The sequence below is a fragment of the Excalfactoria chinensis genome, chromosome 2, assembly GCF_039878825.1.
Source record: "Excalfactoria chinensis isolate bCotChi1 chromosome 2, bCotChi1.hap2, whole genome shotgun sequence".
Lineage (NCBI taxonomy): Eukaryota > Metazoa > Chordata > Aves > Galliformes > Phasianidae > Excalfactoria > Excalfactoria chinensis.
In genome coordinates this window covers 11,031,097-11,157,607 of record NC_092826.1, presented here as the reverse complement: position 1 = coordinate 11,157,607, position 126,511 = coordinate 11,031,097, and the positions used below count along the sequence as shown (strand labels likewise).

At 41.4% G+C, this 126,511-nt stretch overlaps 1 protein-coding gene and 1 non-coding gene across 2 annotated transcripts; one reads left to right on the top strand and one right to left on the bottom strand.

Moving 5' to 3' along the window:
- Positions 1-20,489: 20,489 nt before the first annotated feature.
- FER1L6 (fer-1 like family member 6) lies at positions 20,490-96,782 on the top strand. The gene is made up of 41 exons (XM_072330651.1): positions 20,490-20,576; positions 38,717-38,802; positions 42,042-42,168; positions 43,130-43,184; positions 43,261-43,392; positions 43,708-43,770; positions 47,075-47,153; positions 47,921-48,077; positions 49,162-49,348; positions 53,459-53,651; positions 54,631-54,974; positions 57,052-57,160; positions 58,441-58,621; positions 61,969-62,089; positions 62,625-62,725; positions 63,396-63,486; positions 64,233-64,349; positions 65,252-65,404; positions 66,656-66,842; positions 67,610-67,734; positions 69,412-69,546; positions 70,148-70,297; positions 73,310-73,420; positions 74,216-74,377; positions 75,697-75,880; positions 76,094-76,275; positions 77,797-77,919; positions 78,025-78,064; positions 80,281-80,396; positions 81,273-81,404; positions 82,421-82,546; positions 83,493-83,620; positions 84,211-84,381; positions 85,156-85,316; positions 87,055-87,197; positions 87,571-87,659; positions 89,147-89,245; positions 91,490-91,731; positions 92,065-92,228; positions 93,851-93,951; positions 96,596-96,782. The coding sequence occupies exons 1-41, from the start codon at positions 20,557-20,559 to the stop codon at positions 96,780-96,782; spliced, it is 5,574 nt and encodes a 1,857-aa protein (XP_072186752.1). The 5' UTR covers positions 20,490-20,556.
- Positions 96,783-119,499: 22,717 nt separating this feature from the next.
- TRNAS-GCU (transfer RNA serine (anticodon GCU)) lies at positions 119,500-119,581 on the bottom strand. Its single transcript has one exon. It is a non-coding gene; the product is annotated as a tRNA-Ser (tRNA).
- Between the last annotated feature and the right edge of the window lie 6,930 nt (positions 119,582-126,511).

The window sequence follows — 126,511 nt, the reverse complement described above, 5'->3', positions numbered from 1 at the left end:
TCCTTTCCTGCTCCTGGCAGAATCATCTGATGCAGGGCATGGAGGAGCTTGTTGGGAAGATGTTCAGCTCCTGGCCTGCTTTGTTGCTTGTCTTTGCAAGGACTACAGGATAGAAGTGACTTCTTTTGCTTGGCGTGGTGCCTGGTCCCTCTGCACTTGAAAGATCCCCAAAAGTAGAGTCTCATCCCCATGTCCAACCCCCTTCACAGAATCACAGAATCACAGAATCACAGAATTTTTCAGGTTGGAAAAGACCTAGAAGATCATCCAGTCCAACCATTACCAATACTTCCCAGCTAAATCATATCCCTCAACACAACATCCAAACGTTTCTTGAACACTCCCATGGTTGGTGACTCCACCACCTCCCTGGGCAGTGCATTCCAGTGCCTGACTACCCTTTCCGAGAAGTAATATTTCCTAATGTCCAACCTGAATCTTCCCTGGTGCAGCTTGAAACCATTCCCTCTAGTTCTATCACTTTGGACCATCCCAGGTGAGCAAAATGAGACAGGGCACCCTGCTGCTCTCATAGTGGTAGTGATCACACAACACAGCTGGCAGCATGGTGTGACGAATTGTCCCATGTCATTTGTAGACTGGTGTCCCCCTTGGCTGTGGGTTATATTTTGGCTTTTTTTGTTTCTTTTTTTCTGGGATATTTCAGTGAGACATAGGTAATATTTTGTGGGAGGAGGAAAGGGAGAGATGAGGAAATGATTCTTGGTGTGTAGATCTTATTAGACCCAAAGAAAAAAGAAGTTGGGAGTAAACGCTCTCAATAGATTCCCATTTTCTTGAGAAGAGCTCAGATTTCTTAAAATATGTGAAGGTTGGTTAAACACTACGTACTCTGCTGCTGAAGAAAGTAACCACGATGAAGAAACTTGGCCTTTTGGAGACAGGTTATTCTGTACTGACTTCTGTGCAGGAGAGGTGAGCTTCAAGGGAAGAAGTCTGTCTGAAGTAGAATGGAAGGAATAGGTGGGACTGTGCAGCTATTTTTCTATATCCAGGAGTTGAATGACATCACTGAAAGAGGGTAATTCCTTCTCAAAGCTGAGTCATGTTTCTGGAATGGGGTTGCTTTCCATCTGGGATTAGGTGCCCACATGGGGCCCTACACTGGTATCTCAGAGCTGCCTGTCCCTCTGTCCTCGTGTGGTCTCAGCTTTCATCTGCCCGAAGTGGTCTCTGTACTCAGTTATGTCTTCCAAGGTCTAAAAATAGCAGCTAATTTAATAGAGCACTTCAAACTACCTATCAGGTCTTGCACTCAAAGCTAAAATGGCAGAAAAGCTTCAAATGAAATTATCAGCTGTGCTCAAATGTTTGGTTTATTTTATTTTGTGTGTGTTTAAGTGTGTTTAAATCATCGTGTATGTCTGGTAAAGACCGCAGCCATCCTCTGGGGTCAGGATTAAGTTGTCTAAATTAATTAATTAATTAATATATCTGTATATTTTGCAGAACTGGGCTCTTATCTACAAACAGCCCTGACTTTTGGGGATGAATGCATGGACAGGTTGGCTGCAGTTGTCTCTCTCTGCCTCCCATCCCTTCTCCACAGCAGATTTCTGCCCCGGGGAGACTTGCAGAGTTTTCTTACTGCATAGACCTGTTCTGTGGGGACCCATTTCTATGCAGGGGCTGTTACAGCTGATTTCAGACCAATTTAATGGACTATTAAAAAAGTGGCTCCTGATCTTATATCTGCCAAACACATCTCCATGGTTCAGTCACATCTGTGCTTGAAGCAGTGGCCATCTGAGGCTTACCGGTAGTGGCTTTGGGGATGATGAAAGCATGGATGCTACTCCTGTGGCCAGGCCCCTTCTCATCTCCAGCCCCAAAGGCTGGTGCTTTCCTGACTTACTGGTCACTATGGAGCATTTACAGCCTCAGCTCTTTTTACACCGGGACAGACATAGAATCATAGATCATCTCAAGCTGGAAGGGATCCATGTGGGTCATTGAGTCCAGCTCCTGGCTCCAGCTGCATGGGGAAGACAGGCTTTTCCCCATGCCTTTGGAAATGTCCTGCCTTGCAAATGTCGTCATTGCAGATTGGTTTGAAAATGCCAGTACCACAAAGTAGAGTGAATTTGTTTATCTTGACCTTTCAGAGGAAACTCTGATGAGGTGGGCTGGGCTGTAAGCAGCCTGGGACAGCTCATCCCGGTGTGGAGGTGTTCCTTCATTGCCAGAGACCTGGAGCTTCATCTCAGCAGGCTGAGAACAGGCCGTAATGCCCACATAATTCTCATATAATGCCATAGTTCTCACATAATGGTGAGACCCTCATGCTAATTGCAGCTGTGTGGAAAGGTTTGCCTTGTCTGACAGCAACTCATCCAAATTGCTGAGGCACAGGTCAGAATTTACATCTGCTGTAGATCTGTATTTAATCACAGCAGCAGTTCTAGACTTCATCACTATGACTGAACGAGCATTCTCGGTTAATTCATATTTTGTTACTGTGTGTGTCCCTTATAGACTTGAGATTTCAGTGCTCAGCTTCTCCTTGTACTGCATGAGACTGTTTATGGATAGGTGATGGGGGAAAGGGGATCACTTCTCTGGGGAGGAAAGAATGCCTGAACTGAATGAAGATGAAAATGAATGAAATTCTTCTGGGCTTTGGCACATCCTATTAATACTTAAAATTGAGTCCCTATCTCTGCAAATTATTGAATCATGCTGTATGCTAAGTTACTTGGCTGCAGGCTTATCTTTGCTCTAACTGGGACGGAAGAAAACAACTGTGACTGCATTGTGCCATTTTATTTGTCTAAGTGAAAACATAAACCTTACTTCTGGGCTACCTATAACAAGTATTCTGGGCTACCTAATACAAGTATTCCCTTTAAAAACAAGATGCTTCACCCCTAAGGACGCATTACAACAGCCCTGGCAGCAGCCCAGGGAAGGGGAAGCAGCGGGGGAGAGGTCTCTATCTCTTGTAGAGCATCAACATTGTATTCTGTAGGCTCATATGTTGGAGCTCCTTCCAGGGCTCAAGTCAGCAGAAGGTCAAATGTGGGTGGACAGAAGTGAAATGTCTCAGGAGGTGCTCCAGCTTTGTGTTGCCTCTACTGTGCTCTGTTGAGAAAGCATTGAGCTCTAAAGGGATGAATTTGTCACGTTATTTGCAAGTTTGGCTAGATTTAGAATTTTAATTGCCAAGACAGTCACTGAACGTTATTTTATATCTGTGTTGAGGAGAGTGCTGCATAGCATTGCTAATGAAACCCAGGGGACTAACAGACGTTTCTGAATGAAGCGGGTAGGAAATATGCAAATTTGTCTGCACATATTCATATTTAATGTCATCTATGCATTCCTTTATTCCATGACCTCTTTCCCTGCCCTGCGATAGGTGTCCCTGGAAGAGATGCTCTCAGTTCTGTACATATGAAATGCAAGAAAGCCTCCAATCCTCTAACACTGCCAGCCTGGAATTATCAGAGATCCTCCATGAGGATTCTTTTAGGAGCTTTTAAGGGACAAATCTTAAATATATTAATTCATAGAAAAATAATCAATATAGTTGTCAAAAAATTTTCATAAAGTGACTAAAATTGGCCAAAGCGATGGTTGTTCCATGGGCAAGCCATGCAATATTTGAGTGTTTTATTTTATAAGATGACTTATAAAATACAACAACACATAGAGGGATTTTTGCCTTTGATTGCAGAAGCAGCAGTTTATGCTCAGTTCATAGGCCAAAGTGGATTTCAACAAAATGAAAGTGATAAACAAATGCAGTCATACGGCTCCAGGAAGAAACCCAAAACTGTTGTTATCTGTGGCACCAGATATGCAGCAAGAAAACTTTTCAAATCTGTGTTCCTTTCGGCAATAAAAAAAATGGGTTTTCGTATCACAAATACAAACACCTCCAGGGACGGTAACTCCTCCCTGAGCAGCCTGTTTCAATACCTCAACACTTTTTTTCTGGGAAGAAATTTTTTCTAATACCCGACTGTCTGCCTACCATGCAAACCTTGGAAAGAAAATGCTTCTTCTCTGATTTTTGTTAGATTTGGCATCTTTCTCTTTTACCAAAAGGCAAAGAGCTCAAGGCTGATGGAGAGGAAGAGTGCTGCTGGGCTTGGAAATGTGGATGCCTGTGCCCCAGGAACATGTCTCTGGAACGGTTTGCAAATTTTATCCTCATCTGTGGTAAAGAAGGGATGACAAGAAATATTTCCTATACAGAGATAAGGTGGATGAATTTCAAGAGCAGAGAGGAAGAAATGAACAAAAAGATGCAGAGAAGCCTGGATTACATCCTTAAACTGTGAGGGAGACAAAGTTAAAGCTTTTAAATAGGTTTGTCTTGAAAGATCTCAAGAAGGTGGGCTGGAGATTGTAAAAATGGAGCTGATTTCCTCCAGGCTGAGCAGCAGCTGGGGATGCTCAAAGCATAGAGTCACAGAATCATTAAGGTTGGAAAAGACCACTAAGATCATCTAATGAAGCCAATGGAATGAGGTTTAACAAGGCCAAATGCCGAGTCCTGCACTTCGGCCACAACAACCCCAGGCAGCGCTATAGGCTTGGGGCGGAGTGGCTGGAGGACTGTGTGGAGGAAATGGACCTGGGGGTACTGATTGATGCACGGCTGAACATGAGCCGACAGTGTGCCCGGGTGGCCAAGAAGGCCAACAGCATCCTGGCTTGTATCAAGAATGGTGTGGTGAGCAGGACTAAGGAAGTCATCCTGCCCCTGTACTCGGCATTGGTGAGGCCTCACCTCGAGTACTGTGTCCAGTTTTGGGCACCTCAGCACAAGAAAGATATGGAGGTACTGGAGCAGGTCCAGAGAAGGGCAACGAGGCTCGTGAAGGGCTTGGAGAATCAGCCCTATGAGGAGAGGCTAAGGAAGCTGGGGCTGTTTAGCCTGAGGAAGAGGAGGCTGAGGGGAGACCTTATTGCCGTCTTCCAGTACCTGAAAGGTTCTTACAGTGAGAGTGGGGCAGGTCTCTTCTCACTAGTGACAAGTGACAGGACGAGGGGAAATGGCCTCAAGTTGCACCAGGGCAAGTTCAGGTTGGATATTAGAAAGAACTTCTTTACAGAAAGGGTGGTTAGGTACTGGAATAGGCTCCCCAGGGAGGTGGTTGAATCGCCATCCCTGGATGTGTTTAAGAGCCTGTCATGGTTTTGTGCTGTCAATATTCTACATCATGACATCATGTGCGGTGTGAATCATTGGCTGAGGGTACAAATAGTGGTAGACAGCACAAAACCATGACAGAGTCATTTGGATGTGATACTCAGGGATATGATTTAGCAGAGTGGTTTGTTTTTTTTTTTAGAGATGGGCTACTGGTTAGGCTGTGGTTGGACTTGATGATCTTCAAGGTCTTTTCCAACCTGGATAATTCTATGATTCTATGATTCTATGATTCTAATCCAACCATCAACCCAACAGCACCACGCAACTCTGTGGGTCTGAAACATTTGTTAGAACATGGGATTAAGGATGTCAGAGAGATCTGTGAATGATATTTTGCCATGGCCACTTCACATTTTATCACATCCTCATAGGACTTCTCCTGAAGACCATGGCATTTTGATGTCTTATTTTAATATTTACTTTTTTACTGTCAATATTTACCTTCCCAATGTGATTTTGCATACCAGTTGCCCTAGACTCAAGTTGACATTTTCATCAGACCATTCTGGTGGCAAAATAATGGGCACAAAATCCCCAAACAAACATATGATTTATAGTCATAGTGTAATAATTTATATCTTCAAAACCTATTAAAATGTTGTAAGTAGAGAGATTTATCATGGTTTGTATGTTGATTTTACGGGACTGATGGTATCTGTGTTAGTAGCTTCGAGATGCTGTCGTGCTTTTAAGGTGGGAAGAGTAATGCAGAAATGGTTGGAGGGCTTAGCATTTGCCAGCAAAAAGAGTGATATATAACTGACTGTCTTCCCTGTGGTTTTTAATCCCTGTCTTACACCTGCTGCTACAAAGCTTTTGCTCTGACACTGTAGTTGTTCACTACAAACTATTCTAAAGCTTTATAGGATGCTGACATTTCTGTAAATGGATTTTAGTTTTCTGCTTTGAAGAGGTTGAAAAGTCACCAAATTAGACTCTGAAGAGGCTGTTGCTAGTGTTGCAGATCACTTGAGCATGACATTAACTTTTTCTGAAGAGAGAACTACATCAGATGGAAATTTTAAGAGTAAAACATTTTAAGAGTAACAGATGAAAACAAAAACAAAAATACAATATATTTATGATATAGGCCAACTGTGTTCTGGGCTGCATTACAAAAGGGGTGGCCAGCAGGGAGAGGGAGGTGATTGTCCCCCTCTGCTTGGCACTTTTGAAACCTCATCTACAGTGCTGAGTCCAGGCCTGGAGCCCCCAGTACAGGAAGGACGTGGAGTTCTGGGAGCGGGTCCAGAGGAGGGCCAATAAGATGGTCAGAGGGCTGGAGCACCTCTCCTGTGAGGAAAGGTTGAGCACCTGTGTGCTGGGGCATCAGCTTTGGGAAATGGTAACTGAAATATCCCTTTGCAGGGCCACCTATTTGACATTACAAATCTCACATCCTACTGCTGTCACGGCCAAGAGGAAAATCCTCAGCCTTATTTGTTTTCAGATCTTTCTAACATGGCTAAAGCAGAACATCAATCAGTATGTTTTTGGTGTGCAGGACCACATCAAGGAGAAAGTAGAGATGTGACGATCTTCAACGTGGGCTCCGAAGAGCACCAAGAACCTGAGGTCAATAACTCATCGCAGGCAGGAGAGCACAAAGATCAAAATGATCTAAATATCATGGGGCCAGCAAAAGGTGCCGTCTTTTTTGAATGTGATGGCAGCATTGCAGATGCAGGCACTGAGAGACTATTGTTCCCTCTGTCTTCATCAGTACACAGTGGATGTGGAGTGAGATGTTGTCGTGGGTTAACCTAAAATCTACCTGCACCCATGACAGGGGGGCAGTCGGCCCGCAGGCTGCTGGCCCAGAAAAGAAAAGGGAAAAAGGGAAAAGAAAAATAAATACAGCGGCAACAACCTAAGGAGGCACACTTATTTACTAAATACTATATCGGAATACAGAATAACACAATATAATACAATATAATTGGAATTAAGGCTAACGAATAAAGTAAAATAAGAGAGAGTGAGTCCCGAAACCGAGAGGCCTACTGTAACTCTAGGCGAAACGGCTGGAACGCTCCCACACGGCTCCCCCTGGCTGGCAAGGTCCAAGAGAACGAGTCCAGCACTGAAGGGAGATTATATAGAGTCCGTGTCATATGACTGACCGTGGTGTTCCCTGGGACATTCAGTCTTCTTTTGTGAGCAGCACATTCGTCAAAATTATACATGCTTTATCATGATGTTATGATGTGCAATGCTGATAGCAACATTACAGAATTGCAAAACCATGACAGATGTGTTGTGTTGTGTTTCCTTTCTCCTGTAATGTCAGAAGGTGAGGAGCTTCAAAAACCTGGCTTTAAGCCTCAGTTCTTGCAGATGAGTGGAGGTGGCCAGTGGGAAGGAAGGCTGGGACTGAGACTGCACCGCTGTCACAGTACACTCTGTTTTTTCTGTTCCCCCCAAAGGAATGCCATGTAGTGGTTCTTGACTTTTACTTTGGACTTGACTCCAGCCTGCATTTCACAATAAGAGCAAACTTGGGCTACTCTCTTTGCTTGGGCAAAGCCAAGGAGAAACTATGTTCTCTAGTGTTGTTTTTTTTTTTTTGGAGTGGTTTTGTGCCTGCATCACACTCTTATTTGCTCTTTCCCAGCCCATTTGAAGAGCACGGTACTCTTGTTTCTAGAGAAAAGGTGTTAATCCGTTTCACATCTGATAAAATGATGCCTTTCTGGCAGACCTTTGGCTAAACAGCTGCTGTGAGTGTGCCCTGATGGTGCTGACAATAAGGATTTGGCATAGCAAGTAAAAGGTCAAAACAGCCAGATGTTTCCAAAGACTGGAGAAAAGCATGTGCCTGTCCGAGTGCTGGCCATGGGAGGGTTTTAGCACACAGCCCAAATGGGAATTTTACTTACCCCTGCAGTTACTGGTTTATGGGAAAATGGTGGGGCTGTTGTTAACCTTGATGCTGCAGTCATTGCAGTGTGGTGGGACAGATGTGTAAATACAAAGGCAGTTTCAGGTGTGCTAACCTGGACCAAGTGACCTTGGCAGTCCTGATTTACTCAGACAACTGCTGGCAAGATTCAGGGTTGAATCTGTCCCAGTGTCATAAATCCATTGGAGCTTTTAACAGCATGGGAGTGTGGGTAACACTGGTCTCCATCCTGACATCTCAGCTCTGCCAAGGAGATCACCATAGGTTTTTCTGTTTCAGAGGTAGAGAGACTGCAGTCACTCTGGGCAGTCAACAGTTCAGGTTTTCCCAAGCCATAGGTTTGCTTCACACTCTGCATCTAAATCAACCTGTGTTAACCTGAGCTCTTGAACACTCTTACAGTTAGGTCAGCTGTCTTCAAGAACCAGCCAGACAGGGAATTAAAGTCAATGGAAAAGTTCTGACATTCCGGGAATCACCATGAGAAAAAATTAAATATAGCCGTCTCTTTCCTGCAGACAAATAGGTTTTGGAGGTAGATGACCAAGAAATGAAATAGAAAACATTAACATCATTCCTCAAAGTCTCCCAAGGTGCATTTACAAAGAGCAGAGACCCTGTTATTTTGTGTTTTGTTCTGTTTGGATGTGTCTGACGTGTTTGTCTCCCAGCTCCAAGGTTCAGCCCAATCCCAGGTTCATGTGGTTGCAGCAGTTGAGTGGGGGCTGCAGGCAGCCAGGTGTGTGCACAGGGTCAGGGAGCTTCTGATGCACAGATATTTGGCTCCTGAGGATGTTAAATCTCTCAGCAAACACTTCAGCTGTGAGGAAGGCCAGGAGGTAAAAGAGAGCCTAATGCTTTCCCTACAGACTTTCTTGCTACCAGTACCAAGGTCTGCAAATCTGTGGTTCCTGCTTGCAGTTGCTTATTTTTTACACACACAATTTCCTGTTGTATTGGTCTTTAATGTACAGATGGTAACAAAATGTACAGAAGGTATAAATGAAAAAGTAAAGGAAAAACTCACCAATGGTGGTGCCTTGGCTGAAGAAGCTGGGGCAGTCCTCCCTGGTGAGCGATCTCCAAGAGATACTGCTTCAGTGGGAGTCAGCCCTTAAATGAGGTCTCAGAGGGGATGGAGTCAAGCTCCACCCCTCCCAGGAGCACAGCTACATCACTCTCACCTGTGCTCCCACAGCTGACCCCATACTTGCCTCAGCTGATTAATCAGAGGTTCAGGCTGTGATTACCAATCTCCCATACACCTGTAAATTACTGTTTTGAGACAGCAATCTTTAATCCTGAATTTTCTTCTATTCCATTTAGTTTCATTTTTTCTCTCATTCTCAAGTGGAAGAAAAAAATTGGAGTAAATGGTGCAGTTTCCAAATCAACTGTTTTTTCATGGAGGATCAGCTTATTATTTTAGAAGGGAAGGGAAGGGAAGGGAAGGGAAGGGAAGGGAAGGGAAGGGAAGGGAAGGGAAGGGAAGGGAAGGGAAGGGAAGGGAAGGTGGTTTTGGGGGGACAGCTGCAAAATTCTTAGACCATCCCCATTCCTCCATATCAGATGCTTGATGAGCTACCCCTGGACATGAAAAACCCCCTCTGAGAACAATCCAGGTCTGCATTTGACAGAGATTTTGGAAAAAGTAAAGACTAGACATGCTAAGGTACTGAGATGATGTAAGTTATATCACAGCTGACTGACAGCTGCATTTCCAACATCAATTATTATTGCAGTACTACTGTGGCTTCCATCTTGTACTCTTTAAGCTTCTGCATGCCTCAATTTTGTGTTCATATCTTCTTTATCTCAGTAACTAAAACAACATTTCTGTCCTCTCTTTTTCACTTCTATGTTTATATTCCCAGGGACCTATTTTGTCTGCCTTCCCTGTCCCTAATGCAGTGGAGTTTTGCTTATTCAAAGGAAGCAGTTCCCTCTCAGGCCAACCAATGAGCTTCCACATCAGGGAGAAAAGCATTTGGCCCCAGTACCTTGTTCCCTGCTGCTGGGCTGTGTCTGCATCACTACGAGCAGAGCGCTAGTGTGTTCAGTAACTTGACATCTCCACTGTGGCTTCTGGCAGCTCAGAGTAGCAAATATTATTGCTAACTTCATTTTTTTGCAGAACAACCACCACGAAGCAATGAAGCCTTTGGTGTTTCTTTTCTCTCTGCCTCTCCTGGTTACTACTCCAGGGTGCAGGGTCCTGTGTGCCAGCCAGATCTGCTGAGGCTTTTTTAGATCATTTTACAGGTTATTATACATATGTCTCTATTAAGGGCCATGGTGTTGAGGTCATGCTTCCTTAGGTTTGGTATTGCTTTGGTTTGGTGTCCTGTAAAGCAGATGACACACATCTTACAGTCCACAGAGTACAGCCCAGCTTGGCTGTCCTTGGTGGTATGTCTGAGAGCTTTGCCTGCAACCAGCTTTGGGGACATGCTGGTGGCTCTGATCCTTCTGTTTCATGCTGCTCTGCTTCGTGATTCAGAATGCAGCTTTGTGCTGCCCTGTATAGGTGACATATTAAGATGTACCCTAAGTTTGCTCAGGTATTTAAGCTTTCTGGAGTAGGAGTTCTCTCCTTTGCACAGGACTGAGACTGTGGAACCCAAATTTTGGGTGACGTCCTTAAGGAGAGGACTGCCCAGAGCCACATCCAGCCTGGCCTCGAATGCCTCCAGGGATGGGGCATCCACAGCCTCCCTGGGCAACCTGTTCCAGTGCTTCACCACTCTCTGTGTGAAAAACTTCCCCCTAATATCTAACTTAAACCTCCCCTGTCTCAGTTTAAGACCATTCCCCCTTGTCCTATCACTGTCCACCCTTGTAAGCAGCTGTTTCCCCTCTTGTTTATACGCTCCCTTCGAGTATTGGAAGGCCACAATGAGGTCTCCCCAGAGCCTTCTCTTCTCTAAGCTAAACAAGCCCAGTTCCGTCAACCTTTCCTCATAGGAGAGTTGCTCCAGCTCTCTGATCATCTTAGTGGTACAGAACAACCCAGCTAGGTGTGTGTGTCAGCTCTGCCCTTTCCTTCCTGCCCTGATGTGCAAAGCAAGGAACCATAGCCCTGGCCTTGTGTGTTCTGAAGCTGTACATGAAAATATGACCATGCAAACAAACCTTTGCCAAAGGCACATTGAGCATTCTCATGGCTGTGGCACTGAAATAATGAGAAGATTCGTGAAATTTAGCTGCGTGCTTGTTGTTGAGTTAAGCTGGTCTGAATGCATGATGACCAGGGCTATTGACGTAGCAGCCTGTGTCAACAGAAACTTCATATCATAGTTCAGTTCCATATTTGCACCCAGACTGCCATGTGATACTTGCTGTAAGGGCTACATCACTTAACTATCTTTGTGGCCTACCAAAAAAAGGAAAACCAAGAACTGGAAAATAGCCATAAAAAGATGAAAATCTGGGCTCTACTGGCAGAATAAGGGTGGGAGCTTGCATTATGTACTATGCTTGAATTATTTGCAGTAACTGCACCAAATTCCCTGATCTCTTAGGAACAATTTGTGCAGTTGTGGGAACATTAACATCTGCAAACCACTCAAAGGCAGGGTGCTCCAGCTGATAGGACCCTGGAGTTACTCCCTGATTTCTAAGCCTGTAGGTGCTTTTGTTGCAGATGTAGATGAGTTTCTCTGCAATCAAAGCAGAGAAAAGAGAGGGGTATTTAAAGAACAGCTGAGGTTCTCAGGTGGTGGTGTTCCTATATGCCAGGTTATTGAAAAGTAAAATAAAATGGTGAAAATGTTCTCTTGCAAAAAGCCTAATGGTAAAATCAAGATGAACCTGGTCACAGGAATCCTTGTGAAAAAAATCTAGCATCAGTGCCATTGAAGTACTGACCTTGTGCTTTATCCCTTGTATGACAAGTCCTTGTGAAGATGTGCTCTGAGCCCAAGTTGTAACACATTACTTTGGAAGACTTGTTTGTTTAAAAACGCAGTCCTGTGCCAGCTGAATCAAAATATGCCAGTTCTGAGGCACTGCTGGTGTTTTCTGGCCTTGGTCAGCAGCACATGGAACAGAGAGCTGCCTTTACTTCATCAGAAACCCAAGTAAGGGGCAGGGTGGCACCTCCTATTGGGAAATGGGACCTGAGAAGGCTTTATCACCTTTACACAATTATCTTAGTGGCTCTTATTTACAGTATTTCGGGGACTGTACATTTTAGGGACTATAATACTTACACTAGAAGCTGAAGGCAGACTGTCTGGTTCTGGATGTCTCCTGTATTTCAGTTTCTGGAGCTGGTCTGTAGCGTTGGCAGCAAGAAGAGAGACTACAACCCAGTACTCCTGCAGCCTATTGTTTAAGACCTACGTGCAGCTCTGAAGCAAAGCCATATGAAGACATCGTCATGCTGGTCTCATTCTAGTTTGAGACATCATGAAAGAAAATTAAATAAGGAGATGATACGAAAACTGCCTTACAAATTATCCCACAGGAGAAGTGCTGCAAATAAAATACATGAAGCAATTTCAAATCCATTAGCACTGGATGTGCTTTGAAGTTCCGTGTCTGATATGGAAATTTGTGGGCAGCTGTCCATGAATTGATAAAGCACTCCAAGCAGTGCTAGTGAAGCTGAGGCTGGAACAGCAACAGAGGAGCTGCACGAGGCTCTGATGCTAAGTATTCTCCATAATGACAAAGAAACAAAGATGAGGCTGGTAAATTAATGGCAATCCAAGATAACAAGTAGCAGTTGTTTCATGTGTGCTTATAGAAGGAACTAATCTGTTAAATGCAGAATTTAGAAGAAAGGATTAAAAACATTCTGTATTGCCAAGGGCTCCATCTGATTCATTCCAAAGGTATAATTGTCTTTCCTTTATAAAGCATGTGCTGTGGGACAGAGACCAAACTTGAGAGGTATGTGATATTATATATGCAATTACTACCTGGTTCTATGGGAAATGTTAAATTTAATATAACCTGTTTGTAGAAAAGGGGGTTTGAGAGCATCAGAGGAGGGTAATAAGATGAACTTTGGAAAGGAGAATGAAAGATTAGGGTGGGCAATGCTGAGTGAGGCTTTAAAGCACCAAACACTCCCTCATTCATATGACCAGGCGGCTGAGGCTTGGAAGCTTGCCTGGAGGTGGGATGCTGTTATGGACACTGCTGAGAAAATTCTGTACCAATTTGTCTCAGCTGAAGTTAAAAAAAAGCAAAATAGGCATCTGCTGACATACGAGCATAAGAACGTCGCCCACAGGATTTTAGATTCAATTTAAATGAATAAACTTGTCGTGGATTAAATAAACCAACAGAGCATATCTATACAGAATACCAAGATGTGCAGTTGCCAGATATTTTCTTTCTAATACAACACAGCTGAGGAAGAAGCAAATCAGCTTTGTCATGCTTCTAACTGCAATTGTGTAGACAGGAGCGCTTAACTTATACAGAATTTTATCACAGAAAGGAAAAAAAGCATCTATGCCTGAGCTGCATAGAAAATTGTAAGGATGCAAATGAGTAGGAAAAAATGTATCTGATTCAGATAGAAGGATATGGCCATGAAATATCCAGTTTCACCAAACTGTAAGTGAAGAAAGGATATGTGTGAAACAGGGGCGTCTGTTGGTATGAAACCTTCAAACCACTGATAAAACCCTTTGTAAGCTATCATTGATTTTGTTAAGTAAAAGCAGATTAAAGGTATGGTTGAAACTTTGCCTGTGGATAAGACTGCCTCATGGAAGGGCAGATCAGCCTGGTGTCTACTTACATGATGTCTTTTCTATTTGCCACGTCATATGCGGTTAGAGCTCTTGCTAGTGTCAGATGGCTGGCATGGAGAGGTGGCACTTTTAGCAAAAATACTGCGGTCTAAGGTTTGAAGCTTGAAAGGAGTATGCAAACAGATGCCTTTCGTGGTGTTAATTATTAGATATGTCTTCTTTCTATGCCAGTCAGTGTAGTATACATTCACACTCATTCCACTCTCTCTTCTGGGCCATGGCCACAAATGTTAAACTTGCTCAGAATATACTTTTGGTAGCTGATCTCCCCCACATGAGCTCTCTATGAGTGTGTTGGGTCAGCCAAGTTCTCAAAATGCCTCAATCTCCACGGACAGAAAGGCTCCAGGTGACTGATTCACATGTAGACATTTGGTCTGCAGACATCCGGAGTCAGAAGAGATGAAGGCTGCCATTCTCAGCCACATGGGATGGACTGTGACTCAGCACATTGTGTGAGTTACAAAGCAGCTGCCCTGTCAACAGAAAGAGGAGAGAAAAGAGCAGAAGGAAGGAAATTTGACTGCAAGTTCAAGTCCTTCCTGTAATTGGAGCACTGGGTGGTATGCAGCTGTATTCATTTTGCACTTTTTGTTTGGTTTTGTTAGATCTGTGGGTTTAGCAGGGAAATGGATTATGTGAATATGGAAATAATCTGATGAGATTGGTGAGGGAAAATGAAAGAGTGCCTTTGTTTCAGCAAAAATCATGTTATGTTGGAAACTAATATTGTGCATGCTACAGCAGAATTGCTAATATTTCTGTGGTAAAGACAATCATGTGACAGGTGGGTCTCTGTGAGAGAAAATGCCAGTGTTGTAGGAGTTACTGTAGGGGTTACAGAGATAACAGATCTTTGCTTAGTTAGTTTTGTGGTGCTAAATCACAGCAAGTGAGGGGGAAAAAACAAACCAGAGTACTTATGACAGTCAGGAAGTTCTAAATTGGCTAGAGAAACATCAGCATGACTGTAAAGCACCCACATCTGTGGTTGCTCAGTACCCAGGCCTTCAGGGTGTTCTCACTCTGTCTTACTGACATAGCATGAAGGAGGGGTTGTACCATGTGCTCCATTGTGATGATTGGAAATTGTTGTGGTGGGACAGGTGCTGGTACGGGGCTGGAGAGTGGAGCCATAGAGGGAGAACAAGACTGTAGTGGTCTCTTTTCCACTCCAGATAAAACTCAGATCCTAAGACTGTGTCATGGGATAAGGGGAAATGGTTTAGAATTGAAAGGGGGAGATTTAGATTGGTTTTAAGGAAGAAGTTTTTAACATTAAGGGTAGTGAGGCACTGGAACATGCTGCCAAGAGAGGCAGTGGCTGTTCCATCCTTGGAGGCATTCAAGTTCAGGTTGGACAGGACTATGCAAAAGCTGATAAATCTGTATGTGTCCCTGTTCATTGCAGGTGAGTTGGACAAGATGACTTTTAATTGTCCCTTCCAGCAAAAAAGCTTCTATGATTCTGTGACTGTGTGACAGATACCTGGGCCTCTCTTTGCTTGTCCTTTGGAAATGCGAGAGATATATTCCTGTGTGGTCAGGTTACGCTGGTGCTAATGAAGAGAGTACCCCTCCGAAAGCCTTTGTAGTGCTGGAAGCATCAAAACATTTCCCCTTGGGAAACAGGAAGTATTTTGAGAGGGCAGCTTTGATAATTCAAGGATTGGGAAACAGCTAGAAACAACAGAGCTTTGTGACTTTCTGAAGGGAAAAAGGCATGAGGAAGCACATGGTAGAAGTCTTTTAACTCAGAGCAGCCTAGCGAGGGTGGTAGTCATCATTTTCACTGCATTTTCCAATGCAAGGACTCCAGGCTACAAATTTTCAATGAAGAGTGGGGTCAAAACAAATAGAAAAGGTTTGACTAGTTACGCCAGAGTTAAACAAACTGTGGAAGGAGTGGCAATGGGGAGAAGTAGATGTTAGGTTGATGTGCTAGGGTGAAGTATTTTAGTTTTCTTCATTTCCCTTCCTACTTCAACTCTCAAGACCAGGAACAAACAACTCTTCTAGCAGTATTTGCCAGGGATGTGACAACCAGAATTACCCAATAGGTATTCTTCTTGTCATAGGTGCTGCTCTCTCTGCTTCTTCCTTCAGGCACCAGGTAGCTATCTCCAGAAGGCTTGGATCTCTGGGAGACCCCATGCCTGAATGACATTTCTTGGACAGGATGTCCCAGAATACGGCAAGGCAAAGACAGAGGTTGCAGCCTCTCTGTGGTTCTCCAGACTCCATACCAGCTTCAATTAGGTAGTGTAAGATGGTACCTGTCTGCCTCAGGGCCCTTGGTTTAGAAAGCAGAAGGAAAGGGGCTGTAAATATTTATAGCAAGTTGTAGTTAATTAACTGAGATCTCTTCTTCCATGTCAGTGCGTGGAAAAAGTTTATACAGTAGTTGTGTATGCAATCTATTCCAGTCCTTTTCAGTCAACAACTCCATTCTCAGGACTGAACTTATGCATTGGAAATGCAGTGACTTTCTCTGAGAAGTCTGAATTGCTGGAGAAAACAAAGGTAATAACTGATCGATCATAAATTAAAGAAATCTTACTTTAGAAAACTTCTTCGTTTAAGAATCTTGTCCTCTGTGCTCAGAATGGAGTAGTTTTAGCCTGAATCTGTTGTGATGTACCAAGATTATGCAGTCCTGTGCTAGCATTGACAGCTGAACTAGTTCATCTGCTCAGCACAGTAGTTATGAATTTTCAGCAAAATGCTTCTGCAGAGAGAAAAGGTGAACAAGGTGGTTCCTTTTCATCCTTGCTGTCCCACTAATAATCCTTCAAGCTCATAATGTGTCCCATTCATTTGTCTTTTCCAAGCATCACTGTCCTAACTTTTGTAGGTATCACTTGTCTGGAAACTTGGTCACATTGGTCACCCTCCTATGCACTCTGATAGTTGCTGCCATTCTCTTTTGGGAGGACCGTACAGAAAATGAAACCATGCTGCATACTAAAAATGTGTCTTTAGAGATGCACATTACTTCGTTCTCATCACAGAACAAACAGATGATGGATCCTTGGTCCACAAAAGGGACTCTCAGGCATCACTGCAGCATGAATAAAATATCTACATGATAAAAGCCCCACATGAATTTTTGCAATAAACCTCTCCTTTTGTTGTGCTTCACCCTTCCTTTCTGGAGTGTACGAAAGCCTCTGCCAGCTTTACATCTGAGTGGATCCCCTGCTGTCTGTTTTCTCATGCTTTACCCAAATTGTGCTCCTCATTGTTTCAACAAATGACATATCACCCAAGCTCTCCACTGCAGGCATGATGACACTGTTCAAACTAATTGTGATACCAATATAATGAAAACTAACCACACCTTTTGGCTATTCTCAACTACACTCTTTAATTAGCTCACCATGCTGTCAGGGGCTGAGCAAACAGCAGTGTGTAAACATGGGTGAGACACAGCTGCTTCTATAAGTCACCTGTCCAGGAACCAGGAAAGTGCTCAGCTTACGTAACCCTCAGCTAGGAGCTTGTCCAGATCTGCATCTTATCATTTTCATTTATTTCACTTCCAAACATAAGCAAGCCAAACCAAATTGCTGCACAGCACGTCTCTTCATAGAGATTAATACAGTTGAAATTGCCCACCGTCAAACTGAATTCACATCAGCTCCTCTGGGACCCCCCTTACAGTAAGGCCTTCAGTGGCCTCTCACACAGCCAGGAGACTGGCTTTTAGAGAATTAGGGAGATAAAATACCTAAGGCAAGATTACTACCATTTAATCTCATAAATTCTTGTCCACAGGGAGCAGCAAGGCATCGCTCTGCTGTCCTTCTTTGGATGGGTACATCAGGTTCCCCACAGTGGTGAACCAAGGACAGCTGGACCTGGTGGATGTCAGGCACCACGTGGGGTTATTCTTCCTCCTGAAGCTGGATCAGTGAACTAAATGCGAAACAAACTGCACCAGTGGTGGTTAAAATATCAGAGTTTTCAGAACCCATCCCTGCAGTGCTGCCTACTGAAAACTAGTGGGTCACATTCAATTCCCATAATCTTCTATACAGTGTGCAAGTTGGGCTGCGTTAACACTGGCACCCAGTGCCATCACAGCTGCCAGGGATCTAAGCCACACACAAGGGCAGGCAGGTATAGCACAAGATCCATAGGAAATGCACACTTCTCTGGGACAGAGAAGGGCGACCAAGTGGGATGTCCTGAAGAATCACAGATGGCACTGGCTGCCCCTCTTGAGGCAGGTTCCAGTCAAGGGAAGGGACTGTCCTGTTCTGCTCTGCTTGCTCTGCTATAGCCTCACTTGGAGCACTGGGTGCAGGTTTAGATGCCACGATATAAGAAGAGTAAAACTAGTAGAGTCCAAAGCATGGACTGTTCTATAGTTCAGTAGTTCTAGTTGAATTGCTCTCTTTGAACTCTTATTTCTGAACCTGGATCCTCTCCTGTCACCAGCTGTTTAATTGGAGAGCACCTACTTGGACATACCTTAAACCTTCTTCATCTACCCAAACTACTATGTCAGGATCTTATTTTGGCCCAAACTTATGTTTGGACCAAAGAAGGAGAAAGCAGCTCTCCACATTGAATTTGTAGGCAGGACTGGGAGCAAGTGGAGCTAAAGCCTGTTTTTGAGTTTTCATAAACATCCAAGTCTTCTCCATCTTCCCTCTCATCCTTCCTCCTTCTCCCTGCTGGGTAATGGCTCTTCCTCCTTCCTTCCTTCCTCTTGGCTCCAGCTCCAGACTCTTTCATTACTCCTGTAAACCAGTTCCAAATTGTCCAGAGATAAGGTAGCTCAGAGAGTACTGCTATAGTTGGCATAACATAAGCAGCAGGGACATGTCTGAAAGAAGAAAAGGGGACAGTGATGCCTTCACCCAGTCAGTGGGCTGTTGACTTCTGTGTGAAACCTCACGAATGAAAAATACCTTGACTAGATGGTGTGAATATATCCCTCTATGTTTTCTTAAGCACACAGAATGTCTGTGCTGGCTGGCCATGAGCTAAAACAGCCACACAGCTTAAAAAATCCCCAAACATTAAAAATAAATGTTGATATCCTTTACTATGTCTTTCTGATAACCTTTTTAGCCAATGTAGAGAGCACTTTCTGTTTGGAAAGACCCAAATTAACATTCATGATGATGTAAATCATTCCGCTTACCAGGAGATTAGTTGCAAAGTTACTGCACTGAGCAGTAAAATGACTTAACAGGCAACATGCTGCTGAGCGTCCTCTTTTTTGTGCTAACTGTATTAACTGTGCTCATTTGTTTACACCATTGTATAAATGGCATTTTTTGATATGTGAAATGGATTTACTTTCACAGAACTCTGCAGTGTACTGAAGCATGTATGTATTTCTGATGTGAGAGATAAAAGGATCAACTAGTTACCCCCTCTGTATTTGGTCAGCACAATGATGTTCAGTTGGTTTAATTAGGCTGACCAAGGCATTGCCTAAAATATGACCGTGCTTTGTCCCGAAGTTTACATACAGATTTCTCCAAGGACTAATGGAAATGCTGTATTTATTGCATTTCTGTGACAATGTAGAACATTGTTTTCTGTATGAATCATCTGCAGATTTTATATTATGCTTGCAAATGCCATAGTGAAATATGGAACTACATACATCTCCACATTGCAGATGAATAACCTGTAGTGCTGAAAGGATATATGACCGGTGTACTCACAGTAACATCAACATCACTACAGGGAGCAGATTTCATTCTGAACACAAGCTATGAATCCTGATACACCTGCATACACCATAACCAGTATAAGAATATAGGATCATAGCATAGGAACACAGAACTGAGTTAGGAAAGAACCTCAGGTGATCTCAAGTCCAACCTTCCTGCTTAGAGTAAGGGTGGCCATGAGCTCAGACCAGATTGCTCAGGACTTTGACTGGGCTTTGAAAACCTTCAAGGACAGAGACTGTGCAATCTCACTGAGCAGCTTGTGCTAACACTTAATTGTCTTCATCATTAAATTTGTTTTTAATACATCCAGGACTTACAGGGGGTGGTGATTCTGAATCCCTGGGGAATTGGCCTCCTGAGCTTTTTCTTGTGCCAATCCATTTCACCAGTAGTTTCACCCTAGCCAAACTTCCATCGCTTTCACTGAGGTATAGATGCACTGGGGAGAGTAATCTGTTCTGGCAAGGATTGAGACAATATATGCTTGTGGAGGAACAGAAAGTTTATCAGTCAGCAAACACTTGAACTACCTAAAAACCTGCAAATGGAAATGCATACTCTGTTTTGGCATGGTAACACTCCAGAGCATCAGACTGCTGTATTTCTGGAGCTGTTTTATGAGCCTAAATGTCATCTGTAATGTGTGCTGGTCCTGCCTGGCCATGGTGGCAGGGAGAACCTTCTCATGGCAGGAGGAGGAAAAATGTCCCTGTAAAGAAGGTCCATGAAACAAAAGGACCAAGTTTTGAAATGATTCACTAAGCAGTTAACTACACTTGCACATTCCAGCGCTTTGGAAAACCTTATCTAGCGTAAGAAGAGAGTCGTGAATAGAATTGTTTAAACAGCCTCGCCCACGTATTGCAGATATCTGGGTGAGTTAATCATAAACACTGGCAGAATCTCTGTGGTAGCCAAGAGAAGAAGAGTGGTGTCTTGCATACACTGGATGAGCTGCTGAAGGCCAGCTTGACACTGGACAACAGAAAAGCAAATGAGATGGAGGGAAAAAAGCCCAGGTGATGTATCTTCTATTTTTTCATTATCATTGACAGTGAAAATGCGAGACATCCTAGAGGGAGACAAAATGATGCTCAGAAATGCTTAAATACTTATAATGTTGGCAGCTTGTGTGAGTGCTTCATTTATGTCAACAAGTTTTGAACTCTTACAGCTTATCTTTAAGGAAAGACCATTAATTTCACTGAGTTGAAAGTGGGAGGAGATAAATTCCTCTTGTAATTCTATTTTAACGTGTCTTTAGTTTTCTGGTTTTTTTTGTTTTCCCTGTTTACTGTGTTTTGGAAGCATGGCATCTTTGGGATCACCCTGGCTCACAGTTGGTGTATATCAGCTTTGCAGTGCCATTTAAAGAACACAGTTTATTTGGAGTACTCTGGTTTGGGGCTTGAATGTGCAAGAGAACTCTCTGTAGCCACATCAATTGGTCTGATATGACTGATATCTCTCCCTGCAGTTTTGTAATTCTGTCTTGAACAAGTTAATAGTACATAAAAGCAGTGTGCCATGTTTCCTAGGTGTGTGCATACTTGATTTTACCCACTGAAAACTTTGATTCCAGTAGGATGCATCTGAGTGCAAAATTTGACACCTAAATCTTTCAGTACTTAGGTCAGCTTTTGGATAATAACCTTGGTTTCCTGAATTCAATCCGGTTGCCTAAACTGTGAAGTGCTTATTTGTCCCAAGAAAAGGATAGTGGCTTTTTTTTTTCTGAAAGAGAAGAGGGAAATACATGAGTGTTTGTACCTCTGGGTGTCAAAGTATTTTCTTGTTTCTACATTCTTTTGCAATAGAGCTGAATATAACACTAGCAAACAAATTTGTGCCCTTGCTGTAGCAGACTGAATGGAGAACACTGTCATGGATTTTGTAGAGTCACAATGGACTCAGGGATGTGGAACTGAGATCAAAGCTTGCCCAAAGTGCTTAGAGATGTTGCCTGAGAACTTAGTATAAATTAAGTGATATAATTAGTAAATGAATGATTTGTGTGAAATAAATTTTGCTTACTGACAAATTTGAATTTGTGCCTACCATAAGCTCTGGGACAACCACACAAGATTATGAGTTTGAAGAGAAAAAACATGCTTTATCTCACTTGCTGGCTTCCTTCATTGAAACAGACCAAGAAAACATACATAGAACAATTCTAGCATTAGCTCTGATAACATTTGTATCAACTTTTTTATTCCTTCTGATGAAACAGACTTGTTCTTCATTGGATGCCTGGGGCGTTGCTTTAGGCTGTGCACCAGAAAATTTCCAGGATCAGACTTTTTCAAGCTGGCTCTAAACAATTTATAATGGATAATGGATTGTTTTTCAAGGAGTCGATATATTTCATTTCAGTGGATGTGGTTGTATTTTATTTTTAAAAGAAACCATAGTTGTAACAGTGATAAGGGCTGTAAACAAGCAGTGCCAACACACATGGGAATCTGAGTAGTTCACAGGAAAATGTGAAATAGCGCAATGAAGTAAATACAATAAAAAAGAATTAATATCAGTTGCTTATTTGCTGCAAGACAAGATGTTCATTTCTTACATCGCTCTGTCTGACATCACAAGATTTTTAGTTTGAGGATACTGAAGTATTTGCTATTTCATTCACTTTGTGCACTGCTATCGTAACTACGGAAATGATCCCAGTTTTGATGGATGGTAGAAAATGTGGGTAATATTAGAGCTGACATTCTATATATTGATCCTGATTTTATCACAAATACAGTTCTGGGACAGCTCTAGAGAAATAAGTAATTGGTTCAGGGATTACACCCACACACCTCACAGCAGAAATTGGTCTACTGAGAATAAACATTGCAAATTATGAAGGTGCAAATGACCGATTTTGTTATTATTATTTTTTTTTAATGCACAACTGTTATAAACGGGACCCCAAATCCTTTGACAATGGAAAGAAAAGCACATTAATTTCCACTTGAAATCTCTTTGCCACCCCATAGTCTGTACATTATGGATTATCATCTGCACAGATACTGAGGATGAGAAATGGGAATATAACCAGGGAAGATTTTGTTCTGTCAACCTGTATATTAACAGCACAACCTAATCGTCGTGTGTGGCATGAAATGAAAACCTGCTGGGGCTAAGATGTGTTGGCTTATTTATCAGGATTGGGACAATGTTTTTAGCACCTTAGGGCTCTGATTCTCATTGTTCTAGGTTGACCCCTCCTGACTTGGTGAGTTGCATTCAACTAAGGGCTCTGGATAGTCTCAGTGCTTGTGGGTAGGCTCAGTTCAGCATGATCTCAGCCACTAAATGTAAAAGTCGGTGACACGTGAAAACCCTGAGTGTTCAGATATAGAGCTCTGAGCATCAGGCTGTTGCTTAAGATACTCTTAATTCAGGGTGAGCCATAAGCTATGGTCACTGGTATTGCTTGCTGGGAAGGGTGAAGCCAGCTTGAGAGTTGTATGATGCATCTCTGTAGAAGTAGCTCTTGATGTTAAGCCTACAAATAGCGCAGAAAACCACTTGCTAGGCTTTTTTTACCTACCTAAAGTGTGGTGACTTATGTGGTCCAGAAATGTTTTCTGCCAAGAAACATAAAATTAACTCAAGTACCTATGGAACTTTTTTTTTTTGCCTCAAGAATGCAGAAAACGTACCCTTCCTTCTCTTCCTCCCAGGTGCTTTCTATCCCTTTTCCTGCATCAGGGTGATGCGAAGACACTGAAGAACAAGCTGGCGCCTCCAGCCAGTGACCTGTTAAGTCTAGGGCAGTAAGAACCAGGTTTCAGCCTCTTTTCATATGAAAGTCACTCTGGAAGACTTGTTTCCTGGGGCCTGAGGTGTTGTTCTCGTGTGTTTTTTTTTTAAAGCTTCACTTTTACAGATGTCAAAATCAAAGCCAAGCAATTTTTTACTCTTAGGACTTGGCTCTTGCTACCTTCAGAGATGAGGTGCATTTTTTGGGCATATTACTACAGTTTCTAAACTACACAATCTTTCTGGTTACAGTGTGTATCTTAAAAATTGATGTTTCTGGTTATGCGGACAGAAGCCGTGAAAAAGCTTGAAAAAAGCAATCAAAATATCCTTTTATCCAATTGGCAGACGCAGCCTGAGCTTGAATACACACACTCTGCCTCTGCCTGCAATTCTGTACTTGTATACTCTTAGAAAATAGGAGGCAATTTGATTGAATTTTGCCTGCAATAGCAGACATTTAGGTTAAGCTAAGTTTCTTGGTGTTTCCTGCAGTTAGTGGTCTGTTCTCACACAAACTCATTTGCATCTGAACCCTGTTCTCATCAGCTGTATCTCTTGCAGCTGTAGCTCAAGGCTTTTCCAAGCACTGATATACCGCTGGCTTGCAGGTGAACTATTTCAGCCAGCACCATAAGAAATGTTGCCCTTCTATAACTGGGTGGAAAAAGATGCATCCTTCTGAAAAGGATCCTTCTTTACAACTTCTTGAAAGGAGGTTGTAGTGAGGTTGGGGTCTCCCTTTTCTCCCAGGTCGCAATGATAGGGGAGATGACGGCTTCAAGTTGCCCCAAGGGAGGTTCATGTTGGATCTTCTCAGAAAGAGTGATAAGGCATTGGAACAGGATGCCCAGGAAGGTGGTGGAGTCACCATCTCTGAAGGTATTGAAGAAAAGAATAGATGTGGTGCTGAGAGACATAGTCTAGAGTGGTCACAGGCATGGGTTGATGGTTGAACTAGATGATCTCAGTGGTGGTTCCAGCCTTGATGATTCTATGATTTTGTGAAAAGCTACAGAGCTCTGGCCTGTATTTCTGCTGTACATAGCAGCTTCCTGCGGGGCAGAGATGCTGGAGGATGGCCTCAGCACCAAAAGCACTGTTGTGTTGTCACTTTGCCTCTCCCATCACTCCAGCAGATGGTTGTTTGTACTGGGGATTTGTCAGTGGCAGAATATTAAAGGATATAAAAGAGAGACTTGCTATAATGCATTGATTGTGACAAAAACCAGTAATCCTTTCTAAAGACAAAAATAGTGTTCACATCTCACTGTTGTTTTTTTTTTAACATGCTTTAACTATGTCCCAGATAAGCCTGCCTTTTGGGCCAGCAGATAGGAACAATAGCTATAACTTACAGTCTAACCTCTGTAGGAGCATTAATTTTTCAGTTCTCTGATCTTACTGTCTTTATAAATGAATTTATGCTTGCCCTTGCAAAGTCCTCTGAAATCCTCAGAAGAAAATATTGCTAGTTATTATCAGATAGATATTTTTGCTTCATTACAGTGGAGTACATTTAAAACAAACAAGAGGAAATGTACCCTGAAAATAGCTTATCACAACAGAAAGACTCTAGGAAGCTGAGTGGGACTATTCACCCTGTTAATTGCAGGTGGATCCAAGGATCTTGCATTAGGATCCAAGCTTCTTGCATTATTACTGCTGGGGTGGATTCCTCCTGAGAACAGTTCACATAATGCCGTGTAGTGGCCCAACCCAGCAAGCAGTTCAGAACCACATGGGTACTCACTCACTCTTTCCAGGTGAGACTGGGGAGAGAATCAGAGGAGTGCAAGATGGGTGTCATGTGTGCAAGCAGAGCAAAACAAGGAGTTCATTTGCTGCTTCCCACTGACAGGCAGATGTTAAGCCACTTCCAGAAGTGTAGGGCTAATCATGTGTAACCATTTATTGGGTAGACAAGCACCACTGCTATGAACGTCTCCCCTTCTCCTTTACCCCAGCTTTTATTGCTGAGCATGATGTCATGTGGTGAGATATCCCTTTGGGCAGCTGACACGTAAGAGCTGCACACCTGATCCTTTTCAAAGAGCTTAATTCCAGGATATTTCTTTTTCCTTCTTCCTCTCCTCTCCTCGACAGGCACCTCACCAGACTACGTAGATAGCTATTTCTGAGCAGCCATTTCCACACTGATATAAACAATGCTAGTGGCAACTGCTGGAGTCTGATTGCTTCTAAACACCTAGAGAAATGCCACAGGAACCAAATGTGCTCGTTGTTGATGAAGGTGACTCATAGCCCAGAAGTGCAGGCTCCGTTGAGTTGCACCTTGTGAAGGCAGGGTGCCTTCAGGGATGATGATGGGAAGCAAATATTGAGACATAAAGATGTTTATTTGAGGCACTAGTGCTTTAGTCATCTTAAATAGCCTTTGTTTGAACAGTTTTTTTTCTAGCTCCAGTGAAATAAAGGATACCGATGAATCATAGAATCATTAATGTTGGAAAAAATGCTAAGATCATCTAGTTCAGCCATGAATGATGTTACTGATGTTGTTGGCTATGGTAGAAGTAAACAGAGGAGATGTTTGTCTGGGAAAACTTTGGATCCTCTTTTCTGCAAGATACAGGAGATGGGAAGGCAGTTTTTTGGAAGGTAGACTGGCTGCATACTTTCTGTTTACAAGCAAATGGAAGATAAATTTCTGTGATACCGATGGAAACTGTCTTTCATCCTGGTATAAAGAGGCTTGGTATCATTAGTGTGAAGCACAATGACATGTGCTGATCATCATTAACACCTTGAGTAGCACCTTCAGTGGGATTCCTGCAACTGACCAAGGTGCCCCGTGGCCTACAGGGAGCCTTTGGAAGACCACATTGCTTTGTCTTTTGCAGTGCTCTAAAAATAATTGCTCGGGATGATATTAGATTTTTCTCTCTTCTGATTAGCTCCCAATCAGAAGAGGAAGGAGGTGTTTTTTTTTTTCAGATTAGCAGAGCACAAGCTATCCAGAGTGGATCTCACCTCACCCATAGCGACTGCTGTCTGATCCTGGACAGAATTACTGTATGGTCCTTTCTTAAAATGCTCCATTTAAACTTGGTATCTCTAGCATGGCTAAAGGCAGCAGCTGCTCTCTGACCTTCAGTAAATATAAATCTGTTGTAAGGATAACCCCCTAAAATCATACCGAGGATTAATTTAAAGTAGTGCAGAACAAGAGGTAATTCTGGAATAGCTGTTATGATCTAGCACTTCACAATTCCACCAAGCCAGAAAGTAATGAATTCTTAGCACTTTAAGAGAAGTGGAATATTCATCCTGCTTCAAAAAATACGAGCAATACCTTCTACTAACATCTCAATCTGGGAGCGGCTTTCCCTCTGCTTTGTTACTTGTTTGTTCTAGGGCTAAAGTAGGCACTGCAGGAAAGAACAAAAGACAGAATTAAGGAGTTTCTGAACAGTGTTGATACTTCATGGCTACTTGGAAGAGAATCTCTCCATCTATGTAATCAGTTCAATGCTAAGCACTTTCCGCAGCAAATATTCTGGTTTTGTCTCGTTGCCAAAAAGAATACATTCGGGATTGATGCTTCCCTTCTGAAAAGCTAATGGTGATGTTCCAGTGCTACCGACATGCCCATGAAATCATAGAATCATAGAATTGTTTGAGTTGGAAGGAATCATTAATCATCTGGTCCGACCCTCCTGCAATGAACAGGAACACCTACGGCTCAGACAGGGTGCTCAGAGCCCTGTCTAGCCTGACCTTGAGCGTCTCCAGGGACTTAGTATCCACCACTTCTCTGGGCCACCTATTCTAGTGCTTCAAAACAGAAGCATCTTTGCAAATGCCACTGCTTAACTGCTGTCCCCGGGTTATTTTGCATCTACGTGGAAGAGTGATGAAGCAGCCAGCAGTTTGTGTGTTGCAGTTCTGGGTGATGTGTCCTAACAGCTGTGTGCAGGGCACTGTACTGAGCAGAAAGCAGAGCAAGGGTTCCCCATTATGGGAGTGATCATGGCTCTACCTTTGGGACCAGCAGGGTTTGGTACAAAACAGAGCAGCCCTACAGATGTTTTGTATCCATGTTCCACGCGGCCTTCAAAAACCCGGAATGTCTGCATGGGTAAGGGAAGGAGAGGAGTTAAATCACTTGTGGTTTAGTCTCCGACTTGTCAAGAAACTTCTTTCTAATGTGAGGCTGATCCTACAGCCACATTCAAACCTTATATCATACTATGTGCTAAAACCACCCAGATGGGACTTATTATTCCTCTTCCTTTCAGCTCCACAGTAATTTGCTGACAAATCTTGCTAACAGCCTTTGGAAAGTTGAAGATTAAGTATGTTTGGAGTACTGTAAAATAACAAGTCCCAGGGGAAGAGCAGGGTGTGCAGCTGAGCTGCAAAACACAGGCCTGAATGCTGAGAGCAGGGCTCTGAGCTGCACTGTGCAGTGTGACCACAGTGCTGCACAAACTGGTAGGTGGGAGGGAAAGCAGGGGGCAGGGATGTGGAATTGCAACTGCTGCCTGCTGTGTGGTGTGGCTGGGATCACAGCTCAGCCCTCCTGAGCACCCCTGTGCGCTTCACTATGTTCCTCCTAAAACTAAAATTACTAAGACAGTAAGTGCAAGAAGATTGCACCACACTCACTGAACCCACATAAACATGGGTTCAGCGCTTCTACTCTGGTTCTGTATGGATGCTTCCATATCTACGCTTCTCTCCACCAGTGATCAGCTCTGCAGCACATCTTATAAAAGTCAAACACTGCTTTTTCTACTGGGCTCCATCAAACCTCTTTACTTGCTATCAAGTGGATCATTAGCTGCATGTCTGTCTGGAGTTGCTTCCTCAAAAATTACAACGATCTCATTTATGAGGCCACTCAGTCACTGAGATAACTGTGCCAATTTATACCTGCTGAGCAAGGGGCCTATTTGAACTTCTTGATTTTTCTAACAAAGTCTTGCTTTCTCTCAAATAACATTTTTCCCCCCGGCACATTGAGGACTCCATAGAATCAGATGATTTATGGTTCTTGCTGTTTGCCATGCCACATAAGGAGTCAGCCCCTATTTATAGCTTCCTTCATTTGGCATCTCTGTACAAGTTTAGGTCCTCGTGGCTCTGTCCAGGTCAGACAGAGCAAAAGGTGCTGGGTCTCTCTGAGTTTCAAAGGCAACTAAGGGCAATGTTCCATACTCATTAGAGAAACTCAAAATAAAACTTTCTGATTGCTGAGCTCCTCCAGTAGTTGCAAGCGCCACACTGTTCAAGGGAGTCTTTCTTTTGATGCACCAACCCATTGCTATAAATACTGCAGTTCAGACCACAACACTACTCAAACATTGCTGTAGACTCCTGATCCTCTTTCCAAGTGACAAATATTTTACGTTCATTGATTGAACAGACTACCTAATGCTACATAACTTTGTGGATGTGGCAGGTGTAAGGCTGGAAGCAGACTGCACTTCCATCTTGACTATCTTCTTACTCCTTCCCTTTATCTGGAAGCCTGACTTAGCTCAGGACTGTGCTGCTTATTTGTGAGAAGAGGGGCTGAGTCACTCTTTTTAACATATTGACTATTATAAAGCTACCCTTATGTAAGCTTTCTATTTCTTTACAGTCCAAACCCCCACCTTGGTTTATCAAGCATCTCAGAGTAACACCTCCTTTGTAAATAAAAGGGAGTTTTCTGTTCTCACATTCAGTAAATAAAATTTTAAAAAGACTTAAACTCAGTGTTTTCTGTAGCACAGTTTAGTGGCAATCAGCTTGCCTCATGACACAGAGCAGATCAGGGCCTCGTGGTACAACAACTTTTCATAGAATCATAGCATAGTATGGGTTGGAAGGAACCATTAAGATCATCTACCTCCAGCCCCCTGCTATAGGCAGGCACACCTCCCTGTAGGCCAGGTTGCTCAAAGCCCCATCCAGCCTGGCCTCGAATGCTTCCAGGGAGGGAGCATCCACAGCCTCACTGGGCAGCCTGTTCCAGTGTCTCACCACCCTCCTGACACATCTTGGATGTGTCAAATGCAGAATCTCTTCCTGATATCTACTCTGAATCTACCCTCTTCCAGGTTGAAACCATTTCCCCTCATCCTGTCACTACATGCCCATATAAAAAGCCCCTCCCCAGCTTTCCTGTAGGCCCCATAGGTACTGGAAAGCCGTTATGAGGTCCCCTTGGAGCTTTCTCTTATCCAAGGTGAAGAGTGCCAGCTCATTTTTACACGGGCAGACACCGATAGGACACAGAGTAAATTCTGGTGACGTTTTTCACTGCTCTTGATATAACAGGTAGGGGCAAGGGCCCTACTGTGTTTGGGACCAGACATCTACACAGACACAGCTCTGGAGATGCTTTAGTTTCACTAGTGAAGACAGACAAAGTGTGAGGAGTGAAGAATCATCAGCACAGCAGTCATGCTGGAAGGAAACATCACAGAGTGATCCCAATAATTCAGCATTTACCTTCTGGATAGCAACCATCATTTTTTAGTGATCAATAATAAGAGCATAGCTCCTAGGAGAGAACTCACCATTGCACCAGGTACACTGCAAACACAGATTTATTTCATTGCATGTCTAGATGTGTATGGAGTCTGCTTCTGCCCTTTTTGTTGCACAGTAGCCTTGAAATGTAAACTTTGGGAAGCATGAGCAGGAGATGCAGCTGGAAGCTGGAAGCATAGCAGTAGGAGACATCTTCAGGGAGCGTTGTGGTAGGAAAAGAGGTAACAGTTTTACTGTAAAAGAAGGGAGATTTAGATGAGGCATTAGGAAGAAACTCTAGTGGTGAGGCATTGGCATAGGCTGCCCAGTGAAGCTGTGGATACCCCATTCCCAGTGCTGTTCAAGGCTAGATCTGATGGGCTTTGGACAGCCTGGGCTAGTGGAAGGTATCTCTGCCCATGGCACAGGATTAGAACTAAATGAGTTTTAAGGTCCCCTGAAAATAAAAAAAAAGAAGAACAGATAACATCTATTGCAAGTAAGTGAAATGATCTTGTGTTGGTACCAAATCATTACTGAATCCAGCCATGCAAGGGAAATGTTGCTGGAAGTTAAGCAATGAAAAGTCTGCCTGGACTAGATGAGCTACCAAACATGCTCTCATACCCTTATTTAGTACAGCTTTTGCTATTTGTTGTTGTTGTTGTTGATGTTACTAAGCCTGTCAGGGGAATTAGATAGTTAAAGCAACAGCAGCCGACCAGGACAGAGAACATCATCACTCCAGTTTAAGTCCTGTGCTGCTGGTGATTTCTGTTATCATTAGTATTTTTTATATTGGCTTGTTTGGGGTAGAAACAGAAAGAAAGAATATGAGAGAAAAGGAAAAAAGGAGTCAAGAAAAATACAGCAATAAAAAGATGGAGAAAGAACTTGAAGCTAAACACAATCTTCAGAAGGAAGAATAAAAAATAATAACTAAAAAAAGCATTTTCTGCCCCACTGGTGAAAAAGAAGGACAGGATTGTGTGAGACAGCTGACTTAGGAAGCATTTTTCCTCCTAGGGAACTGCAGAACAAAATAGGTCTTATGCATCTTTAAACTGTTCTCTGTAAGGACTGGAGCATGGCCAAGAGGAAGTGTCAAGGAAGCAGTTGTATATACAGGATTGGAGGAAGGAAATGTGAGTAATTTGTTAAGGTTAGTAACTAAAATTGGCATGTATTATTAACTGGGGAGGTGGGGGGAGAAGAGCAGGGAGACACAATCCAGAGCCCTTTATGTTGGGCTGAAATAAAAAGTCAGGAAAATCACAGGTGGAAAATGGAGAAAATGAAGTTCTTATTTAATGGAGAAAATGGATTCTTATTTAATTACAGCAGAGTATAAATACATAGAAAGTTCAAAGAAGACTAATGTTCCAGAGGGTGATAGCTCAGTCTGGAAGCCAGCCCCTTCAAAGGTCTCTTGGTGAGGCACTAAGGCTGATGTTCTTCTAGCTCAGAGCTGTTGGAGGAGAACAGTGTGTGGCTTGCTGGCTTCTCCTGCAGATCTCCCCAGAGCAAGAGTTAATGTTTGCATAGGGAAAAGTCTTTGTTCCGGTTCAGTGTTTACCAACTGGAGTGACCAGGCACAAGGTAGATGAGTCTGAGATACATATGTAAGCTTGGAGAGCCTGTTCGCAATGTAAGAGGTAACAGCTGGAAGTATAAAAAAGCAGGATGGAGCCCACAGTGGTGGTACCTCAGGCTTACAGGTATGTCTGATACTCTGGGGGAACTTTTCCAAGGGTTGATTTTAATTCAGCTGGTTGCTTTTCAAGTATTCTTCCAGAAGGAAAATACACAAATCCTCTTCTTCGTGTTTATCTGCTCATGCCAAAAGTGATTATTATTGCCTCTCTTCATATATTCCACGCTGTCTTGTGCTTTATCACTTGTACATGCATGAAGTCAGGGTACTGACTGGCTGGCATTTGCAGAGAGCCTGAGTTGTGATGCACAGTTCAAAAATCTGACTTGTATTTGTCATGAGTGTGTTCAAATATGCCCCGTACTTCCCCCTCCAGGCCATTTTTTCAGATATTCTGGGTATAAGTGTCTAAGGAAATACACTTTAATTAACACACCAAGAACATGAGAGCAACTGGGTCAAATTTTAAGTCTCCTTCACATCAGTTTCATTTTCCCAAGAGGGAAAGAGAGAGAATACGTGGCAAACGAGTCTGTCAGACTGGTATAAGCAAATGATCCTGTCCTCAGCAGTTGCGTAGAGTCAGGGAGTCTTTTTGAAACACCCCTTCATCTGTGATTAGGTGGTACAATGGTACAGCAGATTCAAGAACCTAACCAAGAGCACATTGGTCACGGGAGGCAGCACTAATTGGGATAAACTTGCTTTCCTGGTCAGATGTGCTCAAAGAATGCACAATTTTTACACTATCAGCCTTTACACCTGATTGGGTATAGTGCTGGCAGAAGCTTATATGGTGTGCTTTGATCATTTTGACAGAAGTGCAGTAATGAACCTCACAATTCAAATCTAGAATGACTTCCATCTGATTCAGATCTGTGTTTATGATATCATGTGGAATCACAAATGCTTTAGAGGCAAAATGGCACTTGTTCCTTAAGTCCATCCTGATGATACCCAGCTTGCTTTCCTGACTGATGCTGCACTCTGAGCTGCTCATATCAGAGACCATCAGCGATGACTCCATGACCACCTCTGTGGAGCCGAATGCCAGCTCTGTGTTCAGTGCCCCACATGCTTGCTTTTTTACCTCAGTATACCACCTTAAAGCACAGGTTGTCATCTCTTTTCCTGGCTGAATAAACTCTTCCAGGAGCCTTTGCCACTCTGCTGTGTTTTCTGAACATTTCTGAGTTTTGAGTCATTTTTGAGAGGAGCTATTCAAAACAGCAAGCAGTAGCCAGAATGCAATAATTTAGTGGCATACAACACAATCATATTTTAAGCTCAATTTTTACAGTTCTTAATAGCTGATTTCACCTTCTGACTGTTGCAGTGCACCAAACTGAAGTTTAATATGGAATTATTGGCAGAGATAGCACAATTTCTTCCCTGAGTAGTAATGGCTAATTTAGAGCTTATTATGGTATGTAAGATTTAGTGTATAACTAACACGGACCACACAATTGTCACCTTGCAGTTTTGTTTTTGCCCTGATAATGACAAATTAATAGTTCAGGCAAGGTATATAATTCCTTAGTATCAGATAGACGGGAAAAATAAGGAGTTGAGGATCTGAAAGCAGTGTGTATACCAAGACTGGTCTTTAAATAGCAGCTCGTCAGGTAGGATTGTGGATTCACCCTCTTGAGAACTTGAAGGTTTTCAGTTTCAAATCCATGAACCTGTCAGATGTGAAATAAGCAAGTTAAAAGCCCAGGGCTATGGGCTGTGAAAGAACAGCAACAGAAATAATTGATCTGGGCTGAAAGAGAGTCTCATTACTGTATCAGTGTAAAATATCTGACAATATGTTGTGTGAAACAATCCTGCCATGGCAAAAGAGATAAATTAAACAAATAAACAGACAATGTCTTTGATTAACTTTCCGTGATCCTGAGAGGAGAAAGCATGAAATAAATACACCATTAACTGCTCACTGAGGTGTTTCTTGCTTTGTCAGATTATATAGATATTTTATTAATTTCTCTGTGACAATTAAATGCAATTCAATACATTTCTTCCCTGAGACTTAATTTATTATCAGAAATGAGATACTAGCTTAATAAAAATTGTATAATTAACTATTTGTGCTTGCATTGAAGTTTTATGTAGATTAGACTGCTTAATCTGAACCCCTGCCTTTATTTTGTGATTTATTTTGTTATTTTGAACTTTGAAATGAGTGGCTTAAACGAGGATGTCATTTACTTTCCCTTTCAATTTCCTTTGACTTGTACCTATTCTGGAAGTGAGAAAATGGGCCAAGAGTCTTCCTTTTGTTTTTGCATTTAAAAAGGAGTGAGAAAATATTTTTTTATAACCAAGAGAATAATTTGAGTAAAACAGGGATTAATTATGTAGGAATGATTGTTCCCCTAATGCAATATTGTTTGATCTACTGCAGAATTATTTGGAGAACTAAGTTTTGTTGCAAGAGGCAGAATTTTAAGAAGCTGCAAAATATAGAAGCTAACAATGGGCAATACACAAACAATAAAATGCAAAGATGCAGACCTACCTAACAAGCTGTATGTTGATCTGTGAAAAGGCTGAAGGCTGTTCTTTCTCTTTCTTTGGTTTCTAACACTCAGATCAGGCACTGGAGTGAGATTAGATCTGAGCCACACAAGCCTTTGATCACCTCAGGACTGATTTGTTTTGCTGGTGCTGAAAGGTTTCCTGAGGCTGCTGCTTCCAGAGAGGAATGAATGGGCCTTGGGGAAACGAAGGCAGCTGTTCCAGCTAGGACTGTCTGCTGCTAGGAGCGTGCAGCTCATTCACTGTGACCTTGTGTGGACTTCTGGATGGTCTCTGGAGACATTACAGATAGATAAAACTGGGTTCACCTCCGTGCCTGCCCTCAGTGTTTCCAAGGGTTCCCAACATCCACGTCCTTGGCTCTGTTCCTCTGTGCCAACCGGGAGCACAATTCATGTGTTAGCACTATGGAAAGCCATTCCAAGGCTGAGGGCTGCACAAATTGGCCTTGACCAATAGAGGAAAAAAGTGATTTCCTTCATCCCATGGCGAGTGGGTCAGGTAATCTGCACCCTAGAAGTGCCCTGGAAGTATCTCCAGTGATGGTGAAAACACTTGGGATGTCAGAAGCCAACACAAGACTTGGGTGAGATGAGTCTCTCCAGTATCTTTTGGGAATGAAGTCTACTATCCATGTGTGGAAGACTGAATGGATTTTATGTGACCATTCATACAGGAAGAAGGGATTCTCCTCAATGTCAGTTCTAAGCACATGGATTTCTGGGAGTGTTTTACTGGAAGATGAAACTAAGTTTAAACTTATTGTAGAAAAAATCAAAGGAAATTCGGTGCATGGGAAGGTCACTTGTACTTTTATGCTGACAAGTCTGAAGTGTTCTTTTCTGCCATCTTTCCCTTAAATTATGTTGCAAATAGCAATTATGGGATATCTGAGAGAACATTGTGCGGTGCACAATGTGATCATGAAGCGTCTGTGATAACAGCACGGCTTAAATGAAAAAGAAGGGGCATCAAAGCACTTTTTTTGTAAAACTGACAAGCATTACCCAAGTAATGGGTAAATCTTGATGAGAGGGGAATACAATTTGTGAGTCTTTCAAGAAGTATGATAATGAAGTCAGAACCCCAATGGACCTGTGGCAATGGTAGAGGGAAATGAACTCTTATAAATGGAACACATTCTTGCTATAATCAAATGCTATTGAGCGGTTGGTGAACCACTCTTACTATTTATGCCAGGGAAACTTCAATTAATTGCAGTCAAAGTAGGGCTCCTGTTGTCACTGGATGTATGCAGAAGAAAAAAGACTATCCTTACTCCAGATTTGTCACGATCCCCATGCAGAAAGGGCTGAGAGATTCTATTTTCTTTGTATTAAGCAATGTTCTCAATTAGCTGAGATGGCAAATTTCTAATTGCTTCTTTTTAAGGTAATTATAATAGGAAAATTCCAAGGTAAGCATGTCTGTAACCTGTAGAAACTAATTTCCCTACCTCCTCTTTAGAAATGAATTTGTTCTACTGCATCTTAAATCTTGTTGGCTCCAGGAGCAAAATCCTTCTCTGCCTTAACGAGTTGTGTAATATATGGGGTCTGAGCCTTCAGTGCAGTCTGTCAGCAGAGCCTTCAGCCTCACCAGTAGCCAAGACGGATGAAAGACTTTTTCTGCACCCCAAGTAATCTGCACCCTCAATCCTTCCCAGCTCACCAGATTCTCACAGTGCCGTATTTGTTCCTTACTGACAGCCAGGAGATCCTCTGCAGAGCACTGGAGTAACTTTTTCATGCTATCTGTTTCTCAGTGTGGCTTTTAAATATTATCAGCTTCCCATGCTGGTTTGCTGTAACTTTTTCTTCACAATTAAATGCATGTTGAGTTTGCAGATGACTTAAGGTGTTTGAGCACTAATTGGCATCAGATTCAGAATCATTCAGATTCGTGGGTTCTGGTTTGTCTGAGCAAGCTGGACTGTACTTACTCCCAGGAAACATATTTTTATTTATGCAGCAATTTAGGCAAACAAATCCTTTGATGATAGGGGAATAAAATGTTGCCATTGTAATAAATGCTTTGTTTTCATTCTCACCACTGGTGTTACTAGCAGAAAATTCTCGAGCGGTATAGATTGTTTCTCCCTCTGAAATATGAGGCATATTTGTTTCCTCGGAAAAACTAGTATAAAATCATGCCCACGGAGACCTCTTCTTGAACTAATGTTACCAGTAATTGGGAAAATGATAGAGAACAAGGGAAATTTTAGGTGGGTTGATGGCCACCACTGCTCACAAATTCGTGTGGGTTTCAGTGAGTGCTTCAGCTTTAAAAATGAGATGTAGAGATCTGTATTTTCAAAATACAAAAGCATGTAATTTCAGCATTTCAAGATGAAATGTTTCAGCTGTGCTGATATGTGTTTTTTGAAACTTTTCACAATGCCTGCAAACAGAACCATTTATTTCACTCTAAGTACATAGAACATGAAAACTGAGCAGGGCTGAGAGTGGGCAGAGGAGATCTGCAACAATGTGATTTATATTTTCACGGTGAAATAAAGCAAAGTGAATCATTCGCAGTGACTCTGGATTTCTGATTATATGTTAGAGTGGTATGATTAATTTAATTCTGTCTATGGGGTTTATCTAATGCAAATAGCTTCACAAATCTGTTCTGGTTCTATTATTTTTCTCCCTTCTCTCCCTGTCCCCCCACTCCCCCCCTCTTATTTTTAGTCTTAGTTCAGGCTCACAAAGTTCAGAGTCTGTTATTACCCACTCCTATCCCGAGCACTGTTCAGTTTATCATTAAAGAGGAACTCTTGTGTATGGCTCCTATATCGCTGTAACTGTTTTGCCAAACCTAATTGGCATCAGGAGGTGATGCATGCAGACTGTAAGGGTCATTATTAAACACTGGTTTAAACCTCTGAAAAACCAGAAAAATGAAACGATACACTCCAGTGCTCAGAGGTTTGATTGCTGCTCCCCAGCCTCCTCTCAAGTACTGAATCCTGCAGCTTAAAAGTACCCTCTTCGTTAAAGGAAGAAAAGATAAGAAAACCACGAGATCAATAAAAAACAACCAGTCTTTTCCCAAAGTGTAAGGACAGCTGTGTTAAATTTCCTCACTTCAGTCTCTCAGGGAACCAAATGCAGAACAGCAACTATGTCCAACCCACTGCGTGGAACTTTGGGTTAAAAGGAGAAATCTGGGCACAGTTTTAGCGCAAAAATAGTGTTTGTCTTCCATGTTGCAGAGGACAGATTCTGTGCTAATCTCTCCTCAAGGACAGTGGGAAGAAGTCCCATCTTCTTGGAGCCTGATGATCTGGGGGCTGGAAGTAGATGATCTTTCAAATCCCTCCCAATCCAAGCCATTCTGTGAAACTGTGATCTTCCCCCGTTAGCTTTTCTCTGCAGTATGTGAATGCCTACCTTGGCCCTAGGGTATGGAGAATCAGAAGTTGGAGAAGCCAGGTTGGAAATAGAGGTTGTTAAATTTATTAGTTTTGTAGTCATTCTTTGTTCTTTGTCTGCAAGATGACAGAACAGCCTCAATGCCCTGTACCACAGCCAGTGCTCCTGGATCAGTGCAGACAAAGGGGATTCGATGGGATTATGTATTATGACCACCAAAGAAGCATTCCTTGGAGTGGACTATGGACAGAATAAGAATCATGAAATCAAAATCATGTAGGTTGTAAACAGCCACTAAGATCATCTAGTCCATCCGTCAAACTACCACAACCATGCCTACTGAACCATGTCCCTCTGTGTGACATCTACTCTTGTCTTGAAAATCTCCAGGGATTGTGACTCCACAACCTCCCAGAGCAACAGTTGAACTGCTTGCTGCTACAGGGAGATTTGCAGTGGGTCCCTGATGAATGTCTTGTCATGTTTTCTCTGTTATGGGAGCCAGACCAGGGCTGTCTGGCCTGCCTGGATCTCACCCTATCAATGCCTGCTGCTCCCAAATGACTGTGCTAGGCTCCTGACTGTGGTTAAAATAGGATGAATGCAAGAAATAAGAAGTCCTTAATGAGGGCAAAGCTACTTTAACCAAGACTGTAGAAATGATCTGTCTAAACTTAGTTTTAAGCTGCGTCAATTCCCTAATTCTGTATGGGGAGGAGTGGGAGGCAGAAAAGCCTCATGCAGTGGTAGCTGGGGTTGGTGCTAGGCTGAACTGTCCCCATAAAACAGCTTGAGGAGGAGCTCTTGTCCAACTCTGCTTGTAGCTTTGGTGCTGGGGAGAATGAGAACTAATTAAATAAAAGGCAAAATCTGTTGTGAATATGCCACGCGTGCTGTGCACATCCACACCAAGGAGGTTTAAACAAATGCTTTTATGTTTATCTTAATTTACTGGAAAACTGCTTTTCAACTGGAACCTAAGATCTGTAGGAAATTTTTGTTCCTAGTGTTGCCACATGAGTGAGGATTATGCGTGGGCAGGTCAGTAGATCTGGAAACTTGAACTTCCTTTCTTTGCCTCTTCCTGCTGTCTTGGTTTGAAAAGAAGCTCTGTCTCTGCCAGCATGCCTGCCCATATCCTGCCAAATTTTAAAAATAAACTAAGTTAGACGAAGCGTAAAACTGGAGAGTTTTCTTGTTTGCTTTCAATAAAAGGCAAATCAGAATATAATGACATCGCTTGGAAATCAAAATACCCTCTCAGCAGGTCTTTGAATTAAATCAAAGTCCAGCATGGAAAAAGGCTGGAAGCTGTTACAATGATTGCTTTTCTTTAATTTTTCAGAAAGGGGCTGTTTGGTGGCATGAAGCTGAAGAAGAAGAAGAAAAAAGGCGAGAAGGGGTTGACTATTGCAAACAAAGATGCACTGGGTAAGGCCTCGTAAATCAATACTGCAACTGGCGAGAGCAGGTTGGGGGTCATGTTATACCTCATTTCATGTGAACTCATTTGGATTGTGTTTTACAGTCGCTGCCTTAGTGTAGATAAAATGGGCAGTAAATTCTTTATCACACTTAGGTAAACAGAGAGATTACTCTTTTTGCATTCAGTATTTTGTTAAATCCACCTTCGGATCCTGCATGTTCAAACTACTGTATCTGATAGAGTAAAACAAAAATAGGCAGGTGGCAGGATTTTAAGTTTTTTTCTGTTTTAGAGGTGGAAACATCATTCCACAGTTGTTCTTCTTCTAGGCACCTGCAGAATGGTGACTGGATAGGCTGGATACATAAAGTGATTCTCCTCTAAAGTATATGGTGGAGTGGTTTTCATTTGCTTCCTTTCTCTGTTTTTGCTTTTTTCATCTTTAGCAGATCTAACTGTGTCCATAATACATGCAGAGTCTTTTATTTCTTACCCTTTAGCACATCACTGTTTTCCAAGCTTAAGAGATGCTCTCCAGCATTCTTACCACTGCCATTTTTCTCCCCTCCCTGTAGTCTTCCCCTTCACCTCCAAGAAAACTCACATTTCAGCCACAACAAATTCTTTGCTTTCTGTGGTGTTATGTTGCAGTTTCATGCCTCAAATTTAATAAGATGTTTAAAACGTGGACTCCTTAGTGTTTAGTGCAGTCTGTGAATTACAGTGCTGCCATAAACCAGCCATGTGTATCTTGACTCACTGTTGGGCAGAAACGGGAACACTTGCTTTGTGTCATAAGCAGTATTTAGCTAAAGGGCACTATTTTAAACAAAAAGATTCTCTTCTGATCCTTACAGCAACAAAACTCTGCTTCTGGAGAAGAGAAACCAAGCACCATTAAACTTCTCAGTAATGACAGTTATGTTAGAGTTTATTTACCTTATGCTCTATAAAATATGATGTGCTCTACCAGATAAACTACATGGTAACTTGCTTTAGCTTACCATATAAGCATTTGTATCTGTGTAACTGCTTATTTCAAATAATTTTGTCTTTGAGACCTTGGATGGATTGGGGTCCTTATGCTGCTTCTTCATATATATCATTACTGTTTTGTGGAAGAGTTGGATCTAGCAAAGATGCAGAAATTATCATCTCTCTCATATGTTAAATGGGGATTTGGCCTTAGGAGACCTAGCAGAGAAGTGTGCAGTGAGGGAGTGTGGTGATTCCTTAAACCATTCGCTGGATGTACACAAGGGAGTAATTCCCACTGATCAGTTATGTGCAACATATGTATGGTTACTGAGTAAAAAACGATATTGATTCAGATACTAAAATGTCAAGAGAATGGAACTGTAAAGTAAAAGACGTGTTGCAAAGAGCTTACATCTCAACAGAAACACGGACCTTGCAGAGAGTGGCCCAGGCAGGACGTCACAGTGGCACACGCCTGTTCCCAGCTGTGGGGTGGAGGGGAATATTTGTCTGCTTTAGCCTACAAAGCAAACAACACAGAGTACTACAAGCCCCTAATCAAACAGCATGCTCTAGAGTAAATAGGATTTGGGGAGTAGTCAAGGGGACTTGGTACTCCAGATGCAAAACTGTAGACAGACACCTTTCATTCAAGGGCTGTAAATCAAGTCATGTTTACATGGATACAGAGACAACTCACTCTCCCTTTTCCTGGTAGAATGAACAAGAGCCATGAGGGCAGTCAGAGAACATACACAGTACATGAAATTGCTCCATCAAGAGGCTGGGTATGTCAGCTCAAGCACAGAGCTGCATAACAGGGCACTAGGGCACCCAGGCTGGAGCTGACTCATGTCTGACCACCTTCCAGCACAAGCAAAAGTCCTGTCTCTGTACCTGTCTGGTGGTTTGCTGGGAGCAGGGGCATGTGGAATCCAGCTGCAGAAGGACCACATTCACACCTGATAAATGCTCTAATTAGAAATCCAAGTGGGTTTTACTGTACGGTGGATAGTCCTTTGCTACCATCAGCAGTTTCTAAGTACTACTCAAATCACCATGCCTTTGCAAAAGGATGTGGAAGTGCTATTAAAAACCTTTATAGAATCAAATAATTGCTTCAGTTGGAAAGTACCTCAGAAATCATCCAATTCCAACCCACTGCCACCCCCCAGATCAGACTGCCCAGGGCGCCATACAACCTGGCCTCAAATGCCTCCAGTGATGGAGTATCCACAGCTTCTTTGGGCAATCCTTACATAGATTTATAGTTGGGATACAGTGCCACAGAACACTTGCAGAAGATACATTTGGATGTATTTCGTTTCATTTGATGCAAGGATGTCTTCACAAGGTTGTTTAAGCCTCTAAGTATTAATGAACAAGTCAGTTTGACTTTTGTGGGCACCTTTTGGGAGCTTCTAGACCAGAAATAATTAAAGTCCAGAGTCGCTGAACATTTCTTGCTTATGTGTATATATTAGAACCAATGACAGGCAACCAACATCTAAAATTTCACCTAAAGTGGATAGGTTCTCTCCCAAGGTAGGTGATGAACACAGACACATTCAGCAAGGAGCAAAGATGCTGGCAGAACTTCTGTTGGGCCAGGAGGACTAAACAGAGCAGTGTAGGAAAGGCTGCACTGTACAAATGTAGATATGTGCCTCTGAGATAGTTATTGGGACTCAAGAGAGTGAGGAAGAAAAATAGGCACTTCTGTAAGCAATTTGTCTCATTTGAGCAGAGCTGTCTACAAGAGAACCAGTGAATCATGTTCAACTCTCTTTTTCTGACCTTGATCTACCATTCATCATCTATGCAGCAGGAAAAGGTGAAGAATGATTTCAAAACTAGGCTCCAATCTGATAACTTAGAGGGAAATGGAGGGTGTTGGACTGAATGACAGATTCACTGCTGCAAATACAGGCAAGTAATGGTGATTATCTGTCCCACCATCTTTCTAGTAGATGAGAGATGAGGCAGTCAGTTGCCATTGGTGCATCTGCCTGTCGTGAATGCACAAGGTGTGACGAGAAGGACTGCACCCTCAATTTATATGTAGTATAATATTTTTATACCAGAAGAGAACCAGTTGCTGTCATCAGTGTTGCTCAGTACAAATCCTCATTGTGATCCCTGTGATACCCAAATAAATAAAATATGCACCTCATACTGATAAATTCACTGCTTTGCTCCAAGATAGCTTTTTTTGTGGCAGAAATCAGAGATGGGGTTTATTTTCTTGATTGCTTTTACTCACCAGGTGACCGTGATGAAAGTGAAAATCTTCACCATGACACTCTTGGAAGACAAGAAGAGGGAGAGGAAGACCTGATGAACAGCAATGCATTCTCCAGTGCTTTTGGATCCTTCAGCCCAGAGAGGAAAAGGTTCTTGGCCTTTTTTACATCCCTCAAAACACCTTTTCCATCTTTCTCAGGAATGGTATTGGCACAGGAAAATACATCTGTTGACAGAAAATCCATTAACTGACAGCAATGATCCCTTCACTCCTTCCACATGACAGACTGGATGTGCTTGTCAGCAAAATATTATCAGCTCGAGACAGATTGTCACCAGATGCTATCTAGTGCAGGGAGAAATTGAAATGGATGCTGGAGAGCCTGAACCCTGCTGCTAATGAAAATAAGCCAAATTGGCCAGCAATCTCTTTAGTCAGGTGTTTTATGTAGTTGTTTTTCAAGTGGGGGAGGAAAGGAGTCAAGTTTGATGGGATCAGTGTGTGAGATCACTGGTGTGAATGGCAGGTAGCTGTTCTGGGCTGTGCAGATGCAAAGCATTTCCCTATTACCAAATGCATGAAAGCCAGAAAGATCTAAGTGGGATGTCGTATAAATCGAGGTATGAAATGTTATAGTATTCAAGAAGTGGTGATACCGAATTCTGCCACTTGAGCTAGATAACAAATGTGCCGTCCTATTTTCATGTCTTATGAAAAGCAATAGGAAAATGTAAAAGACCAGACTGTTCTGCATGGAAGCTCGAGTTGTACCTTGCATGTGCTAATGAGAGGCACAAGCAAAGCATTGATTGTACCTAGCTTCCAACAGGAAAGGAGGGGCAATTTTATTTTCCATGTGCATGGCCCTCTCCCATGGACAGCTGCAGTGCTTCAGCTCATGATTCGGCTGCCATGTGATCACAGGCCTGAGCCCTTAGAGCCATGCATGTCCCTCTGATGGTGCTTGAATGACTGCTGGTGAAATCAAGCCTAATAATGCTACCTGCCAAAAGCAATGATAGCTTAGTTACAAAAACTTTTTGCAATATATGTCCAAGTAGTAGGTCTAGCCTAGAGATGCTTAATGAACTATTCTGTGGTTGATACAGGGCAAAGTTGGTGCCCAGAATTCATGAAGAGGAGATGAAAACCCAGAACTACCAGGTGAGCAGGGGGTGACAGCCCTTACATACCTGTGACATGAGCTGGGAATTATATGTGTTGTCCTTGTCCCACACAGATTGCCATCACCATCACTGAGGCCAGGCAGCTGGTGGGTGAGAACATTGACCCCATAGTGATCATTGAGATTGGAGATGAGAAGAAGCAAACAACAGTGAAAGAAGGCACAAATGCTCCCTTCTACAATGAGGTTGGTGCTTTCTTTTGGGGAAGACATTTTCTTCAGTGGCTTTGAGACGTCTTCATTTGGTGGCTTGAACTGGAATGGACAAATTGGTAGCATCTGCATATCTGAGCAGGGATGTCTGTTCAGTAGTAAAGGGGTCTGGGCTTTCCATTTTGTCCTGGGAACAGGGAAAGGGCTTTGCCATGCCCAACACCACCTCTCTAGCTCCCAGATTTTTACCAAGGCTCTGTGGGGTATCCAAAAAATCTAAGCTATAATGCTGACAGTGCTGCTACCAGCACAAAGATGATTCTGACCTGCTGTCCCCTTCTCCCACAGTACTTTGTGTTTGATTTCGTTGGACCACAGGTGTTTCTGTTCGACAAAATAATCAACATCTCCGTAAGTACCTAGGAAAGCCCAGTACAGTAAGTAATAATATCTGTGTCATTTTGGCTCTGGATGTTTCTTCCTAGTGCAATTAAAAAGAGAAATAATGTTTGGTACCAAAGGTGCTATGAACGCAACATGAAGTGTTAGAAGAGGAAAGGAGAATGGAAAGGAAAAGGAAGAAAAGCAGCTGGCAATGATTTGAAGGAACACAAAGCAAAACATACAGAAAGATGAGGTGTACATTTTCAGGGACACACATTGCTGGCTTGGCACTCTGAGACAGAAGGATAAACTTCACCTTAGAAACATCACAAGATCATAGAATTGTAGAATCACAGAGGTTGGAAGGGAGATCAAATCCAACCCCCTGCTAAAAGCAGTTTGACTACATGAAGTTGAGTACAAAAGCATCCAGAACCGTTCATGTTGTGTGGGGATTTTTTTTCCCCGCTTTTACTGCCAGAAGTCCCACCACTTGGCCAGAGAATATAACTGTTAGGATTACACCACAGCATATGGCCTCCATGAGTACTGATGTGGCAACATATAGGGACAGTACTGACACACTGCTGCATTTTGGAGATGCATAGTAATTCTACTCCAAAGTACAGTCCGTCTTCTGGAACTGCTGTTCTTTATATAATGCTTCCATATATCCAGTGGTGGACAGGAATGTGCCAGCTTTCTGAGCATGTTGGTGTGTGGAGGAATGTGCCAGCATTAACTGGTGTCAACCTGCATAGCTTCATTGGGCTCAGAGAACGTTTTGATATAAACCAGGTGAAGGTGAAATTAAAGAGGGCCTCCTAGATAAAAATGACAGTTTAAAAAGAAAATATTAACCTAGTACGATGCTCACTGATGCTACTGAAATCAGAAAGTCATTACTTTTCAGCACAGTTTTAGAGAATGCAACACGTTGGGATAGAAATAAATAAGAAAGGAAATATATGTTGTGAGAGAAGGAAACCTTTGGGGGGTGGAAAGCTTACTACAACACCTTCACTTTCTTGGCATGAATATATGACTTATGGAAAACAAAGATCAGTAGCTGCCGTTATCAGCAATCAGCCATGTACTGAATCCACATAATCTGTGAAAACAAATTCTTCTGTACCTGGAAGCTCAAGGAAAGCAAAAAAGATTAGTGCTGTTTTGTGTGAGTTCAGCATTTCGGCTGCATTCAGGCTCTGAATTTGAGAAGAAAATGAGATTTTCCATTTCCTAGCACCTACCAGTGAACAAATACTTTTCTCCTTTTATATCTTCCAGTACATTCCAGAAACCCTGTAGTAATGTTATGGTGCAGCTGAGATGCCCCTTATGCTGCAATACTGAAATACTCCTCAGTTTAACTCTGTTCATACTTGTTCTCATTCAGAAAATCTGAAGAAAACTGTTTCTAGTCTGGAAAGATACAAACCTATAATGAGTTTTTATGAACCTATAATGAGCAATGTAGATGTGATGATCCCTTCCAGAGAAGGCAAGAGGCGTTTACTATAAACTTAATGCTTGCATACTTCACTGTCATTAAATATATATACATATAAATGCTTGAAGAAGTATCAGGAGAAACAGAGCACTTAACAGAAGCATTGAGGTATTTCCTCAGCAGTTAGAAGTGCCATAGATGGCATTCACATAAGGATATCATGTTTCTTTCACACAGCAAACCTCCAGAAAGAGTAGTGAGGGTTACACATCTAACACTGTTTGAATACCTTGCCATAACCCAGAGAGAAAATATAAAGGACAGTGAGACAACATCATGTCAGACTTAGGCACATTCCCTCCTCTTGTTTCCAAAGTCATAAAGAAACTTGAATGATCTGATCACAGAAAACCTACATCCTGCTTTCCCATTCCACCCACCCTGTTGTGTGGTCAGTAGATTTGGGTAAGCTTCTGTTCCCATGTAGTTCCCCCAAAACTATGATCTTGTCACATGGCAAGATGAAACACACCAGTTTTCATGGCTTCTTCTTCCATGGTACCTTAGTCCAGCCTTGTCAGAGCAAGGCTCCAGCACTGTGATGGGACCGGGTTGCATAAGGGATTGAGAAAAGCAGCGCCTGTGCACGCAGCACAGGCTTCACATTGACCCCTCTCCTACACGAAGCTCAATTCATTTTTAAGCTTTAATCATAGTGTTGAATAAAATTTCTCCTTTGTCTTTTGATTTCTCTGTCCTACTTCAACAGCTTCCATGTCAGGTTTTACCAAGGACAGGTGAATGTGATCCCAAAATCACAGTAGCACGCTGGATGGTAACACACAAAATGAAGTCACATGACAAATCCAATGAACAATTACTGAAGTCCGGTGTCCCCTTCATGGATGTGCAAGTCCAGAGTCGGATTATGAAGTCCTTCAAATTCCTGAAATGCTCCCAGATGTGTGAATATTTATCTCCAAACCCTAAATTTCACTAAATTTAACTAACCCCAGGGACTAATTTGCAGTTGTTCCAAGATTTTCTAGATGACTCAGGCTGTTTTCAGAAAGTATTCCACAATCAAGGAGTGGATTCCAACCTTGTAAGCTATTCTGATGAGAGGCATATTCTTTAAGAGATGCATTTCCAGAGCCAGTCTTCCCTTAGAACATGTTGCTAGCATCTGCCTTGCCTGTAAGATGGAGCAAACAGACTTATCTGAAAACCAAACACAAAAGTACAGAGATGTAGGAATCATCTGACAAAGGAAAGTTATTAATCAAATTTGAGTTGAATGAAACTAAATGAAATTCATTAGTACTAGGAATGCTAAGGAGACAGACTCACTGGGGCCTGCTAGCCACCTCATTTGCATCCATATCACTTCTCGGACTTCATTAATATGGTGGGGATTAAATCAGGATTGAGTATCTTTGTTTAATACATGTTGAAATATTGCAACGGAACACTTTAATTCTTTCTCCTATGGGTATATTTTTCATATGGCAATTCAGCTGTTGCACAAAAAGTGATACAGTTTCTGCAGCATAATGTGGAACCAGCTGTGCCCCTTGTGTCTATCCTTATTATGACTTATTTAAATTTACTGGGATAAGTAATATACCTACATCTGCTCTGAAGACATATCCGATTCCTCACCTGGGAGTGAACCTTCTTACTCATCCTGGGATGAACCTGGGTGATTCCAAATGAATGCAACTGAATTGATTTCTAAACTGGCTCAAGGCAAGAGGGAAGAAATTCCAAATGCTTTCTGTATCTGCAGCTATGAGCAATCAAGTTCATGTGCTGCTGAATGTCACTGTTTACTACTTCTGAACCAAATGTGATCTTTAAATTGCATTTTTGTAACAGGTTATGCACCATAAACTGATTGGGAGTGTGCTGATAGGCTCCTTTAAGGTAGATCTGGGGACAGTGTATGCTCAGCCAGGTAAGTGGTTTCCTGCCTGTTAAACCTGTTAAGTGAGTTGGGAGGAAGGAATGGGGAGGTGTGTTGCTTTTCCTCTTCCATGCTTGAGATGTACACCAAGGGACAAACTTAGCCGGGTTTTTGGAAGGTTTGTTTTCCTGTATGGATGACAAAGAACCAGACAAAGCTGGTTCTGTGGAAAGAAGGAAGTTCAGCCCTGATAACACCTTGACAATCTGCCCTTTGCTAGGAAGCACTTATAGAGTCAGCATTTAATTACGGGATCAGAGTGTGCAGCTCACTGTTCACAAAATCTGAACCTACCTGTTCGTTTTTACTTGTGCGGGGTAAAAGGGGCGGATCTCTTCTTAGTCTTTAGGAATGAATGCATTTGGGCCACTTGCTGTAGGTGTCACCCAGCTACAGCATCTAGAGACACAACAGCAGAGCCATTCAGGCCACACTCTTGCTGCAGGAAAGTACTGAAATCTTCAGACAGTTCTCATCAGAAATCAGGTCATTCTTAAAGCCTCAGCCTTAGCTCAGCTGCTGGAATCTTACCTAGCCTTCCCCTGGTCTTCAGTCATTGATCTTAGTAAACACTGCTGAAAACAACTTTGTTCCCAGTGAGACCTTCTCAGTTCTTTTCTTCCTTTTTTGGTTACACAACATTTTAATCCTCGAAGCCTGCTGAAAATGATTGCAGTGCCCTTGATGCAAATGGAAAGGAGTAAGTTTTGCATGTTTTGCAGCCTCTATTTTGGTGTTTAAGTTTGTCCATCTTACAGGTCATCAATTTTGTGACAAGTGGGCGCTTCTCACAGATCCTGCTGATATTAGGACAGGAACCAAGGGATACCTGAAGTGTGACATCAGTGTGACGGGGAAAGGCGACACGATACAAGCCACACAAAAAACAGCTGATACTGAGGAGCAGATTGAAAAGTACTGCAGTAGTTTCTTTCTTACTGTATCCTTCTTTACTAAGTACCTGAAAAGTCCTCTGCTCTCTTTTCATTCCTATCATTGCTAACACAAGGTTAATAGCTGAAGTTCTGGCTATTCTGATGTACTCGAAGAGAGGTTTTTATAATCCTCTCAAATAAATTGAAGAGCGTGTCATAGTCACTTCCCTGTAGCTGATAGAACTGACCAGAACCTGTGGCTAAGAGACAAATTATCTTTGATAGAAGATTCATTGATTTAAAATCGGTTAAAATATTTTTGAAAAGCAGTGAAGTAAGACAAAGTGCGAGAAGCTATTAGTTCTTATCTATCAGATATGTGCATATCATATTTTCCACATTCTTAAATAAACTCACACGCACTCTCCATGTAGAATACAGAAATTAAGGTGGTAACAAGCTGCCAGCATACTTCAGATTCTACAAGAACAATGTTTCCAGTCAATACTGACATATAGGACCAATTTCATGGAGGGCCACCAAGATATGGGACTGGATTCCAGTATCTTCTACAAGGAGAGCTGGGAGGGCTGGTTACTTGAGCCTTATGAAAACTAAGTTAACTGCTGTCTCCAACTGCATAATGAACAGGACAAAGCTAGATTGTTTGCAGAGTAGAAGAATGAGAGGCTTTGGCTACAAGTTAGAACAAGGGAATTGCCGAGCAGAAATAAATAAATTTACATATTTTGTACCATGAAGGTGGTAGAAGAGGTCAAAAGAGAGGTGAAGATGATCAGAATTTATCAGACAGAGTGCTGAACAACCTGATCCACCCAGGCCTGCTCTGAGAAGGGCGCTGAAATAGGTAATACCCAGAGGTCACGAACAAATGATGTTTTCTTGCTTTTAGAAGCACATATATGTCACACATACATGTCTGCTGAGTAATGGTGTATTATTTACTCATAGTAAGCAGAAAATGTCATGGTTCTGGAGATCCAAAAACAAATTTTTGCCTCCTTTTTTTCATTTATTCTCAGAATGCAAGCTAACTTGAGGTAACAATTTTGGAAAAAAATATCACTTTCAATTTTAAGGAAGTGTCTTTTATTTCCTTTCAGGAATCTCTTGATCCCCAAAGGATTTCCATCTGAAAGACCATGGGCCAGATTTTATGTGAGAATTTACAAAGCAGAAGGACTTCCGAAGATGAACTCTAGCATCATGGCAAATGTCACAAAAGCGTTCATAGGTGACAGTAAGGACCTTGTGGATCCCTATGTGGTGGTCATGTTTGCAGGTCAAATGGTAATTGGGATCCTCTTGATCACAAATATAGGCCTTCTTTCTTGCTAGTTGTATAGCAAGCAGGCAGTAGAGCTGATGTCCTTTAATTTTTTGTTGTGTGAAATGGGGAAAACACATATTTCTTTCAACTGAAGGAAAATCTTCAGTTCTCAAATTATGCAGGAACAAAGTGAAAGAAACTCTTTATGTCAGCAGAAGAAATGGTATCATCCTCGCAGCAGTAGGTTGGAGTCAGGCAGCCATAGGAGAAAGCAAATTCTGCAGATTTTTTACAAAAGCATCAAGTTACAAAACAGCAAATTATACAGTGTGGTATTAGGTCACTCCTATATTCTGATCTCCTTAAAGTGAAAAAATGAAACAGGATTGAAATCAGTAAGGTAGGTTTAATCTGGATTGAACTGACAGCAGAGAAGAGAGGATACCCAAGGATCCAGTTCCTCTGACATGACCATAAAGGACCATGTCAAGGAGCTTGTTTTGATTATTGACCTAAATAACAGAAGAACCTAACTGAAAATTATTTGAGAGCAGCAATACTTGTTGTGTGCAATGAAGCCCTTGGGTGAGAGAGGATGAGTATATTTCATCCTCTACGAGTTTTAGATGAGGCTGAGACCTTTTGTGCTGAGTTCATGTTTTGCTGTGAATCCAAATTGTGAAGTGTTGAAGGTCTGAAACTAGCATGGGTTAAAATGATTGGTCAAATGTGTGCAGTTAGTTCAGGCTTAATAGAGATCTGAAGAAAACACAGGAATCAGTCATCAATGTGAGTTTGCACGCTGGCATGTCAAATATGGGTCTAGCCCAGGTGGACTTACTTAGTTGTTTTCATCAAATATGAAAATAGAAGGCCTGTTGATGCTATGATATGGTCATAGAATCATAGAATCACTCAGGTTGGAAAAGACCTTAAAGATCATTGAGTCCAACCATGTCCAACCATACTCCCCTAACTAACTCCCTCCTCTAAATCATGTTCCTGAGCACCACATCCAAACAGTTTTTAAACACATCCAGGGATGGTGACTCAACCACCTCCCTGGGGAGCCTATTCCAGTGTTTAACTTCTCTTTCTATAAATAAGTGTTTCCTAACGTCCAAACCAAACTTACCTTGGCACAACTTGAGGCCATTTCCCCTCGTCCTGTCACCTGTCACCAGTGAGAAGAGACCAGCACCGCTCTCACTCTAAGCATCCTTCAGATGTTGGAAGAGAGCAGTATGGTCTCCCCTCAGCCTCCTTTACCCCAGACTAAACAGCCCCATTCCACAGAATCACAGAATCACCAAGAATGGAAACCTTTGTTCCTCAACAAAACATCCAAATGCTGCTTGAACACCTTCAGGGTTGGTGACTCCACCACCTCCCTGGGCAGCCCATTCCACTGCCTGACCACTCTTTCAGAGCAGTAGTATTTCCTAATGTTCAACCTAAATGTCTCTTGGTGCAGTTTGAAGCCATTCCCTGTAGTCCTATCACCAGTTGCACGAGAAAAGAGGCTGGCCCCCCAGCTCACTACAACCTCCCTTCAGGTAGTTATAGAGAGCAGTGAGGTCTACCCTGAGACTTCTCTTCTCCAGACTAAACAATCCCAGCTCCCTTAGCCGCTCCTCATAAGGTCTGTGCTCCAGACCCCTCACCAGCTCTGTTGCCCTTTGGACCTGCTCCAGCACCTCCTTGTCCTTTCTGTATGGAGGTGCCCCAAACTGAACACAGTACTCAAGATGAGGCCTTACCAGTGCTGAGTACAGAACAGGATTACTTGCCTAGTTCTGCTCACCACAGCATTCCTGATAGAAGCCAGGATGCCACTGGCCTTCTTGGCCACCTGGGCACACTGCTGGCTCATATTCAGCTGACTGTCCTGCCATCTCCTTCAGGCTAAGAGAAGCTCCAGCCTCTGTATCTGTAGCACACAGATATGTGCCTAGAGCATGAGCCACAGTAATCCTATTTTATACTAGATAAATTACCTCGATTAAGGTAACTCCATTGGTACATACAGCCTGGCAGCAGTAATGAATATAAGCTTTTATGAGACAAAATGCATGGCATTCTTACCACCAAAATATTTCAAAAGCCATTTTAAGGTGTGCAGTTTGTAGCATAAACATAAATGTCTGGCTTCACAGATACGTTTTGTGCATAAGGGTCCTGAAGAATTAGGAAAGGGAAGGGAAGAGAAAGAATTAAGAATTAAGAGAAGGAAGAATTAAGAAAAGGAAAGTCCAGAAGGGCATACCTGGAAGAAGACTGAGATATTCAACGACTTTTTTGCCTCAGTTTCCACTACTCTACACACTGCCCTCGAGCAGATGGTACAGAAGGTGGGAACAAGGGGCACAATGCCTCTCCCACTGTGAACAAAGATCAGGTTTATGAGTGCCTGGGAACCTGACCATCCACATGTCTATAGGTACCGATGAGATGCATCCCAGAGTCCTGAGGGAACCGGTCAGTGTAGTCAGCAAGCCATTCTTGATGATATTTGAAAGCTCATGGTGGTCAGGTAAAGTCCTTGGTGACTGGAAAAAAGGTGAAGGGTAGAAAAGATGACCCAGGCAACCACCTCACCTCAGTGCCAGAGAAGATCATGGAGCTTATCCTCCTGGAAACTGTGCTGTGGCACATGGAAGTGAGGGAGGTGACATGGGATAATCAGCATGACTTGAACAAGGGTAGGTCCTGCCTGGCCAACCTTGTTGCTTTTTATGATGGCATAACCATATTGCTGGACAAGGGAAGAGTCACAGACATCATCTATCTGGACTTCAGTAAGGCCTTTGACATGGTCCCTCATAATGTCATTCTTTCCAAATTGGAAAGATATGAATTTGATGTGTAGACTGTTCGATGGATGAAGAACAAGTTGAGAGATTGTACCGAGAGAGTGGTGGTCAGTGTCTCAGTGTCTGGATGGAGACTGGTGATGAGTGGTGTCCCTCAGGGGTTGGTACTGGTACCATTGTTCTTTAACATCTTCATCAACAACACTGACAGTGGGATCAAGTGCACCCTCAGGAATTTTGCTGATGACACCAAGCTGTTTGGTGTGGTCAACACACCCAAGGGAAGGGATGCCATCCAGAGAGGCCTAGACAGGCTCGAGCAGTGAACCCAAGAGAACCTCATAAGATTCAACAAATTCAAGTGAAGGTCCTGCACCTGGGTCATGGCAACCCCCACTATCAGTACAAGCTGGGAAATGAAAGGCTAGACCACAGCTCTGCTGAAAAGGACCTTGTAGCACAGAAAGCCAACTGTATCCTAGACTGCATCAACAGAAACATGGCCAGCAGGTCAAGGGAGGTGATCCTGCCCCTCTGTTCTGCACCAGTGAGGCCTCACCTGGAGTACTGCATCCAGATGCAGAGTCCTCAACACAGGAGAGACAGACCTGTTGGAGTGTGTCCACAGGAGGGCAAATCAATCTAAGGGATGGAACACCTTCCCTTTGAGAACAGACTAAGAGAGCTGAGGCTGTTCACTCTGGAGAAGAGAAGGCTCTGTGGAGACCTGTAGCAATTTTTCAGTATCTAAAGAGGGGCTGCAAGAAAGAAGTGGACAGACTCTTTAGCAATGTCTACTGTGACAGGATGAGAGGAAATGGTTTCAAATGAAAAGAGGGGAGATTTAGACTGTATGTAAGGTTTTTTTAATATATAATAAAAGTAGTGAGACACTGGAACAGGCTGCCCAGAGAGGTGATGGATGCCCCACCCCTGGAGACACTCAAGGTCAGGTTGGACCAGGCTCTGAGCAACCTGATTTAGCTGTAGGTGTCCCTGTTCACTGCAGGAGAGTTGGACTAGATCACCTTTAAAGGTCTCTTCTCACTCAAAATATTCTATAATTCTATGAATCAGATTTCATTCCAAGGTCTGCTGTGTGCAGCTGAGAATTCTTCAGCCATAATGTGTTCTTTGATTAGATTCTGAGGGAAGAATAAACAAGCTGATAGAAAAAGCAGAAGTACTTTCAACACAGGATATTTGTGCTTAAAAATTAACTGGTGAAATGTTGCTGCGTGCAATTTTTGCTATACTTATTGCTGTTCTCCAGAGTCTAATCCCTGCAGAGTTACATATGCTGGACTTTCATTTCAGGGTCGGACATCTGTGCAAAAGAACTGTGCAGATCCAGTATGGCACGAACAGATTATCTTCAAAGAAATGTTCCCTCCACTCTGCCGAAGAGTCAAAATCCAGGTCTGGGATGAGGGCAGCATGAACGATGTGGCCTTAGCCACCCACTTCATTGACCTGAAGAAAATATCCAATGAACAAGATGGTGACAAAGGTGAAGTGAAAATGGCAGAATATTCCCCTATGGTAAAATCCACTTGTTTGAGATCTGAGCACTGATTAATTCCAGTTTAGGGATTCCCAGTGTTCAAGTAAACATTTGTGTCTTTTGTTGGTTCTCAAAATCCTTTTCTTTGTTTAATTAAAAGTTATATTGCATTGTGTTTGCTGTATGGTAGTGTGCTACTTTGTTAAAAGGCTGCCATGTTACTTGGTACCTTCTTTGTGACTGGCAAGAATTTTCTCCAGACCATTAGGGATAACTGATGTAAGTGTACAGTTTGTACTAGTATCTCTTTGCCAATGAAAGCACAGTGTGCACACCATAGGCAGAGCAGGCTTCTGTCCAGGAAGAGAAACGTGTTTTGTTAGCACTCAGCTGGGTGCTACCATAGCTCAAAGAGGTACCATAAGCAAATATGTAAACACTCATGTACATGAAACTCTGCCTTGTGTTCTTTTACTGATGATTAAGCATATGTCTCCCACCTAATTTATACTGTGTTATCACAGTGTGGGACACAGTCATATTTCATTGGCAATTGAAATTTGTATCTGACTCTTTAAACCAAAATCATATGATAAATCATATAAGATGAGAAGTAACATGGGCCTGTGAGCAGTTAGGGCAAGATGAGAAAGCCTCTCCCACCATGTCCCAGTCCTCATCCTTTTGGAGCAAGGCATTTTCTTCCAAGAAGTTTTATAGGTCCTATGTCCCCAGCACATGAAGCATGAATAGCTTCTGATAAATGACTTCAGATTGACAGAGTCCTTGTTGAGTATTAAGAGCAGCTACTCAGTGCCTAAGATTTGCCCTGCAAAACAATGATCTATAGGAATTGGCCCTTGTACACATAGAAATGGACACAGGCTTGGCTTCTGAAGCATGAGAGGCAAACTTCATCAAACAGACTGACAGGAGTGTGTGCTGATGCCTAATGGAAATGCCATAAAATGTGCTTTATCCTCAGGGTTCTTGCCTACATTTGGACCCGCCTGGATCAACCTCTATGGTTCAGCCAGGAATAACAGCCTCATGGATGACCACCAGGAGCTTAATGAAGGTTTTGGAGAAGGGGCCTCTTTCAGGGGACGTCTCTTCATTGAGATTGCTGTGGAGATACTTTCAGGAGGAGCTCGTGAGTCAAAATTTTCAAGGATCATCAAGGATATCAAGTTGCCAGCTAAAGATTCTAAAGCAGCCAAAGGAAAAGACAAAACTGACAAAGCAGGAGAGGATGGAAAGTCAGCTTCTCCTTCAGATAAGACAAACTCAACTGAAGTGGAAGTTGAGCCATTTGACGCACCTTCAGAGGTTGGTATATTAAGAGATTGTTTGACATGTGCCACCCCTAAACTTCTGAGGATGGCTTTGATTTCTGTAGTTGCATTTAGATCATGTAGTACTGCTGCTATATGCTCCCCTCTTGCTGCCCCCATAGTCTTGGTATCTTCTGATAATAAAGCAATTCAAATGGAACACTAATTTGTATCCAAAACTCAGAGAAAGTACTGCTTAGGACTCAGTTTCCATAAAAGTTATCTTCTGTATTATTAGTCCTTCTGCACTGCCTGTATCTACGTATACCTATTACAAACATATGAATTAACAGCTGCTAAATGTCACAAGTCAAGGAGTGTGTTGGCAGAGAAATTGTATGGATAACTGCAGGCCAACATGCAAGTCTGGACCCTGGTCTTGCTTTATATACCTATCTAGCTTTAAATCACCATGGTCTCTCTGTTCTTCTCTGAAAACTATAATAGCAGTGAAATGAGAATAAATTTATTTTCATATAGATTTTCCTCCATACAGAAGAAATCCATTACTGTAAGGGGCTCAGGCAATGTGGCTTTAGCTGCTCGCTGAATACTCCAGGTAGAGGAACAAACCCTGCGGTATCACAAATAAATATTAATAGCAGTAATAAGGATTCATTTCTGGCAACTGTGCTTCAATTTTCAGTATGGAATGAGTAAAAAGTAGCAACATAATGCAGTGCTGCTAGATATTCTTTTGTTTCAGCAATATTTCATGCTATAATAGACAAAGTAATTGTATTTCATTTCTCTGAAAAGGGGGAAAAGGAGCTGTTACAAATAAGGTGGAAAATGTCTCATAGAGCCACTGAGACAACAGAGGCAAATTACCTGGCCCCACAGGCGAACTTTGCTGACTGATTCCAACAGCAAGATGACATTAAACATCTGTTATTTGCTTTCTTTGTAATAGGAGGTAAATGTGTGCCACAGTCTCTGAGCCTCAACTTTAGTAGGCACACTTTGCTCTGGGTTCATACTGGAAATAATCAAGATGTGGAGAAGCCAAAGCTACTCTGGGGCTGCAATCTGCTTGTGAAATTACATTTGATTTGAAATGCTGCTAATTCTTTTGTTGGAAACATATGCCCCTTTGCTGTGTATAGCAGAGGGTTGTTTTCAAAATGCGTGTCAAAGGCGGTTCCTGCTTTGCAAAAGGCAGGGAAATTAATATTCATTCACAAATGATTTTTTAATCATTTCTTCACTCTATTCCAAAAAGATCCTCATTCTGATCTTGCCTGATGGGCTTTGGTGCACTGATGTTCATGTGAGGCAATCAGTAGTGTTTGTACTGGGGAGACTGTGGCAGTCAGTATATGAGCCTGGGAGAACTTAAGCCATAAAATTTAGTTCATTTGAGGTTAGTCTTGGATTGAGGTTAATAGCTTGCTTTGTTAATGGCCCAAGAAGACTGGAGGTCTCAGCTGGTTTTCCTTGAGTGGGTCTTGAATGAGTTCATACAGAACCAAACTGAGTCTCAAAACTCCTCAAGAAGTGACATTTTTTTAGTGTCTGCTGCTGTGTTGTGATTGTTTGGTCCCTGTGCTTCCACTTCATGTGAAAAGCTGACAACACAGTTACCAGTGTCTGTGCTGTGATGCTAGGGAAGGAGAACAGCAGAGAACTTAATACCCCACCAGGCTGACACCTTGATAGCGCAAACACAAGAGCGGTAGGTTAAAGTCACTCTTGGGGAACAGAGTTGGGCATGCAGCAAAAAGTGCCCTTGGACTACCAGAGACTTATAGATGGAATGGTGGTTTAAGTGTATGTGGAAATATAGGAATTGTTTAAGAGACTGAAGAAGGATATGGAGTGAGAAGAAATTACTTTTTTTGTGACTGGCTGATATTGCTGGATGCTGTTGATACAACCAAAGTCATACATGTTCTTCTCTTTTTCCAGTAAGATCAGAGTGGTATTACTATATAATCATTGACAACATCAGACTGATAGATCTACAACAGTAACACAGCTGCTGGATTCTTGTGAAGTCTCCGTGCTGCAAAAAAAAAGTAGGAAATAAAATAAATGTATTTTTTTTTTTCTTCCTCCTTCTTCTCCATCAGATCTATGGAGAGAAATTTGAAGAGTTCCTCCTCTTTGGGACATTTTTTGAAGCCACAATGATTGATAGGAAGGTTGGAGACAAGCCAATAGCCTTTGAGGTTTCTGTTGGTAAGTGTGTTAATTTCTCTAAAGAAGAGAGGATGTGTCACCTGAATATGAACACTATCTGCTACAGTGTGCTGTGTCTCAAGCATCACCTTCAGAACAAGGCTTACAAATTGGGGTTAAGCCCTGATCATCAGGGCAGCACGTGGGTAGCACCATGTTCATTCCAGACTTAAGAGTCATATTGCACAGTAGCACCCTGACACTTGCCATCTTTGTGCCTGTGTACCTTGGTGTGCTCAGACACAAGGATAATTGTGCAGGGAGGGATTGCTCTCACAAATAGAGCAATCAATGAGTGATGTTGAAACATGCTGAAACTTAGTAGGAAGCAGTGCTAGGAATAACAAATAACACATTTTTTTTGACGTTGGTTGGCAAATGATACTGATTTTTGTATTCTCGTTGGAGTTACTACTAAAGATGAGTCTGGCTCTGAACTCAGGGCACAAACATCTGCCAGATATCTGTGCAGTTGAAATTTGAATCCAAATTTGGCAAATGGTCTTTATTTTTATGAAGGGCTGAATCTAGAATCCAGATGGGAATGCTGTGTGTGACTCAGCACATCCCTCTCCTTCAGTGAATCTGTTCTGCCTGTTTCTAAGCTGTAATTACCACTTTGATGGATTCATATCATTCCCAATGGTGGTTACTGCCCTTTAAGGAACAATCGTATCAGAGAAGATGATTGTATTACTGGCAGAGTAGTCTAGTGACAAGCATGAGGCTGTGGCCTCAAGGTGTTGTTCTTGCTAAAGGTCCCTTTGCAACCCTACTTAGCAAAAATTGCTTGGCTGAAAATGAGCTATAATGCTTCTGAGATCAGGCTCTGTAATTATTGTCCACATGTTGCAAATGAGACATACAGTTGCTATTTAAGTCAAATATACTCAGGGTCCTGGGTCCAGGAATAATGGCAACAGTATTGATTTTCCTTCTGAATTTTTTCAGTATAAAAATTTCAAAAGAAAACTGTTGTCCTCCTGGGGTGTTCCTGTGGGTTAGCAGGCAGAGGATCTCTCAGTGATGGGTGCTGGTATTGTAGATGCCTATTGAGTAGGGCTGGTAATGGAAGCATTGTTCTGGAGTCTGAACAGATATTGGGATGAACGTAACCAGTCAAGACCTTTCCATGCTTTGGTATGTCCAGAGCAGATAATGATAAGAGTGGAGGAACAAAGATGTTTGCTAGTATGAATATTCTTCCTCTTTTTTAAACCTCATTCAGGTTTACCATCTCCTTGCTAGTCATCTCCTCACTTGTAATCCTGTGTCTCTAGGTAACTTTGGTAAGGTTACTGATGGAGTGCCAGCAGGAGCTGGAGGGAAAAAGAAGGCACATGATGAAGGAGTGGAAGAAAGCCTACTACATGATAAGGATGATGAAATGTGTCATAAGCTTGGAGTACCACTGGTATCCACCACACACCCTGAGAGGCCACTAATCACAGGTGGGAACAGGTGAGGATCTGTGTTTTAAGGCCTCATCGTACACTAATTTGGTTCCTCTTTCATAATTCGGTGGGACAAAATAATAAACTCTAACAGCATTAAAATGACTGTGTGGAATTAAGGCTTTCAAAGAGAATCTTTGTGCATCTTTGACAATAAATTTGCCAGGCTTCACTGCAGTGAATGGTCTATATCCAATTTTTCACTATTTTCTGATCTGGTGATTTTTAAAAGGGCTGTGTTATGCCAGTTATACTTTGGAAAGCTATTAGAAAGTATACAACTCCTTCAGTGCTGTCTCCGGTTTAGAATCCATGCCCTGATCACAAGAAGCATCTATCATGTTGCAATCTCCAGCAGTAGAATAAGACATCAAAAATATTGACATGAGGTCAAGACAAAAATAACTTCCCAAAACACTTTTGAGTGCCAGCAACTATAGATGTAGACTTAAATAGCAGATAGTAACAAAAGAAGAATGGAATAGTCCTCTTAAAAATAAATAAATAAATAAAAAGAAGGATGGAGCAATGGGTAAATACATGCAGAAGAATTCTTCTTGTTTATGAACAGAAGTGAAAATGTTTAATTAATTTCAAGTATGCCAATAAAAAGTAATCTTTTCTTAGTTACTTTGGTAGGTAGAACAATCCATGACAGTGGATAGTCCCAAGACTACATGGTATCTCAATATGTAGAAGGCCAGACACTGAGCAGTTGACAGATAGAAGGACCAGGCGGGAAATTTGAACCTGGATCTGTTTGGTTTCTGGGCTTCCCTAGAGTTAAGGAGTGCTTTAATCCTTTCTTGTGATTAGCAGTTCAGCCAGATTAAATAAGATGGAGTGGAACAAAACAAATAAACAAAATATCATACCACAATTTTTGTTTCTGGAGCTGATGAATAAATTAAAAAGTGAAAACAAGTTTTTGATAGAAAGATCATGGCCTCTCCTTGTTAAGAAGACTGCAGATTTTTCTACACGCTAGGTTATTATCCTCCATGAGGGACTTTGTGACTTTTAGTTTTCCCTTAAGAATTTAAAGAATTGTTGAAAAAGAATGGATAATTCTTCAAATCTGCTATTTGCTTTAGGGAATATTAACCAAGTTTCTCTCAATAAAGGTCTCTGTTTCTCAAATTTGTATAAAATGCTGCACTTTTTTTTCCCTTCTGTGCTATCTAAAACAGTTTGGCCAGCCAAACAGATACAAAGTACTGACTTTATGGCTGTCACCTTTTGCTGGAATTTTACTGTTCTCATCAATGTTTTTAGCATTAATCAGTAGTTAATGGGATATTCAATATTTTAAATAAACTCTGTGTCTTAGAATAGCAGAAAACAATAACAAATGTCTGGAGAATTATTTGGAGAATAAACCACTCACTAAGCATGAATAACAAAAAGACTTCTAATGTGGACATCACAAAATTGCCAGGAATTTTCTACATTTCTATCAAAATGTATGAGTTGGGTACACTGAAAAAGCAGTTCCCTCAAATTCTCACAGAACGGGTAATAGACAAGAAAACTCCAACTTCCATATGAGTGATTTCATGGACATACAATTTTCTTAATAAATTCCACAAAAGGACTCATGAACTCTAAGAATGGTTCTGGTCAAGAAGTTCTGACATTGAGAGATAGTTGAATTGTTTCTCCCTCTTATGAAACCACCAAATTCATTACTGCTTGAGACCTACGTAGCTCTACTACATACTGAATTTGACATGTAATGCTCGACTTGCTTTAGGTTATTGGAGAGATAGTAAGTTGAAAAATTTGTTTCTCTTTGATATCCCATAGGACAGCAAAACTGTGCAGATGATCTTCATGCAAAAAGTTTGTACATAAAGCTGTGAGAGTTATGTGGAATTTAGGGTTTATGGGTAGGGTTATCAGGATTGACAGGTGATTTGGTTTCTGTGGTTTGGTTTAATGTTTAAACTCATGGGTGCAGTTCTTTCTGAAGTGGCCCAGGATATCTGAAGCATCCACAAAAGTAAATGTGGGAGACCCAGGCCATTCTGTTGTCCATAGGTGCATGTCCAAGTTTGGGCAACTATAACATGGGGCTCTGGATTTCAAGTGCAGGTGATCCTAATTTTCTAAAAATGTGGTTGTGCACAAATGAATGGAAGAAGTCAAAAGTCTTTTCTTCCTACCAAGTGCAGTCTCCTTTCTTGGGTACCGCAGCCTCCCGCAAAGGAGAAGAAGTGGAAAATGCAACCTTTTTTTTCCCTGCCATTTGTTGAACACTGTGAAGATCAGGGGGCTCTGGAACTTTTGTTCTTTGTTATCTGGAGAACCAAATTTGGGGGAGAAATTCGTCAGGGTCACGAGATGATTACACACCAGAAAATAACACTTTGGTACAGTCTTTTCTCACTGCAGAGCATGAATTGGTGGCATTGGACTGGAGCTGGTCCCATAAGAACATAATGCAGTTTACAGAGTTTTATTTATATTAAAAAGCTCTTTGCTGTCCTGTTGTTAATTGCTAAAGAGATGAGGCCTCTGGTGTAATAAATAGTGTGACTAAGTGTGATGCTTCATAGCACTGTAGCGTTATATAAAGTGAGGACAATGTGCTCATCAGGTATGTAGTTTTGGCACTGTGGCTTCCACAGCTCTAATCAAAACACCAGGCTCTGTGCAGGGTGTGCATTAGTTTGCAGAGACCCTGTTTGTGCTGGTGACTTACTCATCTTTTAGTACAAGACACTCCTTTAAGTAAACACCAAAAGAATGTAGCTCTACAAAAAGAGTCAGTACCACAATTTGGCACTGAGATTGAAAGTGAGAAGAGAGAGCAGCTGATGCTCTATCACCGAGTTGTTATGAGCTACGTATCGCTTTTACTAAGGATCTGCCAAGATTTGTCAATAATCCACTAGTTATTCATTCTAAAAAAAAAACCTGTCCCATGGAATGAAAGTGGCAGTGAGCATCCACTGTGCCTCTCCTGCCAGGCAGTGCATGGAGCCATTGCTCTTAAAGATGTGATCAGGTTTTCATTTTTGCCCTTGTTCCTGCTTTATGTCGCACCCACAAATGTAGCAATGAAGCTGTGGTTTCCCACCATCATCCAACTATTTCAGACCTCTGCATGACTCTTTGCCTGACTTCTCTCTCACTCTGGAAAGTCCTAGAATTAGAGCCATTAACTTCAGAAGTTTTTCTCTTCAGGGATCTCATAGATAGCATGTGATCTTGTAAGTGGTGCTTCTGTTTGTTCTTCCTACCTATTTACTGCATAGCTCATGAGAGGAAACCAAATAGCTTTTTTTCCCATTGCCTCTCGCTGAACTCTCTTCTCTCTTTTATGTTCCGCTCTGTACTTCACTTCTTCAGGAACTATCAGTACTTGCCATATGATGAGAGGAAGCCTTGCATCTGTGTCAGGAGTTACTGGGGTGACCAGACCTTCCGTCTGTACTCTTCTAACACTCTTGAAAATATGGCAGATCAACTGGTAAGTAGCATCCAAATTCCCAGGCTTAGGTGTTCAGCAGGGCATGACAGTGAGATGTCTCCGCAATTTACCCCGGCTGTGTTTCTTGCCATTCAGCCATTTATCTGAGCTAGTTGAGGACTGACTCCAATTCTCAGTGGAAGTAGATGTCAGGGTAGACCTTCTATGCCCACTAAAGTTTGAGAAGTTAACTCCAATAGCTTGCTAAATTTAAGCATCAAGGCTGCAGACAGAACAAAGGAGAACTATAGGTTTTCCTCCTAAATAGCAGATAGTTTCTCACCAACCAGTCTTCATCAAAGAGTGGAAACAGATCAGCTTCCAGCAGTAGAAGCATGTTGTAGAGTCTGGGGAAAGGTCAAAGCAAGCCATGCCATGCACCACGCTTATTGTACATCAAAGGTCCTGTTTTGTCACATTACATGCTCACCTCCTGCATTCTTGCTACTGGTACAGTGTGTAATGATGACACAAGACCAGCAGAATGGCAAAGAACTCTGTTTTGCATAACAGCATTTTCATGTGTTTTCCTTAGGAGGAATCATTACTGCAGGTAAAGGACTTGATCAAGATTTCAGATACTGAAGCTGGGGAGAAAATGAGGATGACCCTAAGTGACTTCATCAGTCAGAGCAGGTAAGTACATTTACTAAAGGAATACTGAAGATTGGCCTAATATGTTGGCCGCAAATTCAAGACTAGGCAAGGAGACTGATGATAATAATGGCAAAAATAGCACAATAAACTTTCTGGGATGTATATATTTGTTTGGCAAATGGCTTCCTGAACTGCAATATCTATTTACACAAAGAAAATATTTTATTGCTACTGTCAATATTTAGTATTGACAGGAGACTACTCCAGTCATATCCATATTATTTTGGCCTTCTGGACAAGAAGAATAAAACATGGAGGAATAAATAGGATTTAATACAGCGTGTGACAGATTTTCTGCAAAAATGTGCAAAGTTAGGATAAAAACAAAAGGTTTCACATGCTGGGATAAATCCTCCAGTAGGCTCTGTGTCAGACAATGTGATTTTGACTCAAAATAGATATAAACCTTAACTTATTAATTCTTTGAGTTCTGATGAAGAGCCTGTAGATTCTATTCTTTTAATCCTGTAGGCACTCATTTATTTTAGACAAAATTTCTGTGTCTCTGTCTTCTGAATCATGCACTGCAGCAGCCAGGGAGCATTTCATTAAAATCTACACTAGAAACTCATGTTAAAAAAAAACAAACCAACCCAACCCAAACCAAATAAATATACACTGAAAAAACCCTTTTATTGTTGTGTCCTAGGGCCTTCATGAGCGTTGTTGAAAAGAAGCCCAAAGGATTGAGCTACACTACTTTGGACAAAAAAAGACTCATGCTGTTCAGGCAAGAGCTGGTATGAGTGTTTCTACTACAAGCACTAGTGCAACTATGTTAACTGAAAGTTCATGGGTTGTATGCATATTAATTTCTATTTGATTTCAACCACATGGGAATGCTTTATAATTAACATGAATATGTAATCTAAGAACTTGTTTTTAATAAAGCTCGCTCACGCTGTGCTTTGTTGTAAGGCACCCTGAAATAATTCGGAACATGTTTTTAAATACGAATAAGACATGATAAAAATGAACCAACTTATCTTTACTCTTTAAAATGGGATGGCGCTGAGTTCAGTAGAATAATACTAATCAACATTGCTGTTGGATTTTTAATTATTGTGGTGGGGTTGAGCTTCAACTCTAGTAGAGCCTGGCATTTGTTATACCTGGACATCTACAAACAGACTTCAGCTTCAGTGTGTTCTTGTGTGTTCTACTTGAGATCTGTTCCTTATTTCTACATTTAAAATTTCCCTTTACATTTACCCTCCCTCAGGTGCTAGAGGAACATTAGCAAAATGAACATCTGGATTAAGCTAAGCAGAGCACAAGAATCACCTACGTGTTTCTTAAGATTATGCCTATTGTCTATGAAGATGTACTTAGGGCCATCTTTTTGCAAAATAGATATATAAAATAAGCTCTATCTTTGTGTTTCTCTTCTCTTTTTAACTTGCATCTAAGACTGTTTTTGTCTTCTGTGTCCAGTTCAAAACAGTTTATACTGAATAAAAATACGTGTTGTCATTCCTGATTGCAGGAAGCAATGTCCAGTGATGCCAAAGGAATTGTTCAGCAGCAGAAAAAAATGTCGCTGGATGAAATGATACGTGCAACTCAGATCTTTATAGATAAAATTCGATTCTTGGTTGATGAGGTAATCCATACAGAAACTGAGATAAATTTAAAAGTTAATTTTCATAATCCAATATTAATAGCAAATCTTCATCTGACCAAAGAGTCCTTCCTTGGATGATTGATCTTAATCCTGTTTTGCAATTCATGGAGCTGTTAATAAGCTGGAGTAGGAAACACTGAGATAAGTTATATTGAGAAGATGTGGTACACAGATTGGTTTGTTTTAAAAATCGACCCTCCCCTTTGTGCCCTTTCCTGGTGGTTTGGGGACAGCCTGCTTTCTGATCCAATTTCATGTCTCCACCTGTATGTTATAGTGATTTAGACTTGCTGGTCTCCATATTATACTTGACTGTGCAGACACTGCTTAGACATACTAATAAGCCTTAGAATAATAGAAGAACAGCTGTATTTTGTCAGACCAAATCCAGCCAGTCAAGTGTTCTCTTTCTGCTTGCTGTTTATGCTAGTAAGACAAACAAGACTCTGGATATTCCACATAGAATTTCTCAGGTTGGAAAAGACTTCAAAGATCATCGAGTCCAACCACAGACATACCATACTACCCTAACAGGGTTTGTGTTTGGCCTTGGGCCTCTTTTTTGTCTTTTAAGATGAAGTTGATGACATTTCCATGGGAGTTACTTGCAGTTTATGGGTTAGTGGCTTCCTAAAGTTTTAGTTTCCTCTGGAATGATCTGCAGGATGGGTGCTCCTTAGGCATCTTGCAAAGCTCTCTATTTTTATGTCTGTTTATGAGTGAAAATTTGGCTTTCAAAGCATGAAGTGACAGACTTTTACTCAGGGAATACACAAGAGACATGGGGGATCTGCACTTGGTAGAGTATTTTAACAAAAAATAATGGCGATAGCTCACAGAAAGAAGTCCATTTTAGTTCACTATTCTTTGTTATGCAACAGCCACAGAATACGGTGCCTGATGTGTTCATCTGGATGCTCAGCAACAACAAGAGAGTTGCATACGCAAGAATCCCTGCAAAATCCATACTTTATTCCCCTGAGAAAGATCAGAGAGGCAAGAACTGTGGGAAGATTAAAACCCATTTCCTGAAAGTAAGTCTGGGGTATTTTTTGATCAAAGCTAATGGCTGAAAAGACCTTGGTATTCAGGTTTCACCCAGAGACTGTATTTTACTTGTTTATCGTTGCAATACACTAAAAATGTATACATGTTTATATATGTCATCTATTAATATTTGCTTATGTTTATATTTGTCCTCCTTTAAGCACTGCATTATTTCCAAGCTTCTGGTGTCAGAGTAACTCATCCTTACTACTTGTCAGACCAAATTTATAGCACTGTTTATCTGTAGCTATATGCATAAATAGACACCTCTTTGATGGCAAAGATGTCAGAATGTAGCACATGGAAGAGAATGGTAAGAGCTCAGCAACTTAGTAGCAAGGAAACCTAGCTATTCTGAGCTAAAAGAGCAGTTGTTTATGCTTGCTATTTAAAATATGCCTATATTTGTGCTATATATGTATGTGTGCTATGTATATATATAATTATTTCAGAATTACTCATTTTGAAGGGGAATCTCAGTGGATATTACACACCTACAAGAGCTGTGTGCCTAATAATGTCCAGCAGTGGAATATTATGCAGTAGAATTTCTACTACAGCCAGTAGGAGAACTCTGAACACACAAAGCAATAGGAATGCCATAAAGTTATTTTTTGTGTTTGGGTTTGTTTTGGTTTTTTTTTTTTTTCAGCTGGAGCAGCTGGGAACACACCTATAAAGCTTAGCTAAAGAGCAGCTGGATAGAAATATCTAAGCTCCTGATAGTTTTCATAGGAATTTGTTAAACACGATACTATTTGCCTGCATAAACAAGCAAACAAAGCATAAAGTGCTATATTTCATGCTGCAGCCCCTACAGTATCAAGAATGACCTTAGGAACAGATAATAATAAACACTGAGCTAAGCAGAGATAGATGTAGTGGGTGGGTAAGGTAAGGAAATATACCCTACTTGTCAAGACTAGTATGTTTTATGCTGGGATATGCTTTCTGATCTGCCCAATCAGACATGGGAGTGTTTACTGGAGGCCAGCAAAACTACATGAAATGTGAAGTGGGTTGAAATTTGGGAAACATCAGTTATCATCTAGCACTAGTATGGATACAGCTAGTCTGTACAAACACGATAGTATCCAGTACGTTATTTACACAGTTTCAGCCAACTACTTCTTTCTTCCCTAAGAATCACAGAAATTGCTTGTGCTAAATGGGTCTTTGGACCATCACGGTGAAGAAATGGCAGTTTTTAATTTTTTATTTTAATTTTTATTTTTAAGATACCTGGCAAGCGCCCATTGGGCTGGACAGTGCAGGCAAAGGTGGACATCTACCTATGGCTTGGATCAGCCAGCTACTCCCATCACATCATGGATAATTTGCCTGTAGGATATGAGACTGAAATACCATCCACTGCCAGCTCAGGTCACAGCATAGTGCCCTCATCTGCCTGTCTGCGGTATAAAAGTGAGACACTGTTTATTCTCCGTAATAGTAACGGAAGAGGTCTTGTAAAGAAACAGGTGGTCCCCAAAAAGCTCTAATTCAGAGGGCTGGAAGATCTCTGTTTAAAGCAGCTGCTTTGAGTTAATTACAGCTCAACAACTTTTGGTTAAAAAAAAAAGGCTTTTTTCATTGCTACCTGCTTGGTTCTACCACTTCCATCTCCCAGGTGTCAGGGAAAGGACCTGTATCCTAACACTTTCTGGGCCATAAGTGTGTCTCCTTGTAATGAGGAAGCATCCCTTAGTTCATAGAATCATAAAAGTTGGAAACGATCTTTAAGATCATCTAGTCCATCCCTACCATGCCTGCTGAACCACGTCCCTCAGTGCCATATCTACACATTTCCTGCACACCTCCAGGAATGATGATTCCACCACCTCCCTGGGCAGCCTGTTTCAATGTCTCACCACTTTTTCTAAGAATAATTTTCTTCCAAATATCCAGCCTGAACCTCCTGTGGGGTAACTTGAAACCATTACCTCTCATCCAACCACTGTTACATGGGAGAAAAGACAGATCTCTGGCTTGCTACAAGCTCTTTTCAGGGAGCTGTAGACAAGGATCCTTTTCAGAAGGATGTGCCTTTTCCCACCTACTTCTACATGGACAGCATTTCTGATGGTGCTGGCTGAAACAGTTGCATGGCAAGTGGTGCATCTTCCCCTCTTGCCTATGTTCTGCTTCATTTCCATGAGGCTGATGTTGCTGTTTTCTTTGCAATTATGCAGATGTGCACCTCTTCCAGATGAGAGCCCACATGTATCAGGCAAGGGGCCTCATTGCAGCCGACAGCACCGGGCTTTCTGATCCTTTTGCGAAAGTTACTTTCACGTCACACTGCCAGAGCACAAGGGTGAGTTGCAAAGTCCCTAGTAGTAAATGAAAACTCTTCAGCTGGATAGTTAGATCTTTAGTTGGATGGTTGTATTTTGTACAGTTAAGCCACAAAATGGAAAAATCTTGGTTTTTCACAGAGATGCCTGGCAAGAAGAGTTAGATGTCTGCCATTAAAAGGCAACTCCTGAGAGTTCCCTTTAAGCAAAGTAAAAGCATAGCTGTACTCACTGCTCAAACATGAGGTGCAGTAATACTTGTTTATTTTAGCTCCTTCAGACGTCAGGTTCTCTGGATCTACCTTTGCAGCAAGCAAACCTCTTTTTCTGTATATTTTCACTTTGAGCCTTAGTCATTGCTCGGTATGAGTATGAAAAATTATCTTTCCTTATAGACTTAGTGTAATAATTAATCAAAGAGTGAAGCAGACCTTTATATGACTTCTGTAGCCATGTGTGGCTTAAACACTGCAAAGATATGCCCAATTATCCCACTTATTCCTCAGGCATTTTGGGGCACAAATGATTGCCCATGGACATCTGAATAAGCATGTAAAGAGAAGTGGGAACTTCTTCCCAGCTTCAGCTAGAAGGGCTGAGGTACAACCTTGGAAATGAGAAGGTTCTAGAACATAAGGGCTGACTTTCAGAAGTCCTAAGCCCTCTACAACTATCTTAAAGTGGGGCCTGGAGTTCTGAAACCTGTGACACAACCAAAATTTACCTCAGCAAATATGGTATCTCTGGGACATAAGTGTTTAAAAACTTCTCCTCATTTGAGCTCTTCCCCCAAAAAACTCCTCAGAAGACCGACTAAATGTAATTAGAAGGTGCCTTTAATACTTGTGCTGAATACAAGAGTGCTGGCTCATCACCAGAATGCCAGCAGAGTTGCACAAGTATAAAAGGGCATCTGTTTTCTCTCTGGCCTTTTGAGTTTGCTGACCCTGTGCCAAATGAGAAGACCCTGACTTAGAAGATAACCAATGCTCATTTCCTGAACCTTCTAAAGTTCTCTGACACCTTCTCTTAGGAAGACAGTGCTGTAGCGTATCCTTAAGGGAAGCAAAAAGCTTTCTGTGCTTTAAGCACCTGTTTGTGCTCCTCTTGCCTCAAGGATATGAATCGATTTTTTCCTGTAATGTGATTCTAACTTCAAATAGAAGCTGATGAGTGAAGCCAGTGAGGTTAGTGTTTATATGCACCAGGTTCAGGAAAGTAGAAGTTGGCCAAGGGAAGCAGTAGTTTATAGCACAGAATCGTTATTTATTCGCTGCTTGAATAAAATGTTGTAGCTGATAAATTAACTTGCATGTATTTAGAACACTTTCAGCCAAAGGTCAATAAACTGAAGTCAAGAGCCTGATTTCCATCTGAAAGAGTGATAGCAGAATATGGAATAGCTCTGTGGTTGGTACATTTCTTCCTCTCTAAATATTGTCTTCTTTAAGTGCATTTCCCTCCAAGCCAGTTAAAACATTTCAAGTGATGAAATACTATAAGCATCCCTGTAAGTCAAATTATGACAGATTAGAAGTTATTGTTGTGTGTGATTAAAGTGTTACATGTTATTGCATTGAAGCAAAACAAGATTGAAAAAGGTGTACCCTGCAGAAGTGAAAGCTGGTCTCAGTTTTGATTATGCATTCCCAATCAAATAATGTATAGGTCACTGAACAGTTCTTCTCTTTCATTAGATCATTTCTCAGACATTGTCCCCTACTTGGAACCAGATGCTGCTCTTCAATGGCATTGTGCTTCATGGGGATGGGGAGGAAATCGCTCAGTTCCCTCCAGAGATCGTCATTGAGCTCTATGATGACGATGCAGTGGTAAACTTGAACTCCTTCTTCGGAAGAAACCCAGACTGTTCCATCTTTCTGTCAGTGTAAAGGCAAAGCTGTGCCACTGTAAAGGCATTAAAAGGCGAATTGTCATGTAACATGGTTAACCTTGCTGAATGGAGCTCAGTTCTACAATAGTTTGCAGTTTAACATCTGAAAACAGCCCTGAGACTCAACTTTATGTCCTTGCAAAGCTATGGCTTTGTTTTTCCCAAGTGAAGACTGCTCCCAAAAACTGGCTTAGAACATTTAAAAAAAATCTTCTTACCTGCTGTCTTTGCACACATCTGTAAATATTGTAACTGTGTCTGTGGAAATGTGAGTTTATCTCTGGCCATGCAAATTCTTGCACAGTCTCACTGGCTAAATGTAGCTGAGAAACCTTTGATGCCCTGAAGGGCTATTGACCACTTAGCACCACTCATACCCCTGTTGTCATAGCTGCCTTGACTTTTTCATTGCTGTTTACTTCAAGAGAAGAGTTTTGTTTTGTTTTATTTTATATTGTTTTGTTTTGTTATTAACAAAAATTAGTGTCTACATCATCTTTGTTTCATGTGCCTTTGACACCCGTGTTTCCTTTTTCTAGGGTAAAGCAGAATATATTGGGTCTACAGTGGCTGCCCCAGTGGTGAGACTTGCTGACCACAAGTATGAACCACCTAAGCTCTCTTACCACCCAGTGTACTGTGGGAATCTTTCTGGAGGAGACATTCTTGCTGCATTTGAGCTCTTAGAGGTAAACTAGACTTCCTGGACCAGTGGATTTTCACCATGAGAATTAGTGGAAACGGCAGCTGGAGTAGGGTCATTCTGTTGTTGCACATCTCAGTCCATATGCAGTCTTTATCACTCCCTCTGTCATGCTGGGAAACAGGGGACGCTGCCCGTGCATACACAATGGCCAACTCCTCGTGTGCTCTATGCATCATTTGGCCTCTGGCCCTGGCCTAAATTGGACTCTAGCTTGAGATACAAATATTAAATCATCACCATCACTGCAATGACCTGCTCTTTAGAGAAATGCGTGGCACTGACTTAACAGCTTGAAAAGACTCTCAGTATTGCTCTCTCACTTAGAAAAAGAGTGCTGAATAACAATAATTGGATAAGGAAAAATGAGTTTCCTGCTACCTGTAGATAGTGGGAGAAACGTTACACTTTTAAGTCGCCATAGCTCTGGGGCTGGCCCAGCAAATTCACAAGAGTGGTGTGACATGCCTGGGATTTCAGACCGTAGGGTATTTGCAGAGCCACCACTTACATCAAACTTTCTGCTATGAACCTATGACAGTTTAATCTCAAATCAGAAATGAGAAAGATATGAAACTCCATGATAATTTTACAGATATCCCCAGGATAAAACAGGCTTTTAAGCATGATGGGCTAATTATGTTCTTGATGAAAGCCTGTGATGTGATACCACCGAGACCATATCCTCATTATGATGGGTAGAGGTAGTCTAGTACCTTAGCAATAATTTTCCCTCTTTTTATTGAAATTCATTTGTTTGTGAACAAAGAGAGTACTGTTTTTTTTTTTGTTTTGTTTTGTTTTTTTTGCTATCTTTTGGGACATGAAGAGCAGTGCTGCACAGGGCATATATCCAAATATACCTCAGAATATCTCCAGAGAGCAGAGAAGAATTGTAAGCAAAGACATTGTAGTCCTGATATTATTCTTTACTGTGACAGCTTTCTCAAGCATCTCACATGGCAGGTATCAGCAATTAAAGAAATTTTCAGGAAAGAGTACAAATAAACATCTGCCAGGTTTCAAAGCACTTCCAGAACTGTTGTGCCAGTGGCTCCTTCCAGTATCTGATCATGCTCTGTCTGAGGATGGAAATGAATATCTCTAATCACCAATTCATTCTCATCTTCCAAGTTCAGAATCCTTCTCTTGACATATCACACTCCATAACTGATTTGTGGTACTGTGATTCAGCTGAAAGAGTGGAGCATGGAAAGTGAACACTCAAAATGAAAGTTGTTATGCTAGAAGGCTAACTTAGTTCTTGTGATGTAACATCTTGTCATTTAAAAAAAATATTAGCCATAAAGCAAAGTTCTCTCTGAGTTCTACTAACTGATTTCCCCTGAAGTTAATGGATTTTCACTACGTAATACAGAAGTGCTACTAGAGTTGTTAGATCTTGGAAAACTTCAATACCTTGCAAGACAGTGGAGAGTTGTTCATTTAACTCCAATATTTCATCAGAATAAAAGAAGATCCAAGGATTCTTGGTGTGATGTTGGTCTTACTTCATCAAATGTCATGATGTAGGCAGGTTTTGCAGTTCTCGGATGCATGGGATGGTTTAATGAATTTAATAAAACTCTTTATGAGGAAATTGTGCTCTTAAAAGTGAGATCTCTGATCTAGTGCTTGATCTACTGGTTGGCAACACTGTCTGCAGCAAGGTGGTTGGAACAAAATGATCTCTGAGGTCCCTTCCAATCCAAGCCATTCTCTGATTTTCTGATTCTCTGATGTCTCTAGTCTTCCAATCCTAAGCTGCATCTTTGGAAGTTAGTCCTTTCTCATAGCTTCACAAATAGCTAAGCATTTTCTAGTTTAATGAAAATTAACAAGGCCTAGATCTCTGGTCTTAAGCTCCATGAAATCTACTCAGTGATTTGCTTTGGATTCTTACAATTAAGAGTAAGAATCCATAGATACAGTCATAAGCATGTTCATGTGAATTATTGCTGTTATGTTATTATTAGCTTGTGCTGCAGGTGTTATAGAATCATAGAATGGTCTGGGTTGAAAACTATCTCAATGATCATCTAGTTCCAACTCCCTGCCATAGGCAGAAATATAGGCCTCCCTCTAGGCCAGGTTGCTTAAAGCCCCATCCAGCCTGGCCTTGAATGCTTCCAGGGAGGGGACATTCACAACCTCACTGGGCAACCTGTTCTTGTACTACAAGACATGCTTTCCACCCATCACCTCCTTCACCTACTGGGTTCTAGGGAACAAATACTTTCTCCCTTAGGTAAATTAAACTCTCACACAACAGTATGTAGCTGTACAGGCAGATGGCCTGGTTAAAACAAGCAGAAGACTTCAAATTTACAGGTCCTTTGAGAACTATTTCTCAGATGCTTCACCTTTCATCAGCAACAAGTTAGCCTGGGAATGATGAAGATCTCCAGAGAGTGTGTTTATCCCAAAAGCCGTATGTAGTTTACAAGTTCTAAAAAGCTGACAGCATGCTGTGGTGCAGTTCTATTACACTCAAGTGTAATGTAGCTGAAGAGCACTAGCATTATCTCTGGCTGGCAAATGTACAGCTTAGCTCATGTTTTCTGTGTGTTCACCAGCCTTTTTAAGCTAGAATCGGATGTCTAATTTTCCTGTGCAAGTCTTGTAGGCAGTGTTATGCAAAAAATTTATGAAATAGAATTACCATAATTTTCATTTTTAGTAAATAGAATTACTATGGTTCGATAGATGCATGTCTTTAGGGCAAACTACGTCCTGCTATGACAGCAGAGACTATTATTTCCAGCAAGGTGCATAACCCCAATCTACTGAACACACTCCCTGCCAAGTGTTTTAGCATCACAGCAGGACAGATAGCAATCCAAGTCACATTGCTTTTTCATCACAACCTGTCTGCTTTGCAATGTGTTGTGCAAAACTGCATCAGATTGATGTGTTTGACATACTAATCACAGATACTTCTGTTACTGTTTTTATTCTTCCAAAAATTGGCCTAATACACGACTGCTGAATTTTTCAGATTCCAGACTCTGATCCAGATAGACTTCCCCCCGTGGATCCACCAGATGTTAACCAGATTTACCCAGTTCCAGCCAACATTAGACCTGTTTTAAGCAAGTACAGAGTAGAGGTGAGTCACTTAGAATATATCCATTTACAAATCTCAGCTTCTTTTATCCTGTTACTGAACTGTAAAGTTTTAATAACCTGCGATGATGAATTTAAAATTCTATTCTATAGGAATGACATAAGCTTGGGTCCCACATTTCAACCAAGTATTGTCTTTTGATTGCTCATAAATGACTACAGCTTAAAATCAGGGAAATTACATCCAGATCTGGATAGTTTGCCACCAGAGCAGACTTGTGACTGAATCATGCATTTAGTAGAATATGAATTGTCAAGGGTATCTAGCAAGGAAATGACAACACCGGATGAAGATAACTTCTTTTTCTATTTTGCTGGTAGAGTAGGATCTCACTGGTCCTCACCCTCTGTCACTGAGATAGCTTTAATGGGCCCAGTGAGACTTTCACATATCTCCAGTCCTGCTGGTGTTCAATCTGTCTGCAAAGTCCCTTGTAGTCCTTTTTGGTCCCGATAATCTTTTCAGTGGCTTCCCTCATCAACTGTAATGAAACTATCCCTCACTGCTCAGCCCTATCTTTCAGGTTCCTCCTGCATGCCCTGTACAGTCCCACTTTTCCTGCAGGCCCCTCATTCACAGACCCAGTCTTCCACATCAGGAACATAGTTCTTTGAAAGAAGCTTCTTGGAGACTTCATGCTATGTACTGCACACACAATGGCCAGCTCAGCTGGCAAACCCCTGTTAACCATCTCAGTTCATATTTAGAATTTTTTCTTCTCCAAGAGATAAGACTCCTCAAACAAACCAGGACTGATAACCCCTCTGCCCCCCACAGGTCCTGTTCTGGGGTGTTCGAGAACTGAAGAAAGTCCAGCTTCTCTCCGTTGATCGCCCCCAGGTTTTCATTGAGTGTGCCGGGAGAGGAGTGAAATCCTCTGTCATCCAGAGCTACAAGAAAAACCCCAATTTCAATGTCCTTGCAGACTGGTTTGAAGTGGTGCGTACAGGATGCTGCTTCCGGACTATCTGCTTTCTGTGTTAAGGCGTTAATTACAATTTCCCTCTTTTCCTGTCAAATTATTTCCTCTGTCTCTTGTGTAAATACAAAGGCATGTCAGTTCTCATGGAAAAAGACAGTAACTTAAAGATGTTTTATTTAAAAGTTTTCTGCTGCAAATGCATGATAAAAGAAAGAGATATTACTTGTTATGTCTCAAGTAGGCAAATAAATACTTTGCAACCAGGTTTTTACTGATAGATTGGATCTTGTTGCCATTTAACAGGGCTGCTTTTAGTGCTTTCTTCCTCCTTATCTCCATTTTTCAGGGTACAGCTCTGGTTGTTTATGTTTGATTGCTTTTTTATTTTATATTTAATTTCTTTCAATTCATTTAATTGCCCCAGAGTGTTAGTGGGCTATTCAGAGGACTGGTTATTTCTCACTCATGAACTCTGGACCTTTTCACATTATAACCTTTGTTTTTATGTACTGGTGATTTAATTATTGCCTTTTTCCTGGGTTAAAAGAGCTAGTAGTTTCAATAGGCAAAGGTCAACATGTGTCCAATTTGCTCTACTTGGCAGCATAAACAAAAGTGAAAGTTTATTTATGTCAGAAGAATATCAAAACAATAACTTGGATACTGAAGTACAATTACTGCAGCGTTATCACCTTCAGCTGTACATCACATGTCCCAAAGAGCTGTTTTCCCTTTTGTAACTCATTCTGTAAAACATACAGCCACTGAGTGTTTCCAACTCATGGTTGGGCAGTCTGAGGCAAGCAGGTTTAAAAGCCTTGGGCAGAGCAGTGGGGGCATTAAGACTCACAATCCAGTACTATGTTCATTCCCTTTGAACGTTCCTGATTCTCCTAGTTTATCCTAACAAGATATGCTTGTTTATAACAGCATGCAACTGAGCTATGTAAGAAAGTTCATATGGTTTGCTCTGTATTCTTAAGGACAAGGATTTCATAGAATCATAGAATCATTAAGATTGGGAAAACAAACTAAGATCATCTAGTCCAGTCATCAACCCATCACCGTCATGCCCACTAAGCCATGTCCGTCAGTCCTGTATCTACCCTTTTCCTGAACAGGGACATCATCTCTCTGGAACTTTGCATCAGACTTTACAGAAACTTATGGCCAGAACTGTGTTGCTTGTGCTTTATGCATTTTGTCTTTGAGTGTGTAAATAGATGTGGAAGAGAAGGAAGGGAAAAGTGCCAGCCTCATTGAGGTGCATGACAAATACGCGACAGGTGAGCTATATTCTTGAGCACATCTCATGCTGCTGTCTATTCTCCACTAGGAACTGCCAGAAAATGAACTCTTGCATCCACCGCTAAGCATCTGCGTAGTTGACTGGAGAGCTTTTGGAAGGAGTACTCTTGTTGGAACACACACCATCAATTGCCTTAAGCAATTCCTATTTAAGCCCCAGTTGGATCTTCAGGCCACACAGAGCAGACCTGACAATGCAGAAACAGAAAAAGGTAAATGGACAAGCCATATCCTAAATAGAAAGACTAAGCAGTGTTTTGTGAAAATAGTGAAGCAGCTGCTCCGAGGCTTCACATGAGGTACATGCTTAGGTTTGTTTTATTGAGTTAAGCATAGAGTCAAACCCTTAATGATTCATTCATCATCATATGTGATGATTGCATTTCTAGCAGAATCTTACCTAAGTTGCAAAGTTTTAATTTCAGCTTCACCCGAGTCATCCCAGCCTCCTGACTTATCCCAGGAACCTTGTTTAGCTGATCACATCTACGCTGAGGTGCAGCAGGGTAAATGTACAGTGATAGAGATAGAACCACTTCCCACAACACCTTCTGCTGCTGAACCGGAGCACTCCATCTCTGAACCAGAGAAAGACAGAAAACAGAAGGTGAGCATTGCTGTGGCTGCCAGCTAACTGTCTGCTGCAATCTTGTAGACTTCAGCCCTTCCTTATAAAATGGTAATCTCTTGTTTGAACTCAGGATTAGCCAGATCCCTAGATGTTGTACCTGTAGAATGGTATTTTCCATATGAAAACTTGCTGCTGGTTCTGGGTTCTGATGTTAACACCCACCATTCTCACCAGACCTTAATACAACTGGTTAGCAATGCTGCTTTGACTCCATGTAATTTATTTAATTCCATTAATGAATACTACCTTTCTTCCCTTTTGTGCTCATCCCATGGACAAGCAGTACTGTTATAGTAGGATTTTTACTTCTGGTCTTGAATGATCTGCTTAATTACAAAATTCTCAACATGAACAACTGTTTCTGTGTCCATGGTGTGTAAGCATGGATGGATGAAAGTCACATTGTGTTAGATGCTATATAAAAATGGAGAGGAAAGTCTGTTTTCAAAACACTGTACAATTGAAGTATGAAGGTGGTGACAGTGTGTGGATAGAAAGAGTCAGAAAAGCACAAAGAAGCAAGACAGTTCTTGGCCCATACTGTACAGTATGTGCAGATATTACTGTACAGTATATAACGTGCACATTATATTTTGTTCATGCACACATATTCTTCATTTCTCTGCAGTTGATTTTTTTTTTGCCACCACAGTCACTGGTTTATTAGCAAAACTAAATACAGAGGCCACAGGAATGAGCTTCATTTCACATATTATTTCTGCAGCTGCACAAAGCATGTTCCTTTAACCCATGATGATTCAATGAGGTGCTTCCATAAGCCTTCATAGTTAGGAAGTCAAGGAAAATGAAGGAGTTTCTCATACCTAGATGTACACACCTCCCTGAATCTTTTTTACAGATCAATTTTAATGCATTATAACAAATATAGTAAGAAAAGATTCTTAGAGGGAAATCTGTAATTTAACTCTCCATTTTATGTTAAACATCATCCCCACTTTCTATGCATGATCCTACCTCTGCAGCCAAATCGACAGTTCTCTGTGAGGGTGAAACTACTTGACAAGGACCAAGGCTTTTAAAACAAGAATGAAGCTTGTAAAATTTGCCACATGGTATTAGCTTTTGGCTTGTTTGTTTGTTTTTAATGAAGAATTCAGCTGAACTGATCTTCAAAAGGCAATGAAGAGTTCTTAGAATATTTAGGAACATAAAATGTGTGTTTATATCTCTTAAAATATTATTACTTATGACTGTGTAAATTTACCTGCTGTATGGATTGATTCTTTAGCGGTGTCTCAAATATTCCACGTTTTAGCATCATAAGTAGGTAATATAGGGATTGCTTTATTAATGCAATGATCATCATGAAGTGTCTTGGAATAAAAGACAGAGGTGCTAATTCATACTGTATTTTATGTATCTCTATGTCTTGGAGGTAGAGGTTTTTTTCCCATACACATCTGTTCGTTCTAGATGTCATGTCTAAGGGGATTTATTTGAATCTGTTCTAGAGTTCAACTGTGCATTCTTTGGCAGGATAGGAAAAAATCCTTGCGACGGTCAACAAAGAGGAAAAAAAGAACAATTGCAGATGAATCAGCTGAGAATGTTATTGACTGGTGGTCAAAATACTACGCATCCATGCTCAAGATGCAAAAAGTGAGTGACCCAGTAAGCCCTAACTCGTACCATAAAACTAGATGAACCTGATATTATGCTCATACTGAGGAGTTTGTCCATTGTCTTTTCTTCTTCCTTGAAAAGATGAAAGAAATTTTTCCCAGTGAGGGGAAAGCTGAAGACTGTAAGTAAATTATTTGCATTTTTCTATCATTTTGTATTTCTAAAACTTTTCTTCTCTGTTGCTTTACTGCTGACCATTAATGTCTGATAACAGAATTCTGCTGGTATAGGGGATTCTTTCCTCTACAGATGATCAAATGGTGAGTAGGTTAAAACTTCACAGGTAGAGTTGGGTTAAACATGAGTTTTCTCATGTTTTCTCAAAGACTTTTAATGTCAAAATTATAATGAATATTATCCTAGTCTTATACTGCATTTGTAAGGTTCAGAAAAGGAGCTTCTCTCAATTTTGAACCCAATTAAGGATCAATAACATAGGAATAATAATGATAATGCAGATAGATAATAGATAATAATAGATAATAATAGATAATGCAGATAGAATCCATGATCATATTTGTAACTTTCATGGCTGTTAAATTTTAGCTGTTAATTATGTTCAGGGGGAAATTATTTTGCACAGCAGTCCACCTACCACCAATATTTCCCCACTATACCGTGTTCCTTAGTACTACATCTACACATTTCTTGAACACTTCCAGGAATGGTATCTCCGCCACCTCCCTGGGCAGCCCCTTCCTGGAAGTGATGGAAATTCTCTTTCTGAGAAGTTTCTTCTAATGCCCAGACTGAATCTCTTCTGGCTCAATTTGAGGCCATTCCCTCTCATCCTATCACTGTTACCTGGAAGATGAGGCTGACCCCCACCTCACCATAACCTCTTTTCAGGCAGTTGCAGACAGCAATAAGGTCTTCCCTGAGCCTCCTTTTCTATGACTGAACAAACCCAGTTCCCTCAGCTGCTCCCCAGAAGATTTGTGCTTCAGACCCTTCACAGCTTTGCTGCCCTTCTCTGAACACGCTTCAGGGCCTCAAAGTCCTTCTTGTAGTGAGGGGCCCAAAACTTAACACAGTACTCGAGATGTGTACATATGTGTGTGTATATATGTATACAAATATATCAAACCCAACAGTCCATGGCATGACAGGTTCCCTCCTAGTCAAGCACAGCTCTTAGTCATTATTTTTAACAAAGGTAACTTCTTGAACAGACTGAGAAAGAAAAGAAATGCTCACAGTTTGCACAGAGCTGTTGTTCAAAGTTAAACTCCAGTAACTTTGCATGGTATGGCTGACTGCACTTCGCCAGTGATTGAGGTGATTGTTTTTTTTATAAAGAAGATGATGAAATTGCTGTGGATTGAGGACACGACCTGAATGTCTGATTTTATTGCTCTCAAAATTGCAGCTGACAGTATTTCACTGCTGCTAGGAGATGAGGAAGAGATCACTTTCCAGGTGGAACTCCCCTCTCCACAGGGAGGGAATATTTAGATAGAAAACATTCTACAAAGATATAGTTTTCACTTACAATTATACATCTACTTGATATGTTCACAAGCACCTGTCTGCTGTCAAGGAAGTTGTGGCATGTTGTCTTTTGTCTGATGATTCAAGACCTTGTAAATTCTCTTCTAGTAGTACTTCTTAATCTATGATAATAAGCATTATACACATAGGATAGCACTGATGCAATATGTACATATATGTGTAGCTCTAAATATTGAGTAGTAGTGGTATCAGACACATATGAACCATTCTCACCTTGAAAGATAAGTGAACTCAAAGTCCAGACTTCGGCCCAAGAACTGATCCCAGTGCCATTTTGAGGGTCTCATCCTCTTTTTGTTGGTAAGTCTGCTTTCATTGTTTGGAGTCTGGCTCATGGTTAGGCAGATACCTCTTCCCATTTTTCCTACATCTGGGCTTTCCCAAGGTGAGATACACTCTAGTTTAGGACACCTTTGAACAGAGAAAGGCTTGGATCTTTTGATATTTGAAGTAGTAGTCAGTCTAAATAGCAGCTTCCAGTTTTAAATATGCTTTGAATATTATATGGAAGATGTTAAGATCTGCAAGAAGTGAGAAAAAAAGCAACAGTGTTCTGTGAGGTGGCCAGCAGGGAAGGAGATGTGCAGGACATCATCATTCTTTGTCCACCAAGCTAATCACAAAGGAAGTCAGCCACAGACAGGATGAATCGCCACCTCTCTGTCCACAGCACTGGGAAAAAAGGGGACCTTGTGCTTCATAGCAGAAGGATGAATGGAGAAGGAGCAAGGGGGAAATCTTTGAAATGTGTTTTGCATTCTTATCTGAAGAACCTGATGTACATTACTGACCAGAAATCCACATGATGTCATGAAATCTCTGCAGGTAAGCAAACTTCAGACTACACTGTGCTGACTGTAGAAGAGGAGCCAAACAAAAAGAAGGATAAGACACTGAAAAGGAAACAACAAGAAACAACTCCAAACTTAGCAACGCTGCAGGTGAGAGAGAAATAAGTCTGTTATTCAGTCTGTCTGAAGCTTAACCCCAGGGACAGAATTTAGCCAAACAAATTTATTTCAGACACTTTGAAATTCATACAACACATACAATAATAGTGTGTTACAACCTATTAAGAATGACTTAAAAAAAGAGTGTAGACAATATTACTGCAACTGCCAGTGCACCTTCCCTGCTGGGGTGGTAATATCCAGCTTGTGTTGGTTGGGTAAGGATAGAAGGAGTTCAAAGAATATAAGTCTCTAAGAGATGAGGAGATATGAAAAGGTTGGGATATTCTGGATTATATTTTAGCTGAATAAAGGGAAACTTGAAACTGCTGTTTCCATATTTTAGGATATAGTTAAGCTAACCCCTTTCACACTGAATAATGCTTTATAAACTACAGACAGAGATTATAGGAGGAAAAGAATGGGGTTTTTTAAACAGTTTGATCTTGGTACCTGTCCCCATGGCACTTCATTGTTGTCTACTTTGCTTTCATGTGATACTTAACAACAGTTAAAAAGTATCAGTACATCAAAGGCATACTGCAGAGAGTAAGCAATGCATCCACCCTGTTTTTCCTCTACGTCAGTTCTTATTAAATGTTTATCATGGCTCTTCAAGAGTCACTTCTACCCCTTGCATTAATGTGCTGTTTCAGTCCTTAGGAAAGACTTTTATTGAGGACAGCGCTGTTCCTGTTTTAAGTTGGGAATTAACTTTTTTTCCCTCAAGGAGTTTTGCAAAACCGTGGTGTTATTGCAATCCATAGTTTGAGTCAAAATGGATTTTAAATCATCCTGTAATAAAAAAGCTGCTATAAATATATTCACTGCACCACCAAAAAAATAAGCATTCTCCTGTTTTCAAAGATTTATGAAGGAGACTTGGAGAGTGAATTTAATAACTTCGAGGATTGGGTGAAAACTTTCCAACTCTTAAGAGGAAAATCTAATGACGAAGTTCATGCTGACTCTGAAGACAGAATAATAGGAAAATTTAAGGTGAGCTCTCATGTTAATTGTGTAATAATTTAGAGACTGTATGTTTTCATGCATATTTTGGTGTATCAGAAATGGAAGAAAGGAGTAATTGCCGTCTGTTCTAAATAGAGTCAATTCTTTTACTGGATCCATGGCCATATTTTTCCTTTTCCAATAGATGAAAGTAACATCCAGGACCAAGTGTTTGCTATTGATTTGAAACAAGGGATCACAAAATGTTTTAAATCACAGATGAGGAGAAGAGACATATTATGCTGTTTGGATTCCACTTAGGCAACTTCCGTTACTACACTGTCAGTCACATCTCCTCGTATGTCATTTCAAATAGTTTAACTGGAGGCCCTTTTATATGCTCCATGTGAAAACAATTGAACAGTCTGATCCAGAGCACCATTAGGCAATCTGAAAATGCAGTTCAATGCCTGAATAATATTAGTAGCATTTCAAGCACTTTGTTCTTCAGAGGGACTGATTAAACTCACTGATACCTTTGTTAGCAATGCCAATTTCTGTTCAGATGACTTACCAATTGCTTTCAGGCTGTGTGAGCTACTTAGCAGCACAAGATAATATTGATCTATGGGAGTTGTAACGTGGCTTTAAAAACATATGGCAAGCTGTGTTACAGTCACACTGCTGTGAAACTAACTCACTGAAATTATCATTTTGCAAATAATATGTAGGCAAGATCAAAATGTTGTATATAGAGTATTAGTGTTAAGAAAAGCAGATTTAGAACATCTGGAGGTCTTTAAATAGTAAAATAGAGATCTAAAAGCATGCATGTATTTCCTGCAGTCATCTAGATAAGATGTGCACCATGTTATTGAGGAAAAGTGTTCTAACAGATGATGTTCAGCAGACTGAATCCTGTGTTCCCTTAGAGTGGTTTCACAAGACATGTTGTGTGTATGTATGTGATACATGAATGATGTTTTGCTTGCATATGAAGTGTTCTTTCTGCATTGCACTTTTGATGAGGATAAATAAGAACAGCGTATTACCTGTATTACCAGGGCTCTTTCTGCATATACCCCAGTCCTGAGGATGGCAGCTTGCTGGACGGAGGGCAGCCCCACATCCTGCAAGGGATACCACCAAACCACTCTGTGAATGTCCTTATCAGGGTGTACATTGTGGCAGTAAGTAGATAACTGCTCTTTTAACCCAGAAATAACTGGGATGCTGCTTTTCAACTTGGTTTATCTCCAGTGTTTTGCACTGAAGCTTCTGAAAATCCTCATCCATCTGGTAGTTTTTTATTGATATTTCAGACAATGTTTCATGCTGTAGAAAAGAGTGTTCAGAACAGGAAACTTTCCACACTCATCACGATGAATCACAAGACAGAAGAATCACTTTATTTGTTACAACTGAAATGGGTAGGGGTAAAAATAACATAATGGACAACCTCTTCTAGGCACATTATGCGAATTTGGTAAGTCTCAGTCAGTAGAGTTGTGTCAAAATCACACGAATGTAAATACAGCCTTCTCAGTGAGTGGAAAAAGAACATTTTGTAGGAGCTGTGTGTTGGGTGTAGTCAGAGTGGTAGATATTATGGAAAAAGTATGGGAAAGAGAAAGAATGTAGAGGACCAGATAATGAGGGAGTGCAGAGTGAGAAATGAAACAGGAGTTGGTATTTAAGAACTGCAGGTGGCCAAAGAAGGAAAGAATGCCATACAAGAAGACAATGACAAAACTTGAGAGTAGGAAGTGATTGCATTATTTCCTTGATATAAAGAGTACTTACATTGAAATGTCCAAGGATCTCGTCCATTCTTTGGTGGAATCCTTTCTTGCACTATTGCAGCCAGCTTCTTCCTCAGCACTGACTCTCTTGCCCATTTCTTTACCCATGTTAGCAGTGGTGGGATAATACTTCCATCTGCTCCATCTCTGGAAATCCTCTCACCCAAATTGTCTTTTCCAAGCAACTTGCAATGCTAACTGACAATTTTTTTATTACTCAAATAAGGCTCCTAAATCCCAGAGCATGTGGGAACCAGGCAGGGAACCCACAGAGTTGCACTGTGACCATACATTTAGACAAGCTTCCTGATGATGTAGTCTTTCTTCCTAACAGGCATTTAACCTCAGCCCAGCTGATCCAGATGGCAAGTCGGATCCCTACATTGTTCTGAGACTAGGCAACACAGAAATTAAAGACAGAGAAAACTACATTCCCAAGCAGCTGAACCCAGTGTTTGGAAGGTCAGTGAAGGCTGATGTTGGCCTGTTCAGATGTTTTATAATTCTACTGATTAAAATGTTGAAAATTTATGTCACCCTGTATAATTACAAATTATTTCATTTTCATGACAATCAATTCATCATGAAATGCAATCTGTGAAAGGTTTCTTGAAATGATGCACGAGAGGAAGTGAAGCAACAAATAATCTTGTCTCAGCAAATTAATACAAAGTTTAGAGGGAAATAAATATGCACAGAAAAGTGTGTTTCCATCTCAGACTGAACAGAATGCTAAATAAATATCATCATTAAAGAACTAGTTTTAACATGACCCAGTCTTCTTGGGGTTCAGACTCTCAGAAAACATTAAATTGTTATACTTACTTACTAACCCTAACCCTAACCCTAACCCTAACCCTAAAACAAAAAATACAAGCAAAACAAACAAACAAATAAAAACAAACAAGCAAACAAACAAAAGTACAATTGTATACTAGAAAATTTGCAAGCTGAGCAAACTATCCACACATTATTCACATTATATTCATTAAGTTACTTTTCCAGGTACCAAAACTGATTTGACTTCATGTTCTTCCCAAATTTTCCCATAGGTCATTTGAAATCCAGGCGACATTTCCCAAGGATTCCCTGCTTACAGTTCTGATCTATGACCATGACTTTGTGGGAACCGATGATTTGATAGGAGAAACTAAAATTGATTTGGAAAATCGTTTCTACAGCAGGCATAGAGCTACCTGTGGGTTACAAAGTCAGTATGAAATGTAAGTACCTCTTCAGACAGCCACAGAGAGCAGCATGTGGTGAATGAATGTTTTGAAGGAGAAATTCCAGATGTGGCCAAAAATTAAAATTTCTCCAGGACAAAAGTCACAGGAGGTATTTTAATTAAATGTCACCACAGAGCATAGCAGTAGCTCTGGGTATCTGTCAGCCTACAACACTATTTGTTCACTGGGTGCTTTAGATAATAAACAGCTTCTGTATAGCATACCTGCTTGATAAATTGCCTTTGGACCGGCATATAGGGCCACTGTAGTGGAAATGACTGACAAAACAGTGACACTGAGCTCCTGATCCCAATCACACGTCTGGACTCTCAAGGTTGTTGTTGTGCACAGAGATTAATCAGTATGGAGAAAACCAAACTAAAAGAACCCCATTGCCCTGGGGTGGGGCCTGAGAGATGAGGATTTGGGGTTCTTGTTCTATGATGGTTTCACTATTTTATCTACAAAAGGTGGAAAACATAAAAAAGAGATCCAGTAGCATGGACCAAACCCCAAGCCTGTGATAGCTCTAGTATGAAGTATTTCTTTATGTCCTTGTTCCAGGTCCAAGACAATCTCAGCTTCCCCTTTTGCACAAGGAAGCAACAGAATGCATCTTCCTTAAGCGTTATCCAGGAGATAGAATATGTAGATTTGAATCCTTCAGGTAGAACAGGGGTGAATCTCTAGTCCTTCTCTTCTCTTGGCTGCCCATTTTGATGAGGGAAAATCTCAGCCATTTCTCTCCACTCTGTTCTCTCCTTACAGAGAAGGGTACAACGCATGGCGAGATGCAACCAAGCCAAGTGAGATCCTCACTAAGCTGTGTAAGGACAACAGAATAAATGGGCCTTTCATGCGGCCAGGGGAGATACAAGTAGGAACAAAAGTCTTCAAGGGACAGACAGTCTTCACTGAAGATGAGAATGGTAACAAAGTAGTTCATCATTCTTTGACTAATTACAGTCCCTATAGCTGGGACCTTCTTGTGCTATGTATTCTATGTACTGTCCTTAGAGTTAGGAAAAGAGAAGTGAGGATAGAAACAAGGTAGAACCAAAGGAGATAGTCTTGGAGATAGTAGAGAACATACTCCTCACTTCTCTGTGTTTATTCATCTTAGAGCAAATTCCTTCTGGCATCAGAAAAAATACAGCTCACTCCTCCAGTGGAATGCTGTTCATGCAGCACTGTCAGAGAAGTGTTGGTCCATTTTTCAGTTTGTTGGCCTGAGAGAGTTTCTAATATTGCTGCTTGTATTCCTCACTGGCAAACGAGCAAATGTGACTCCCTGATCTAGATCAAAATCTGGTTCAGTACAATGAGATTCGGAACAATCAATGACAAACAAAATGATGGAAACTAAAAGAAAGGAAATTCAGAACCAGATGGTGAAGTTCATCTCCTGAAAAGCTTGTGCACACAAATTTTTCATCATATTGTAAAGAAATAGTTTACAGCACACAGTTTTTTATACGCTCTTTAACCGAACTGCTGCTCTGACTGGGCCATCTGGGTCCTTATTTCCAGCTGGGTCCTTCTGTTGTTCATCATTTGGATTTATAAAACTAAGAAAGGTCATAGATTTGAGATTTAGAGAAGTACTGAAAAGGGGACACAGTAACATTTCTACATTGCAGGTGGTGAAAACAGTACTTGATGGACTTACATCCGGATTTAAATAGTAAGAGAAAGAGTAATTTAACTTTGTTCTAGAAGTATGGAAGTTAGATATCTACTTCAAGGTAGCCTAGGGCTGCTTGTAGCCAGTAAGAACAAACAGCATCTTCAGAAGATGCAAGAACAGTCTTTAGAAAGATGCCTATGACAGACAGAAAGGGTTATGAAGGAATAATCTGTCTCAATAGCTGACTGAGCCCTGATTGAGTAGAAGATACTAAAGACCTTGCCTTTATCTGGATAAAATTAGATGAAACGTATTACATCTCATGTACATGCTGCTGCAAAAAAGGGAATCAAGACTCAGAACCAGAGAGTTATCCTTCCTTGCTGTGCCATTAGGAAGGGTTCAATACTGTTTAAGTTCAAATTCAATCATTTGTAACCTACCAGCAACTCTGAAATAGCAGCACTCTTGGGAAAGCGAGACATCCTGCTTCAAATCTCCAGTGGAACTCACACAAAAAGGGAGAAAAAAAAAGGCTCAAGGGCTCAGAAGGCTTCCTCTCCTTTTCAATAACCACATCACCTGCACTATTAAGACTGCTCCTTCTTTGAATTACCCTCCTCCAGGCTGAGGAGGCTGGCAAAGCTGAGCTGCTTAGAAGATGAGTCCTTGCCCATGGCCTTCAGCCCTCACATTGCTGCTCTTTCCTTGAGGTGTGATTTGGTTCTTCAGGGGAATCTTTGCCGTTGCCATCAAAATGCAAACCAAAGCTATAGGTATAAATTTCTGGTGAAAGTATTTACTGTATGCATAGAAAAGCTGTTGCCTAAATTCTACTGCTCTATTTAACACAGTGAGTACGCTCATTTACGAGAATTAAATTTTCTTTAAGACTCTCCTTTACTGAGGTAAATAAAATCTTCCTTCTAATTTAATCAGATTTTTAATGACCATCTTTAATATTTAATAGAACATATTACACAAGGGTTTGTCATGCTAATTTGGCTCTGGTTGTTCTTTTTGTTTTACCTTTCCTGTAGAGGAGCCAGTTGAATCGTATGAACATCTTTCCTTAAAGGTTTTACGTTCTTGGGAAGAAATCCCTGAAGTTGGATACAAACTGGTCCCAGAGCATATTGAGACTCGGCCTCTCTACCATAAGGATAAACCAGGCATGGAACAGGTAGAGCTCAGAGATGGTAGGGTGGTGGTAGACCCAGGAGAAGTTTTCCTTTGCTCCAGGTACTGTGACTTCAGTTTTTATCTGCAAACTTGCAGAGACAGCATTCAGGCGTACTGTTTTTGTATGGATTTTGCCTTGAAACTACCAATGTTTGAACTCAATTCCAACTTACACCAACCTATTGAGAGGTTGCTAGAATATGTGTGTGAAAAAATACATTGTGTAGATAGCTTACGGATGAGACTGTTACAAAGTAATGAACTGGTTGGTACCCAGGGAGGGAGCAGTGGTTTTATAAGACAGAACTACACAAAAAACCTTCAAAAGTCTTAATCAATAGAGTTAGAGAAATGTTTCTGTTTTTTTTTTCAAGGGTCGTTTACAGATGTGGGTTGACATGTTTCCAAAACACATGCCTCTGCCAGGACCCCCAGTGGACATTTCACCAAGAAAACCCAAAGGGTAATAGTATGTGCTTTCCTCTAAACATGGTGCCATAAGTCTTCAGAGACTGAGTCTTAAGTGTCTGGAAAGAACTAGTAAAAGAACCATCATAACAAATTTCTGTGATCCTGAAAAAGGTTTTGTTGATTCACATTACTGAAGTCAAAGATGTATGCTTAATTTTGTCTCTTTAATTAAACAAGCCAAAGAATTGCTGGTGATTTTTACATCCAAGGCTACCATAACACTTCTAGAAAGACATCCCTCTTTCACATAGAAATTTCAGGTGCCTAGAGGCTCTAATTCCGTTATTATCTTCCATTTGTAAAGCTGAAAGAAGTAATTCTGTTTTCAGCACTTCCTCTGGTTATGTAATGTGCTCAGCAACTGAGTGAGATCGTTAATGTGACACAGTGCTGTACCTATTGGATTTTCAGTACTTGGTTCAAAGAGATGATCAAGAGATGCATAAAGCAGCAGTAGACAGAAATGGAACAGCAGTTTCTCAAATTTCAGATGGACTCTGCTGCTTAATGTTCGGTATTACACATAGCTCTTCAAGCTTGTTTAATGCTTGTAAGTGGAAAATAAAAATGACCAGCAGAGTTCTCAGGTCACCCTATGTCACTTTTATTCCTATACTTTAGCAAAGCCTTCCTTGGGAATTTTCTGTCCAAGCAGCAGCAAATACTACTCATGCTTCATTTGTTTTTGAACAAGGAACAATTTAATAAAGACTTGCTTATTTTCCTTTCTGCATATAGGGAATGGAAAGGATGGGAATGATTTCTTTTTGCTGTTGCGTATGAAGATGATCATTGGGCTTACTTAAGTGAAAATATGTCTAAACAGTACTTTTTTCCCTGTTAAATTCACTGAATTGCACCAAATATAATCATTTTGGCCATTTCTTCTGAAAAGCGCCTCTTACGGAGCTCTGGTTTTTATTACAAGCTGCTTATAGTCTTGATGGCTGACTTGATGATGTCATTCAGGTCAATTTCACCTGTTTCACTGCAGCAGTTTTGTAAAGAAAACCACAAAGGAATGTGCACATAAAAAGCAAGGAACTTTCCATCTATCCAAAGCTGGCTGTGATGCTGCTGTCATTCAGCATGCTCCACTCAGAGGGTGGTGATGCACTGGAACAGGTTGCCCAGAGAGGTTGTGAGCCTGAAGGCATTCAAGGCTAGGCTGGATGTGGCTCTGGGCAGCCCGGTCTGGCGGTTGGTGACTCTGCCCACAACAGGGGGGTTGAAACTAGGTGATCATTGTGGTCCTTTTCAACCCAGGCCGTTCAATGATTCTATGATCCATATTTTATCATCTGACTCTCTTGTAAACAGAAGGGACCCGAGGCTGGTGCTATTTTAAGAGTTTTTCACAGATGCAACATTTCTCACTTTATAAAAGCATGATTTGGTAGAGGCCTACATTATTGTCCAACCAGTGGTCACACAATGACCATGATCCTAGTTATACAAAATGTTTCTTTTCTTTTTCAGCTATGAACTGAGGGTAATCATTTGGAACACAGAAGATGTAATTCTAGAAGATGAAAATATCTTTACAGGGCAAAAATCAAGCGACATCTATGTAAAGGGGTAAGTTCTTTAGAACCTGGCTTCAAAAGGGCAAATAATAATAATAATAACAATAATAATTTTTGATTTGAAGATCAGTCACAGAAATTGTCTTGTGGGGCTATCTGATGAGCTATTTCTTTAACCTTGGTACTTTGCTCTGAATTCCTTTCTAAACTGGTTGTTTATACTGAGTACCATTTAACCATTTTTCTCACTTAAAATCAACTGTAAGAAATAATACTTGTCCTTTCTTCCCTTGTGGGAAGAGATCACATATGAAGAATACTAAACCCACATCACAGATCAAACACAAAATATGAACTGGAAGGGATTACACTCAAGCAGAGTGGTACGAAATAACTGGAGAAAAGGGAATTAGAGTCATCAGAGAGAGAAGACACTGGAATATACCAGACTATTTCCTTGGGAAATATTATCTAATCTCACTTTAGGTTAGACATTAGGAAGAAATTCTTTACTCAAAGGGCGGTGAGGCGCTGGCACATCTGCCCAGAGAAGCTGTGGATGCCCCATCCCCGGAGGCATTCAGGGCCAGACTGGATGGGGCCCTGGGCAGTGTGGTCTGGTGCAGGGCAGCCCTGCCCATGGCAGGGGTTCGGGACAAATGATCTTTAAGGTCCCTTCCAACCAAAGCCATTCTGTTATTCTATGTGAGGAATCTGTGTGGATAAATCACCATGGCCATATTCAGAAGCTCACACGTGCTCTTTCTGCACTCCATCTCCTCCCTGCTGCAGCTTCAGAGCCCTTAGTGGGATAATCAATACAAGGGAAAGAATTCAGTTCAGTGAGAATAAACCAAACCACTCTAACCAGGTATTTCTTGAGAAAGAAACAGGTTACTTCTTAAAATTCCTTTCCTGTTTTGGAGTACTTCCTATTGCAGTCCTGAAAAAAATAATCTGTATTTTTAGGGCACTGGGGCTACAGAAAAAAATAAATGTTCCTAAAAATCTATTCCTGTTTTGCCAATGATCAGAAGCAAAAAGCTGGAGGAGGGAGCACTGGGTCTGATGGACGGGGGAAGGGAGGATGTTTTCCCCCTTGTCTGAAAACAACAGGAAAATGCAAAGTAAGCTGAAGGACAAAGCAGCTCTTACTCCTTTTTAGGATATATCTATATATATGTTTTACCAGGGAAACCTGAGCTATCTCTGACCATGCTGTGTGTTAGCTGTCTCTTTGAGATAGTGCCATTAGCTCGGGTGAAGTGTTCACCAGCACAGCCACGTGGTCCCAGTAAGAAGCAAGTGAGGCCATTGTGCACATTGGCTGAGCAAATCTTCCCTTACAGTTCCCTGAGAGAAGCTGTTATTCCAGTGTTTGCTCAGATGAAGCCACCTCTGAACTGAACATGTTCAGAGAAGTAGGAGAGAATTAGCTCTGAGAACATAACAATCAGTGCAAGCTAAAAACCAAGGAAATAAATGGGCAGCCAGCCTTTGTACTGAGCTGTGATAGTATGACATTGCTAACACTGCCAGAGCTGTCTGCTTTTGTGCCTTACTGACAAAGATGAGTATCTCATTATGCTCAGAGAGTGCACTTAGCACTGAATATGTCACCAGGCAAGGATTTGCCCTGGAGCGGTGTGGTGCTTGGGACTGTTACAGTTTTCCACATTTATTTTTGAACTAACAGGGCTTGCAGGGAAAATGCTGCTCTTTGGGTGCAGCACAAAAACGTTACAATTACAGAGGTGATCATTCCTCAGTACTGAGCTCTTGTGAGAATGCACTTCACGTAATGTGTTCAGTTGTGGGCCCCTCACTACAAGAAAGACTTTGAGGCTCTGGAGTGTGTCCACATACCCTCAGACTGAAACAGCAAACAATATAGACTCTAATATTGTACACTTAAATCAGCCTTGGGACACTGACACAGAGTCTGTTAGGATGACACATGAATATGTGATGATCAACAATGAATAAAGGAATGATGCTGGTTTTGCCTGTCCAAAACAAGCCAGCAACGTATTGCCAAAAGGCCTTTTGGAGTTTGATCTAAATAAAATTTATCTTTTCAGTCTTAACTGAAAAGTGGTGTAGCCCACAGAACAGCTTGGAGGTAGCTATAGTACCTGAGCTAGGGCTCTCACTGAGTGTCACAGTCCTGGACAGTGTGTTCCTTCCTGTTGATTAGGGAAGATTTAGTAAATTATCACGCATTTTACCAAATGAAAACAATGGCAATTCAGGCTCCCCTGGTGATGTCAGTGTAATCCTCTATGTGCTTCCACAGGTGGATAAAGGGCCTGGAAGAGGACAAACAGGAGACAGACGTTCATTACAACTCCTTGACGGGAGAGGGCAACTTCAACTGGCGCTTTGTGTTCCCATTCCACTATCTCCCAGCAGAAAAACAAATGGTCGTTAGTAAAAGAGAAAACATATTTTCCTTGGAAAAGACAGAGCGCAAGATACCTGCTGAGCTTGTGCTTCAGGTGTGGGACTTTGAAAGGCTCTCTTCAGATGATTTCCTGGGTAAGTATGCAGTGAAACTATCTGAATTCCGCCTGAGTTCTCTTTATACCTGTACTGTACAAAGGTACGTACAAGGAGGTGCCTAAGACCATAGTGTTTTGTATCTTTCTCCAAGGCACCAAATTAGCACCTTATCCATTTCTTGTAGAGCAAATGATTAGGAACTCCAATGAAGCAATGTAGAGACAAAATAAACAAATCACTGTTAGTACAGAATGTTCCTCACTTCTCTGGAGACTGTGGCTAAGATGCTGCATTGCTCCATGTATCTTCTATTTTAATGCATTTGTATATTTCCATCTCCAAGTGCTACATCATCCCCTCTCCCTCCAGGCACTCTTGAACTGAACCTGAATGGGTTCCCTCGGGCAGCAAAGACAGCCAAGAGCTGTGATGTAGGCATGGTTGTGGCAGCATGTGAAGACAATAAGATCTCCATCTTTCAGCAGAAGCGTGTAAGAGGCTGGTGGCCTTTCATCAAAGCTGGGGAGCTCACGGTAGGTAGCTCACTGCCCATGTACAGCTCTTCTCTGAAGGTGCTACGCTCTGCTGAGATCCTGACAGAGACATAATGACAGAGATACTAATTAAGAACGTGTCATCTGAAGAACAACCATCACTGTCAGTGCACAACATCCCCTCATGTGCTTCAGTGGTTTGGTTCAGAAAATCCCAGTGTAACCAGAACACTGTATTTTTAGTTTGCCTTCCTCCACTGCTCATCTCCCAGCACACCTGATGGGTAGAGAATAAAATAAAGTGTTTCTGTGAGTGCAAGGGCAAAAGATATTTCTCATAGTTAAGAAGCTCTAAACTCCATAGCATATGTTATGGTTGATTCTACGAATACAACTAACTCAAATTATATACTTCATAGAATTGCAGAACCATAGAATTGTTTGAGTTGGAAGTGACCCTTAAAGGTCTTCTTGTCCAAATGTCCTGCAATGAGCAGGGATATCTACAGCTCGATCAGGTCGCTCACCTTTCTGCTGTGAGGTGTAGCAGATATGATATTTTATTAGTATTTTGTAGGTTACTCAACAGATTTGAATGGTTTGTCTCAATGAAAACAAGCAATAGAACACCAGTTATATTCCCTTATGGCTTTTCTGAACTGTGGAAATTATCAGTAAATTGGTGCTGAGAAAAGCTCTAGGACTGCGTGACATTTTCTGCACACAGATCTCATTTCTAGATATCTTATTTTTGTGATGTGTGGCCTCAATCACTTAATCACCCATGACTGCCTACATTTCTCCTCATTGCTGGACTGCACCCTGTCAACCCTAGCCACTCATTTTCCAGCAGAGCCTTTTAGCTCCACAGGGACAAGTGATATCTGGTGTGAATAGAAAAGACTCTGGGGAGACCAGATAGAGGCCTTTCAATGTCTAAAGGGAGGATTTAAGAAAGAAAGGGACTGACTCTCTAGCAGAGCCTGTTGTGGTAACACAAGGAAAAATGGCTTCAGACTAAAAGAGGAGAGATTTAGACTGGATATAAGGAAAAAGTTTTTTACAAGAAGTGTGGTGCAGCACAGGAACGTGTCCAGAGAGGTGTTGGATGCGCCACCCCTGAAGACATTCAAGGCAAGGCTGGATGGGACTCTGAGCACCCTGATCTAGCTGTAAGTGTCCCTGTTCATTGCAGGGGAGTTGGACTAGATGACCTTTAAAGATCCCTTCCAATTCAGACAATGCTGTGATTCTATGACAAATTTTGCAACAAGTCTTCTCAGATGAATCACATTATAATTAAAAAGCATAAAAGGTATTTATGGGTCTGGGAGAAAGCATCCTACCTCCCTTCCCTCATGGTCCTGTAGCATAAATCAGGGATTTTGTGCCTGGCTTTTCCTTTGTGGTTTTTTTTTTGTTTTGTTTTTTGTTTTTTTGTTTGTTTGTTTGTTTGTTTGTTTTTGTTTTTGTTTTTTTTTGTTTTTTTCTTTTTTTCTTTTTTTTCTTTTTTCTTTAAATGCAAAGACTTTCTCTTATTTTCTTTAATCAATTTCCTTCATCCTCATCTGGTTCTATAATTTCTCCACAAGACAATTCCTGCTGAGATTTAATTATAATTACCCAGTAATGGATGCTTACATATGATCTCCCCGATGCAGGGCAAAGTGGAAGCTGAGTTTCACTTAGTGACAGCAGAAGAAGCTGAGAAGAATCCGGTAGGCAAAGCACGAAAGGAGCCGGAGCCCTTGGAGAAACCCAAGTGAGTGGCAGCTGACTTGTTAAAAAGCTGTGCAGGGGCATCCAGCAGGACTGGGAACGAGCAGCTCTCCCTGCTCTTCTCTTTCCCACTATAACCTTGAGCAAGCCATCTGGCTGACTTGTGCATCCTTGCACTCATGACAAAGCTGGCTGCTGGCGCTTTGAGCTGGCAACACACTCCAGGTAAATGGAATTGTCTTCCTCTGGCAGCCAAAATCAATCACACTGCTGCCCATTTGTCCTCAGCTAGAGTTCACACACAGGCTTGTTCCATAGCTGACCTGATGCATGATAACCTTGTCAGCCACTACCTGTCCAGACGTGATACCTGACCAACAATTAAAGTAGAGGGATATTTATTACATTAAGAGGATAAATGTAATCCATTAATATTTCAAGTTCTGCAAACCATTTGTATTAAACAGTTATATATATATATATATATTTATATATTTATTTATTTATTTATTTATTTTGTTAATCTGACCATTAGGAGTCAGAGTCTTAGCATTAGGAAATGAATAGTCTGAACACATTTGAAATTGATAAATATTAGTTAAAAACTGATCCCTGCCTGCACCTGTCTTTTTCTGCATGAATGAATCACATGTACAACGCTGAAGTCAGGCCATACTGGAATCTTTTCACTCTTATAAAAAATACATCTCTATTATTATTTCTATCATCACAGTCAAAAGAATGAAGATGCTTATTTTTTATCATAATGCTCTTAATGAGGACATTTTAAGTGGTTTAACAGAAGCAGATGATCCAAAAGATTTTATCTTACACTTTTTGGCACATTAAAAAAATATATTTAATCAGCTGAGGGTTTTACAGGTAGGAAGAAAAGACCTCTATCATGCCTCAAGTACTTTGTTCTATAATAATGAGGAAGTAGATGTTACATATCCTGTTATTAAAGCTTCCAAAAATCAATAGCAAATTGTAAAGGTAATCATTGCAAATCCTGTTTGTTTTTTGTTTATTTGATATAGAACAGGAAACATTAAAAATGAGAAAATGGCATAAAGGTGTATTTGCCAATAGCCATATAAAGTATATGAATTTAGTTTGAAAATTAGAAGCATCAGAGACTCATTGAGAATGAGCTTTGGGAAGCCTTTAATCAATCATTTCATCCAGTATCTTTCTTAACCCAAAAGGTGGACAAAGATTAAATGTCTGGAGACTAAAACAAATGACAAATAAGGTGCATGATTATTAGTAGTGGGTATGATTTCCTACTGCCAAAACCACAATAGGGTTGTCCATCACTCTGTCTCTGCCAGAGGATGCTTTTCAGGTAAATGCTCTCTGTTACAACACATGCTGCTGTAACTGGTACTGAATTCTGTTGTTTGTGTTGCACCGAAAACAAATTAAACAAGCCAGTATGTTTTTTTTTTCCCCCTTAAAGGTTATGAAAAGCCCCCTAGTTGGAACATGTAAAATAATGACTCTATTGCATGTGTTTTTTTGCAATTCCTTTTAACCCAGAGGGCTTATTTTTTTAATATTAATTTCCTGGCCATTTCCACTCTCACAATAAAACAGTCTTCAATTAAAATATATTCAGTTGGCCCTTGAGATTTCCTGAGTTTCTGTCAGATTTACATTCTGAATACTGAACACTGCAGATGACTGAGTTACTGTTTAAATTCCGTAATCAGCTTTCTGATGTAAAATAAGTCCATTAATTTTTGTAACCTCCAGAGTTAATTTTATTCTTCTTACTGCTTTACCATCTGCACTATTACAGTAGTATTTGATAACACAGAAAACTTGCACCCAATTTTGCTACTGTTAGTGCTGTTCAGCGCTACTGCATTTTGCGGGTCATCCCATCACACACTGCTGATAGATGTTGGCTCAGCTCATTGCATGGGTAAGGCAACTGAAGTCAGAGGTGTAACGACCTCCCAAGTAATGTGACATGCCAGAGTAGAGATTACAGCAATATATTTCCTAAGGGGAATGCTGCTTCCCTGGCTATGCAGTCAGATGAAGAAAGTGGTTATGGAGCAGAATATGACATGGGACAACATTTGGAAGAAACGCATGATTGCGGAGTGTGGATATGCCCCACCATAAGGTGTACAGCCTACCTAGATTTTGGGTTTCCTCTCAACTTGTTTTCAGGAGGCCTGTTTTAAAACTCCTGACAACATGCCATTTGGGGCAGTATGCTAGACTTGAGCTGAGTGTCTGTTATGGCACTGTGACAATCACTACACAGACTTTTTGTAGTGATTCATTACTCCTTTGGCAATGCTAAATTCTTTGCAACAAATAGAGAGCTTTCATACTCAAGTTTAAGATACTTGCATTTCTTCTTTAGCATTTCTTACAATCTTTTCTCTAATTTTGAACCCAATATCATGCCCTAAATTGGAGGAGTTAGGAAGTGTGAACGGTGATTTCATTCTTAGCAGTGTAGAACTTGAACCTGGGGACAGATGGATGACCCAGGAGTACATGAAAATCATAGCAATTCTCTCTAAACCCTTTAGTGGACTCCCAGGAGCTAAAGGTCTTTTTTTTTTTTTTTAATAAGTATATATTTTGTGATGGGGTAGCTTTGAAAATAACTGGCTCTGCCTTTACAAAAGCTTTTATTTCTTCTTTTCTTTCTTCTTCCTTAGCCGACCAGACACATCCTTCTCTTGGTTTGTCAATCCTTTCAAGTGTTTGTACCACCTGATCTGGAGAAATTACAAGAAGTACATCATCATTGGCATAATTCTGCTTATTCTCGTCGTCTTCTTGGTGCTCTTCATCTACACGTTGCCAGGTGCAATCAGTCGTAGGCTAGTTGTAGGAGGAGCATAGCATTACAGCTGTCATGGGAACCAATTGTATACAGACGCTTCAGTTAAAAATAAAAGCAGGCAGAGTTAATGAACCTGAAATACATCTCACTCCCTTAAACAGAAAGCATAACTACTCCTCTGAGAAACTGGAACTGTCTTAGAATATGTTCACATCTTCTTTGGCTACTTGTTCAGACTCTGCCTTACTATACATCATCATTAACATCCTGCTGTAGCTTCAGTGCCAATGAAAACTTCATTCTGCACCTAAAAAAGAGTTTAGAAGTGAAATCCTTAATGTTACACAGAAGCTGATTTGTCAACTGTGTGTTTATTACAGAAAAAGAAAAATAAAAAGATTAAATATTGAGAGAAAAATCTGTGCTATGTTGTTGCATAGTTTTGCAATTAATTATTTGGAGTGATTTTATAAAGTTATGACTTTTGAGCTAATAGGTTTATTAATAAATCAGAAGTTCAATTTGCTCACTTGGTGTTTGAAGCAGAATTCAAGCTGCATTCCTCAAGAGGAGTGCTGTGCTCTATAAACACACCTCACAGTTATAAATGTGCTAAGTGACAGTGATGGGAGTAAGCAGGAGATGGAAAGAACTTTTTTCAGCTGCAGTCTGAAAGTGCTGAAGATTGCTGGAGAGAAGGGATCAGAAGATGAAGGCTCTACTGCAGGCACTGCAGTAGCAAATGATCCTTGCAGCGGAGAAGGAAGGAGAGTCCTGATGTTGGAACAGAGAGAATGGGGAATGGAAAAGGAAAAGGATGCAGAGTGGAACAAGTAATGGAGGATTAGAGAAAACAAGGAGTAAAGCCTTACAGAACAGTCAATATGAAAATCTGCATCCTAATAAAAAATAAAGAAGATTCCGCAGCTGCGATGCATGAGTTGTCATGCCTGGTAACTTAATGATCCCGCCTGGCCTCAGCATGGGAGAACATGAAGTAGGCATAAAAACCTCCTCCAGCCTCACCTGTAGTTACATGTACAGACAACTTTTGAGAAAATGCCTTTCGTCATACTCCACTTGTACAAAGTGTGAGCGCTTTGGAAGGGCTTCACCGTTAGCAAATTTTAAAGTATCAAAAGGCAAGAAAAAGATATCATAGAAATGCTAATCATTCTGCCAAACTCAGGGCATGAGAATAAAAATGTAAGCATCAGCACCATTATCAGAAGCCAATTCTATATGAAGCTTATGTGCTTCATTTGCACTTGTCCTGGTTTAAAGCTGTGAAAAAAGCCATTGCGCTCCCATCTGGCCAACGCCACAGGTATTGGTGTTACCTGGAGAAAGGTATGTCTACAAAACTTCCACACATAAAATCTTTTACATTTAAAAAGCATTTTAGAGCCTTATCTTGTATGTATTGAATTGCTGTGAAAGTGTCTCTTCCTCTTTCTTTCTTCTGATGACAAAGGCAGATGGAGATACAGGCTGAAAGCTTCCCAGCTCAGCCAGCAGGTGATGGCTCTTCGTACTTCTTTTAAATCTCAGATATTCTAAGTATACCATACCTCGGGTCCATCATCACCTCACAGTCATCTACCTGGGGCCCTCACCTGGTACAGCCTCCAGTTCCACAGTGACACATTCCTCTGAAACCTTTGGTTTTTCACTTCGGAGTTATTTTGCAATTGATTCTGTGTGCAGGAGAAAAGGAAATCTTATTTCTCCCATCATATCCCATTATGCTATGAATTTTGGAAGTACAATTTAAAAGCTCCCATAAGAGAAAATAAAATTATTTTTGATAGATTTTATTTTGAAGATGAGAGATAATTTGCAGCTGCTGAAATATGTTGTGACAGTCATAAAGGCAGTGATTCCAATTTTCCTCAATTGTGCCAGAACGACAGGCCTGATTCTGCATGCCAGCTTCTGTGTCCATGTGTCCTTACTCTGCTTGTTTTTCCTTACTGCACTGTACTGTGACTGGGAAGCTCTGCCCTTGCCAGAGGGTCATGGAACCATTAAGGTTGGAAAGACCATTGAGATTATCCAGTCCAACCATCAACCCATCCCCACCAAACCACGTCTCTACCACATGTACACGGTTCTTGAACACCTCCAGGGTGGTGACTTCACCACCTCCCTGGGCAGCCTTAGCCAATACCTCCTCACTCTTTAAATTTATTCCTAATATTCAATCTGAGCCTCTCCTGGCACACCCTGAGGCCACTATTTCTCAGCATACCGCTGTCACTTAGGAAAAGCAGCCTACCCTCACCTCACCACAACCTGCTTTCAGGGAGTTGTAGACAGCAGTAAGGTCTCCCCAGAGACCAGTGTCTTCTATGACTTAACAATCCTGGTTCCCTCAGTCACTCCCCATAAGATTTGTGTTCCAGACCCTGCACAGCTTCACTGCCCTTTTCTGAACGTGTTCCAGGGCCTCAGTGTCTTTCTTTTAGTGAGGGGCCCAAAACTGAACACAGTTCTCCTTCTGCACGGCTCCAGGATCAGGCCTCAGCTCTGGGACCAGCACATTTTCAGCTTGAAATGCCATCTCCCTGTAAATTCTGGTCAGAGTCTGGATGAGCAGTGACCCTGTAAGTAACCTGCTCCTCTTCTTCCCTTGCATTCCCTAGCAATTAGCCATCTGTTTCACCTTTGCTGCCCTTGGGGTCTGCAGCAAGGTCAGCTGTTCCTGATCCCTTGTATTGCTGATAACCCATCCAAAGCCCTGCAGACTGGGCTAAATGTGGCATCACTCATTCAGAAAGCCAGGAAGTTAACTCCTCCACAGTCCCTAACCTGCTCAGGCTCAGTCCTATCAGAACACCTGACACACATAGGCTGAGCTAGATAATGTTGTCTCACCAGGCAAAGAGAAATAATTTTTCATTACCTTCCAGATAACTGCAAAGTAGCTGGAGAAGTTAGGCTGCCAGTGGGCATTAAATAGACAAAACACAGCACTGCTCTATATTGAACTACCCATATAGAAGCCAGATGTTATAGTTCTGCATCTAATGTGAGCTACGGTGGAATGGCTTTGTGCTTAATAGACAGTGGGGTTTATACTGAGGATTATTGTTATTGCCAAGGTCTCCTAGCGGTCTCATCCAATAAGAGATCCTTGTTCTGATCAGTTTTCTCAGCTCTGGTCTGCGAATACACTGTCTTAATTTCGAGACCAGCTGGCACAGCTTGGAGCTTCATCAACTGGTTGCTGACCAGAAATAGCTCATTAAGTAGCTGAGTGCTTCCATTGGCAAATATAAGATCTGAGAATATAAGAATGAATCCTAAAAATATTTGGAAATAATAGCCTACCACAGCTGATCTAAAAAGGCATGTCTTGCTTAGAGACACTTGTCTTGCACCAATAAACACTCCTCTTGCTTCCACAAATCCATTCAGCTAGGAGTGGATGCTGCTTTTCTGGTGGGCTGACGTGGAAAATGGAGACACCAATGCCTGTACTGCTGAAGACAAATTCAGTATTGAGATCTAATCATTTTTGAGTGCCCAATTTCAAGTACCTTTGAAATGATTAATTTCAGACACAAACTCACTACCTACTGACATTTAAGGAGCAGAGTAGGAAGAGAATCTTGTGATTCTTTCTGGAGCAAGCTTGCTGTAGGTCAGCTCTTTTGGCTCCAGGCTCAGTCTATACGTAACTAAAACTTTACATTAAAAAGAAAATAATTGCACAGACTTACAAGTGGTACCATCAAGTGTCCAGCAGCACAGTGGCATAAACAGTGAGAGGAAGACAGACCTCTGGATGGATCACTTGTTCTGGTGATACAGATTAAAAACATCTAAGGAAAACAAATGGAAAGTCTGCTTTTCAGGAGAAAAACAAAGAACCTGATCAAGATATAATGTGAAACAGGACTCCAGTCATATTCATAAGCACATTAGAATGAAATCTTTGTAGATACCATTATTGCCTAAGTCAGAAAGAGGAAGCATTGCTGCTATTGCAGAACAGAGATGTGGAACCACTCACTTCAGTGGAGCAAGAGGAAAGTGACAGAAAATCACTAACAGATATTTGCCATCAGGGCCTCCCCTAAAGAGAGAGAGACTGAAAAAGAAACTTCAACAGCTTACCAAATGGAGAGGCTTCAAAGGAAATACCTAGGCATTCATAATTCTGTCATCTCCTATGCCTCAGTTAGGGAACATATGGTGGCGTGGTAATACTACAGGCACATAAGCACATGAAAGCATGGCGTTTGGATGAGGAGCTACAAGATATGGTTTAGTGGCTTGTGGTAGCAATGGTAATGGGAGGATGGTTGGACTAGATGATCTTGTAGGTCCTTTCCAACCTTATGATTCTGTGATTCTATGAAATGCTTCAGAAGAAGCGCTAAGCTTGGCCAGTGAAAGCAGAGAGTCAACAGCATTGCTACCACAGTGGGTCTTACTACAGCCTTGTCTGATTTCCAGCTGTAAGAGCATAAAGAGCAGATCTGGCTTCATGATGGCAGATAGGTGATAGTAGAAAGGTGGCTCTTTGGCTGTTGACAACTTCTGATAATTTTGCATTCTCACAGAGTTAGTTAGATAAAATAAATAAATAAATAAGTAAACATCTTAAGACTCAAAGTCCACAGCAGAGCAACTCCCAAAGGATAAACTTGCTCTGTCTGGCTCTTACTAGGGAAGACTGCCACACAAACCAACTTTTAGCTGTGTAAGCAAAAACTACCCAAGCCTAGCTGCAGAACACCACCTGTTTACGTGTGCTTCTCTGGAAAATAAAATAGTGTTAAATGATTGCCAAACTTGCTGGAAGTTAAGGATTGGACCATGTGCAGCACCTTTACCATTACCAGCTACTCCCAACTCAAAATACCCTTTTCCATCACAAAACCCTCAGAATTTATTTATTTATTTATTTATTCATTTTTTGCTGGTGCTGTAGCTGCTTTCTTTGATCCACAGCTCTCTCCAGTGCATCAGTCAGCAGCTGGGTTGTACAGCCATGGCTGAGTGTAGCAGCTGGCATCTTCAGAATGCCCCCAAATGCTAGAAATGATGAAAAACAGGTGGTCCAGCACCTCAGTTCAGGGGATCTGACACCAATTGAAAACAAATCACTCTATCAGTTAGCCCATGTATCTGGAATGTTTCATGGGGACTAAGGCTTTCAGGATAAATCAGGTTTCACCAGAGTCAGAGCAGTCCTTTCCATCATGAGAACAAAACCATGTCTTAGGTGAGTTGCTGAACTTGGAGCTCTCTGTGCAGAAAAGCACCACAAATAGAGAGATACTACACCATTTCCTGGCTCTGCCATGGACAACCCCCCCACCCCACCCCCCCTCCCCTTTGCCTTTCATAGAATCAAGAATAATTAAGATTGGAAAGGACCATTAAGATCATTTAGACCAAACATCAATCCATGTACACAGAGTCCAGTTTTCAGGCAAACCACAAAAAGGATCATGAAGTGGATATATCCATACAACTTCCCATGTAGGGACATCTAACTATATACAGCTTAATCATTTTTGGTGGGATTAACATATGAAGAGCAGCCACTGATACCCAGATGACATTAATGTTGTAATGGATATAGAATTCATGCTTTGGCAAAGCAATTTCTCCTGCAAAGCAAAGCAAGGGGGAAAAGCTAAGCTCAAAAACCAGACTATATGCATCTTTATCGCACAGTTATCATTATTCTGAGACAGTGAAATCAAAAGCTCTCATGCATCTTGACAGAGGTAATTCTTCATGTTTTTTAAATTCAGTATGAAGTAGCCTGAGATCTTGAGACCTCATGGATTTGGGGTAGGTGGGTGTTTTCTGTTTAGTTTCCCCCTGAATGTTCCTGAGAGTTGAAATTCTGGACAAATTTAAGAGACTTTTTAAAGACAAATTTCTCTCCTACTCAGAAAATATTTAAAGGCACTATGACTGATGTTTACTGAACAATAGCTCCAAAGACTCAGCACCTGCGCATCACCCTACCATCACTCCCACTCCCTGGCAGTGTCTCTCCATTTTTCACTCCTCATCACTGTCTCAGGCCAGCCCTGGCACCTTACAGCAAGTGCAAGGTCTTCTCCACATCCATCCAGTTCTAACTAAGGAGAAAGGTGGTCACCATCTCCCAGGATATGGTAAAGACATATGTGAAATATGTGAAATATTGACTCCACAGGTTTTGATCAGGACCTTTTGGGATTATAAGAACAAAGATTAAGCAGATAGCTAAAAAATAAAGTCATGTCCCATCAAGCTTGCAAATATGTGGATAGGTCACTCAGAAGATAATGCTCCTATTTATTTCCACGGAAACTACGACTGATACAAGCTGCAGAATAGCACTATGTGATAGAGCAGATTCTCAGTTACAGAACACTATTTTTCAACATAGTCACTAGCATTATCTGTGTATCCTCACCAGTGATGAATAAGTGTCTGCATATCACACTTACAATGGTCTGCAGTAGCAGAGATGACCTGCAGTTGTCGCTGCTGAAATGCACCACTCACCACTTCACTGTGCTCACATCCACCATTTGGTGTCTATAAATGTGCAGCAAGCATCCATAAATGTCAATGGGTGCTTTTTCTTCTGTGGAGGTGTTCAGTGACACACCTTTGCTTCGTACATATTTCCATGTCAGGCGCCATTTTGTGAGGTTGCCCCTCTGCTGCCATCTGTCACAATGACAACAGCATGTAATGGGACACTGGTGGGAAGGTTCAACATCTGCTGCTATCCCACCACCATCAGCCCCTGATGTTGTGGGCCAACATCATAAAAATGGGCATTATTTTGAAGCAGCCCTTGTGGGTTTGTGGTCCAAATTTCATTATAGGCCCATACAGTTACACTGACTGCAGAGCCCTGCAGATTGTCAATCACATCCCAAAACTTATCGCTTATTTCCAAGAACATCACTTTTCCCCAGACAACTCCAATTTTAGGGCAGAAATTACACCAGGCAAATCATTTCTCAGCAAGAGTTTGGTGACCTGAGGGGTTCTTTCTATTGCAGCCAAAGGGGTAGGTTGCATCTGCAACTACAGGAGTGATGGAGAATTTGATTTACAGTTGGACCAAGCTGTCCTATGGGATGCATGATGAAGGATGCTGATGCTGCTGAGATCCTTCAGTGCTGATCAGGATCAACATCTAAGACCACCCTCACATAACCTGTTCTCATCTTACCTCTGTGGGATTACATGTTATGGTTGAGAAAAATCTGAGACAGACCAGCTTCCCCTGGAAGTGAGTTAAATAAATCATGATCTGTATCTCAGAGAAAAAATAAAATAAAAAATCAAACAAACAAACAAAAAAAACCCAACCTACAGTATTGTTCTGCCAGTGCTTTTGAGAAGGCAAGGCAAATTTGTCAGTGCGAATTGCTATCTACCTTAACCTTGGGCAGTCTGAGTACTTTGCACACGAGAGCTCTTTGAACATGAGAGCTCTTTCACTGCCTTGCTTATAATTATATTAACTCAGAGCTTTAACTAGGCTCTTATAAATATGCATGGCTGTGATCTCCTTCTTAACCCATCAAAATGTTTTCATCCCAGGGTCTTAGGAATCCTTGTGAGCTGGTTCTGCTTGTTGCTACACATCTCTCTGAAAGGCAGGCACGTGAAGCATTGCTCTGAACACCCTGTGTGCAGCTGCCAGGCATCTGCTGAGCTGCGAGCAGCCAGCATGTATCCTGAGGCACAGCTAATCACAGAATTATAGAATTATAAAGGTTGGAAGAGACCACTAAGATCATCTAGTCAAATCATCAACCCATCAGCCAGAAATTAAGAATATGACCAAATGAAAAAGATGGAAACTTTTCATATCTACATGATCTAGTACCTGATCTAGTTCCTGATTTAGCTGTTGGCAACATTGCCCACAGCAGGGGGTTGGAATTGGATGGACTTTAAGGTTTCTTCCAACCCAAGCTATTCTGTCATTCTGTCATCTGACATTTAACCATAATCTGTGCTGTACGCTCACTGATCTCCTCTTGTTTACTGCAGTGGTGTAGCCTCATGTCAGAAGTCTACCTCATCATCTGAATGTTTATATATTGTCTTGCCAAGACCCAACAGGTAAAGCATGAAGTGGCTGCGTCCATTAAACAGCAAAATCTGTCTCACCCAGAGTGTTGTTGTCTCTTTCTCTTTCTTAATTTCACAGAATCACAATCAAGGTTGGAAAAGACCTAGAAGATCATCCAGTCCAACCAAGTTTCCTGTTAGTAAAATAAGTAATTCATAGTTATGTGCCGTTATCTTTTTTTGAGCAAGTCCGTTAGAATAAAAGTTGTTATTCCCGTGCAGTTACCAGCCTGCAGGGCCCTCTAAATCAACCCAGGCTAATAAGGATGTTGATAGTGCAAATGTGTCACTTCAAGCACTGTTGGTGAACTGTCATTCTGGCATCCTAAAGCAAATGCCTATGCAAACTTTTCTCTAAAAAATAAATACTATAAAATGTAATAATTCGAGGCAAGGCATGTCAGTAAAAACATCATCTAGTTTTTAGACCAGTCAGATCTAAAGGAAAATTTCAGAAAGCTTATGGGCACGCATGAGCTTCTTCAGCTCTGCAACAGAAACAGGAAGCTTCCAAGGCAGGTAATGGATGAGAAAAGCTGTCAGTTTGTGTACCAGAACATCTCTGAAAGAAAGGTGGTTGGTACCTATCAGGTAGTAAGATGTTAATGGAACAGAGAGAAGGGTGCTGAGGCAGTTATCTCCTGAGGCAATACTGTGTAGAAAAGGGGAACATGGAGAGGTTATCGGGAAGGGAAATTGTACTCCATAGAAGTAATACTGCTACAGAGCCATTGGTTTTGGGGTAGAATAAAGTTATGGATTTTAATTTCCAGGCTCGTATTTTGCAGAAGCCCTGTAAGCTTCCTTAATGCAGTTTTTGAACAAACAAGCAAAGAGAGTTTGGATTTTTGGAAGGTTTTAAAAAGCCTTTACGTAGCTTACCTTAGCAGAAATGGAGGGTGAGTGCAGCACACTTTCCCACTTCTTGAATATCCAGCACATATATTGAAAAAACAGCATCCATAACCCCTTGTGTTCTCTTCAGGGAAGACTTATATCTACTTTGAAGATCTAGAGAGCATGCAGCCAGGATGGTGTCACACTCATACCTGCAAGATAGTTCAAGGGCCAACAGTTAGTCCAGGTAGGAAAGGCCATTCCCAGTGAGCTACTGCCTGAGATGGTTGTAGGAGATGGAGATGGGATTTCTGGGTAAGTTCAGGGAGCGTACTTGATGTATGTCACTTTTTGCAAGGTAACTTTTGGGAAAATGAAGAAATGTGATGTTGGGACATAGATATTTGAAGGACAGACATTCTCTAACCTCTGCATGGGAATGGGTTGCTCTTGGGCACAGGATGGGTGGCTGCATGGGGGAGAGAGTTCAATATCCTGTGTTTTCTGAGCATGTGCACAAAGAGCCACAAATACAGCTCAACAGAAAGTTGCACTGAGGACAAGAAAAAGTAGGAAAAAAGAAAAAGAGTAATTTACTCTTAGTACTGACAAGAGGGAAAGATGAGACATTTACTGGTTGGAAGGACTCAGACACCTGGAAGATGCTCAGCCTCGTACAGCTGAAGGGATGTAGTTTTCCCTTGTTCTAACACCAACCCATTCCTTTCTTACAGTGTAGAAAAAAAAATAATCAAATGAAAGCCTCAAGAACACAGGAGGAAGCAGAGTTCAGCATCCTCCACCTGAGCTATGAAACAGGGCTTTCTAATGGCTCAGAAGGGCCTCTTCTCCCATGTAACTTGCAATAGGACTAGAGGGAATGGCCTCAATTTATACCAGGGAAGGCTCATATCAGTTATTAGGAAAATATTCTTCTCAGAAAGAGTGGTGAGGCATTGGAAAAGGCTGCCCAGGGGAGTGGTGGAATCACTGTCTGTGGAGCTGTTTAAGAACTGATTAGATGACGTACTGAGGAACATGGTTTAGTGGAAAATATTGGTGATAGGTGGATGGTTGGACTGGATGATCTTGGGGGTCACTTTGGTGATTCCAGGATTCTATGATTCTATACTCTCCATCCCTCCTCTCAGCTTTCCCAATTTATTCTGCTTGTTCACAGTAATCAGTGTTAGATTGGGTGGAAATGGGTTTTTAGAACAGGTCTTCATTCAACATGACATGCCTTCTCTATTAAACATAGACAAATTGGAAGCTTTCTGGGAGAATTAATTCAAACTCTTGCAGACTGCCATTAAGGCAGGTTGCATCCCGTAAATAAAAACCTGTCTAACCAGTATGTATGGAAATGGGCTCACTTGGAGGCTGCTTCCTGCCTCTTCTCCAGGGCTCTAGTGAAAGAAGGATGGAGATAGACCTATTCATACAGTACTTAAAGTTTTTAGCTTGAGATGGCAAAGAATAGAGGTGTGAGAGGCACTGAGCACAGACAGAAGAAGATAGGAATTATGGACAGACACATCATGTGTCTTCAGAGGCAGTGAAGATGCATTGAGTCCCTCTTAGAGCAAACCTGTCTTTCTAAAGAACAGCAAAGACAAAGCCTCTGACAGAAGACAATACTTCCTTTTTATTTTTCTCTTTCTTTTACCTTTTCCTTTGATCTTTTTTCTCTCTTTTTCTTTCTTTCTCTCCTTCTCCTTCTCCTTCTCCTCCTTTTCTTTCCTTTTTCTTTCCCCCTTCCATTCCCCTTTTCCTTTCCTTTTCCCTTTCCCTTTCCCTTCCCCTTTCCCTTTCCCTTTCCCTTTCCCCTTCCCTTTCCCTTTTCTCTTTATTTTTCTTTATCTTTCTCTTTTTCTTTTCCTTTTTCCATTTTTGTTTTCTTTACCTTTTTCTTTCTCTCTGTTTTCTCCCTGAATAGCAAGAATTATGCTGCTAAACAGGATTTACCTTTCTGCTTCTTGAAGAAAATATCTGTGTAGCCTTGCAACATCCTAGCAAGAGACTGACTTCCATGAAATTGGGCACTCAGATATGACTCACAGCTGAGAAAAATGCCAGCACAGTGAGACATAGCCATGCAAGGCAGTGGGGCTCTAGGGTTGCGTGTCATTATCTTCAGTGCAGGACTGGCAATCAGAAAATTGTGTGCCTGGTCACCCCTCAGTGATGTGCCTGAAAATAAGCACAAACTGTATTGCCCCACTTAGAGACAGGTGCGCTCTGTGTGCTTAAGTGCCCCTATACGCTACCTGAATATCACCCTCAGGACCATTTAACCTCTTTTGTACTGTACTGAGCAGTCTGCCTGAATTTCATACATTGTTCATGTCTGAGATATCTGCAATGGCACCAATCCGTGCTGTCTTTCCCAGCCAAGAAATCCCACATCTGATCCATCTGAAGCAGTTAGAAAGCCCCTTCTGTTCTGAGACCACCCAAAGCCCAGTGAAGCAGTGGGAGGATGGAAGCAGCCTGTGTTTATATCCACTATATTGTGCTTGCCTTGGGAATCACTGCACCATTTTCAAAATATACAATTTGTTTAAAGTTGAAATATACAATTAGTTGAAAGTTGTTCCCTGTGACATGTCTGCTAATGAACACTTAAATAACAACTCTGCGGCCAAAGTACCGCAGCTGTGAATCTCTCCAAAGACTTCTGTATTTCTGAAAAATGAGAACATTTTCTTTCAGATGGTGGAAAGAAATACTGTATGTTCCTCTCCTGAATGGAGATGCTCAGCATGGCTGCATCTACCACTCAGTCTGAGTGCTGGCTTTTTGTCCTTAACTACTATGGGCTCTTCCAAACTTCCCCAGTATTCCCCACCATGCAGGCATTGGGTAATCAGCATACAAAACTTAATTCACATGCTCTGTTAAGAAAAAGTAATGTTGATTTTCCCTTTTCCAATAGCTTCTCTGCTCAATGTCCTGCTCCCAGGTAATGACTACAGTTATGACAGGCCCTTCAGCTGTTTTCCTACACCCCACTGGTCAATAAATAATAATCACCAGTGAGCCCCCTGTGACACAAGAGTGGGTTGGTGTGGGAGTGAACGAAATTTGGCCAACTCTATCTTCATCAATAGTGCTTATAGTTCTTTGTCTCTGTGGAGAGATAAAGCTCAACAGGACAACGGGCTGCCTACAGCATATGTACAATAAATGCAACTTACAATGAGTTATGTAGTAAAGCAAAAGAAATGCCCATCAAAAACAGGCACTAGAACTGCAGGGCCAGCTGAGAAGACAAGGGAGTTCCTTTACCAAATCTATCTCCAAAAGGCATACGGTGGAAGATGGTAGAGCAGATGGCCCCATATAACAACACTCTGATTCACCAAGGCTGCCTTATTACAGGGAGGAACCAGGAAGTGAAATTCAAATACAGATGGGAGGTAAGGAGAGAGTTTGGCTATAGATGCCCTGGAAACAAGGGGAACATGCCTGGCCATGTCTGAGACCCCAGGCAAGCTGTAGGGTCAGACACAAACTAGCAGAATGAAGGAAGGTGGTGCCTTAACTTCTATTTGTGCTCTCCAGTTGCTGCAAGAGCCTTAGTGCTCCTTAGTGAATGTCAGGAACAATTCTGGAAGGGAAGGCTCCGAGGTTGGCTTTCTTTATTTTCTTATAATCTTCTGTAATCTTTCCCCATGCACCACCACCTGTCTGGTGTGGTGGTGAATGCCCCATCCCTGGATAAATTAATTTAAGTTTAGGCTGGGCAGGGCTGTATTTGAATAACTGTTCCAGTACAGAAGTCTCTTGTATCCCTGCCTGGTGTTCAGAGTATTGCTGTTCTTCAAATAATCAGCAGAAAAATCATTGCAGAAACTTCAGAAAACAAGCATTTTCTTCCAGTCTGTTAATTAGTGTTTCAAAGCTAATTGGCTGAGGAGTTAGTTTATGCTGGAAATACGTATTTAACTGAAATAAAGCCCATTTTATAATGAAACCAGTCCAGAAAAACTGCAGCAGTGAGCAGATCCCATTAGGAAAATCAAATAGTGTCTGAATAGCACTCTCTTCCTGAGGGTATCAACAAGATACAGAAGGCTTAGGAGCTTTATACTGCACTATGGCAGCAGAAGCATTTGACATAGTGACACTGGCATGCTGAGACTGAATAGATATAAAAGGCTTGTGCTTCGTCTCAGTCTCCAAATTCAGTGAGAGTCTTTAAAGTCTGCAGAGATGAGGGACAGAGATTGGTTCTATATCAGCTCTCGAGGAGGAAATGAATGACACTTCAATCACTTTCTCACTTTTCTCAGGCACCAGGGGAGAGCTCCATGCAAGACATTAATGGTGTTTTGAGAGACTTCCACATCTTGCTAGAAGTAGCAATAAATGAACCTCTCCAATGGCTGAGCACACATCATTTATTTCAAAGGTCATTAGGGTTGAGGCTGATTCTCTGAATGCAGGCTTTCTGTTTGTCAACTACAAAATACAAACGGCCCTACTGTGTCTGCACAGAAGTGTGTTTTTCTAATGTTTGTTTTAAAGTAGTTCCTCCAATTTGGATCAAAGGATCAAGAACAGCAGAGTCTGAAGATTTCCCAAGCTCAGTCCTTCCAGTTCAAATCAGCCACAGAGCGAAGAGAAGTGGAGGAAACTGAATCTGTTGTTGGTTGGGCTGGAGGTTTTGCTGTACCGCAGGTCCAGAGAGAATTCCCAAGCTGGGAAATCTCAGCTCAAGTGGTTAAAACTGAGCAAAATGACAAGTGACAGGAGAAGTCATTGGGGTGGAAGGGATCCTGCCTTCAAAGCAGGCAAGTGAGTCATTCTTCATTTGTTGATCTTGTTGAAAATGCATCCTGCTCTCCAATCTGCACATTTTTCTATGTGTTTTTGATTGTTTCTTCTCATGTCCATCATGGGATGGAAATGAACCAAGGAATCGTAGAATCACTAAGACCGGAAAAGACCTCTAAGATCACCGAGCCCAACCACCAGTCCATCTCCACTATGCCCACTAACTACATCCCTCAGTGCCACATCTACACGTTTTTTGAACACCTCCATGGACGGTGACTCCACCACCTCCATGGGCAGCCTGTGCCAGTGCATCACCACTCCTGAAAAGAATTTTTTCCTATTATCCAACCTGAGGAGTATTCTCTGTCACAGGAACCTGCTATGTATTTGAAAACATTTTCCATATGTCTGCATCACTGCTTTTGATCAGACCCAAGTGCTCCAGATGAGATCTCAGCCATGCTGAACGGGGCCTTGTAGGTTACTAGCAAAGGTAGCTTTAATAACATATCCGGTGTGACTGGTTAAGCTGTAATGCTTGGGGAAGGGTGAGGCAGTCAGGCAAATCCAGTCACCTTGGAGAAAGATGGAAATGGTCAAAGAAAACTGTTTCTTTACCCTATCATTAATTTCAGTGGATTTATAAAGCTCTTAACACTTTTCAGCTGGAAGGTGGCTAGGGAATATGAGTGCACAAGTGAGAGTGCACAACACGTTGAATCTGGGCACTTCTAAATCTATTTTAAATCTAATGAATCATTATTGAATCACAGAGTCATAGAATGGCTTGGGTTGGAAGGGATGTATTTCCACCTCCCCTTGCCTAGATCAGGCTGTCCAGGGCCCCATCCAACCTGACCTTTAACTCCTTCAGCAATTGGGCATCCACAGTTTCTCTGGGCAGCCACTACCATTGCCTCATCATCCTTTGAGTAAAGAATTTCGTCCTTAAATCTATCCCAAATCTCCATTCTTTTAATTTAAAACCATTACCATTTTTCCTATCACTATAGTCCATGGCAAAAAATCCTTCCTCATCTTCATTGTAGGCTCCTCTTCGAAAGTGGTATTTCAAAAACTAAGTGAAAGGCAAAAACGTGGCTTATCTGAGTGACATCTATATTCTGTGTCTTTCACTGAGCTCAGATCAGATCGCAGTAATCAGACAAAAGATGTGCCGTGTAACCATATGCCCCAAAGGCTGTCTCCACAGAAAGCTTAGCCTCCCACTTCTGTCAATAGTGGATTACTCACGACAGAGTAGCCTGCACATTGATTATTCCTGTTATTTTATGATCCCTCTTCTGGTGCAATGAAAGGCAGTGATTCAGCTATCCAACAAGTGGGAAATGAAATGAAGTGAAGGACTTAGTTAAGAGTAAATCTAATTCAAAAATTGTCAGATAGAAAATTGCTGAAGTCATTTAAAGTTCCTTTCTTTGTATTTTTGTAATGTAGCTCCATCTGAGGTGAATCAGCTATAAAGCCAAGGGAACCGTTCTGGCATTCCACCCACTAATCACTGACAGTGAAGAATTTTGAACAGTCTTTTTCTATTTCAGTATATTCTTTTGTTTAATAAGATTAGTCCTTTGTTAATAAGAGTTTTATACAATGTACTGCAGTTTATTTGTATCAGTGCAGCATGGAAACATTCCAAAGACCAGAAGAGATGAACTGTGCAACAGCAGCTGGTTTGTGCTGGCTGGAAGGAATGAATATGTTGGTTGTAAAAGGGATATTCTGTTTTCTAGAAGGAAATTAAAAGTGGATATTAAAAGGATAGACCAGCATAGAAAAGGGGGAGATACTGAGGACTCAGGCACAACTGTCCAGGGGAGCTGTGGGTGCCCCATCTTTAGAGGCATTCAAGGCCAGGTTGCTTGGGGCTTTAAGCAGCCTGAGCTAGTGGGTGGCAAAGCAGCTCACAACAGGGGGCTGGGACTAGGTCTCCAGCCTAGCCATTCTATCATTTTATTACTTTTAAGGGAAATGAGATATTGCATCAAACAGGCCCAGGGAATCACCCAGCATGGAAGCATCTTAAAGCCAATTGGGCAAGGTCTGTGAAGAAGGATGTCAAAATGCTACATCCCAGCACCACAAGTCGATACTTACCCCATCACCAAACCCCTGGTAGTGAGCCCAACACCTAAATTCTCAGTGTGATGTATGAATCATATTGCACGAATGCTGGAGTGGTAAATAGGAGTGGAACAGACCCTAAGCCACTGCAGGCTGTGTGAAAGGGAGGAGGGAAAAGTTAAATTCACCTTTATCTATCAGTCTTTTCCCAGAGTTAATGCTTCAGTTATGACTATAGTTTATCATCGTCCTCTCAAAACAGTGGAAGACTTTGTGCCCCATCCCTCACTAAATGGAACAGTGCCACAATGACAGCAGTTCAGCTGGGGAAGGCTGATGTATATGAATTCTGTTTATTTTTTTTTTTTTTTTCCGTAGTCAAAAGTCAAATGTAAGTTTCTGCTTTTGCTCAGTTTCTCAATTTTCAAAGCAATCTTTCATTTGGCTCATAAGAAAAACCTGTTTCAGTGGGCTTGAATATCACTTAAATATGCCATTTTGCACATGTAGATTCCAATATGCTTAAATGATGTTGCTGGGATACGATCAGCAGGTAAGTGTGAGATGCAGCAAAATAAATGACGTGTTACTGCAACTAATGAGGCAAAGTGTTGCAGATGCAAAATTTCTCAGTAAAGAGACTGAAAGTTAGAGGGGAAGAATTTCATTTCAGAGTCACCTGTGAAAAGACATTTAAATGTAACCAGCTGATGCTGAAATTACTTTATATTTCAAGGAAAACATGGTAAAAAGAGGCTGGGACTGAGCACTATCACGCATGTACAGAAATGACCCTTGTCTTGTGCCTGGAGGCTCAGCCAGCGAGGACCTGAGCAAGAAGGGCCAGTATCTGCATAAAAAATATTACTTTGTTTTGTTTTGGCATTCAGCTTTATCTGATCTAGCAATAGATGAATGTAACCACTGCCCAGTCCCAGCTGTGTCATTGGGCTTTTGGTGATGGCAGTCAGCTGCCTCCCTCTAGACCAGCAGAAGAGGATTGCACTTGGAGCTCTGTGACTTGTTCTTCCTTGCTTCTGACTTGTTCTTCCCTGCTTCTAACTTTCCTCCACGGAAAATGAAAGTAATGGAAAGAAAAAGCTTTCGCTCCTGAAAATCCATTTCCTGCTCCCAAGTGTTCCCAAATATTCCCGAGTGCCATCTGCTGGCACCTCCTCGTCACGCTCACAGCAGCTCTGCTCCATCCCGTGCAGTCCCTAAGGGCTGCACAGTGCTGCCTTTATGGACATAGCAGCCCATAGTGAGCGTGGCTGCCCCATCACTGAGCCAGAAGCAGTTCAGCTGGAGGGTGTATAAAGCAGGAGGATAAATCTTCAAATGCATGTAAATGGGATTATGCTTGTCTTTGCCACTCTGATAATCTACTAGGAAGTTTCAGCCTTGAACCCAAATCTCTTCTTTTAAGTGAAGGCAATTTATGAATATATCTAGCTAATAGGTCACAGACAGTTCCCAGACAGGACTTCTATTTCACTCCAGGCCACCTACTCAGGTACCCTTCTGCATCCAGCGTCCCACTGCTCCCATTCGTTCTCCTCACATTCCTCCATCTCACTACATTCATATAACCGAGTACTTTGCACTTTTAGAAAATACAGCTTTGCTGCCTCTATTCTCATCTGATGGTTCAGTAGGGTAGGCAGGTTGCTGCAGGGCACTCTATGTAGGTTTGGAAATGCTCAGTGGTAGGAAAAAATGTAAGGTCAGAGAGCTCTGGGTAACCGGATAAGCTGTAGGAGAGGTGACAACACCTAAATGACATCCTGCATTGCTGAGAGGGTCGTAAATATCAAATATCCTTGAGAATTTGGGTAGCAGGGAATTATCACCCTGTGTGTGGTTCCCACCCACAGAGACTGAATGTACCGGCACAGAAGTACCCCGCTTTTCTTCATATTCTTATTGTGTTCGTTTTTAAATGGTTACAGACCTGAATGAAGTGGTTAAGTCACCAATGTAAGTAAGCATCATAAAGTTATCTCGTCCTGCCTCCTTTTATTCTCAGCACTGGCTCTGTCTCGATATTTTGAAAGGAGATAAAGCACAATGCTTTATAGCTAATGAGGTTCAAAGAGTATTCCAAAGGCACTGCCAAACAGAGTAACAGCTGATGAAAACAAAATTTTCCCCCACAGATCACACTAGTAAATTGTTCAGTGCATTAGAGGACTGTGCCAGTGTGTATCCTACATTGCTGACGGTCTGAGTGCAGAAATTTACAATGCAGACTGTTGAGAACACATAAAAAATTCATCAGCAATCAGTTTGGATCCTCCATCAGAATTCTTTGGGGAAAAGTGGCTTAAGACAACACGTGTCTCCCCAAGGACTTCTCCATGAGATTGGATTAAATACCAGGGTCTGTAAGGCAGTTTCATAACTATGGAGATGCAGCAGAGTAGTTTTGCATACAGTTTATACAGCACATACATAAGTTTAAAGCTTCATCCAAATTAATCAAAACCAATGAGTAACTTTTCACAGACTGAACAGGCTTTGGATTTTGGCTAAATTGAAAAGGTGAGAAGTTTATACTCTTCTTTTGCAAAAAGAACCAAAGGATGAAAATGTAATGAAATCACTGTGAAAAATACAGAGTTGAACACAATGATCCTTATTGGCCTCTACCAACTTGGAATATTATGTGATTCTATGATTCTGTTGGAGCCAGAAGGCCACTTACTCTTCCATAAGGAGTAGCCAGTGAAGAATGAATAGTTCCTAAATGAGAGCCAAGAGGCAAGGATTTTGAAAATAATTATGTAAAACAGTAGTAAGAATGCTGTAAAAATACACATTCCTACTTTATATTTCAATTTACTTTTCATTTTTCTGCACTGACCAGTAAACCTGACATTTATATGTGACAGCTCAGAAGAAATTGAGTCCTTATTATTTGAAAAACATAGTAAAAAAATGAAATGGTGATCAAGAAACTGTCTGCCCTTTGTCTTTCTCTCACAGCTTGCACACAATGTCTTGATTTCTGGGTTCAGTATTTGCTTTTTGATATGATTTCATCCTTCTTTGATTATATCAGAACTTTTTATCTCAGTAATTAATTTAGCCAAATGGATATTATTCCTCAAACACACTCATCCTCCCATTCCATTAAAATTATTTCAGCGAGTTCTTTTTCTAATCAGGAAGGAGTGATTATATTTTATCTCTCTGTTTCACTAGTTAAATCAGAATGGCCCTTTGAGGCATGACTGAATAGTTCTAGTGGTACTATCAGGAGGGGCTCAAATGGAATTTGAGATTAACTGTTCTGGGAAGATGCATATCCCAGTGGCTGCATGGGCAAGGTTGGGACGACCATAATTCATCCCAGCCTCAGATATCAGGCTGTGCTTAGATGAGTTATGAGCCATTTTCTGTACTGCTTAATCGGGAGATGTGGCTTGGGTCTCATTTATTGAAAAAGGTAATAAGTGAAAAGCACTCAATTTTATCACACAAAATTATAAAATAATAAATTAAAAAGGAATATGTCGTGTTCATACTATCTGGAGCTCCTATCCTACAAAAGGGGTTTTCCAAAACAGGCAGCAGGACTGAAGGCAGGTTCTGGTAATGTGGATAACAGTGAGGAAGCTTCATTTTTCACCTGGGACTGATGACGACACATGCTTGGAAAAGCCTGTTTCACTTCAGAGATTACACCATAATATGATGGATGGGCTTTCAGTAGTCACAACAGTCTACAAAGAAATTTCTTGTACAGTAGCTCATTTTTTCCTATTATTCGTCCTCCTCGGCCAAAGCTCTAAAACTCACTGTAATACTGAGGAATGCCAGGACCACAAAAATCATAGAATCATAGCTTGGGTTGGAAGAGACCCCAAAGATCGTCATGTTCCAACCCCCCTATCACAGGGAGGTCCTTTCCTTTTGCTTCCTCATCCTCTTTCACAAGTTCTGGATGACAAAAGGCCTTCATAGTCAACAACTCTGTAGAACTTGTAAGTTACAAAGTTAGCTGAATCCCTAAGAATCACAAGTTACACCCCAGAACAAGAAATAGACCAAGTCTCTTTTGTACCCTGCAGCTGATTCAGAACATGATGTATATCACAGAGCAGCAAAAAGACTCTATGATGTATTAAAACTAACCTCAGAGAACAGTGGCATTTATCACAGTGGATGAAAATCAACTCAATGAACATCAGCTTTTAAAATACAGTCATCATTTGCTGAGCCAGTTGTCACTGAATAAACTTTATGATCAAAGGAGAAGAACAGGTGCGATCTATCTCATGCTATAGTAGACATAATGAATCATATGTTACTTTTCTCTACAGTCTCCAAAGTAAACATGGAAACTAGACTTAAAAGGAAACTAGTCCAAATGGAGGCGTGTGATGTTGGGTGCAATGATTCCTTACTCAGTCTTCATTAAGAGATGCTTTCTCACGTGGCCCATAGCAATAGGGGAAGTACATGCAACTGGTTAAGACTAAATGTCTAAAGCCTGGTTAAGACCCAGTGAGACATCTAAAGCCAGGAAGAAATACTGACCTACAGTCCTTATTTTTCCTTTCTTCCTCAGATATGCCTGCTTCAGAAAAATGAGATGCCAACTTACAGACATTGCTGAAATGTTTTGAGAAACACAAAGGATACAAATTATAAGGTCTTATTTATTTCACCTATGGATGTCGCAACAGCTACATCCCCTGAGGACAGGTACAGACAGTAGACTAGGCTAGAAAAGAAGGGAAGAGGTAAGGAGGTTGGAGGTGCTTTGGCAGTGAGGTTCCTCTATCAGGTGCTGTGGGAAGAGGATGCCTGTCGAGCCTTGGCACAAGCAGAGTTTACTCTCAAATGCAGCTGTTGCTCACTCAGGAAACATTAGAAGGCCAAGACAAAGGTGAAGCAAGGTGATGATTGTACTGTCTCCATAGGGTTGGCTCACTGAAAGCCCCAGGGCAGCACTCTGCTAGTTATAGCTTAGACACAGAAAATAGTTAAGAAGTTCATGCTCAACTGCCCACAACATGAAGTCCCCTCCCTCTTGCTCCTGAGCATATAGAAAAATGCACTCATATTGCTTTCTTTAACATATGCACAGAACAAAATCCCTTTCCACCCTGTAGTGCTTCATCTCCATATTTTCTATTAGCTGGATGAAAGCTCTTCAAATTCACTGAAAGAAATTTGTTTCTTATTTTCATACATTTGTTTACACCAGAGATGCATCTAGCGTTCCCTACCTTTGCCACAGAAAAGACATTAAGAAGAACAAAATCATTTTGTTCAAATAAAAAGGAATACAGGGAAAATGCTCATTGCCTGAATATGCACAGAAGGTCATTACTGGCATTACAACATGACTCTTCAAGTTTTGTAATTAGTTTTTAATTGCACAAACACAGAAGGCGATTCCATCTTTTACTGCATAGCTTATGCCCAGAAGCCATTCACCATACAGACATCAAAACAGCAAAACAACTTGCACTCGCTTGTTGTTTTGATAGTTGCAATATGTATTCTGCTGGTTATACCAGATACCCATGGGCGATATGGGGGAAAGCTATTTGACCAAAATTAGCAAGTGTTATAGAACGTGCTGGTAAAATAAACCCTCATAGCCCAATAACCCCTCAAGTAATCACAGAACGTCTTGGGTTGAAATTTGACCCTATAGACCATCCACTACCACGTCATCTGCCATTGGCAGGGCTGCCTCCCACCAGACCAGGCTGCTCAGGGCCCCATCCAACCTGACCTTGAATGTCTCCAGGAATGGGACATCCACAGTTTCTGTGGTCAGCCTGTGCCAGTGCCTCACTGCCTTCTGAGTAAAGAATATCCTCCTTACATCTAACCTAAATTTCTCCTCTTGTAATTTAAAACAATTTCCTCTTATCCTATCAAGATCAGACCACGTAAAATTTTGTTTTCCATCTTCTTAAGCTTCCTTTAGATACTGAAGGCTGTAAGAAAATTTCTACAGACCCTTCTCCAGACTGAATAAGCCCAACTCACCCAACCTTTCTTCATAGGAGAGGAGCTCCAGTCCTCACGACCATCTTTGTGTCCCTTCTCTGGACCCTCTCCAACAGCTCCACATCTTTCTTGTGCTGGAGGCCCTGGGCCTGCAGTACTGAAGTTGGGCTTTCACAAGGACAGAGCAAAGGGGGACAGTCTCACCCTACTGGCCACCCTTCTTCTGATGCAGTCCAGGATACTGCTGGCCTTCCAGGCTGCAAGAGCACACTCACATCCAGCTTTTTACCCACCAAGACCTCCAGATCCTTCTCTGCAGGGCTGCTCTTGATGTGTTCTTCTCCCAGACTGTACTCATATGAGAGATTGCCCCCTTCCAAGTGCAAAACCTTGCACTTGAGTGACAGGTCTCTTTGGTTGACATTACTTACGAAGTTCTGTTGCATTGGCTGCACCACTCTGCTTGTTGTCATCTACAAGCATGCTGAGGGTGCACTCAGTCCCACTGCCTTGGTTGTTCACAAAGATGTTAAAGAGCATTAGTCCCATGATGGACCCCCAGGGACACCATTTGTCACCAGCCTCCTCCACCAGTTGACCACAACCCTCTGGCTGTAACCATCCAACCAGTTCCTTTTCCACTCAATAGTCCAGCCTCCAAATCCACATCTCCAGTGAAAAGATAAGAATGTCATGTGGGACCATGTCAAAGGTCTTTCAGAATTCCAGGTGGATGATAGCAGTTGCTGTTCCTTTGTTCACTGATGCTGTAGTATTTCCCCAGATTTCCCTTTCTATCCCTCTTAAAAATGGGAGTAATGTTTCCCTTTTTCCAGTCTTTGGGGATTTCACCTGATAGCCATGACTTTTCAAATATGATGCAGTGTGTCTCGGCAACCACATCAGCCTGCACAGCCCTGGGATGCAGGTTATCAGGCCCCACTGAGTTGTACACATTCAGTCTCATAAAGATTTGCCTGCCGACGAGGATGGGATTCGAACCCATGCGTGCAGAGCACAATGGATTAGCAGTCCATCGCCTTAACCACTCGGCCACCTCGTCTGCTATTATCTCACTCTGAAGTCTACGTCTGAAATACAGAACATATATCATATTGTAAGTTGTGTCAAATTTCTTGCATTGACGCTATCGGGAGCTCAGGATGAGGAGCTCAGGTGGAGATATGCACACTGCAGCCATCCAATGTTTGGTGTGATTAATCTTTCCCTATCAAGTAACAGAAGAACTACCTTTGACTCTCTACACTCAGTTTGTTTAAAACTAATTATCTGCAAAAGCATGCGCTTTCATGGCTTGCTTATTGGTTTGCCTGTAGCGCAAAATAATTGAAATCACTTCATTCCTCTAGCAATGCCTCGAGCTTTGTTTGTTAACACTGCCTGTAAATTTCAGCACTGAGAGTACGTCAAGGCTATTTGTGAAGAGCCCCTTGGGAATGAATGATGGATCATTCTGTCTGTTGTTTATCTACTTCTGCCTATTCCCATCTCTGACATAATCTGGTTACTTTGAGGATTGATCCCTTCCTTCCTCACCAGAGGTAACTGGCTGGAAGCATTAGTGGGGAAGGAGAAGGAATGGCTAAGAGCTCTAAAGAAACTGAAAAGCTCTAAAGAAACTGAAAAGCTCTAAAGCATCCTGCTTTGCCATAGGCATCAAAATACATTTATAAGAATATCTGGTCTCTGAGTAGCCTCCTGAACTGTGGGAGCAAAGGGAGCATCAATACCTTACTCAGAGAAGAGATAGTAGTTCATGTTGCACATCAGCTTCATTCTCCCAAGAAAGAGGATACACTGTGAGAAGACAAGAGATGTCCACATGTTTTTCAGGCTGATTCTGAATCTAAGGAAACAGAAAGACTGGAAGAAGATGGTAATTTGCCTCCACCTTTGCATTTCAAACAAGAATCTGCTGTAGCCACCTGCTTGTCTCCAAGACTTTCTGTCTTGCCTGACAACTATTATTTTTAAACCAGCTGAATTTCTCCCTGAGGAGTTACCACTGCTAATCTCACCCCTCCGGTTCCATCCCACTCTGAATTACTTTTTCTCCTGTGATGCAGTCTTACTGCATCATAAGATACGTGTCACTAGGCTACAGAGCATAAATGCATTTTGCTGCTTGCTGTTTTAGTTCCCCCAATCCTTACCTCAGATCCCATTTTAAAGATGATCCTCATATTTGATAAGTGTAGAAAGTGCAATCCAAAGTGTTTATAACTGACTTTGACTTAATTAAGGAAAGTTACATTTCTTAAGGAAAAAACATAGCTGTTCAATGTGTCAGCTTGCAAATTTTGATAGCTTTTGGAGTGATTTATTCCTTAATGCTTCCCCAGCACACTGAGAAAAGGTTCTTTGAGTGTTATCACTCTTTTATTTACATGACCCTCAGTCGTATGTGCCACACACATGACCCAGCATCTCATGGTGCTATGTTAATAAGGAATGCACACAAGTATTTCTAGCACACATCAAGAGCTGGTTTGTTCCTCATTTAAACATTTTTTAAGCATTATACTTCCCTCCAATTACTATCCATAAGCATATGAGCAAACAGCCAAGAAATGGGACTGTGCTCTAGTGTGGATCCCCTCTGCCATGTTATCCATCCTACAGCACGTAAAACTGCTCCAGGAGTTTAACAAGGTTTGGGGGCACTGTGTATTACGTCCTATTATGAGTGCATATATCTCCCATGAAACACTACCTCCTTTGTTTTGACAAGGCACTTAAGGACTGGTTTTGTTGTATTTCCTTACTAATGCACCCCCCACAACAGCACATCTATGATCCAGTTCTCAGAATCAGGCACCAGAATGGAGCAAGACCTGAATGTAGGTAGATCCGGACCAAAACCTCAGCTCTGGAAAGAGATGTCCGAGTGCCTGCATGTGACTTGTGCTCTGCCTTACTCATCTCCAGATGAGAACCTCATACAGTCCATGTTATCATTTATTTTTTCCAGTGCTTAACGTAGTTGAATTTGGGTGTTGCAAGACAAGTAATAAATGCTAAAAGGAGTTTTTCACAGCGGTTCAGGACAAACCAAGCTCTAATCCTTTAACTCCCCCAACTCTGACAGTTCCTTATCATTACATCTGATGTCTACCTATCATCTATAATAAATAATAAAAGACAGAAATAACTGTTCACTACAGCATTCAAATAGTTTTCAGTTCCTCACTGCTGCTCAATCCCTGCAGCTGGTGAATAGGGGATCATAAAAAGCCTTTTGATCTCACAAAGTCTTTTGCTGGACTTTATTCAATGGCTTTCATGCCAATTAAGTACTGTCCTTACACTAGTTCTTGAGAGGGATCACTTGTGATGTGGCATGTGTTTTGTATATTATTAAAAATAAAAAAAAAAAAAAAAAAAAAAAAGACTACATTTTGGAAACAAATATATAACAGAGCCAGTTTGCATACGGAGATTTTGGTTTCACAAAAGCATTGGGCAAGCTTGTCTCCAAGCAAGGTCAAGTCCAGTCTCAGGAATTCACTACTGCTCCAGCTGGGCCAGCCCAAAGCAGACAACAAATATTTACTGTGTAAACCTTTAATTTCGACTTTCTTAGCCCAGAGAGGCCTTCTTTGGCTTGAGAGAAACCCACAGGCTGTGAGGAGTGTTGCCCATCCTCTGTGACTGGCTCAGCTCATCTTCAGGGTCTTCCCTGAAGGCTGCTACATACCGAACAGTTCATAGATTCATAGAATCATTAAAGTTAGAAAAGATCCCTGAGACCATCTAGTCCAGTCATCAATGCTTGTCCACAATAACCACTAAACCATGTCCTTAGTGCCATATCTACACGTTTTTTGAACACTTCCAGAGACAGTGATACCACCACCTCCCTGGATATCCTGTTCCAATACTCAACCACTTCCCTGGGCAGCCTGTTGCAATGCTCAACCACTCTTTCTGAGAAGAATTTTTCCCTAGTATCCAGTTCCCCCAGGACAGAATCAAGGAGGGTGTAGAAGGCTTGAAAAGCAGTGCAGTACCTTCCTCAGCTCTCCATCTTGCTGCACTGCTCCCATGAGAGAAGCTGGAATTCTACTTTGGCTGCTCACTGGCATTGCTATCCATGCCAGTGAAGTAGTGTGGGCAGTATCAAATGTTTCCCTGAGATGTACAGAGGTCATGTACTTCCTGGCTCACAGTAACACCATGGTTGTGCGGTGCACTGGAAGATATTTCAAGGACACCCAGACATATACAGCTTTCTGCTTACACAGCATAGAGAAGAATGGGTGGGCCAGATCCTTACAGGAGCATTAAGAAGGAGGAGGTCTATAGCATTCCAGCCTGCATCGACCTGGGATAATCAGATCTGCAAACACCTAGGGACCTTTTGATATGCTGCCCAGGTGAGGACATGACTTGTATTCACCAAGAGAGCAAAGATGTGTTCAGCTCTCCAGTTTGGGGGCAGGTCTTTGGAAAATACACAGAAGGTTGTTATTTTTGCAGATGAGCTGATCTGATGTGAAGTAGAAATTGCAAAGCAGCTGAGGATTGGGATATATAAGTAGTTAAGGAGCTTTTCCAAGGTAGCATGGCCAGGATTCCTCTGAGTAAACACTGACACCTACATTAGCCATTCCTCCACCTGAAATGCTCATATGGGCAACCACTGGAGTCAGCAGAGAGGTCTGGAAAGATTTAATATGCCATTCATCTCTTTTACAATCGTGTTTAAAATAGATAGGATGATTCATTCATGCAAGCTCTTGTCTTCATTGTCTACCAAGAGAGACTGAGATGCAAGGATGTTCTGTGGGTATGCAAAGTTAAACAGTTTTAACAATTCTTAACACTTGGCTATTAATAACTGTCTGTGGAGCTATTAGCTCTTCCCTCATGGAAAGTTACATGACTGAAGCTTTTATACTTCATAATTAAAGTTGGCCTGTATTGCTTTGCACTGAAATTTGACCTACTGTCCCCTCTCCAGGGCACTACTTCTCACTGTGGTGACTTGGGCAAGCTGTACAGTTCAGTTAATCAGAGGTGACTTGGTACATCTCAACTGCTTGGATACTGTCTGAGCTGAAGGTGCTTCTGACAAGTCCAGCCTTTTTCTACAGCTGCCATGTAATCGTATGGTAGCTTTTTTTCCAAATATCCAGACAGAAATTATTTACTCTGCATTCAGAAAATCTGTCAGTCTGCAATTAAGATAGATTCCTAAACAGACTAACACTCATTTCTCCATGTTTTTCTCCCTCAGCATTGCAAGTCTATTATTAATTATACAACTTAGCATTAAAGATCCATTGAAAATTCCACTTCTAGCATAGGCTTTGTTTGATTGCACTGTCACTTGGAGCCCTAAGGGGTGGCTTGGCCAGAGACAAATATGCACATTTGAGACAACATGCCATTCATGACCTTGCAAGTTGTGGAATGCTGAGAGCTTGAAAATCTACATGAATAATGAGATGAGAATTTATTTCCCAATGAGAACACACTGTCAGACTATTATTCTATGCTACAGATCAGCAGCAGATAGAGAGAGATTTTGTGGTGTCAGTAAGCCAAAAATCAATCATCAGCAACCATGTGGCACAACACACTTTGAGTGGTCTATGGCAGACCACTAAACACCAAATAACAACTAAACGTGGTATTGGCTGATGTTGTAGGCATGTAGGCGGTAGCGGGGCTTTTCGGGATGTTATGGGTGATAGTAGCCCCCCCTCTTCCGTCCCCTACCTTGTGATGTACCTTGGCGCGCATTTCAAACGTGCACCCTAGGGGGCGTAGACGAAGTAATTAAGGTATATAAGGTGTTGATTACTCCTAATAAACGCCATTTTGCCACCTTTCTTGATGAGTCACGGTGGTCTTTTTGGCCCTAGCGGGGGTTTCGCTAGAACCTGGGCAAGGGGGGTTATGAACTATGATTGCACACGGCAACAGGCTGAAGTGAGTTTCTTGCAGCTATGTGACTGCACTGCACAAGACTGGCCCAACATGAGCAAAATTAGGCAGTTTTTACAACACACTACCTGCACAGTAATATCTTTTCATTCTCTTTGCATGGGATCTGTCTACCACATAGCACGCTGATCCATGTCCAAGATGCATGTGTAACGCAGGAGGAGAGTCAAACATGCAATAGATGAAGATGTGCAGTGTTCAGCCTACTAGACGAAACAATGAAGATAAGTTGGAAAACATGCTATAGATGCTATATATTAATATATAGCACTAATTTAGGATATAGTTGGTATGTAATATTAATAAAGGATATATCCCAATTGTGCACTCCAAATCCGTGGGGGCATGTGTATGAAAAGTGAGGACCAAAACTGAAAAACTTGCATAAAACAAGAGGTACAAACATCTGATTAATGAGTCAGGAGCAATCTAGAAGTAACTTGCAGTCATATAAGTTTTCTGCAGTCATCGTCTCTCGTGGCTTTATAATGTATTTTTGTGAAAAATCCCAATGCTGAAGTAGGTCATATTTAGCAATGAAAGAAACTGTTTTTTCTCTAAGGTCTTTCCTTAGTGTGAAACTCAGTTTTCATTCCAATCCTTAGTGTGGAACCAAGACTCTCCTGCCCCTCCTGAAGTCCTAACGGAACCAGATGCCTTTCTGGAAGCCCTGATTTACTCAAATACAAACATTTTGTCCATGTGCCCCAAGGTGAAAGTCTGAGCTTCCACACTCTGAATGTCACAACAAATTTTTTAACAGCTTTTAGAAGCCAGCTTTGCTGACTTCATTTTTTATGTATTTAAATTACAAAAAACAGATCACAAATGATGTAATATTTCCACTGGCTTTTGTTGATATAGTCTTGTGGGTTTTTACATGGAATGTTTAGCAAAATTATACTAACTTCACTCTTCAACCTGAAAATATTTTTCTATTTCTCCCTCTAGAGCTACTGCTATGGAAAGAGATCAGATAAAATGATCAGATGAATAGATTCAGTGATAAGCATAAGTATAGCACCAAGGGCCACAAGCCTCAGCTACGCTTCCTACTGAGTGCCAAAAGTTCATTTATCCCTGATTAGATTCATAGAATCATTAAAGTTGGAAAAGACTTCTAAGATCTTATCAAACAGTCAACTCATCCCCCCCACGCCCACTTAAAGAGTTATAGAATCATTAAAGTTGAGAAAGACCTTTAAGATCATCAAGTCCAACTGTCAACCCATCACCACCGTGCCCACTGAACCATGTCCCAAGTGCCACATCTCAGCATTTCTTGAATGCCTCCAGGGACAATGATTCCACCAATTCCCTGCCCCGGGCAGCCAGTGCTAATGCTTAAGCACACTTTCTGAGAAGATTTTTTCATGATATCCAACATCATATCCAACCTGAGTTGGCTTACCTCTAGCAAAAAGCTCTGACTCTCATCCAGGGAGCTCTTAAATACCCAACAAATGGAAGAAGTAGGTGGCTACCAAGTCACTGTCATTGAGAAGAGCCTCCTCTGTTGTGAAAAACCCTTTCCAGACCATTAGGCATGTTTCCAGCACCGCTGAGGTATAATTCTGAACAGTTTATGCTTAGGTTCAGTGTTAGGTTAGGTTCACTATTTCAGGTTTACAGATGATGCAATAAAAAATATACTAACAGGTATAACCTGTATAACAGATATACTAACACAATTACTACGGTCATTCTGCCTTTCCTAGAGCTGGGATTTGATTTGGTTTTAAAAATAAAGAAATTTGCAGTTATTTAGTAATGTCTGCACTAGCAAGAACTTTGGAACATCAGAGCATTTGTCACCAAGGGCTTTTCCTCTCTATTGTTTGCAGCTTGTAGAAGGGAAATTCTTACTGATTATTTTATCAGGCCCAAAGACCCTTTGAATGGGACTATGTGTAACTGTTTAGTGGAAGATGTTCCTGCCTAGGGCATGGGACTGAGACTAGATGATCTCTAAAGGTTCCTTCCAACCCAAACTATGCCATGTTGCTATGATTCTATGGTC

Coding starts and splice junctions, on each gene's coding strand:
- FER1L6 (XM_072330651.1), top strand. CDS start 20,557: ATGGAGGGAAAAAAGCCCAG. Junction 42,169..43,129: donor TTCAGCCCAGAGAGGAAAAG/GTTCTTGGCCTT, acceptor TGGTTGATACAG/GGCAAAGTTGGTGCCCAGAA. Junction 89,246..91,489: donor AGCGACATCTATGTAAAGGG/GTAAGTTCTTTA, acceptor GTGCTTCCACAG/GTGGATAAAGGGCCTGGAAG.